The 135,961-nt window shown below is 33.1% G+C and overlaps 18 protein-coding genes, 1 long non-coding RNA gene, 2 other non-coding genes and 2 pseudogenes across 24 annotated transcripts in view; 11 read left to right on the top strand and 12 right to left on the bottom strand.

Moving 5' to 3' along the window:
- LOC105136174 (cellulose synthase A catalytic subunit 1 [UDP-forming]) overlaps positions 1 to 5,081 on the top strand; it is a 7,352-nt gene extending 2,271 nt beyond the window's left edge. Inside the window, exons 4-14 of the mRNA XM_011041407.1 lie at positions 1 to 74; positions 161 to 347; positions 642 to 908; positions 1,001 to 1,346; positions 1,683 to 1,820; positions 1,968 to 2,093; positions 2,383 to 2,595; positions 2,688 to 2,952; positions 3,326 to 3,522; positions 3,613 to 3,963; positions 4,057 to 5,081. The exon at positions 1 to 74 is cut by the window's left edge and continues 86 nt beyond it. Of these exons, the coding sequence (XP_011039709.1) occupies positions 1 to 74; positions 161 to 347; positions 642 to 908; positions 1,001 to 1,346; positions 1,683 to 1,820; positions 1,968 to 2,093; positions 2,383 to 2,595; positions 2,688 to 2,952; positions 3,326 to 3,522; positions 3,613 to 3,963; positions 4,057 to 4,644 (2,752 nt within the window). The 3' untranslated portion in view covers positions 4,645 to 5,081. The remainder of the gene's footprint in view (positions 75 to 160; positions 348 to 641; positions 909 to 1,000; positions 1,347 to 1,682; positions 1,821 to 1,967; positions 2,094 to 2,382; positions 2,596 to 2,687; positions 2,953 to 3,325; positions 3,523 to 3,612; positions 3,964 to 4,056) is intronic.
- Positions 5,082 to 6,207: 1,126 nt separating this feature from the next.
- On the top strand, positions 6,208 to 8,403 carry LOC105136173 (uncharacterized protein At2g34160-like). Its single transcript, XM_011041406.1, has 5 exons — positions 6,208 to 6,452; positions 7,022 to 7,070; positions 7,398 to 7,460; positions 7,554 to 7,618; positions 8,128 to 8,403. Exons 1-5 carry the CDS (start codon positions 6,318 to 6,320, stop codon positions 8,218 to 8,220), a joined length of 405 nt encoding a protein of 134 aa, XP_011039708.1. The 5' UTR covers positions 6,208 to 6,317; the 3' UTR covers positions 8,221 to 8,403.
- A 338-nt stretch (positions 8,404 to 8,741) lies between these two features.
- On the bottom strand, positions 8,742 to 12,570 carry LOC105136172 (adenine nucleotide transporter BT1, chloroplastic/mitochondrial-like). Its single transcript, XM_011041405.1, has 3 exons — positions 11,609 to 12,570; positions 9,564 to 9,725; positions 8,742 to 9,480 (listed from the first exon to the last, which is right to left on the bottom strand). Exons 1-3 carry the CDS (start codon positions 12,113 to 12,115, stop codon positions 9,007 to 9,009), a joined length of 1,143 nt encoding a protein of 380 aa, XP_011039707.1. The 5' UTR covers positions 12,116 to 12,570; the 3' UTR covers positions 8,742 to 9,006.
- A 5,303-nt stretch (positions 12,571 to 17,873) lies between these two features.
- Positions 17,874 to 19,506, top strand: LOC105136170 (EG45-like domain containing protein). 2 transcript variants are annotated; one of them, XR_844307.1, is made up of 4 exons: positions 17,874 to 18,123; positions 18,227 to 18,506; positions 18,584 to 18,763; positions 19,430 to 19,506. XR_844307.1 is itself a non-coding variant. In XM_011041404.1 (3 exons), the coding sequence occupies exons 1-3, from the start codon at positions 18,015 to 18,017 to the stop codon at positions 18,588 to 18,590; spliced, it is 396 nt and encodes a 131-aa protein (XP_011039706.1). In that variant the 5' UTR covers positions 17,874 to 18,014; the 3' UTR covers positions 18,591 to 18,815. The 2 variants fall into 2 exon arrangements, 1 of the variants encoding a protein (XP_011039706.1); XM_011041404.1 differs by lacking the exon at positions 19,430 to 19,506 and having other exon boundaries at positions 18,584 to 18,815.
- A 6,117-nt stretch (positions 19,507 to 25,623) lies between these two features.
- LOC105136169 (AFG1-like ATPase family protein) lies at positions 25,624 to 32,767 on the bottom strand. Its single transcript, XM_011041403.1, has 12 exons — positions 32,265 to 32,767; positions 31,845 to 31,990; positions 31,641 to 31,720; positions 31,100 to 31,357; positions 30,627 to 30,737; positions 30,246 to 30,368; positions 29,532 to 29,653; positions 29,385 to 29,454; positions 28,740 to 28,832; positions 28,123 to 28,250; positions 26,673 to 26,814; positions 25,624 to 25,929 (listed from the first exon to the last, which is right to left on the bottom strand). Exons 1-12 carry the CDS (start codon positions 32,663 to 32,665, stop codon positions 25,795 to 25,797), a joined length of 1,809 nt encoding a protein of 602 aa, XP_011039705.1. The 5' UTR covers positions 32,666 to 32,767; the 3' UTR covers positions 25,624 to 25,794.
- A 712-nt stretch (positions 32,768 to 33,479) lies between these two features.
- LOC105136193 (pentatricopeptide repeat-containing protein At4g21065-like) lies at positions 33,480 to 36,532 on the top strand. The gene is made up of 2 exons (XM_011041431.1): positions 33,480 to 33,483; positions 34,110 to 36,532. The coding sequence occupies exons 1-2, from the start codon at positions 33,480 to 33,482 to the stop codon at positions 35,996 to 35,998; spliced, it is 1,893 nt and encodes a 630-aa protein (XP_011039733.1). The 3' UTR covers positions 35,999 to 36,532.
- A 2,870-nt stretch (positions 36,533 to 39,402) lies between these two features.
- LOC105136168 (probable sugar phosphate/phosphate translocator At5g25400) lies at positions 39,403 to 41,050 on the bottom strand. The gene has a single exon (XM_011041402.1). It carries the CDS (start codon positions 40,846 to 40,848, stop codon positions 39,799 to 39,801), a length of 1,050 nt encoding a protein of 349 aa, XP_011039704.1. The 5' UTR covers positions 40,849 to 41,050; the 3' UTR covers positions 39,403 to 39,798.
- Positions 41,051 to 51,160: 10,110 nt separating this feature from the next.
- LOC105136167 (lysM domain receptor-like kinase 3) lies at positions 51,161 to 56,148 on the bottom strand. The gene is made up of 11 exons (XM_011041401.1): positions 55,375 to 56,148; positions 54,983 to 55,024; positions 54,625 to 54,825; positions 54,314 to 54,468; positions 54,114 to 54,203; positions 53,866 to 53,971; positions 52,733 to 52,884; positions 52,422 to 52,522; positions 52,144 to 52,294; positions 51,895 to 51,993; positions 51,161 to 51,493 (listed from the first exon to the last, which is right to left on the bottom strand). Exons 1-11 carry the CDS (start codon positions 55,955 to 55,957, stop codon positions 51,374 to 51,376), a joined length of 1,800 nt encoding a protein of 599 aa, XP_011039703.1. The 5' UTR covers positions 55,958 to 56,148; the 3' UTR covers positions 51,161 to 51,373.
- A 267-nt stretch (positions 56,149 to 56,415) lies between these two features.
- On the top strand, positions 56,416 to 56,487 carry TRNAG-UCC (transfer RNA glycine (anticodon UCC)). The gene has a single exon. It is a non-coding gene; the product is annotated as a tRNA-Gly (tRNA).
- Positions 56,488 to 57,024: 537 nt separating this feature from the next.
- On the bottom strand, positions 57,025 to 59,168 carry LOC105136192 (probable L-type lectin-domain containing receptor kinase S.7; annotated as a pseudogene).
- A 2,327-nt stretch (positions 59,169 to 61,495) lies between these two features.
- On the bottom strand, positions 61,496 to 65,273 carry LOC105136166 (uncharacterized). Its single transcript, XM_011041400.1, has 2 exons — positions 65,154 to 65,273; positions 61,496 to 65,061 (listed from the first exon to the last, which is right to left on the bottom strand). Exon 2 carries the CDS (start codon positions 62,574 to 62,576, stop codon positions 61,737 to 61,739), a length of 840 nt encoding a protein of 279 aa, XP_011039702.1. The 5' UTR covers positions 62,577 to 65,061; positions 65,154 to 65,273; the 3' UTR covers positions 61,496 to 61,736.
- A 3,247-nt stretch (positions 65,274 to 68,520) lies between these two features.
- On the bottom strand, positions 68,521 to 72,438 carry LOC105136191 (probable polygalacturonase At3g15720). The gene is made up of 8 exons (XM_011041429.1): positions 72,280 to 72,438; positions 72,050 to 72,196; positions 71,919 to 71,945; positions 69,951 to 70,158; positions 69,690 to 69,771; positions 69,239 to 69,347; positions 69,015 to 69,134; positions 68,521 to 68,919 (listed from the first exon to the last, which is right to left on the bottom strand). Exons 1-8 carry the CDS (start codon positions 72,436 to 72,438, stop codon positions 68,662 to 68,664), a joined length of 1,110 nt encoding a protein of 369 aa, XP_011039731.1. The 3' UTR covers positions 68,521 to 68,661.
- A 4,586-nt stretch (positions 72,439 to 77,024) lies between these two features.
- LOC105136165 (DEAD-box ATP-dependent RNA helicase 56) lies at positions 77,025 to 82,566 on the bottom strand. The gene is made up of 12 exons (XM_011041399.1): positions 82,405 to 82,566; positions 82,142 to 82,262; positions 81,893 to 81,993; positions 81,114 to 81,286; positions 80,772 to 81,003; positions 80,550 to 80,668; positions 79,657 to 79,713; positions 79,013 to 79,197; positions 78,144 to 78,288; positions 77,941 to 78,024; positions 77,793 to 77,856; positions 77,025 to 77,374 (listed from the first exon to the last, which is right to left on the bottom strand). Exons 2-12 carry the CDS (start codon positions 82,255 to 82,257, stop codon positions 77,364 to 77,366), a joined length of 1,287 nt encoding a protein of 428 aa, XP_011039701.1. The 5' UTR covers positions 82,258 to 82,262; positions 82,405 to 82,566; the 3' UTR covers positions 77,025 to 77,363.
- On the top strand, positions 82,510 to 83,670 carry LOC105136190 (uncharacterized). Its single transcript, XM_011041428.1, has 5 exons — positions 82,510 to 82,540; positions 83,036 to 83,118; positions 83,267 to 83,330; positions 83,414 to 83,510; positions 83,577 to 83,670. The coding sequence occupies exons 1-5, from the start codon at positions 82,510 to 82,512 to the stop codon at positions 83,668 to 83,670; spliced, it is 369 nt and encodes a 122-aa protein (XP_011039730.1).
- Positions 83,671 to 84,365: 695 nt separating this feature from the next.
- Positions 84,366 to 85,302, bottom strand: LOC105136188 (probable carboxylesterase 17; annotated as a pseudogene).
- Positions 85,303 to 87,511: 2,209 nt separating this feature from the next.
- Positions 87,512 to 87,584, bottom strand: TRNAR-CCU (transfer RNA arginine (anticodon CCU)). Its single transcript has one exon. It is a non-coding gene; the product is annotated as a tRNA-Arg (tRNA).
- Positions 87,585 to 87,738: 154 nt separating this feature from the next.
- On the bottom strand, positions 87,739 to 90,022 carry LOC105136164 (SPX domain-containing protein 1-like). The gene is made up of 3 exons (XM_011041398.1): positions 89,504 to 90,022; positions 88,864 to 88,990; positions 87,739 to 88,417 (listed from the first exon to the last, which is right to left on the bottom strand). Exons 1-3 carry the CDS (start codon positions 89,810 to 89,812, stop codon positions 87,978 to 87,980), a joined length of 876 nt encoding a protein of 291 aa, XP_011039700.1. The 5' UTR covers positions 89,813 to 90,022; the 3' UTR covers positions 87,739 to 87,977.
- LOC105136163 (uncharacterized) lies at positions 88,336 to 89,437 on the top strand. The gene is made up of 2 exons (XR_844306.1): positions 88,336 to 88,414; positions 88,861 to 89,437. It is a non-coding gene; the product is annotated as an uncharacterized LOC105136163 (long non-coding RNA).
- A 3,646-nt stretch (positions 90,023 to 93,668) lies between the features above and the next one.
- Positions 93,669 to 99,757, top strand: LOC105136162 (RNA-dependent RNA polymerase 6-like). The gene is made up of 3 exons (XM_011041396.1): positions 93,669 to 93,809; positions 94,879 to 97,653; positions 98,453 to 99,757. The coding sequence occupies exons 2-3, from the start codon at positions 94,936 to 94,938 to the stop codon at positions 99,320 to 99,322; spliced, it is 3,588 nt and encodes a 1,195-aa protein (XP_011039698.1). The 5' UTR covers positions 93,669 to 93,809; positions 94,879 to 94,935; the 3' UTR covers positions 99,323 to 99,757.
- Positions 99,758 to 102,878: 3,121 nt separating this feature from the next.
- On the bottom strand, positions 102,879 to 104,044 carry LOC105136161 (ethylene-responsive transcription factor SHINE 2-like). The gene is made up of 2 exons (XM_011041395.1): positions 103,823 to 104,044; positions 102,879 to 103,552 (listed from the first exon to the last, which is right to left on the bottom strand). The coding sequence occupies exons 1-2, from the start codon at positions 103,945 to 103,947 to the stop codon at positions 103,057 to 103,059; spliced, it is 621 nt and encodes a 206-aa protein (XP_011039697.1). The 5' UTR covers positions 103,948 to 104,044; the 3' UTR covers positions 102,879 to 103,056.
- Positions 104,045 to 107,285: 3,241 nt separating this feature from the next.
- LOC105136160 (phospholipase D alpha 1-like) lies at positions 107,286 to 113,815 on the top strand. 2 transcript variants are annotated; one of them, XM_011041392.1, is made up of 6 exons: positions 107,286 to 107,412; positions 107,568 to 107,707; positions 110,801 to 110,872; positions 110,987 to 112,850; positions 112,986 to 113,423; positions 113,526 to 113,815. In XM_011041392.1, the coding sequence occupies exons 2-5, from the start codon at positions 107,618 to 107,620 to the stop codon at positions 113,420 to 113,422; spliced, it is 2,463 nt and encodes an 820-aa protein (XP_011039694.1). In that variant the 5' UTR covers positions 107,286 to 107,412; positions 107,568 to 107,617; the 3' UTR covers position 113,423; positions 113,526 to 113,815. The 2 variants fall into 2 exon arrangements, with proteins under 2 accessions (XP_011039694.1, XP_011039695.1); XM_011041393.1 differs by having other exon boundaries at positions 107,565 to 107,707.
- A 2,921-nt stretch (positions 113,816 to 116,736) lies between these two features.
- Positions 116,737 to 120,354, top strand: LOC105136159 (uncharacterized). 2 transcript variants are annotated; one of them, XM_011041390.1, is made up of 6 exons: positions 116,737 to 116,940; positions 117,043 to 117,165; positions 118,689 to 118,945; positions 119,270 to 119,357; positions 119,778 to 119,844; positions 119,936 to 120,354. In XM_011041390.1, exons 2-6 carry the CDS (start codon positions 117,110 to 117,112, stop codon positions 119,987 to 119,989), a joined length of 522 nt encoding a protein of 173 aa, XP_011039692.1. In that variant the 5' UTR covers positions 116,737 to 116,940; positions 117,043 to 117,109; the 3' UTR covers positions 119,990 to 120,354. The 2 variants fall into 2 exon arrangements, with proteins under 2 accessions (XP_011039692.1, XP_011039693.1); XM_011041391.1 differs by lacking the exon at positions 116,737 to 116,940 and adding an exon at positions 118,095 to 118,141 and having other exon boundaries at positions 117,102 to 117,165.
- An 11,319-nt stretch (positions 120,355 to 131,673) lies between these two features.
- On the top strand, positions 131,674 to 135,614 carry LOC105136158 (EIN3-binding F-box protein 1-like). Its single transcript, XM_011041388.1, has 2 exons — positions 131,674 to 131,957; positions 132,937 to 135,614. Exons 1-2 carry the CDS (start codon positions 131,933 to 131,935, stop codon positions 134,850 to 134,852), a joined length of 1,941 nt encoding a protein of 646 aa, XP_011039690.1. The 5' UTR covers positions 131,674 to 131,932; the 3' UTR covers positions 134,853 to 135,614.
- The last annotated feature ends 347 nt before the right edge of the window (positions 135,615 to 135,961 follow it).

Genomic DNA, 135,961 nt, shown 5'->3' with positions numbered 1-135,961 from the left:
AACTACATCTGGTCCTTTGGGTACTGCTGAAAGGAATGTTAATTCATCCCCTTATATTGATCCAAGGCAGCCAGGTAGTCAAGCAGCCTCATTTTGAGTATTTATAATTCACTCTCTTGTGTGTATGGCTTTGAGTTCATCATGCTACCTATTGCTACAGTTCCTGTTAGAATTGTGGATCCGTCAAAGGACTTGAATTCTTATGGCCTTGGCAATGTTGACTGGAAGGAGAGGGTTGAAGGTTGGAAGCTTAAACAGGACAAAAATATCATGCAGATGACCAACAGATACCCTGAAGGAAAGGGGGACATAGAAGGCACTGGTTCAAATGGAGATGAACTGCAAATGTGAGTTCCCCTCTTCAAGATTTATCCTGCATCATTCCTTCCTCTGGAATCATATTACTTACAATCGCCCATGTTGAAGCATGGATTAGGTTTTGGATTCTATTAAAGCATGGACTAATCTTCTCATATGCACTCAATTAACCGTTTTGTATCTTCATTTCACTTTTATATTACTTACAATCGCCCATGTTGAAGAATGGATTAGGTTTCAGATTCTATTAAAAGCATGGGCTGATCTTCTCATATGCACTCAGTTAACCGTTTTGTACCTGCATTTCACTTTTTGTGTCACAGGGCTGATGATGCTCGACAACCTTTGAGCCGTGTAGTGCCCATTTCTTCATCTCACCTGACTCCTTATCGTGTTGTAATCATTCTGCGTCTTATTATTTTGGGATTCTTCTTACAATATCGTGTAACTCATCCAGTGAAAGATGCATATGGTTTGTGGTTGACATCTGTTATCTGTGAGGTTTGGTTTGCCTTGTCATGGCTTCTGGATCAGTTTCCAAAATGGATGCCTATCAATCGTGAGACCTACCTTGACAGGCTAGCATTAAGGTAAGTTAAATGCATTGCATCAGTAAATGGATTTTGGTTAAAGGAGTAATTTTTCTTGTTGCTTCACTAACTGCATTCTATATCTTTTGCAGATATGATCGTGATGGAGAACCATCACAGTTAGCTCCTATTGACATCTTTGTTAGTACAGTGGATCCCATGAAAGAACCTCCTATTGTAACAGCAAACACTGTGTTGTCCATTCTTGCTGTTGATTACCCTGTCGACAAAGTATCATGCTATGTTTCAGATGATGGTTCAGCTATGTTGACATTTGAAGCCCTTTCTGAAACTGCAGAGTTTGCAAGGAAGTGGGTGCCTTTCTGCAAGAAGCACAATATTGAGCCCAGGGCCCCCGAGTTTTATTTTTCCCAAAAGATTGATTATCTGAAGGACAAGATACAGCCTTCTTTTGTGAAAGAGCGCCGAGCAATGAAGGTGAGTCAAGAAGAAAAGCATGCCCTCTCTAACTTTTGTCTGTATTTCACATGGATTCAGTGGGTTCTAGTGTTCTTTTACTTGTTTTCAACACTATACATGCGATTGAGTATAATATGTGGCATTCTTTTCCTTGCTTTCAACGTTATACATGAGATTGAGTATAATATGTGGCATTCTTTTCCTTGCTTTCAACGTTATACATGAGATTGAGTATAATATGTGGCATTCTTTTCCTTGCTTTCAACGTTATACATGAGATTGAGTATAATATGTGGCATTCTTTTCCTTGCTTTCAACGTTATACATGAGATTGAGTATAGTTAAGTGTCACAGAGAGAATATGAAGAATTCAAGGTGCGGATCAATGCTCTTGTTGCCAAAGCTCAGAAGATGCCAGAAGAAGGTTGGACAATGCAGGATGGAACTCCGTGGCCTGGAAATAATCCCAGGGATCACCCAGGAATGATCCAGGTATTATAATCCTTCCTACATGTATTCATACTCACCATGCTTTTGTCCCCCCCCCCCCCCCCCCCCCCTTCCCTAGCCCCCGACTCCCTAGCCCCCCCCCCCCCCCCCGCCTACAATTTACCCTTTCTGGCATATGGTGGAGAGCAGGTGTTCTTAGGTCACAGTGGGGGGCTCGATACAGATGGAAATGAGCTACCTCGTCTTGTATATGTTTCTCGTGAAAAGAGACCTGGATTCCAGCATCACAAGAAAGCCGGAGCAATGAATGCACTGGTTTGCCATCTTAATCTCTTGTATAATTTGACCCCTTGTTCCAATTTCACAAATAACTGTTATTCATCACAGGTCATGGTACCATTTGAGTGCTGATTTTTTTGCGCAAATCAAAAAGCAGATGCTTATCTATCTTCTCTCTCCTCTTCTTTTTTCACTTAAATAAATGGAAGTTTGCATTTGAATGTACCATGTTTTGGTTCGAGATGATTGATTTTCAGGACTTAGAGCACCACAATTTGTGTGCTAAAATCAAAATGTCTCCTTTCTCGGTCTTTATGTTGTGTAGATTCGAGTTTCAGCTGTACTGACCAATGGTGCCTATCTTCTGAACGTCGATTGTGATCACTACTTCAATAACAGCAAAGCTCTAAAAGAAGCCATGTGTTTCATGATGGACCCTGCATATGGAAAGAAGACATGCTATGTACAGTTCCCACAACGTTTTGATGGCATTGACTTGCACGATCGATATGCCAATCGCAATATTGTTTTCTTTGATGTAAGTCAGTCGATTTATCATCAATCTAGAAAATATTCCTTTCTGTGCGATGTTGTATTGGATGGCTCATGTTTTGTCATTATATCTTGCAGATCAACTTGAAGGGTCTGGACGGCATCCAGGGGCCTGTGTATGTTGGAACTGGTTGCTGTTTCAACCGGCAAGCCCTGTATGGTTATGATCCAGTTTTGACAGAGGAAGATTTGGAACCAAACATTATTGTAAAGAGTTGTTGTGGCTCAAGAAAGAAGGGAAGGGGTGGTAATAAGAAGTATATTGACAAAAAGAGAGCAATGAAAAGAACCGAATCCACTGTCCCCATTTTCAATATGGAGGACATTGAGGAGGGTGTTGAAGGTTGGTTTCTGCTAGAAGTTGTTTTTTCTCACCTGTCCTTTTCAATTAATATCTTGTACTAGCACTGCATGTCAGTAGTTTAGTTTATGATGGAGCATGGTCAGTCCTCATTTATACTTGGTAACTAACATTTTGATTACCTTGAATTTTGTCATATACATTAATTATTTACAAAGCAATGTAAGTTTCATTAGACAATGCTAAGCTTATTCTTATATTTCATGCCATGGGGTAATGATAAACTACAGAACACCCAATTTCAGATTTATAATGATTTTGATTAAACTTGGTGGTGGAAACTACAAATGATTACAGAAAAGTTTACATGGCATGTGGCATGTATTCTTTTAACTGCATTCCTTCTCTTTTGCAGGATATGATGATGAGAGGTCACTGCTTATGTCGCAGAAGAGTTTAGAAAAGCGTTTTGGTCAGTCACCAGTTTTTATTGCAGCTACCTTCCAGGAACAGGGAGGCATTCCACCAACAACCAATCCTGCAACTCTTTTGAAAGAAGCTATCCATGTTATTAGCTGTGGATATGAAGACAAGACTGAATGGGGCAAAGAGGTCAGTCTTGCTTTATCATCAGTAGTAATTGCTTAATCTGATCAAGTTTTGTTTATTATATGTTAGCTCATTCTTTTTGTCATCTGCCAGATTGGATGGATCTATGGTTCTGTTACAGAAGATATTTTGACTGGGTTCAAGATGCATGCTCGTGGTTGGATATCAATCTATTGCATGCCTCCTCGCCCTGCATTTAAGGGCTCTGCTCCTATCAATCTTTCTGATCGTTTGAACCAGGTTCTTCGATGGGCCTTGGGATCTATTGAGATTTTACTGAGCAGGCATTGCCCCATATGGTATGGATACAATGGAAGATTAAAGCTTTTGGAGAGGCTAGCATATATTAATACCATCGTGTACCCTCTAACTTCTCTTCCACTCCTTGCGTACTGTGTACTTCCTGCTGTTTGCCTTGTCAGTGGAAAATTTATTATTCCTGAGGCAAGTGACAGTTTCATTTCTTTTGGTACAAGTTGATCGTACTATTCAGATCTTAATTAACAAACCAATAATTTTTCTACAATTTCTTTTCAGATAAGTAACTATGCCAGCATGTGGTTCATTCTGCTTTTCATCTCCATTTTTGCTACTGGAATACTTGAGCTTAGATGGAGTGGAGTTGGTATTGAAGACTGGTGGAGGAATGAACAATTCTGGGTCATCGGCGGTACATCAGCTCATTTCTTTGCCGTCTTTCAAGGACTTTTGAAGGTGCTTGCAGGTATTGATACCAACTTCACTGTCACTTCAAAGGCATCTGATGAAGATGGGGATTTTGCAGAGCTTTATGTGTTCAAATGGACATCTCTTCTCATCCCTCCTACCACAGTCATTTTACTAAACATGGTGGGTATTGTAGCTGGTGTATCCTATGCCATAAACAGTGGATACCAGTCATGGGGTCCTCTCTTTGGCAAGCTCTTCTTTGCTATTTGGGTCATTGCCCATTTGTATCCTTTCCTCAAGGGTTTGTTGGGTCGGCAAAATCGTACGCCAACAATTGTCATTGTCTGGTCTATTCTCCTTGCCTCCATTTTCTCCTTGCTATGGGTGCGCATTGACCCCTTCACCTCGGACTCCACAAAAGCTGTCGCAAATGGCCAATGTGGAATCAACTGCTAGATTGTCCTGGGATCATTTTGTCATGCCATCTCTTCTCAGAGCCTACCCTCATGTATATAACAAGAAATCAAGGTACTGAACGATGTCAATTAATTTATGAAGAAAGGGTTAACCTGAGAGATGTATTTCTTGGTTGGGAGGCACAGTGAAGGACATAAACACATCAGGAGAAAACCCTTTCATTATATCATCTTTGTTGTACCAAAAGGTGTTTCTATGCATCCCCACACGAGCAGGTGTTTCTGGACTAAGTTTGTTAATGCCATTGTTGTGCAGCTTTGTGGTGATCTTATTTTTTTGATAGAAGTTTATAGAAATATCCATCCATTGTCTAGAAGTACTCGGCTAAAAATTTCATTCCATGTGTAGGACTGCATATCATGGAATTTTAATTTATCACAGAACTCTCTGATTGCAAATCGGCTCTTGAATTTTAATCTACTGCTGAAGGAGTTCCAGATTGCATTTCATTTCCCTTACTGTATGTTTGAAATGTATGCTGGCTTTAAATAATTAATGATCCGTGACCTCCTAATTAGGAAATCTAATAATAGAAGATGCCAATCACCAGAGTCAGGATTGAAGTAAGCAACAAATGATGGATTAAACAGGATGATCTGTCATTTGAGTGTTCATGCCCTAATTGATGCCTACAAACCTTATCTTGGGTGGGATTATTAAAACATCTTAAATGGATTGAAGCAAGCAACATGCTGTTGTTTATGACTATGGTCTCAGACAGAATTTGGCAAACCTCTTTGAGTAAGTTTTGCTATCTGAAAATTTACGACACAACCTTATGTTGTTTGATCAACCTTTTCATTTCAGGATGAGTTTTGAATGTCAACTAGATTATTGGATTTAAATAAAATATAGTAGACTATATATTTTTTAAAAAATCATAAAAATATAGTGATCAATTTTTTAAGATGTTATAAAAACCTTATTCAAATTTAAATAAATATTATAAAACTCCTTTTTGTATTTAATTTTTTCTCTCCATATTTTTTAATCATTCCCTCGACATTAACATCAAAGGTGTTTTCAGTATAAAATCGAGTTTTTGTAATATTTTCAAACTTTCAAGTGGTTAGTATAATTTTATAATACATTAGAAGTTATTATAATTTATTAAATAAAACTATAAATCTAAATTTAATAATTAAATCTACATGAACATTTTGTCATTTTATTAAGTAACCCCATCTTTCATACACATATTCCTAGCATAAATTATATGGTGTTAAATAAGTAACTAATTACTAATATTTATTTCATAAATTTATTTTGAAGAGAGAAACAGGAGAACAAAAAATAACATATGAACCCAATAAAATTATGTTCACCGAGCTCAATTTGTTTTTTTTTGAAAAAAAAATTTCTCTCTCCTTTTCATTTTGTTTTCGGCCCGAATAGGACCTGGACCTGAAATAAAGCTCGATAAAGAATGGGCGGGCTTGGGGCTAACCTTGTGAAGAAAACGACACCGTATGATGCGAACACAATCCCGAACGAAAACCCCTAGTTAAGGCGGAGTAGAAACAGCAAATCTTCGGTGCCAAGGGTTTTTGACTATTTATAGACAAAAAGAGAGAGAGTGAGAGAGAGAGATTTGGGAAGAGAAAGTGAAATTAGGGTTTTTCTCTATCTAGAAAAAGAGTGTGTAAGCAGAAATGGAAGTAATCACGGAGGCTGTTAACAACTTAAACATAGCAGGAGCAACAACAGATTCAGCCAATAACAAGAAGAACCGAATCCAAGTTTCTAACACCAAAAAACCTCTTTTCTTCTACGTTAATCTCGCCAAGGTATTACCAAGCGCTCCCACTTTTCTATTTTCTAAATTAGTGTGTTTTTTTTTTCTTTCTATTTATTAGTTGTAGAGGAAACAAAATTCAGTTTTGTGTTTTTTTGGATGGTTTAATGAATTAATTAGATCTCTGTTGTTTTTCGTTGGGTTTGTTTAAGGTTTTTTAAATTATTTTTTTATGTTTTAACTGATTTGAGGGATTTGTTGCTATTATGGACATGGGTGGGTCCTGTTTTATTCTTTTGTCTTGGGTTTTTCTATTTAGGATTTTTTTTCTTGGCTCTGTTTTGTTTCTGGGGAAATTGTGGATGGGAAAATAAATGAAGGGAAGCTTGTGTATTAGTCCTTTTATTGCGTTAGAATTAGTTGTTTTTTTTATGAAAACATGGCTGGATCTTTTGATTTTGTTACTGATTCGTTTTCGTATGCTTAGTTTGGAGGAGGGTTTCGTAATTTTAGCTCGGTAGAGAGAAGGAAAATGGATTTTATCAACTGAAGAGGTGTGTGTATTTGTGTTTGTGATTTTGTTTAGCTGTTTAATGGTTGGTGATGGTTGAATTTTTGCAGAGGTACATGCAACAGCACAATGAAGTGGAGCTCTCTGCTCTTGGGATGGGTATAGTTTCTTTAGCTGTCATCTGAGGAGTGCATTTATTTATTTTTTACTATTCTGTTGAATTCCGTTTTAAGTGCTGATTTAGCAAACTGTGAGTTGGGGGAGTTTTTTCTTAACTTGGTTGGTTATAAATGGAGTCTGATATGACCACTCACTATTTAGTCACAAAAAATAAGATGGAATTGCAGCGCAATATAGTCATATTATGTTGCTCTCGTGTGAAATTTATAGTCACTGCTGCAATATAGTCAAACAAGTAGTTTAGTGTCATATTTATTGTTATTGGAGAGATTGTTGAATTTTATATTCACGTTGTTACATGTACAGCTATAGCCACTGTTGTTACCATTGCTGAGATCTTGAAGAACAATGGACTTGCTGTTGAGAAAAGTGAGATTTCTATTCTTTTCTTATTTTTTTCCCTTACTTTTTTAGCTGATGTTGAGAGCTTGATCACTTATTATGTGTTGTGTGTTTGTTCAGAGATAATGACTTCCACAGTTGACATGAGGGAAGAAACAGGAGGGCGTCCTGTTCCAAAAGCAAAGGTAAAGTATAACCTTTTGTTGGACCACCTGTCAGATATGCTGTTGGGAATACAATAGATAGAATCCTCTCAGATAAAGATTTCACCAACCTTCAATTTGGAATTGTATCTGCATTGCTCTCTTTGGAAAACCAGGGATTGTTAGCATCTATATATTTTACAAGCAACAACTCACTACATATAAGCATATACATTTCTAGGTTTGTTTTAGAAGATGGAGCACAGTCTAAACTTCAAATTAGAAGATAAGAGTATGCAATGTGAATAGGGTTTTGCCATATCTACTTTCATCAATTGCTATAGACGTCAGGGGATGTAGATCTAATTATCAGTCTAGAGACGTTGCGTATGGTTCAAATTGATTGAATCTGCACTGTTATGAGGCCTCCAGAGGGAACCCTCCTGTGTAGTATTGTACTGATGTGAGCAAGTTGCTCTTCATTCCTTGTCAATAACTAGTTGTTTTTTAGAGATTGAAAGACTTGACTATTCGGATTTGATCTCTTGCAGATTGAAATATTGCTAGGGAAGACAGAAAAGTTTGATGAGTTGATGGCTGCTGCTGCTGCAGAGGAAGCCGCGGAGGCAGAGGAGCAGAACTGAACTTGAAAGGATGAATTTAGCTTGTTCTCTTGAGTTCCTTTATTATGGACACCTGTAAACTGCCTATCTTAGATTGGAATTATTAAGTTTAGTAGCTGTGATGATATTTCTTCTAGGAGTTTTTGTAATAACACTGCATTTGCAAATTCAAATTTGTTTCCAAGTTATATCCCTGGTAGAGCACGAACCGGGTTTCTTGTACTAGCTGGCCATATTGGCACATCACATCTGGACATAAAAACGAGAAGCCCTTTCTACTTATTTTCATGGTCAAGTCGATGTTAAGTTTCTCTCACGAGTAAAAGAGAAGAACACCTTTAACTTGGTTTGGCCTGGCACTGTATGTCGCTGAATTCATGGTCAAATCCGGCACGGAATGCTTATTTCGAGGTCAATTAGATTGCATGTTTCCATTTCATTCCTCCAACGAGCCTACAAGGATGTGGAAAACTCAGAACTCACCTTGCCGCTCGCGTCTTTTTGTATAAAAGGGCGGGAATAGGTTCCTCCACCAAGAGTTCAGAGTGGCAATCCAATAAAATAACATTTTTCAAAATGCAAATGTCTGATCGATTTGGTAAAACCAGGGAAAAAAGGGTAAAAACAAAGGCGATGCATATTTCCTAACCTCCCAAAAAAGTTTGTGGGACTGTTTCCTAAACCAAAAATGAAAACCTCAACGGAGACAAAAACCCAAGATAAATTAACTTGGTATAAATAATAATTACTACTATCTCAATTTTCCCTTTTGCTTTGACAGAAAAACGCTCGAGTCATTTGCTCCTTTCATGCTTCTTCCTCATCCTCTACAAGTATCTTTTTGCATGCTTCATAGCACATGAAAGATATCCCAGCAGCAGGAACCAACTTCATGCAACTGGGTCCCAGCCCTTTATATAACCCCTGGATGCCTTCTTGTTCCAATATGCTAGCTAGGGCATGGATCACATTCTTGTATACTTGTCTTCCGCTGAGAGCTCCTACCTGCATGTGCTTGCGGGCGACTTCAAGAGGGAAAGTTGCGCTGCTTGATATGGCACCAGCAGCAGATCCGATTAGAAGAGTTTCAATGTTGCCAATCTTCTCTTGCTTAAGAATTTTTCGATAGGCTTTCCGTAAAGTGTCATATGCAAAGTAATTTGCTGCAGCATATGGAATAACTCCAATAAGGCTGGGGGCAAGACCTCTGTAGAGTTCTCCAGGGCCCTCTTCACGGAGAATTTTTAAGAATGCATCTGCTATACCATTATAAACACCTCTCTGCAAAATACATCAGACCCCATGAGATAAAGAACAGCATTCACACACAAGATTTCAGTTTCTGATTTGGGTTTTGCACACACCTGTATAGTTAATCGTGTCTTGACCAACTCAAGCGGGTATGTGCACAAAGTAGAGCTCACCCCAGCACATGCCCCGGCAATTAATGACGCAGGAATTGGAAGTTTTGGCTGCTCCCCAGGTGCAGGGGACAGCTTCTTGTTTACCGTATCATATGCAAAAAGCTACAGACACAGAAGCCAGTTACAAGCACAATTAGATACCTTGAACTGGGATGTTACTTTGAATATGCAGAAGTTGCATGGCTTATTTATCCTTCTCTAATTTAAAATAAAAGAGGACAAAAGAGACTGTAAAAGGCAAAGTTAATTAACAGAATGACTGGGATGTTACTTTGAATATGCAGAAGTTGCATGGCTTATTTATCCTTCTCTAATTTAAAATAAAAGGGGACAAAAGAGACTGTAAAAGGCAAAGTTAATTAACATAATGACGGTTCAGAGAGGGCTGATATCTATCAGTCACTTGTTTGAAGTCCATTCTTGAAAGCAGAAGGTTGTTAATTTCACAACTCAAGCAAAGATGCAGTAGATGACAAGATCAATCTTTGTTTACTAGGTGAGGTGCAATCCAAATGAAGAGCTTATGCCAGGCAAGTAAATGCTGGCATCTAGCTCACCCCTGTATTAGCATTCTAAATTTGTTAAAGCAGCTCAGGAATTTTTCTAAGGTGCAAAATATGTTAAAGAATAATATAAATTATATTCTAGGACCTCACCTAATAACTTAAGCTTTTGGGTTGAATTGGTTCTTTGTCATGTTATCAAAGTCTTAATGATCAATCAATCACGAGTTTGAATCTCACCATCCCCATTTATTTGATAAAAATTAAACAAAAGGTAACATGGACATGTGCAAGTTTCAAACCCAAAAGACTTTCACTTAAGGGGGTGTGTTAGAGAATAATCTAAATCATATCCTGGAACTTCACCTAATAACTTAAGCTTTTGGGTTAAATTGATTCTTTGTTAAGGTGCAAGATATCTACTCATCTGAAACAGAGATTAGTTTTCCTGCAATTATTTGGTAGCGTGCATAGTTGGACTGCGATCAGGTATAAGAGGCAGTCAAACAGGGGGAACCTAGCAATACTCATCCACTCAATTTTACCCTCATCCTAACATATGTGCATTAGTTGATGGCCCTTGAAGGTTTATAACACGCTTAACTCAAAGAAAATTAGATGCAACATCTTCCAAGCAAAAGAAATACAGAAGAACGAGCAGCCGAAGGCACTGAATGTAAGGTCAAAACCAGATAAAAACTGAAGGAAATGTACTATCGATAAGACCGAAACCAATCCAGCTAGTGCACAAGCAATGTGCTAGAGATAATTGAATAATTGCAAAAATATAGCCGCTTCTTTTAAGAAAAAGATGCAAGGTAGATTATTGTTATATAAGCAGGGAACCACCATTTGAAACATTTATATTCATCAAACCTATCGGTTTACAAATTCTTATTCATTGTGCATCTGTAATCTCAAAATCAGTTTTGATTCCACGTTACTATTTTCAATTTCATACTTGTATTAAAACTTTCATTCCAATTAAACTCTAAAAAACCTGAATTCTGAATTCACTGCAATAAAAAAAAAAAAAAGGTAGCTAATAAGCATTGACCATGGCCATTCATGCTTCAACCATATAACATCATCAAAACAATTCATAGCCGAACCAAAAAGTTATCAATGGTGAGGCAATTTGCAACCAGAATAAAGCAGAAAAACTGTGCAAACTAATCATCGATGTTGACAATCAGAAAAACATATAAACCATCAATGAACAAGAAAAAAACAAAATGGATGACATCAAGAAAACAGAAAGGAGAGAAAAACAATAAATGCCTACAGTGAGCACAACACTTCCTTCAGCCCCTCAATTACAAGACTGCAAAACACAAACCAGTCCATAAAAATTGCTAGCCATCAAATAATAAACAAAACCAATCAACTAAAACAACAAAACTCACATCAAACAATCAATTTGACCACAATACCATCTCTTTCACAGTGAATAAAACATAAACGAAAGAGAAACTTCATTACCTCAATGGCCTTGCTAGGCGCAACACGAATCACGTTAACCAAATTGCCTCTAAACAACCCTTTCCATCCATCAGTCTGAATTATATTATTAAAAACCTCATTGGTACTATGTCCACTACTCCCCACCATCAAATGAGTCCTAATAGTCTCCAATGGAGCCACTGTAGTCCTTGAAATAGCCCCAGCTATCCCTCCACTAATTAACCTTCTTAATGAAGGATTTTTTATCTTAATCTTCAATTTAAGCCCACCTTTCTTCTTCTTCTTCTTCAGAACCCCTTCCTCCTCTTGAAACCCAACAAATGACAAGTACTTAACACACAAATCATTGTATAGAGACTTTAGGCTGCCGTTGTCCCCCATACCCATTTGATTAACACTTGCAAAAAGACCTCCTGCGGGGAGATATTGCACATCTTCAAAGCTATTCCATTGAGACCCCAGACCGGAAATCCAGAGAAACCCATCTCTATTATCATCAAACAGCTGGTTTCCTCCCCTAGCCATGAATCAAAACCTTGTAAATTACTTTTTTTATGCTTTAATGAACACCCGAACGTACAAAACCGGACGTTTTAGACAGGAAAAGATTGGATTTTGAGCAAATGGGCACCTAACAAATCCATTTTTAATAATAGGTGTAAGGAAAAATTGCAAAAAAAAACAAAAAAAAAAGAATTGAGACTTTTTTTATTGAAGAAACCAAGAGAGAGAGAGGTGACAGTGAAAACAAGAAAAGGGAAAGGCAAGATCTTTGAGCAAGAAGAAAGCTACTAATGTAACTAGAAAGAGAGAGAGGAGGGGTTGGTGAATCTCTCTCCTTCTCTTTCTTCGCTTCCCTCTCTATAACGTTTGTTTTATTTATATAATATAGAGTAGGGGTTTTCAAGGTGGAGTAGAGTTAGGTTTTTGTGTTGTTGGCAAAGGGTAGGGATGGGGAAGGCTGTTGTCATAGCGAGTTTCTTCCTATTCAAAGATTTTGTCCTTTTTTTTCTTCTTTTACGTTTACTTGTGTATTTTGGTAATTTGGCTTCGTCATTTATGGGCTATTTTGCAAATTTCTGAGGATATTTACTTTGAGCCATTCAAATATTTTGTTCTTTATTCAATCAATTTTTTTTTATTTTAACCTGGTAAATTATATAATAGTAATAATAAAAATATTGAACATGACTAGACGCGCTGCAACTAAAAAATTAATTATATATTTTTGTGGTTCAAAAATATTTTTATAAAAACATTATTTTTTTAGTTAATTATTTTTAGTTTTTTTAGATAATTTTCATATATCAGTATTAAAAATATATTTTAAAAAATAAAACTATATTATTTGAATATACTTTTAAGCAGTAAATATTTTGAAAAATAATTTTATGTCAAATGAACTTTTAAAGTTTCTTCTAGGTTGTTTAAAGTATGTTTTAATTATATCATTTTAAATATTTATTTGTAGATTGAGATAAAACTCTTTTCCCATCATATTTTAAATACTCCATTCATTTTTATATATATATAATTTAATGTTGTTCCATCAAATTCAATAACAAATATAATTAGCACATGAGCTAGTCTACTGTTAATTATTTAATTTTTTTTTATTGTTTCAGGGGGTAAAGGATAAAGATATTTATGGTGACAAGATATATTTTCTTGTATTTTTTATTTTAGAATTATTTTAAATATCAATTTATTTTTTTAATTAAATATTTTTTTTTGAATTTAAAAAAATTTTATTTTTCAGAAACTTAATTTATAGGTTTAGATAAACTAATAAAACCCCTGCTATCCTAAATTTTTATAAAAAATATATATTCTAACTTAAAACTTATTATATAAATTTTAAATTTTTTATCATCACATCATGTCTATCGAGAACGTTGAACACACACACTCATATATATATATATATATATATATATATACATATAAAACACAAGAATTATTATATAAACACAGGACAAGTACGCAAGAGTAACCTTTTGGCTTCCACTAACATGCATATTTGAATTAGAGAGCCTGACTTACAGGTTAGAGCTGCATTTTTTTTTGTGTTTATTGAATTAGTTTCGAGTAAAACAATGAAGAAAAACAATTGATTTAATTCAGACCAGCCCTTTATATATATTAACATGTACAATCCAACTTGCTTAGCTTTCTCTGCTCAAAAACAATTATAAATGATGAAGAACAAAGGGTCTGGTGTTCATATATGAAAGAAAAAGGGGGGCCCATTTAAAGATTTGTCAGGACCTCAAAAGGGTCCATTGAACTTGTTCGTACCAATACAATATATAAATATTTATTTTCAAAATCCACAGCATAAACTACAAGGCAATGCGGCCCTGCTGGCTCCAGCAACCTGCAACTACCTTCTTTCTTTTTTCCTTGTTCGAGGAATTGTTTTGAGATCCGGATAAATTAATTGGGTTGATTCAGATTCAATTAATCCCAGTTTAGGTTTTAAAAAAACTAAATTAAGCTTGGTTATAAATCTAAATTCATTTGGTCAACTCGAGTTTGAGATGGCAAGAATCGGTTATACTTTGATCTATTAATTTTTATATTGGGTTATTTTTAAAATAATATTGTTTAAATTATTTAGTAACATGTTTACAATTTTAATAAAAAAATTAATGTTAAAATTATTTTTATTTAATATCAATTTATTTCTTTTTATTTTTTTTTAAAATAAGATAATAGTTATAAGAGTAAAGTAGAAAATAGAATAAATTGAATTTTATTTTGTTTAAACATGTAAATTTAATTTATCCATCAATGAGATTCAAATTAATTATTATAATTAAATTAAATTATAATAAAAAATTAATTTCAAACCACCTATAAAAAAAGTTTAAATTACCCACCATTCCAAATCACGATTCAAACCTTGCCCGGAGTTAGGTCGAGGCATTTAAATCAGAGTTTAGAGAAATTACTTTTCCATAATAATAATTAAAAAAAAATAAAACTGGGCTGGTCAGCTTTTTAGTTTAAAATCTTTGAGATAAGCAGAGAGGCCCTGAAGACAAACTCTTGCTGAATAAAAATATTTAAAGCGTGAATGATCGATCACCCACCTTGAAAATGACGTGGACTAGCCTATCAGGAACCCTACCGAGATAAGTAAAAATAGTCTTAATTTAAATATTGTTTCTGATGTTAAGGCTAAGTTATGGGAAAGTAATTTCAATGTGCATAGATGTTAATCAGTTTAATTACATAATTAATAGTTTTTCTAACATATATATGCTCTAAGGACCTTTTAATTAATGTATTTGGAGAGCTCTATTTATATAATCAATAATAGATTTATTTTTATAGCTTCATAATTTAATATTGTTGAACATGGAAATTAAATTATTTTAATATATTTTTAAAAAGCATTCTAAACTCCTTACCAAATATTTACTACTTACCAATTATTTACTAAGTCATTGAAAGTTAGGTATCCTGCCGAGTTGCCACCAACCCTACTTGCTCAAGCATGTGTTTATTCTGATTCTCCACAGATTTTCGATGTTTTCTCCTTTTCCTTCTCTTTTATACCTCATCAAATATTTCGAAGATGGACATTTGTTGCGTCTGAACTCTGAAGCACAGATGCAGTCAGCAGCGGCCAGCAAAAGGCCGTGCAAGTATATAAAAACGAAGTGACACCAATTTACTGCTGGTGACTCAAGACATCTAACTCAACACAGTGAAATAGAAGCTCGAATATGATGAGAGATTATCTCTTGACTGTATAGAATCACTGAATCTTCCATTAGAGACTTTCTCAGACCTCTCTTGAGTTCATGGCATCTTTGTTTGTATCTGGGTGTTCCATATGAAGGTCATAAATCCAATCCAAATAATCAATTCAGAGCTTTACGATGCATGGATGAGGGCTAGGATGGGCTTGAACATGGGAGCAGAACAAGGAAAGGGACAGCTAAGTGCCCAATATATCATTTCAAGCCCAGAGTAAGGCAATGAACTCCTTACCTTGGAAAGAAGCAGCCCACAGTCCACGTTTATGCATGAAAATGCAGAAAAAAGCCCAGAATAAGCATCTTATATTTTATGTTTTAAAAGTATTTTAAAATAATTAAATTTTATTTTATTTTTTAATTTAAATTAATATTTTTTTAATATTTTTATATTATTTTAATATAATAATATTAAAAATAATTTTTAAAAAATACACATATAAATTATTTTAATATATTTTCAAGAAAATAATAAATAAAATTATCCCACTATATCTATAATGATGACAATTTCACTCGAAATCAAGAAATATAATCAACCTAAGTAAATATAAAACTTTTACATTTCGAGTAAAATTTAAAAATAAAAAATTAATTTTCAAGTTGAGTATAAATATTGATTTATTTTAGGAGTGAGTAAAAAAATTAAAAAATCAATTAAACCAAGAAATCATAAAAAAATAAAAAAACCAAACCATAAAAAAAAAACAAATTAAAATTTTGAAAAAACTGACTGGTTTAGTTTTATAAGCTTGAAATAAAAAAAACTAAACCAAACCGAAGTCAAACAAAAAAAACCAGAAAAAAAAAGTGAAACCAAAAAAATCGAGTCAAATTAAAAAAAACTGAGTCAAACCGAAAAAAACTAAAAATTAGACCAAACTAGTTTGAGCTAGTTTTTTTCTCAAAATAACCAAACCAAACTGAAATTAATTTGTTTGAACCGGTATTTGATTTTTATAAAATGATTTTCGTTATTTTTTTTATAAAAATTAAACCGAACAAGAAAAAATCACCCCTAGTCTACCTTAATTAACTCGAACTCTAAATAAAAACTCAATCCAGAACATGAATAAATAACTTTAAAGTTTGAAAAAGAAATTACATGTATACAAAGCTAATTAATGAATTGTAAATTATAACATTTAGATTTAGATTCGGGTAATTATCTTAGATTCAGACATGAATAATATAAAAACTCAATCCATAGATATGCATTGAGATCCCCAAAAGAGATAGAGATGAGCATTGCCATCCCGAGAAGAGATAGAGATGAACTTCAAACTTTTCTTATTTAACTTTCCACCAATTAAGAACCTTGTTTATGCAGGAAAAAGACAGCTTGCTTTCAACATTAATTGCTTATTTTATACGCAGTCACTCAACTCTAGATAATCTTCTATATTAATGCTAGAAAAATTACAATTCGAACGGTTTCACAAGCTTATTATCTCGAATTTGAATTTAAAGAAAGATATTAGAAATAATATTTTTTAATTATAAATATATCAATTAATATATGTTGAAGGATCCATCTAAAACCATATTAGAAAGAGGGGAAAATTCATCAGAAAATATTAATCTCCTTGAAACTTTTTAATTAATTACAAATATTTATATTTTAGCTTGAAAAGTTTAAACTGGACTCTTGATCATTTATAGCATTCCTTTTAGTTTTTATGACTGTTATTAAATTTAATCTAACTTAACAAGTTAATTCAATCAAATCTAATTTAATAAATTTGTAATTAGTAATATGATTAGTGTGATTAAATTTATATGTTGTGAAAAAAAATACTATTATTTTAATAAAAATAATTGAAACTTGATTGCACGATCCGTACCCTAATTGATGAGACAAGATTGCTGTAGTTGCAAAAGAAAAAATGAATGTTAGACTTTTACTAAAGTGTGAGAGAGAACAATTAATTAACTGGTTCATGAGCGGCCTGATTAATATTTGGAAATGTTGATTGATTTTTAAAATATTTTTTATTTTAAAATATATTAAAAATAATTTTTTTAATTTTTTTAATATTAACATATTAAAATTATTTAAAAAAATTAAATTAATTTAAAATTAAAAAAAATTCAAGAATTTTCAAAAACATTATTAAAACGAAATAGAAAACTTTCCAACCAATAATTTTTATTGAATCATACTATATATTTAGATGGTATTTGAAAATACAGTAAAGATTATGGTTTAAAATAATTTTTATTTATAAATATATTAAAATAATAATTTTTATTTTAAAAAAATATTTTTAATATTACCATATTAAAATAATTAAAAAATATTTTTTTAAATTAAAAAAAAAACACGATTTGAAAAAACACGTTTCGAATCACTTTTCCAGCCACTTAATTAAACCACCAATTGCTTCATATCTCCGCAATAGAAAGAATCCTGTGACAAATATACAGTCTTATACTCATCTAGAAAAAGAATTTAACTGATCAACACGTGATTCTTATTGTTCGTAGATGATGATAAATGTATCGTCTATCTCTTAACTTTACAATATTGTGGCTACCCTTGTCAGCTGCAACCTACCGAGGAGAGAGAGAGCGATAAATTGGGCAACTGGCATGAAGAGGGGAGCAAGTACTAAGCAAAGTTAATAGTTTCGCTTCCTCAATTAGCTCTTATAACCATGGTACTCATAGCCATAACAATAATAGTCGTCAGCTTACTCAGCAATGAAATAGGCTTTGTTCTTGGGGACATTGGGACTGCTACTTCTTATCAACCGCCATATTTACGTGAGTAAATTCTCATGTTTTCCCTTTACTATTGTTGTCTACAAAAGTTTCTTCTTCAAACTTGGTTTTCCTCAATTATGGGTTTATGCTAATCTTTGTGCAGCTACTAAGTGTAATGGGAATAGACAAGATCAATTCCCACCAGGGAACTTGTTTGTTTCTGTGAGTGAAGGTTTGTGGGATAATGGTGCTGCTTGTGGGAGGCGTTACAGGTTGAGGTGCCTAAGTGGAAATAATAAGCCATGCAAGGATGGGACTATTGACGTCAGGGTAGTGGATTTCTGCAGAAAATCACCATGTCCTTCTACTATTCTCTTGTCAAATGATGCCTTTTCTTCTGTATCATACTCTCCATCCGCAAAAATCAACGTTGAATACATCCAGTACGTATACTCCTCCCCCTCCTCCTGATCTTATATATGTACTTTCTTTTTCACTCACATCAAGACTGTTCTTGCAGGATATGATGGAACAATTAAGATATATATATATGTTCCCGAACTGTATCAAGCAATCCGACAGATAGAAGCTGTGAAGGGAAAATGGCGTTTCTCTAATCTTAGAAGTAGTAGCAGCTTTGTACTCCCATTTCTGATTGTTCCATGTTTTAATATGAATATCTATCTCATATAGATATCACATGTTATTGGGAAAATTAGGGATACGAGGAAATCAATTTATCCAGATTCTAATTCAGTGTAATACAAGTTCCAATTATTTTTTTTTATACAATAAAATCATAATCAAACACTGATCATATATAATGTAAATAATCATATAAATCAATACCAAGATTTTAACGTGGAAAACCCGATACAGGAAAAACCACGGGAACATAATTCATCTTAAAACTTCTATTATCAATAAATAATGGGTTCATAATTATTCTTTATTAGATTCAACTAAGGAATACAATATATATATATATATCATTAAGAACAATTTATTCTCGGATTACAATAAGATTAAAGGAGAATTATTTGAGAAAAATTTATAATACTGATAAGCTTGTTTTTTATCAAAACGGTCAGTTTTCACACCATCAATTTTCAATCCAACTATTCAGAATGAAGAGTAACGTGTCTAAAAGTTATTGTTAAAATCTTAACTCGATCTAATGATAAACGAGCTGAAAATCAAGCCCGATCCAACAATAAATTAGCCGGAAATTGAAGAAAGAATGCAAGTTATTCTGCTGTCTTTTCTCTCTCGTTTTTTTTTTTTGTTTTGTTTTTCACACTACATCTATAATATCAACTTCATCTTTTAATTTTTAATGTAATAGTTTCACTACGAGAACACACACATATAATTATACTAATAACCATTCACAAGCGAAGATTATAGAGCAAATCAATAGATCGAATTACGCACCCTTCCTCAGTATGAACAGCCTCTAAGGCCTAGAAATTAAGACTAAAATATCATTTTCCCCATGCCAGATCCATAAAAGTTGTCTAAGATAAGACTTGAACCATGTCTAGATCACTAACAGTAACTCTCGTGATTACATGTTGCTTCGACTTAATGAAGTAGAAAACATCATTATCAGGAAACTTGTAAGTATCTGCTATTGGACTCTTTCCTTTCTTCCATCAAATTAAAAACCAAAAGCAATGGCTACCCTAAAATTAAGGGTTAGCACAGATGATTATAGCTTAGCTCGTGAATTTCTATTTTTTTGGAAATATTAGGCATGGGAATTCCTCGCAAGAAAATAAGGTGGACTCACGTGAATACAGAAGTTCACATGACTTTGTCGTTAGGGCAGCCAATTTTTTTTAGATTAATGTGGATGTCCGGGCCAGCTTGCGCGCACCACGACTAATCCTACGGGCCCTGAAGTTAACGATCATGTAAGTCTCTAGTGGCCATCATATGAGCAACCAATAACTCGAACCTGAGACCATAGAGGGAGCAAACCCCTTAATCCCAAGTTCTTACCACTTGACCACCACCTAAATGGTTTAGGGCAGCCAATCTTGAATAATGGAGATGTATATTAATTCCACAGTTTGTCAATAGTCGTCATAAAAAAAAAAAGAGCCTTTAAAACAATGGCTGCTTTCCATCTTCTCCCCTAACATTTCCCATCAAGCACCAGTCATGAATCCATATTGTCAGAATATTTCTAATTAGACTAAACCGTGTAAACACTGTTTTTTTTTAATATTGTAGCTAGTACAAAGTCATAACATTGTCAAGAATTAATTTTTTAATAATAATTTTATGATAATGTAAAGGATGCTCTTTATAATATCAGTTAGTACAATTCGCAGCTGTCCATAGAATTGTGAGCTCTGCTTTCCACTGATCCACGAATGGAATATGTTTAGGCACACAGCATGATAACACAGTCACAAAAAAGCAGTGGTGAAGATCCTTAAAAGGAATAATCTTAGCTATCCAAAACAAATCCCTACCATATCTTTAATATTGGAAGAACTTATGAGTGCGCACCATCATCCTTGTCATGTTCTCGTATGCTTGCTACTTAATTTCCAGGTCTGTTCTTCTGGCTAATGTTAATTTGGCTGTAATTTTTCAGCATCAATAAAAACATATCATTCAAACCTTGCCACCCATCCATGGAGCCGTCAACCCATCCACAGAGCCGCAAATCTTCGGCTTTATATAGATTGATTACGGGTACCAAGAGGCCCAAGTGACTCTTCAATCTTTAGTTATAACTTATCAGAGGTAATTAGTGGTGGAGTAGATACACTGATGGAGACAGGATGTTTTAAATAAGAAGATAAATTATTAATAAATATTTGATATTATATGTTATATAAATATGTATTATATAAAGAAGTTAATTTAAAATATATGTATTAACTTAAATTAAGTAAAATTAATTTAAGAATACTTTTAAAATAAAAAAAACTTATTTTATAATTTTTCTCTTTGAAATTTTATATTTTAAAAATACTTCATAATAATTTTATTTTTAATCTTATTAAAAATATTTTCTCGATATATATAATAAAACTTTTATTTATCTATTTCTAAATCTTTCAAGAATTATAGAAAAGTTTTTGACAATAATTCTATGTTGATATATAGTATATAATATCTAAAATCATAACTTAAAAAAATTATCACAAATTGATATTGTTTTTAGTGACAACTTGTTTTGTACAAGTGCATTAAGCATAAATATTTAATGTTTTATTTTTAATTTATCTATTATGTCTTTAATTTTTTATGTTGTCATATACTTTATTTTTAATTACTAGTAAATTATCACCATCATTTTTTATATGAAATTCATAGTAAAATACTTATCAATTCATCAAAATTCATTTTAATTCATATTCATTAACATATAAAATTACCTATAAATTATTATAAACCCTAACATTTTCAATAACTTATTATAAATAAATAAAACTAAAATTAGATAATGAAATAAATAGAAAAGATGAATGAAACTTTCCTAAAACATAAATCAAAAGAGGTTACTTGTTTAACTAATTAATAATTTAGAGTTTAAAGAGAAATTTTATAAAAAAAAGAAAGGTGAGGATAATAATGAAAAAAAAACTTGGATTAATTAATAGCTAATAAAAAAATTAACCTTGTAAAGCTATTATATTAATATTATTATATAAAAAAATACTTCAAAAAAAAATTAAGGATGCAATTGCCCCCTCTTGCTCCATTATAGCTATGCCACCGAGTAGATATCACATGGTGGTCTGAAACCCTACTAAAAATGTGATTTTAATCATAAAGCTAGCATGATACTTTGGGTAGTGAGATCCATCATTCCCAATTAGCGGTCATTTAAATCAAAGCAAATGCATCATCCTAGTGGGGTTTCCCTTCTAGTTAAGGCATCTTAATATGCACAACATCAGCTATAAAACATGCCATACTTCAGGAGCGAGATCGATAAATAAAAAACCTGCACGAGGGTTTTAGATCAGTACCATGAATGATGTGCTGTAGAGTGCTGAAGGAATGCTCAAAAGCTGCAGAAGATCAGGAGGGTTGCCGGGGAGAAGATTAGCCGGAAGATTTCTACTTGAAGATCAAGTTTTTGGAAATAAATTATATTATTATTTTCTTGTTTTGTTATGTAATCAGCAGATTTGATTGTTTTTCTGTTAAACAAAAACTCTATTTAAGAGAATTGTGCAATCAATAAAATATTATCTTCTACACAACTTGTCTTTCCTTACGTTTTGTAATTCTGCACAGTCTGTTATAGGATTCAACAAGTTCTTTAAGCTGATGTAGAGTGGCGCATGATCCTGAAGCTGGCGCGCAAGCGTTCTTCGGCAATTGAAAATAATAAAAACAGTAAAAGTTCAATAAAAGATCGAGGTAAACAATAGTAAAATTATTTTGGAATCCAATTTGTTTTTAAGGTTGATTTAATTACTAAAAATAAGGTTATTATTAATAAAAATTATAATCTAATCACATAGATGAGAGATTTATTAGTAAAAAACTAGAATATTTAAGTGATTTATATCTACATAAAAGCAAATTCAGGGACATATTAACTAGCTAATTATAGTTTAATCAAGAGTTATTTTGATAGATTTTTTATTTTTCTTAATAAGCCTGAATCTTTATTATAATTTGTATTATGATGTGCTTGGATTAATTCTTTCACGTTTAATTTAATTGTGCCTTTATCACCGATTTCAACCAATAAAACAAAGAGTTGACAGTGAAATATTGAAGGGCTAGGTCAAGGGTATCTCAACTTTTCAACCATAAACAAGTTGAGGGCCCAAAGCAGATTGACTTTGGACAAAAAAGACAAAAAAACAGGTTGAAAAGCTAGAAGGAACGGGCACAAATCAGAGATACCAAGCGTGATTTATATATGGAGCTCGCTTTTAGACCAACCATGGAGAAATTAAGGACAAATCCCCCGAAATAATCGATCCTTGCTAGTTCTAGAAAAACTGATCTTCTTCGGAATCTGCAACCAACCATATATCTTATTCTATTGCCGTTTCTCTGCATGATAACCCCTTAACGGGTCTAATTGCGATTACATCAACATTCTCAAATAAACACCAATACTTTACATTCTCAACATAAAAAAGTTTTTTGTGCTGGTGAGATTACCGTAACATTAGAAGATGTGTTGTTTATTTTTTATTTTTAATTTCTTAGTATACTATATATTTTTCCAAATAAATTTACTGACTGTGCTAATTTTAAAGAAATTTTAGAGTTCATAATTTTCATGCTAGTAATCATGTTGGGGACAAGTAATAAATGTTCTGATATATCTGATTTTCCCGTAGCTTGGAAGTAAAATCATTGTTGGAATAGTGATTTTATAGATTTTTCACTCCATAAAAAAAACTTAATGTTTTTTTCACTTTTTTTTCCTCTCAAAAACTCTACAGCTTCTCTTTACTGTCCCTTTTCTTTTCTTCAACAAAAGCTGTTTTTTCGCTCAAGAAATTGCTCTTGAGAATTTTTATTTTGATTATTAAATCCGTTAATTAAATGCAGATGAAAATGAGTTAGTGCCAAAATTTGAACAAATGGAAATTGATCATAATGGATTTGTGTGGAAGCATCCGAAGCCAGCAAAAGGGCAATTTGTTGAGCCAAAATTTTCAAACCTGAACATCCATTAATTCATCTTGATCGTTTTAAGATAATATCCACCATGGTTATTGGTAAACCTCTAATACCATATGCCTTTGAGGTTAACGAGTAATTGAATATTCAAATCTTCTTTTGTGCAGAATGTAAATCTGCATTTGTTGGGAAGTATTTGCGTGGAGTTTCCAACTGTAAACTTCAAGTTTCTGATGAAAGAGATTGGCCTATACGAATCATTAGTCATGGCTCTAAGTCATCGAAGGGGTGGATTGCATTCTGCAAGGAAAATGGTTTAAAGGAAGGAGACGTTGGTGTGTTTGAGCAGATCGAGGGAAAGAACAACGTGCTAAAAGTTACAGTACTATTTCATGCAGATGAAAACGGTGGATCTTCGGATCGACTTCTAGGGCAAAATGAACTGTTCAGACTGTTGTTAGTAAATGCTTGCTTATATTTAAGACTCAATAATCCAATTTTTTTTTTTAAAAAAGGCTACTAAACCAATGCCTTAGTCTTAACACGATCTGATAGGTGTCGAATGAAACATGTTTTAAGGGGTTTTTCACGTTGTAAACGGGTTTTGGCCTCAATTAAAGGGGAGATACGTTTATGTACCTCCAGATTTTTTGCAGCTGGCACCAATATTTAAGAAACTTCAGCAGATTATGAGCTAGCCACAATATTCAACTAGCTAGGCCTACGTACAGGCATTCGAGGAATAAAGCTGTGCTAAACTAGAGGTGGGGATCACAAAATGTAGCGGCCGGTTCATGGTTAGCAGGCATTTTGAATTAGAGATGCTAATTGAAGGAGAATTGCCAAAATTAACAAACAGAAGCGTAAGCACAATTTCTGCAATAATCTTGGCGGAATGGATGCTCCCATGCTCATCAGAGTTTGTTTTTACTTGTGAGCCCTGCACTGTATTACATGCTTACAGTAGTTATAGGGCTACCATTTTCTTCCCAGCTGGTACCAAATACTTTTCAAGGGGTCAATCAAGCTGGTCAGCACATCATCATTTTTAGGGATGGTAATGGAATCCACACAGAGGATTCCTCGAGTATTACCGATCAATAATGCCCCGATCAGTGGTGGTGGGTGCCCGTTTGTCTAATATTCCTTTAGGTGGAAATGTGAGGCTATATACCTAGGAAGAGATGAATAAAGAAATATAATCTTGTCCCTTCTACATCTGAGGATTGGAATGTTCCCAAAGCTTAACGTTTGCCACCGTTCTTTTTACGGTGGCAAATCACAAGGAAAGGCGCTCCATATCTGCAATTACCAGAGGCAAGGGGACAATTACATTACAATTACAATTAAAAAAAAAAAAACTAAATGGAAAGTTAGTGCATCTACACGCATTTCATTATTTAATTACTTTTAATTAATTATTATTTTGATTTTTTTCACAAAAAAAACTAACAACCATAGTATTGAGGTATTTCAATTTTTTTCACAAGATTCATTGCAATATTACCATATTAATCGGGGTAGAATTATTCTTTTATTTTCTTGAGCATAGTTGAATTATTCTTTTAGTCATTTTATTTTTTAAAACATGATAAAATAACTCAATTACTTTTAAAAAGTAATTTCTTAAGAACTTGTGTTGAAGAGCTTTTTCTTCTTTTCATCAAGTTTTTTTTTTTTTCGGTTATTATCAAGGGCAAGATGACCACGTCTTTTTCCTGTTAGAGAGGTGTATAGCGATGATGACGAGATAATTTTTCATGAGTGAACCTTTCTTTTCTTTTTTACTCTATTCTCCCCTTAAAATTTATGCTGATCATTAAGAATTTTTCTTATTTTTCTGCTCTTAAAAAATAAAAATAAAAAACGTAGCACAGTCCACGTCTAGTTTACTCTAAAACGCTTTAATTCATGTAATAAAAGAGCCCATATGACCAAATCAATAGAAAGCAGGATCGCCCGGTCATTTTTTTTTTATTTGAAGTTCCTTAATAACAAGTAATCAAGTAATCAAATGAAATGGAGATATAAGGAACAGACGCCATTATTACAATATCACGTATATATATGTGTTGGAAGGGCTAGTGTGTTGCAAGTACGATTAATTATTTCTCAAGATGAAGCTCCAGCTTGCAGGTTGCTTGAAAGAATATTTCCAAATCCTTGGTGTTGCTTCTGGAAGTAAGGATGGAGACTACGAACTCCTTCCAAGTACAGAGGTGTCTGCATTTCAATCAAACGAGAAGCCTGCATAGGCAGCTTGTCTTTTAATATGATATCCACTTACTTATAGACCCCAAATCATCATCAATTGCCACAACCTAAATAGTTATAATATTATAGACCCCAAATGTTATGATCCCTGATCATTTTTCGTAAATAAAGGGCATAGTATCTGAAAATAACAGTAAGATGAACGTGGCTTGCAGACACCATTCAATTTAATCCTGGCTTCTCTAAACATCATGCATGCATGCTGATAGACGAATTAGATCATGAGCTAATGATAACTGCAAAACAGTGAGGCTGTGAATTTCAAACTCTATGCCCTGCCTGCTATGATAGTATTATGTTCAATTTTCAAGTAAGATTTCACATCTGTGAGCAAAAAGCTAGCATCCCTGCATGCATTCATAGTACACCAAATGTTGCGCTCAAGATAACCTACCCACTATGTTTCATTTTTGCATGTCTTATTAAGAGTTCAATTTCCATTTTATTTGGATCAATTTGGACCCCATTACCCAGCAGCTTGCTCATGCTACCCATCAGCAATACAGGAACGAGGCAACTATTGGTATTTTCTGGCATGTGGAGGGGGCTCATTAAGTTTCCCAACTTTTATATTCTAATGATTCATCTCCAAGCATACCCTATTATTTCAACTCATAGATATATGTATATCTACTAACAGTGTTTCTTTATGCAGAGAGAGGATGGGAGCATGACAAGGTGGAATTTGTGTTGAAAACAAGTGGTACACAACTTACTGCTCTGCGGAAGGCAAACATCTCTTCTTGTCCAGAAAGCATAGAAACTATCCCAGATGGTACACCTCCCGAGCCTACATTGCCTTCAGCTAAAACATTTGTGCGAAGTTTGCCACCTTCTGTCTCTGTTTCAAATTGGAAACTGGAAGCCATAAAAGTAACTTGCTCATATAATCATGAAGACATCTTAATTAATAATAGTTCTTGTTATGAAGTCAACTGAACATTAATCAATAGAGGTTGGTGGCCGAGGTTGATACAAGCATGGTATCATATTTTCACCATTTCTCAAGGAATCATATTTTCACCATTTCTCAAGGAAATAATCATGAACGTCACAAACAACCCTGTATCTGGTGACCACCAAAGGGCAATTCAATTCCATGAATTGATTCTCATTCCATTTCATGTTCCAAATAACACAAAATTCCATAATGTTGGCATATGTTGCACGTTGCTTTTGATTTGTTTTTTCCTGCATGTCATTACAGTCCGTTTCATTATCTAGTCCTCTTGTATGATACAGTGTTGATTTTCAGTCAAGCTGAGCATCACTTTTAATTTCCAATTTAGCAATGACCTCCAAATATAATGTACTTCCAGTATTGTATAAATCCCATCACCAATTTCTATAATATGGACTCCACATAATGTTATGAGGTGAATCTCACTTCCATAAATGGAGTTCAGAGTCTTTTTGATACTCAGTAAGAACAAACATACAAAAGCATCAAAATATTCTCTTGAAATTCTACAGCAGAACTCTTTTTAGCCATGGATAGTGCCAAGTGGCAACCATGTTGCAACTGAAACTTATTGCAAATAAAAAAAAAATCAGGGGACTTCAATCAATTTGTCAACAATTTTAGCACCATCACAACCTCCATGAAAATTTAAAGAAATCACATCAACAGCTTTTTGCGTGACGAGCAAAACATATAGTATTATATTGTCAAAGATATTGCAAACTTGTGTAATTCATAAGGTACATATAAAATAGGTGCATTAGGTTTACAGCTTTCAAAATATCCATAATCCATAACTAATATAAAAGCACAAACTCTGGATCAAAACATTTGATTCGACTAAAATACCCTTGAAATTTTATTAAATTTATGATTAAAATAGGAATTTTAATACCTATTTTTCTTACTTTCTAATAATAAAGCTAATTATTTGTAGTTGTATTAAATTTTCTTTTTCCATAAAAAGCTAATTATTAGTAGTTTTACTCAACCCATCTCTAATTAAGAAATAGACTGAGACAATAATATTTATAATTTCTAAAAAATAGTTAATCCCATTTTTCTATTTTCTGCCTATTTTAAACTCTTGAAAAATATTTTCACTGTCTTACAATTAGTTTTAACATTTTTATATCATTTTTATTGATACATATGCAACGCATATGCTAGCTAGAAATACTAGTAAAAAGAAAAGAAAAAACTACCTTTCTAAGTCAAAAAGTGTACCCTCTTCAGTTCCTTGAAACAAGTCATCAATAGAAGAAGCTGCAGAACAAAATAGGCAGCAATGATGATTGTACAATTCATCAATGAGAGTGATAAATCTGCGTGCCTGAAAAGAGAAGTTAAGATCTGTTATTAATGATGATAAGAACGGAAGAACAAATGAGATATTGCACCATTGTAATATTATATGATTGTGCAGTTTAATAAAAAAATCCCATCTCTGCAACACAGCATTAGATTTCGGGATCCCATAATAACAGTACATGTTTTGTATGAAAGCATGCATATTCCAGTTTAATAAATGTGGAAGGAAGCATGAACATTAAACCAAATAGCTACAATTCCAGTAAAGGTAAAATGTTTTCAAGAAACAAAATATATGTCTAAATCTCTCTCTCTTAATAATCCAAATTTGAATCAACTATTAAACACGTAAAAATTAAAGCAGTATATCTGTATTACTTGACCATGTATAAAGCCTTCGCTAGGTCTTGCCTAATCATAAAACATGTTTGGCATCGTATTGAATTATATGAGTCTTATATGCACTGCAAACACAATTTTTACATCTTGTGTTGAAAATTAACATTGGTACCTTGTCACGGTTTTCCATGCTCATCAATGGAATATCAGAAATGAAGACTGTGTGATAATTTTTTGCTAGTGCAATATAATCTGCTGCACCTACCTGCATGTAATCAGGCAGCAAGGTAAGTGACCAACAAAAGGGTGAAAAGTAACAATAAGAAATAGAGAACCAATCACCAATGATCTCAAACCAGAAGAGGCATGTAACATCTTGGCTGTCTTTCCATCATACAAGATTGACATTAGAAAAGGAAATAGAGTTTTAAGAACTAAATTGACACTGATGAGCAGCAAGAAAATAGTTAAATCAGTTGCTAGCTTCACAAGGGAATTTCATAGAAAACCTATTCGTCTTTCAGATGTTTTTAAATCATGGCTATGTTTCCTTTTTAAGAACCTCTGTGCAACATTTGGGCATGCCTAACTTTCTTGCACGAAGGAAATAAATCTCTATAGCATCATAATAAGATGGTTTCAAATTTTTGAGGAACTCTTCTGCTTTTCATTTTTCATTCATTATAATTCCTGGTGTTCTTCCAGCTCAGTTGTTGAGGGGTTACATCGATTTGCAAATGTGAATGCCTCACAGAACTCATATCAAGCAACATGAGGGGGAGAGGGGTGCACTGAGTATAAATGGCAATTTCCATACCGTCCGGCCACATAGATACTCAAACGTGAACTTTGCCACTCCATTACAGCTTTCAGGAACATCCAACAGTCTGGTTTCAAAACAAAATCGCAACATTAAATTAGATAAGAGCAGTACATAGATGAATACAGCATATTTGGGAAGTACCTCCCAAACATAACTGGGATAGTCTCAGAGGTGATTTGTCCTCCCAACTGATTTGTGACCTGACACCACTTTTTCTCAAACTCCTTCAGTGCGCTGCTCTCCAAAGGCCAGAAGTAGTTAGCCTGCATCATGCATCTATGATTTCAACCACTGGATACATAAAAAAGCTGAAAAACAGAGACAATTTCTACTGAACTTTTCATTTCAAAGTAGTTTCCAGAAGAGACCATCATTGATATTGTAACCTGAACTAGCAAAAGTACAAAAGATACTGTAAAGAGTCATTGAGCTGCTAAGCAAAGACTGTTCATTTATTGCAAAGGGGAATGCAGTCCTAAAAAGTGACGAACAGCCATAGATGAAGTACAAAAAAGGTGGGAGTTTAAACTCATATGATGAGAAGAAAACCAAAATATATAATAAATCAGAGCGTGATGGAAAACCAGGAGTCACCTAGCTAACCACAGGCTTCATTAAGCACTTGGTCTTCTTGAACATGGCAGAACAAGTGAACAAGTAGAGGGGGACAGTGATATTTGTGGTAATTACTGAAACTTCCTAGTTAGAAAACAGGTATCTGGTATTTTCTAAGTTTCTATTTTAGAATTCAAAGAATGTCGAGTGGATTATTTGATGAAGCAGAACTAGATGACAGATAAATTAGGACTAAATAATCATCCGAGCAATTAGAATTAGAACTGATTATCATCTTACCTGGTCATTAGATCTTTGTGCTATGAAACGGCGATAATCAATCTCACTTCCAATCAGAATTATCTCACAGTGCTCCTCCAGCTTTGAAACCAATTTTTGAAAGATATCTCGCTGCATGCCATCCTAAGTAGCAACAGGTGCAGACAAAGTTAACAAATGGTGAACAAAATTTCCAAAGCTTTAAAACAGTATTTGATTTTTGTATAGAAGTTTGGAAAAAATCACAGGAAGATCTCCCAATAAAAAGAAGATTTCAGTTGCAATCCAGAAATATGTCAGGTAATCATTATTAAGCTACATAAACCTTAAGAAGTTCTCACCCAGAACAACAAAATTTAGAGGAATGAATATGCAGAAAAGAAAGGAAATAAGAAAAAAAACCTGATTTAATTCCCTTGGTGCTCGATTACTGGTGGCCACAAGAACTGTTCCAGTAGTCAGCAATCTGCTTAGAATTCCGGATAAGGCCACAATAGCAAATACATCAACAGTCTGTAATATCAAAGCAGAAATTTTCATTCATAAAATGAGTTGCAAATTCAATCAGCCATTTTGTTTGTAACAGCTTCTCGCAGAAGATAAATACCAACTTTCAATACTCCCATATTCGACTTGTTGCTAATATCTAGATAGGCAATCCAAGTAGAAATTTGAAGAAAGTTAACCACAGACTGCCGGAACATTCTACAAGATGCAACAAGATTCTCAACCTATGCCGTACGATAAATTGATTCAATCTAGATATGGAAGCTAAAAAACATGTTCATAATGATAGGATAGAAGGATGAAAGCATCAAAACCTTATGACTGGCAAGGAAATATAAATTATTATTTTAATAGATTTCTCAGATCACCTGTATTTCATCAAAGCAAAGAATGCTAGCCCCTCTTTCATCTGCTTGCTGGTCCATGAGAAACTCATCTGCTACAGCAAGAAGAATGTTTTTCATCTGCACATCTTGCTTATATCTCTCTTCAGCATCTAACCACTCCTTGACTTTCATATCAAAGGGCAGATTTGTAATCCAACTAGTTATGTTTGACTGCAAAGATTTTCCCTCTACTTGATTCATCCAAATCTTATGCATATGTGCATTTATATTTAGCATAGCCTGCCAAAAAAAGAAAAAGAAAGAAAGCATAGTAAAATAAAACTTTTCTTTCCACAGAGTAGCATTAATGAACAGCTCATAAAAATACCAGTAATTAGTCTCCCATTAAACATACAATACATCCAAACGCTTTAAGGAAAATTACAGGCTTATTATTGATATCTGAACAAAGTGAAAATCTAACACGTTAAACTCTCCAAGCTCTCCTTTTCATTCTCTATCCCAATACACAAGTGATCATAAGAAATTTCACAACATCATGAAAGCAAAACAAGAAAATCACCTCATGAAAGTGAAACCTTCGTCGATGTTTCACCATTCCTTCAGTCGCACTATAAAACATGTCCATCAGCATCGTCTTCCCTGTACCAAAGAAATCATCTTCTTAAGTTTATTGCATTCATATGAACAAACAAACAAACTACAAGCACATACTACTTCAAACTCCCAACACAAAACCAGATGAATAACCTGAACAGCAACATACCACTTCCAACATTGCCGTAAATGTACAATCCTTTCGGAGCTGGAGGAACAATCGGCCTGCGACCAACAAGAGAATCCAATTTCCTCTCTCTATTTAAGTATGAACCCCACCTACCCACTCCAGGTTCTATTTCTGCTCCCTTTTTCCTAATTCAAAGCATATTCCATTACAAAAATTCACATAATTTACTATAACAAATTCCAAAAATTCTATCTCTAAACAAAACAGAATTTACTGGGGACAAAATTATCCAAAAATTGTATTCCTTTAAACATCACAGAATTTACAGAAAAATATTAAAAAAATCCGAAAATTCAATTCCTCTAAAAATAACAGAATTTACTGAAAAATTAATAAAAAAATTTCCAAAAACTCTATTCGTCCAAAAAAAACAGAATTTACTGGAAACCAATTCCTCACCCGAAAAGAGCAAATTTTTCCAAAATTCGATTCCTCTGCTTGTTCACCGACGTCCAGATTCCTCCTCCACCAGTTTCTTGCTTCTCCTTCGCTTCTTTGACCAAAAGCTTCAGCCTCTCCTCCTCCCTCTTCTCCTCCCATTCCGCCAACTTTACGTAATAATCCTCCATATCTTTCTCGTATTGCTGTAATCTAGAAAGCAATTTCTCTAATTCAAAAGCTACTCTTTCCTGGTACGGATCATGCTGTACCTTCCCTTGCTCGACCAAATTCTTGTAATTCTCCAACAGACTAGGAGGAGAATTAGAGTGAAAGCGAAGGGCAATCGAGAAAATTTTGTTTGAGATTGTTGATTTTTTAACAAACCCTAGGGATTTTAGTGAAGAAATTCCTCTCCTCATTTTCTTCTAGCGGTTAATTTTAGCCAAATTTTGATTTGATTTCTGTGTGAAGGGAGTGGGAAAGAAGTGTAGAGCGGTCATGGAGAAGGGAAGGAGAAGGAGGTGGTGACGTGGATGTTAAAAAGGTTAGACACGTGGATGAAATATGGTGGTTTACCTTTTAGTTTATTACATCTTAGTCCCTGTTAATTTAAAAAATGCTCAATTTTATCTCTATAGTTTAACATTTGTACAATGTCAACCTCGAGTTTCCAAGAAGTTCTAATGTGGTATGTTTTCGTTAAATAACAAGTGGAAAACAAGACAAACCACTTTTTTATTTTTATTTTTATTTTTATTTTTTTTGTTTTAATTTAAGGGTTTTCAAGATTAAATTGATCAGGCATTTTTATGATTATTTACTAATTAAAATTTAATAAAAAAACCATGCAATGAAGAATGAGAAGCAAAAAAAAAAAAAAACAAAACAAAACATGTATATATGTAATGTATTTTTATATTATAAATGCATATTGGATTTAGTTTTTAATTATTATTGATTTTAAAATAAAATATATATAATCATGTTTAGTTAAAATTAGAAAAAGTATTTAATCAATGTGGCTCTTTTCTCTTATGCCATTATAGTAATAAAGAATTTTTTTTGCTTCAGTTTTTTATTTATTTTTCTTCAAATGTAATCCTCTTATATTTATCTTAAATATCTATGAGACTAGGAATTTCACTATATATTCATTCTACATCAATAATATCTAAAAAATATAATTTATAAAAAAATAAAAAATATAGAATAAAAAATAAATAATTAAGAGTAATGGGTTAAAAAATTGTTTTTAGCCTTTCTCTCATCTTTGGGTAATGGGGCTCATTTCATATTATAAATTTTAAGTTCATTTTATTTTTAAATATCTTTTTTGTGGCTTATTATTTCTAGTTTTAACATTATATATCTTGAAAACAACCTTTTTTATAAATTATTTTTATATTTAAACTAAGATATTTATTTATTTATTTATATAATTGTCATAATATTTTTTAAACTCGAATAGAGATAAGTTTTAAATCACGAGTTAGGTAAGTTGATTTAAATTAATCTAATTTTTTTTATTTTATAAAAATAAAATTTATCATGTGAAAAAAAACTAAAAAATTTTAATTGAGTTTTTCCTTAATTGTTTGAGTTATTGGTCAATTTATGTTTTTGATCAAGTCATGTAAAATTAATTTTTTTTAATGTTTGTTGAATCTTGTTCAACCTAACCCAACGAAGTGTCAACTTTTAATGGTTTTCAATTTTTTGTGAATATGATGACATTTATAAGGTTTGAAGGGGAAAAACTTGAAAAGGCAAGAGAAAAAAGAGAAAAGTAAAAGTCATCATTAGAAAATTTAATATATGGGGTCAGAATAAAATATTTTATATTTTACGAGGACTAAAATAAAGTTTGCCCCGACCATGAAAACCTTAAAAGCAAATTAATACTTTCAAATACAAATCTAAACCGCCAAAACCGAGTTGCTAATCCACACAACCACCAGCACCCCCACCCACCATCCACCACGGCGGCCGGAAACACAAGAGCGGCGGAGCAGAGCTGTCTGGCTCTACTTCAAGCCTGCAACACGTTCTCAAAACTAACCCAGATACACACTCACATTCTCAAATCAGGTCTCCAAAATAACCCATTAGTTCTCACCAAATTCACTGCCACATCCTCTGATCTTGAAGTCATTAACTATGCTACTTCCTTCCTGTTCTCACCGGAATCCGATACTCGTTTGTATGATACATTTTTATACAATACTATCACCAGGGCTTATGCCCAAACTAATAATTTAAAGGCAAAAGCTATTGATGTGTATAAGCTCATGCTTGAAAGAAAAAAATTGCCCAATAAATTTACTTACCCTTTTGTTCTTAAGGCTTGTGCAGGTATCGGGGACTTGAATTTGGGGAAGTCGGTTCATGGATCAGTGATGAAATTTGGGTTTGGTGATGAAGTTAACGTGCAGAATACTTTGGTGCATATGTACTGTTGTTGTAGAGGTGGGGAAGGAGGGATTGAGTTTGCACGGAAGGTGTTTGATGAGATGTATAAGTCGGATTCTGTTTCTTGGAGTGCAATGATTGGTGGGTACGTGCGAGTGGGGAGGTCAAGCGATGCCATTAATTTGTTTAGGGAAATGCAAATCAAGGGGGTTTGTCCTGATGAGATTACTATGGTTTCGGTTTTGAGTGCGTGTACAGGTTTAGGTGCGCTCGAGTTAGGGAAGTGGGTGGAGTCATATGTTGAGAAGGAGAGGGTACAGAAGAATGTTGAGCTTAGCAATGCGTTGGTTGATATGTTTGCAAAGTGTGGTGATGTTGATAAAGCAACAAACTTGTTTAGGAGTATGAGAGAGAGGAATATTGTTTCGTGGACTTCAGTAATTGGTGGTTTAGCGATGCACGGTCGTGGTGTAGAGGCTGTTGCTGTGTTCGAGGAGATGGTAAGAAGTGGAGTGACCCCAGATGATGTTGTGTTTATCGGACTGCTCTCTGCTTGTAGTCATTCCGGGTTAGTTGATAAAGGGAAAAGATATTTTGATTCAATGAGAAAGGATTTTAGCATTGTACCTAAGATTGAACACTATGGATGCATGGTAGATATGTTATGCAGGGCAGGACTGGTAAAAGAAGCACTGAAGTTTGTTCAAGAAATGCCTATTGATCCTAACCCTGTTGTTTGGCGTACTCTGATTAATGCTTGTCGTGCTCATGGTGAGCTCAAGCTTGGAGAGAAAATTACCAGACAGCTAATCAGAAACGAGCCTATGCATGAATCCAATTATGTGTTACTGTCCAACATCTATGCAAAAATGTCCGATTGGGAAAAGAAAACCAGAATTAGAGAGGCGATGGACATGAAAGGGATGAAAAAGATCCCTGGGAGCACTATGATTGAGTTGGACAACGAAATTTATGAATTTGTGGCTGGAGATAAATCACATGCGCAGTCCAAAGAAATATATGAGATGGTGGATGAGACGGGGAAGGAGATGAAGAGGGCTGGATATATGCCAACCACTACAGAGGTGTTGCTTGATATCGATGATGAAGATAAGGAAGATACTTTAAATAGGCATAGTGAAAAGCTGGCTATTGCTTTTGCCCTTCTGAATACGCCACCTGGAACTCTTATTCGGATTGTGAAGAACTTGCGAGTTTGTGATGATTGCCACTCTGCTACCAAGTTTATCTCCAAGATTTATAACCGAGAAATAGTAGTGAGAGATCGAAACCGGTTTCATCATTTTAAGAATGGTCTGTGCTCATGTAGAGATTTCTGGTGACAATCTGGGCTCGGATATTAGTGATTATTGATGGTTGGCAAGCATCTCACAACAATTTTGGAACATTTTAACATGCAATCATTCTGTTTCGTGGCCATTTGCTGGATCACACACCTGGTACAAAAAATGACCCAGCAAGATATTTAAACAAATTCTGTGGAACACTTGATAAGATTGTTTGGACCAAAACCTGATCCATTTTGATATTCCATGATAACAGTCAAGGGACCATAACAACCAGGAGTGGGAGGTACTTATGGTTTGCAGTATCAGGATGAAAATGCTGCTGGCATGAGTTCATCATTTTGCAGTCATGTTTCTGCATTCTTCTCATTGTAGCTTCCAGATTGGGGTTTGGTTTAGACAGGGAAAAAAGATTGTAGTCGTTAAAAACGTACCTTTGTTGTGAATGCCATTTATGTATAATTCAGAGAATAATCAAACAGAATTGATCTTTTATTCTGTAGTATGCACAGAAAAAGGCCTCGATTCTCATTTATTTATTAGCTTTTCTTGGAGCCAACTTCAAAGACAGATAGAGTTATTTATATCAGAGTAAACCTTCAATTTTCTTGAAATTAGAGTTAGAGGATAAAGAAAAATTGAATTTTCTTGTTTAAATTTAATATTTTTCCATACAGAAAATTGAAAAATACAATTTAAAGTTTTTCCACTTTTTTTTTATAAATTTTCCAATGTTTTCCAAATGAAAACAAAAAACATGAGCAATACAATTTTTTTCTTTTATATACAAGCATTTTTGGCAATGCAGAATATTAAAATTATTTTTTATATATATTTTGTTAGTGTCATAAATTTAATTTTTATTATGCATCTAATATAAAAAAAAAATTAGAGTTCACAATATATAGTTTCAAGATGATTTTTAATTTGAATGAAATAAAATTAATATTCTACTATTAGATTACTATGAATACAAAATATTAAGATGATTATTATAAATTGTGGTTCTGATTTTTTATAAAAAAATGGTTGTAATTTTGATGTATATTTTTTTCAGTGAAAAAAATCATATCAAGAACACATTTTTTCAAATTTTTTTAGAAAAAAAAATGAAAATGAAAATGAAAAAAAGAAGAAGCTTTGTGTGAGTAGACAGACCTTTAATTATATATCGTTTCTTGGTTTGTCGTTCTTGGTGATCACGCTCAGGACAAAGATTTACTCCCACTACAAAAAATTACCAGTACTTTTACGGCAATGATCTCCACTTATCATGAGCATTTGTGTTTGTGGGGTCTCTCAAAGAAAGCAAAGTTTAGAGAAGAAAATATTCGAAATGAACACAGCTGGGAATCAGGAGAGTCCTTTCACTATCTTACCTACGATCTGCTAAGTGCTAATCTATACGAGGAGAATTAGCCATGTGTGCAATTGTGATTAGATTGGAAACCCATCATGACACTAAGTTAATGCCCTTTAAGCATTAGGTTTGTAGCAAATCAGCTAGAGAGGAAGTGAGGCATTCTGATCCAGAGTGGTCATCACTGTCATCATTATTTTACATGCTAGGTTTGAAGTTGTTAATGGTTTAACCTTTGCGCAATTCGATCTTCGTATGTATGAGTTGAGAGAGATCAGATAAAAGAACCTTGAAAGCCCTGGGCATTTTTCTTTGAGAATCCCATTTCCCATGTGCATCTTGTTGACAGCAAATGCCGTGCCCCTTGTTCTAGCATGGAAATCTCTCTCTCTCTCTCTCTCTCTCTCTCTAAGCTTAATGTGTTTGGAGTACTAGATCGATCCTCTTGTCTCCTTCTCTTGAGTGGGATATGTACAGAAACAGGACAAATTCTCCAATTTAGAACATGAAAGCATCTCTGGTTTTCAGGAATAGCAAAGGGGTGTCCTCTTTTCTCATAGAAGACACTTCAAAAACCAACCACTATGACAATGGATAGGAGCTGGGATGTCAAAAACTAGCAGAAATTCTGAAATTTTGTCAAAAGATATGTTATTCTCAAACTGTTGGCAAAGCATTAGCTGTGATTTAGTCAGAAACTTGAAGGAAGACTCCATATCTTGATTTCCACTAGAAAATGATTTTTGTAACACTAGAATGAAGCAGTCAATAATCAAGAGAAATATCAATAATTAGAACCAGTAAACACGCAAGCCTTGTCGGTGAGCAAGGTCAGGCCACAGAATGGGCATGCGTCCTTGCCGTGGACTGGTGAATTATTTTTTCACCTGCGTTGTCACCTTCACATATTTACTGCTTTTTATGAAAGCAATTTTCCCCTGAAGTTCTTTCAGAAACAAAAATCAATTGAGTAGGCTGTTGTTGTGCGTGTTTTTTCTGTAAAAGGCTGAGAAAAGTCCTATGCTTTTCCTTGAGTCAATTGACCTAAAGATCATGACATACAGGCTCTTCCTGAAAAAAGGTTAAATTGCTTGGAAAATTCACAATGCTAGGGAGCTCTTGCCACATCGACGAGCACCTATGTCATTGGCTTGGCAATGCATGCACATCGATGGCCTTGACGATTCATCGGCTTGTCCTGTAGAACATTAATGACCTTGCACTTAACAAGATAACGAGGGATTTTTAGTATCAAGGGCTCAAGTTGAGGCCCTAGGGTTGGAAGTTTCGGGGTTATGGATAGGAACGTGCAAATTGTTCATCATCAAATCCATTTCTTTAAGATGCGTAGCAGATGGTTCATAGGGATATAAAAACTCTTAGAAATTCCATAAACTAAGCAACTTAGGGTCAGAGTACAGATGCAGATCAGATCCTCAATCGATGGGAACAGCACATGTCATGCTTTGTAATGATCTGGGATTTTACCAGGACTAGCTTCTAAATTCCAGGAGAGGGGAAAAACTCATTGACAGACAGGTCAATTTACAAAGCACACTCCTGCGAATAGCTCTATAAGCAAATACAAGAAAAAGTGGCTTGATATTTGCCTACAAGGACTAGCATCATCTGCGTGAGACACTATGGTTAGAGCTGCCATTTTGCATGGACGATTTCAACAACATATAGCAATACTAGAGAACCAGTGTGGTCGATTTAAGTATCTAATCATGCAAGAATTACAGGGATCGGCTTTGGATTAGTTTGGTTCGTGGTCAATTCTAAATGAAGTACATGCCACAAGAGAAGTTGCAATGGTAGATCCACATGCAATTGACTTAAAACAATGATTTGTCTCTATCAATCAGTTACCAACTCATTTCCTTTCCAGATCACAGTTTAGAAAGACTGCATTTTCCTGTTTCAGAGAACCCTTCATTATACCTCAAAGAGGCTCAACTTGAACTGGCAAAATGGCACAGATCAAAGCACAATAAATCAAACAGAAAGCAAAATGTGATTCAAACCAAAATAGAATACACCTGTGATGTAAAAATTGCATCTCCACAACAGCATTGCATTGAGAATAATCCACAGAAGTAATGAGAATAAATAAGCGCTAAGACTTCATCAATGAAAGATGTTCCTACACGGACAACAATTATATAAATAAATAAATAAAGTAAAAAAAGGTAAAATACAGGCATTTGAGATTTTTACACTGATAAAAGACAACTCGGCAAAGCCGATTGCACAGATCTCAAATCCCTAACATTCAACTAACTAAAACCCATAACTAGCATATGGCAAAGCATAAAACTAGAACCAGCATGCCCACTGAGCAAAAGCAAAAAGAAGCACAAAACTACCCTTGCATCAACACCAATCCTTGGTGGTCCATATGTCCCTTCCGCTCTTATTTCCATACTCTCTCCATCCAATCTTTATAGCTAAATAAACTCCTGATAGTAAAAAGTTAGTCTTCTGATTCAGTTCTCTTCGTGTTTCCGTCTCCTTCCCTGCCTTCCAACAACCTTCCAGCCTCCTCATCAGCCTGCTGAGCCTTCTTCTGTGCCTCCTTCGCCTTCAAAGCCTGCAACTTTGCATGATTGTAATACGCGACACCCAAAAATGCAAGCCCATAGCCAAACAAATTAATGGGAGTCACAGTATCCTTAATAACCGACCAAGAAAAGGCGATCAACAACCAATCCTTAACCACACCAGCCACATTCATCGTCAAGGCCGAAGTCTTTCCCACAAGCAAGAACACGGCGAGATTCAAAGCAAAAGCACACAAAGAATTGGTCCCAAAGATGACAAAATCAAAATGGAAACTTGAAGACTCCTTCAACACAGGGTATTCCACAAAAATCCAAGGGATGGACAAGAACGCCAAACAGCAAGGTGCGACATAATAAAGAGAGGTAATTGGATTCAATGTAATCCCTTTAGAAGTAAGCAAGATTTGAATCATTACCAATCTTGTAGCCTCAAAAGCAACAGCACCAAGCTGAAGAATAACCCCCCAGGTATCAAATCTAGCCTCGCCATAAGCAGCAATCCCAACACCAACAGAGATTGATATCATATTAGCCATAGTATTAGACTTAAAGCTCTCTTTTTTAAGCAAAACCCCAATAGAATAAACAGCAACAGGCATCAGGGCTTTTAACATCTGAATAAAAGAAACAGATAAGTAAATATAAGCAGAGTTAGAAAGCCAAAGACTCAGAGAATATAAAGCACCAATGGGAACAACAGATTTGAGATAAACATCTCTGGACATGGAAACAGGTTCAACAAATTTGAAAACTTTAATGAGAAGGATGGCAAGAGTGGCACAAAAAGACATGTGGATCATGGTTAGAGATATTGGGAATGGCCAATTATACATCTTTTTGTCAAGGATGTATTTGTTGTAAACGATAACAGTGAAGGAAAGGAAGATCCAGATGGCTACATAGGTGTAGGAAAGCAAGATCTTTTTCAGAACACTGTCACTTAGAGATCCACCCTTGCCCATTTTGGCTGATCTGGTGGAACTGCCCTGGGACGGTGGGGGTGGAGAGATTTGGGAGATGGGGGTTTGCCAAAGGCGAGGAAATAAAGAGGAGAGATGGTGGTCGAGATGGAGAGGAAGAGGGTTTGGAGTTGTTGATGTAGGGGAGAGGTGGCGATATTTGAGTGGACTTTTCTAACATCCAGTTGTTTTCCTGTGCAATTTTACTTGTCAGATTTATGGGCTTGGTTTTTTTTTTTTCCCCTGAATTCCATTGTTTTTTGGTACTCTTTTTTTCTTTAATGTTAATAATAAGACTAGAGGAGTTTTTTTTGTGTTTAAAATTATATTTGGATGTGTTTTATAAGTGTTTTTTTAATTTAGAGAGTTTTTAGTAGCAGTTATTATTTTTAAAATTTTTTAAATAGATAAAAAATTATTTTTAAGAGCAGGATATTAAAATAATTCAAAAATATTAAAAACAATAAAATAAAAATTCTAGTTTTATCAAAAAAATAAGTTGAAACTCAATATCAAACACCCTTTAAAATGTTTTATGGTGATTTTAAGAAGTTGATGTAAAAAAATAAAAAAAACATTTCAATATATTTTTAAATAAAAAATAATTTTTAAAATATATTAAACATACCAAACACATATTTAGAGTGTGTTTGATATTGTAGTAAATATTATTTTTTAATTTTATTTTTCTAAAAATATATCAAAAAATTTAATTATTAAAATTTATTTTTATATCAAAATAATTTAAAAATAAAAAAATAACATGAAGCAGATAAAATAAATAAAATTTTTTCAAAAGAATGGTCGGACCATAAAGATAAATATTATTCTTGTTTATTGTTTTTTTGATAATTGATGAATTTTAAATTCTTAATTTTTTCTATTTACTCTAAATTTGTGGAAGTAGTCAACTAATTCTTTTTTAAAAATGGGTTTCTCTAGATTAATTCTTTCCCAACTAATTCTTTTTAAAAAATGGATTTCTCTAGATTAATTCTTTCATTTAACTAGTTTTTTTATGGTTAAAAATGTAAAATAAACATAGATAAAAATATAAAAATTATAGATTTAAAAAAAATAAGTGAATGTTTTTATTTTAAAATATGAATTAGAAAGATATCTTTTGTTTTCATTATCTAATCAAATACAAATATAGTACTGACAATATAATTATTAAATAATATTTATGTAATTTTTTTTATTAAAGTTAGAATAATATTTTCAATTTAACTTATATATACTTTATATATATTTAGGTTAAAGTTAAGCACTCATAATTAATTAATTATTTAGAATTGTATTTTTTTTTTCATGTTTAATCTTAATTATTTTAATAATAATTATATATATATATATATATATATGTGCGTGTGTGTATGTCTAAAATCAAGTTTGTAATGAAATATGTGTAAAATCACCTTGAATGTAAACCAAAAATGACAAATTTTAATAAAAATAACTCATCAGTTACATAATTAAAATCACTATCAAATTATTATAATTATGAAATTGAATTTTTAATGGTTTTTTTACAAACAAGATCTAACTAAGAGATCAATAAATTAAAAGTTATATAACCTCTTGAAATTGATTAAATTTAAATAAAACTTCTTTTTTCTATTCATAACTCAACAAATAACACTTTAAAGGCACTTTATACCCGAAAAAAAATGTTCGCAACATTTGCTAGCGTTGCATATATTAAAAAAAAAAAAAACAATATCCGCCACAGATCCGTTCGTCCTATCTATCCATGCAAGAGTGGACGACAACATTCACGAGTTCTCAGAGGATTTATCTATAATTATAAAATTATTTTCTTCACAATTTTAGAAGAAGAAAAAAATAATCTTGATCACATATTTATTTTTACAAGGAGCCCATAATTCCCAAAAGGCCATTGTACTAGACCCTGATATTTTTTCATCACAAGATTCGCATCAAAGATTAATTCAGGAAAAAAAAAACCTGCATTACCATATAAATTCAAATTAGTTATTTATATTAAAATTATATTATCTTGTTCTTTATAAATAAATAAAAAATCTTAATATTGACCATGCAAGATTTAACTTGATTAATCAAATTATTAAAAATCCAGCTAAATCAATGAAGTGATTCTAAATTATAATTTTTTCAAATTAACTCAACTAAAATTAACATTTATATTTTTTATTATTTGGTTTGGACATGGATTAAGAATCAACAATGGGAAACGCTTTTTTGCAGGAAACAATGGTTAAAAATAAAAAAAACCCAGGAATCACGTGGGACAGCATCGTGTCTGGTGCTGTGGTGCTGACTATCCTTGCAAATTACCGTGACGTGCGCGTGTCAAGTAATTGCCCATTTGGTGCTATTTTATTTCCTAATAAACCCTTATCTTTCCAATAATTACCAACCTGTTTTTCTCACAAAATATATATATATATATATGATGGTGTAACCTTTGCTTAACACGAGGCACGCTTGTATCTAAACATGTGCCATGTAGTGCTAGAGATTAATGGTTTAATTGTATAATTTTAATTTTTAAACTTAATTGTGTGAAGATTAAGGAAGGTCTGGCTTCAAATCCGGCACAGTTTCTTGTCTCAAAACCAAATGAAGTTGATTCAAAAGCAAGTCATATCTCTATTCACATTTTGGATACCAATACGCCACATTTCTTACCGAGGAGGAGAAATTTAGTTAAAACTAAAAAAAAAATTTAATTAATAAAATATCATTAGTTATTTTATGTGATTCACTTTTAAAAAACGAGGTAAATAAAAATAAAAAAAAAAAGATATTTTTATTATTTTTTAAGTTGAATTTTATTTCCTTTTTTCTTATCCTGCTGATCTTTTTATTTAAAATAGATTTTGATGAATAGCTAATAAATATCATTAATTACTTGTTATTTACATTATATTTTTAATATGTGTTTGATAGTATGGTAATTTTTATAGTTATAATTTAAAACAATAGGTTTTAAAAACTACTTTTGGTTGTGATTTAAAAAATACTTACTTGGTTAAAAACTTAAAATTATTGCAAGATGAATTTTTGCATATAAAATTAATAAAAAATCATATTATTTTAGTTTTTACAAAACCAATGTAAAATTATTTTAGCTTTTATAAAATCAAGATTTTAAAAAAATTATATATGGTATTTAGTACGAAGCTATTTAGCTAATTAAGCAATTTTTTTGCATATAAAATTAATAAAAAAACATGTTATTCTAGTTTTTACAAAACCAATGTATGATTATTTTAGCTTATTTGAAAAGTAATTATATGTGGTATGTAGTAAGAAACTATTTAGCTAATTAAGCAATTTTTCCACTTTAATTTGACAAAAAATAAAAACTACCACAGAAATATTTTAGTAATTATTATCGTTTGAAATGTTTGCTTTAGTTACATATTTGATACGAAAAGGATACGGTAGAATGATTGGCTAGGTGGTTATGTTTTCTTTCTCAATAGGAAGATGCATTTTTAAAATTGTATAAAAAGATAATTTAATTCCGCATAAATTGATTTAAGGATATGCTCTACAATTTAATAAAAAAAATATAATAGTAAATTTTAGGGAGTCAAGAGTGTGGACCGGCAATGACTGAGGGTTAAGTATTATTATTATTATTATTTTATGAGTTCGGTAAGGAACGATATTGACAGCAAAATCATGGGGTCCTTCGAAAAATGTTGATTGGACGGTGCCCTAACTAAACGCAATGGTTTCATGGCTGTGGGTCTCGTTGTCGTTTTGGTTTTTTTTCATGATGAACTCGTGTTTTGAATATGATAATTGTATTATTATTTTTTTAAGTTATGTATTAGGTTGGTGTTTATTTTTTTTTCTCAATTTAATATTTAAATTAAAAATTATATTTTATATTTTATAATTTATTTATTTATTTTTATAAAATTATCACAATCTTATGACTCCAATAATAAGTTAAGTTGTTTAACTTAGTTTTTTTTATTATTTTTTTTAAATTTTATTAAAAATATAGGGTTGGCTGAAAATTATATTTTGTAATTTATTTCTAATAGCAATTTCTATTATTCTCCAACACATCTCTTTAAGTAAAAATCTTTCGGGCTTAAAAATTATATAGATCTATATTACTTTGTGCTTGATTTTTATCAAATAAATGGAGATATTGATGAGATTCAAATTCGTGATTATTTATTCACAAAAAACTCTGATACCATGACAAAGAATCAACTCAACCCAATAACTTAAACTGTTAAATGAGATCCCAAAATATGATTTATATTGTTTTTTGGCACCTGGTCACAGAGTTCATCAATTGACCCAAGTGCTTTTTTATGTTTTTTTAATTCCATCCTTCAATATTATTTTGATTGTAAATTGAGTTTTATAATTTATTTTGATTTGTTTTCTATTGGGTTATCTTGGTTTCATAATCTTGATTTGACGGTTTAATTCGAGTTGAATCGATTTATTTTTTAATTAAATTTTGTTTTTAATTTCATCATTAAACGTTGAGTTAATTAAGAATTGTATTTAATTTTTTAATTTATTTTCTATAGGGTTATTAGAATCTTATGAGACGAGTAATGAATTTGATAGGTTAACTCAAGGTGATTCAAACCGGTTTAATATATTATCGTTTTAATATTTAAAACAAGATGTGTTTTAATTTTTTAGTTAAACTATATTTTTTTTAGTTTTTTATAGTTATTTTTAAACTTGCCAAGTTAACCAAATCACTTTACATCAATTCACATTTTATTTTTTTAACTAAAAAACATATTAACAATACTTTAATATTATTCTTACATCCAGAAAAATTTAATTCAATCAACAGCATAGCCAAATAAATGGTCTAGTTTTAACTAAAAGATTGTACTTTGAAGATGGAACCACGAGATATAATTTAACAAGAATGAAACCAGATGGGTCTTTGTGACAACTAAACCCTGAATTGCCACTCGTTTGGGATTTGAAGCTTTCTATAGTTTGTCATGACCTTCTATCTTGGAACTAAGTTGATGAAAGCGCCATCCTGCCAACCTCATAGATTTCGAAGGCCACGGGAACTCCAGAAAGGCACCTTTCCGGGATCGGAATATCCAGGGATGGCATCAGCTCCCGAAGCAGTGTACGAATCGGAAGATCCAGGGATGGCATCAGCTCCCGAAGCAGTGTACGAGACAGAGAATTGGTGGAAAAAAAACTGCAATCGAGTTTTTAATTCTGTAATCAATCCATGCAGTGATGATTAAAGCGTTAGTGCATGGTTTTTTTTAAATAAAAATAAAATACTCAACAAACCATCTTATCATGATATTTTACACAAGCATGCATATCTTATCCATCTGAAATTGACCATGAAAATTATAAAAAAGAAAAACCCGTGGATGTTCACTTGGGTAGCGGTCTAACTAGGTCGGACATGAGATTGTTTGAACGCGTGTCAGCTTCTGTTTTTTAATATGTTTTTAGAAATATATTTTACTTGAGAAAATATTAAATTAATATTTTTTTAATATATTTTAAAGGTTTTGACCCGATACCATCAAAAATAAAAATCTAAAAAAATCATAAATACAAAAATACTTTAAAAAAATATTATACATCAAACATGCACGGAAAATAACGAGAAAGCATGATATTTTACATGCTGAGCTGTTGCTTGATAATAATAAAGATTATTTCGAGTAGAAAGGGTTGTCCTTGTACATATTTGGCGGGGGGGTGGGGCATTGCCTTCGAGGCTGCATCGAAGCAGTTGAAAACAAGAGAGCAAGGGACAAAAACAAAAAGGTTTGGTAACAAATGGGAAATATTCCACCCAAAAATACCTAACCAAGTTAAGAATTTAGACTTTTTTAAATGCATGGAGCCTCCATTGAATTAGTCTCGTCCTTCACACTGGCGTGGTGAGAATATTCTATTATGGATGCACAGCCATGGCAAATTTCTGATTTGGACCATTTTCAGCCACAGACAGTGTTCTAACTTACAAGACTTGGCCTGATTTGACTAAGTAATGTAATGTCTCATTAATTATCTTGGGTATGACGTGGGTTAGTTTGATGAAAATATTTGATTTTTTTAAGAGTTGTATCTGATAGTATAATAATAGTTGATCTATAAAATGTTATTTATTTTGGGAATCTTAAAAAAATATAACAAAATTAATTTTAAGCTGAAAAAATATTCAAATTCCCATAAAATATGGTTTTGAATGCAATTCTAAACAACATCTGAATATCATTTCAGTTATTTTTAAATAGAAATGAAAAACGGGAGTTAATACATCAATTAATGAGTGTTTTATAGCTATGTTTCCTTGACAATGAAGTGGTGGCACCGTCTCGGGTCAGCCAAGGGACCACGGCTAAAAACAGAGGGCCGTGACCGACACTTGCGCTCTTGAATGGACATTTCGATCACCAATGTCGGTGGTGTTTCGACGCATGGATCGCAACTAATTCATCGATTCGATTAGTTCATGTTGTCGCATTTAAGGCTTGCTAACCGTGCAATTGGTCAATTTGGCTAACCTCCTCGACACTCCTAACACTTTATTTTTAAGGCTAAGTTTCAGTCCATGTTTTTCTAACACTAACAGAACATGTTTCGGTCCATTGAAGAGACGGTTCGGTATTATAATAATACCTTCTGTTTTATATCCAATTACATAGAAACAAATTGTTTTGTTAATTAAATAACTTGTTTTTTTTTTTATATTAATCTCACGTTATTGTGTTTTAAGTTTTAATTTATAGAAACTAAAATAACATGTTTTTTGTTTTTCATTACAGAAACCTAATTTGCAATAATTTTAATTAGAAACATATTTTTAATTTTTTTTTTTCATTACAAAAACCTAATTTATAATAATTTTAACTAAAAATATATTTTTTAAATCTATCTTTTTAAAATAGCGATTAAAAAGCTACAATGCTAGTATGTGTTTGGAGATATGATTGTTTTTCAAAATATTTTTTATTTATAAATATATTAAAATAATATTTTATTTTTTAAAAAAATATTTTTAACGGTAATATATCAAAATAATTTAAAAATATAAAAAAATATTAATTTAAAGTAAAACAATAAAAAAATTAAAAAATTTTCAAATGTTTTTAAAATATAAAACCAAACAAAACCTAATAATAAAAAACAAAGAAAAGTTATTGTAAATCATCAGCAACATGCATGAATGTCTTAGTGATAACGCCTATTTGCTTTTATGTTTTAAAAGTAATTTAAAAAAAAAATTATTATTTTTATTTTTTTATTAATTTCAAATTAATGTGTTTTTAGTGTTTTCAAATTATTTTAATGTCATGATATCAAACTAATTTTTTAAAAAATAAAAAAATATTATTAATATTTAATTTAATATGAAAAACTATTCAAAAAAAAATATCTCTGCTTCCAAACAAGCTAGTCAAAGAAGGGACCAATTGAACTCATGCCTTGTCAATTCTGCAACTGCAAGCTGCATCGCTTTCTGCGTTTTGGTCTCGCTCGAATAAAGTAACCTGACTTACGTTCTCACGTAGATTTATCAAGTCTCGAGCTCCACAATTAAAGTTATATACATTTCCCAACTTTAAATACAGTATACATATTTTAGTATCTGAATACGAAGTTTATAAGTTGAAACTTCAAAGCCATTTATTTTAATTGAAACCATATCGTTCTGTTATTTTTTAAAAATTCTTAATATTATGGCTTTGTATTGAATTTAATCAAGTTAATTAAATGAAGTTCACCAACTATGATAATTAATATTATTCACCAACTATGATAATTTTTTTTTTTTAATTTACGTGGGGTGTCTGGACCAGCTTGCGCGCACCACGACTAATCCCCACGGCCCACTGAATACCCTGCAAACCCAGTAGGCATGTAAGGCACCGCGGGGGTGACAGACGTGCATGCCAGGACTCGAATCCAGGTGCAATGAAAGGAGATAAGCCCCTTCCATCGCTAAGTCAAGCCCTATTTACAACTATGATAATTAATATTATTCATAGTTGCAGATAAGGCTACGATTGAATTAATTCCTTATAAATACAAGATACATCAGCTTGGAAATAAGCGATCTATTTAATATTCAACTAGGGAGAGACTTCTTCTTTATACTAAAGAACTGGCCAGACGATACTGAATGTTAAGAAAGAAAATATTAATTTTAGTGAATGCCTCCCAACACTTGATTCAATAACATTCGCTTGCACTGCCACTGATCTGATTCACTGAAAACAATTTTTATTTAAAAGATAATGCCATTGTTTGCGAATTGCATGCTGGTATTTAAATATTGCTATGATCCAAGTGTAATTAATCATATACCTTTACAACATTTTGGGCCATTTATTGCAATCCCACCCTTCTCAATTGAAACGTAAACTTCCTACAAGTGCAAAGCAAATTACTGTATTCCAATTCATGGGTTCGGATTAGAAGAATTAACCTGGGTTTATTATTAATTTTTTTAAAATAAAAATAATATTATTTTAATAAAAAATATATGTTTTAAAAAATTAATGAATTGGGAATCCGTTTTGACTAGGTTATATTAAAATTAATTAGGTTAATGGGGCAACCAAGTTTTTTTTTCTTTTAATTTTTTTAACCTACATCACTTTAAAATCAGCTGGTATCAAATTAACCTATGAGTCTAGTTTGTGTTTTACAATTATAATTCAAACCGAATTTATGGTGTTTTCCAAGTAAATTGTGATGATCATGAATATATATTTGCCTTTTTTTATTTATTTAACTGGGACATCCCTTTGCATCCATGGGACTTAATTGCATTTTTTTTATAAGAGGCTAGGAAAGCTAAGTTCGGAATACAACAAGAGCGTGTAAGGTTGGGTTAATCTTAGCTTAGTCCCTGTAGTTTAATTAAAATAATTTATTGCTCCTTGTTGATTTAAGAAATTATATATTTAATAATATACTCTTAAATCCATTTTCGAAGGAGTAATCAATTAATTTCCTTGAAAATCTTATTTCCTCGTCATTTTGAAATTTATTTGGAAGTTGTAAAGTGGCCTTTTGTCCCTTTCAAGTTCTCTTCGTCTCTGCAAATTTCCTTTTGTCAGTTTGACATTTTCTCCTTAGCATATTCGTATATCGATGCCTTCTCTAAATCTCTTCTTCCAGTCTCTGTCACGATAATTAAATAAATGAATGAATAAAAAAAAGTGGATAGTTTCTTTATGATCATGAGATGGAAAAGTTTTTTTTTTGCTCGAATATCATTTAACCCTCATCCTAGAAAATAAGCAATTAACTTTATTAAAAACATGTTAAGATAATTTAAGATAAAAAAATCTCTAGCTTTTATCAATTAAAATATATTCTTATTAAAATATTCATTAGTCAAGTTTCATATAAACTATCCATATAATATAAATTCATGAGGAAAAAAAATGCATTTTAACCTATAGAATTAAATTCACCCACCAGTCAAAATTGGGTTAAATGTGTATTTACAATCAAAATAATTACAACTTAATAATTAATATATAATTTCTAAATCCATTTTAATATGTTTGAATAAGTGCCCCCAACATAGATTTTCTAACGAAAGTCTTTGCACAAAGTCAAGCCTAAGATTCCAAAAAGGGAGGGTGTAGTGCTTGCGTATATTTGTCTTGTTTTAAATATATATATATAACAGTAATTTTTTTTTTTTTTTTTTTTCCCCCCCCCCCCCCCTCAAATATCATTTAACCTTTATTCTAGAAAGACAATAAGCAAGCTTAATATAATATAAATATATGCTAGTTTATTTATTCATATTACTCATCTACTAATTACATAATAATATAAAATTATATCCTAAAATATTATTTAATAATTTACACTTTTTGGTTGAATTCATTCCTTAACAGAACTTCATGTTTGTTAGGCAAACTTTGCAAAAACAATTAAAAAAATTTAATTGATATTCTCTTTTATCATGTCTAACTTAGAAACTGAGTTAGAAAAAAGCATTTATTAGTGAGGAGGAGTCGAGCTCGGACCCATCACCTTACTTAAAATGGCATCGTTCTGCTCTTTTTTTTTGTTTTCTTTGTCTCTCTCTCTATTTATTCAGAATTAATTGCATATCTTTTAAAGTAGGTTTAATTAAATCAACCGAGTCATTCAAACTCAAGTCAGATGAATCAAATTTCGCCGAGTTAATAGGTTGAGTGTAAAAACTGTGATTTAAATCCTATTATGTATAACAAAAACAAACACGGTCTTGTCGTATTTTCTCATTAATTCTTTGCAAGCAACAACATCTCTGTAACAATTTTCTAATGACACATGCGTGAAGTTATTCTACCTTGCTTGAGGAATCCTACAAATTGTCAAAGGCATTGTAAATTGTACGATCTCTAGATGCCTTAAAAAGAATCAACAAACAAAAGGGAAAATACACCAAGGAAAATGAGTAGATTTTTGTACAAAATAAGTCCAAGTCTTGAACCTCCTGGAAAACGCCTTGCAGATTTTGGCTATATGTTTGCCCTGCGAGGCAATCGAACTATAGTTCCTCCCACTCTTTGGAGCTTGAAAGTATGTGTGAAAGGCGTAGCACAACTTTACTCATATCAGGACGCCGTTTCCAATTGTCATCAACACAGTCCTTGGACAAGAGGGCCATCTTAGAGAATGTCAAAACAAGAACAATGTGTCAAGTCAGAGAAGAGTTCGAATGAAAGAGCTGAAACATTTCGACGAAAAAACTCAATTTAGGGCGGCTTATTAGGCCAACCAACAGGCAATGCAAAGACAAGAGATTTAGATAGTTAAAATAGTTTCTTCCCACGTTACATATATGTTGCGTTTGTTTAGTATCACAAGATAGAGGGAAGAGATACAAAAGGAGAAAAACAATTTTGATTGAAGAGATAAAGACAGATTTAAAATAAATCCGTTCGAACAGTGAATTTCAGAGACATTTTCACTCGGTCTGCACTGTTTCTGTCTTTTTTAATTTCTAGACAGTAACCACACGCTACGTAGAACTTCTAATGCACAAGAAAAGGTGGAAATGAGTCATACCTCATAGAGTGAATCTTTGTCGTAGGAGGTCAGGTTCGGATCAATGCATTTGGCCAGCTCGTCGAACGAGTCCTGGCTATCATTCAATGCTGACAGCATCTGGATCAAAAGAAATATAAACCAAAATTAACTGGTAAATGGCATATGCAGATTAATTACTTAAACCAGCCTAAAAACTCTGGCCATCGGTTTGCATTTCTTGTTCTTGTGGAAAACTTATTTAAGAGTAGAACCAATGAGCATACTCACGTATTGCACAACAGAACGATGTTCACTGAGCTTTTCATTTTCAGGACTTGCGTCTTTACTTAATGCTCGCTGACCAGTCAGTAATTCCATAAGAACAACACCGAAGGAATAGACATCGCTCTTTGCGGTCACATGTCCATCTCGAACATACCTAGTTTTCAAGGGAAAATTATGTTTCTTAATGGATCATATATATTGAAACATCAGTAGATGAACAGATGATGATGACAACAAGAATCAAAGCAAAATCATCAATGAGAGCTTAAGTAAGTACACACTCAGGTGCAAGGTAACCAAATGTGCCAACAATTCTAGATGCTGCTGCACCTCCAGCATCTGGAGATTGTTCTAATAACTTTACCAGCCCAAAATCTGCAATCTGGTGGACAGAAATTGAACATTAAAGGGATTGAAATGAGATCAAATCAACCAGAATTGTACCACAATAGTGGAGATGATCTAAACGAAAGAAGATGAATTTATATGCAAGTGCTCAAAATTTAAGGAACGAATCTCTCCCTCTATACAAACGCTCAATATCCAGAGTATTTCGCCAACCACCATTAAAAACTGCTACAATAATACTTACCTTTGCGTGGAAATTGGAGTCTAAGAGAATATTGCTTGGCTTGACATCTCGATGGACATAGTAAGGTTTTGTGTGTTCATGTATATATTCAAGACCTTTAGCTGCATCAAGAGCAATCTGAACTCGTGTAGTCCAAGGGAGAGGTTTATGACCTACAAATGCATCAAAGCTTAATAACTAACTAGTAAACAATCTGAATTATTATGACCAGGTGCTTCAATACCATCCTTCAAAATAATTAGCTGTAAAGCAGTGATTCTAAGATGCATACGCTTAAAAGTACATACACTCACACGCACATACACGAACACACATGCATGCAATCAGGAAGTACTTTCATATTCATTTTATTGTAGAGTTTTGCCTTATTTTACCAATTGCGGCAAAATAACATAACTAAACCCTCATATTCTTGGTGTTAGATAGAAGAGCATATAAAGTAACCTCGAGCACAAATATATGAACATGAAACAGAAAAGGTATGGAGGCATCAAAACATATAGGTCTAGCGGCGAAATGACTAAGGTGTAGATATGAAGCATAAATGATCGTAATTGGAATAGAAAGATAAGAAGTTGAAGGCAAAAGATTGGGATCCGAGACACCAAAGAATAAAACCAGAGCACAGGGATATGAAGTAGAAACAAAAAGGCATGGAGTTGAGAACAGAAAAATGGAGTATTGAAGGACAAATTAAGGGTTGGTAAGGAATTTAAAAGCATAGAAGTACGAAGTTCCATCGAAAGGTATGGAGATTCAAAGCATCAATGTAGATTCGTGAGGCGCAAAGGTGCGAAGTTAAAAGAATCTCAATATGCAGTTGAAGCACAATGGTGAAGATCAGCGAGCTGAAGGACAAGTTGAAGCATAGCGGTACGGTTGCTGATATACTAGATTCACACATGCCTTTCTACTAAAAAATCATTTAAAGAAAATTTAAGCATTCCACTCAACTCTTGTTGCTACCATAAGCTGTACAACATACAATGCATAATGACTGATGATACACAATCTGACAACCATGTGATAAAGAAGATTGTTCTCACAGTATTTTTGACGCAAACCAATAACAAAAAACTTTGAAATCATAAAGAAATTCCATCATTAGCTGTAAGAAGTTGGGAATTCCAAACCTCTTAATGCAGGATTGTGCAGATGATTACTCAATGCACCGTTTTGGGCAAATTCATAAACAAGAAACAAGGACTCTCCACCAGCCGCATATCCAATAAGCTCGATCTAATTAAATGTTAGAAAGAAGTAGGAAAAAAAGGGTCAGCAATATATAGAATTGACAAAAGTATGCTTGGTGAATCTTGACATTTCCAGACAAACTAAATTAAGGGCATTATTGAAGAAACTCTGACAAAAAGAACCTTACCAAGTTTATGTGATGAACTTTACAAAGAATATTTAACTCTGACAAAAACTCTTTGGAGCTTGTATCTTTCATCTGCTTGATGGCCACATCCTACATGCATATGCAAAGAAGCATGTATGGTGATTATGTTTCTATACAAACGAGTAAGTCTTGCACAAACATTGTGGGGGGGTTCATTTTAGGCACATTGGCTCTCTTACTGTTCCTCGTAGTTTTCCGAGGTAGACTAATCCGTAAGATCCTTGGCCAATTATTAAAGATCTGCTAAAGTTGGAGGTGGCTTCACGTATTTCATTGTACGGTAAAACAGTAGCTTTGTCTGAACCGATTGAAGAAACCATGCTTTCTTCAGATTCTGCAACAAAATATCTCATGAATCAATCACCTTATAGGGATAAGACAGTCTTTAACAAGGCTCTGCTACAAGGTTCCATCTGTACTATAAAAAGGAGGAATAGAAAAGAAAATCCATTGCTTAAAATTCAGATGCTCCACAATGAACTGTATTTACTTCTATGCTGAGGACATGATGCAAGATAACAGTGCAAGCAATTCAATCTCCTTGAGGAAGCTATCGGTTGTCGAGCTCGCTTCTTCATATGGTTTTTCCAAAATAAAAGTAGGATCGACAATAGTACGACAACTAAAGCAGCTGAAATGGCTCCAACCACAATAAAAATTCGAGATTTTGGTGTTTTTTTGGTCTTCGTTTCTGCAAGGCAGCCAAAATTAACTTACAATGACAATGTGCTATATGTAAATGTAATATCTACTACGAGAGGATTCACTCATTCATTAACAGAAGCACGTTGAATTTAGACATGATGTGGTTCACCTTGAATTTAGACATGTTATAGTTTATGACTGACCTTGGTTGTGATAATCAATGGAAGTAAGGTTATTAAAGCCAGCTGCACATAAACATCCATGCAAAACAAAAAAAGATGTAATTAGGTTCTGAAGCCAGCTGCACATATACCAGAAGTTTTAACTGTAAACCAAGAAATGTAACCTTCTAAGAAGACAAAAGGATTTCAATTAGCAAAACTTTACCTCATATTCTCTTTAGTACTAACTCTATACAGTTAAATAATGACCAAAGAGCAATTCAAACAACATGTAATTCATAGGGCAGCTCTTATATATGTTCAAGTTACCAGCCAAAGATACTGACATTTATCAGATGAAACAACAGAAATATTAGAACCCCTTTATACTAATCATCAATCACAATCACAATCACAAAAATTACTTCTCTAACCTGGTGTGGGGATAAACAGAATATCTCTCTCGCGGATACTGTCTGGATTGTCTAGCCCATTCAATAAGACAGTCTTGGTTTTATTAGCTTTAAACCGAGAACAGATTGTAAACAGAGTATCTCCATTTTGAACCTTGTATGTTACCATGTCTGCGTTGTTAGAACAGCCACATAAAACATCAAGAGTCACAATTACCGATGGAATCAACACCTTTTCTGACATTGCCAGCACAAAGAACCCGAATTTCGACGAAATGCTCTCCCATGTATCCCCCTTTTGGACCTCGTAATCCATGTGCCAAGTGAAGAATCCGTGCTCAGCCAGACAGCTGCAATTTATCATAATCAGGAAACCATCAATAGTTCTCTTTACTGCATCATTATCCACATTGAATAAAGAAGCTGTTTCATCAAGACTTCTCATTGTATTTGGAACATAGTACAATGAAGCAGGACATGATTCATTTAAAGACACATTGCATTGCATTGGAGAGGCATGAAAACTATGGAAAGAACTCCAGAGAGAGATCCAAATCACAAAACTAACAAAAGGGTTCATATTTACAAAATACGGAGAGCACATTTTCTCCAGTATAGGAGTCAAACTCACTTCCTGACAACTACCTCATGCAAACAATAAATACTACTACATGGGATAGTACTATACAAAATCTTCAGGCCTTTCTCTCAAAGATTTAGCACAAAGACTTCTTTATTTTAGCAAAATGATAACTAGAGATAGAGATGAGGAAAGGGTCTTAAGTGTGAGTGATTGGAGAATGGAATTGAATATTGATGATGTTGAAAGGGAAGACAGAAACATGAAAGACAGTCCAAAGACTTCTGTAGCCATGAATTTGATTGGATTCTCGACCAGCTTGTCCATTTGGTGCATTGTGCCTCCCTTTTTACTTCGACGTCGGTGTCTTCGGACCATGTTTTCAATATTCCAACAACACAGCCGGCTTCTTCTTGTCTCGCTGTTTGCGGGCCAGAAATATTACTTGTTAATAAATATTGTAGTAGCCAAAATTTCAGCAAGCGTTTGTAGTCCAACGGTTAGGATAATTGCCTTCCAAGCAATAGACCCGGGTTCGACTCCCGGCAGACGCATTTTGTTTTCCTTTAGACCCCTTTAAAATTCTCAATATTACATTTCGGCCTCTAAAGTCTTGCAAGTTTTTACTTTCAATCTTAGGGGGGAATCAATCCATTAACTTTAAAATTTTCAACACTTCATTTTGTTCTCTAATAATGAATTTTTAACCCATCTTCGTATTCTAATTAATATAATTTTATCTTTGCAGAATAATTATGTTTTTAATTTATCATTTTTGTAATTTTTTTCTTTCAAATTTACTAAATCAGCTATACACATGATTAAATATTATACTGAAAATGACCATCAACTCTATAAACACATCAATCAGTTATAAACAAAAGATAATTAAAAAATAAAAAAACTAACAGCAAAACCATGAAAAAAATTATTTTTAAATACAGTAAAATATGATTCTTGATTTAATCAATTCATTATAAAATACACTTGGATCTAGTAAATATTTTTAGAGGAGTCAAGATTATAAATATTATTTTGCGAGGGGATAAAACTTAAATTCTACTAGTTTTGTCCCTAAAATATTAAATTGTTCAAGAAAAACCAAGATCTTTCTTTTTCAGGGGTCGGGCCCTGCCAGCCTCCCCTGGGCTCCACCCCACAAACACCAAAAGAGTGAGAGCCACGACAAAGAAAAAACCAACATCGTTACCAAACTAATTTAACAGCAAATGACGGTATTGAAACTTCTGAGAAAATTAAAATGTTAATATTGAAAAACCTTAATATATAGGGACCAAAGTGGAACATTGCAAAATCTACAGAGTCCAAATGTACCCTTTTCTTCTTATACAGAATCATCGCTATCCATTCAAGTATACACACATTATTACATTAATCATGTATACAATGAAGTACATAATTTTTTTTTCATCTTTGTCACTTGAACAGCTGTAGACCTTGCGGTGGACGCAGAGGAATATAATGGCACAAAAATTGCAGTCGGCCGGGATTCAGACACCTTCATTAGAGGCTCATTGGGTTTCAACAAAATTTGCTCTACTTTCCTTATAGTTGGACGACCCTTGGTGTCAGGATGCAAGCATGCCAGGCCAACAAGTAATGCCTTCTTCACTTGTTGCTCATCATATTTTCCTTCTAGCATTCTGTGGACGCCTTCAAGCAATGCATTTCGTCCTTGTAAACTACAAGCATAATTTAGTATACTATTTTCTTCGAAAATACCCTAGAACTGCTGTCCTGTCACAACTTCTATTACAACCATACCAAGACTGTAGACATCGGATTCTGAGGTAGCTTTTTCTGTGTAGGCTACTTCAGGAAGCACTGTTGTAACCGCAGAATCGATTCATAGCAATCTTGCAAGGCTGAAATTTCCATAATGACATTATTTGGCTTGACATCTCGGTGAGCGATAGGATGAACATGCTGCTCATGGAGCTAAAGTGATGCTGATGCCAGGCCGGTTAATATTTGTTCCTAGTGTTCCAGTCAAGAAAGCGCTTGCTGATGTAGCAATCAAGGCTTCCATTGGGTTTGTGTTCCTAAACTACAAGAAGTTGCTGGCGCTCGTGGCACCAGCCTTGGAGTTGCACTATGTTCTTATGCCACATATGCCCTGATGCCCTCTACTGCATATTTCTGCCAAATACGTCTTTTCACCTACTCATTATAATGCTCTTGGAATTAACTGTTGTTTCTGATTGCAGAATCATTTGGAAATTTTTAAAGCAATAAACAAGTAAAGCTGACCTTGTCTTGAAGTTTCTGAGATACTTTTTACTGCTAAGATCTTAGGAGGATAAGAAGAAACGACACCTTTGTAAAAAATTCCAAATACACCAGTTCCTAACACGATTTCTCTGCTGAATTTGCGAGTAGCCTTTGAGAGTTGTCTACATGTATGCATTATAGATGCGTTTGCTGCTCTCATCGACCGGCTTTCAATACCAGCTCTCCTTTTACTCCTCTTTTCTCTTCCTTAAAATCCTGTAAAGCAGGCGGTAAAGTGAAAGGTATCAGTACTGCCAATCTGCCACAACAATAATCAAGATGATCCTTTTTCCATCTTCTTTCTCAAGAGCTTTCTTGAATTCTGGCAATGGTGTTGATCAGAAAGTGCAATTCAGAGCCTCATGAGATTCCAAGAAAGGCCCTGTAGCGAATGTGAAGCCTATACAAACAGAATTCAGAACCCATGTTAACATGTCAATAGACTGATTCAGGAATATCATTACTGGATTCCCTGCATATGCAACAATAATTTGGAGCTTCTTTTGCGAGCTATCATCATTAACATCATTAATTTAAACTGTGATATCTCTTCCACTTGTAAGGTAAATTCCTGTGTTGTTGATACTTTTGCTGCAACTGGATTTGTTATGCTTATTGCACCAATGCCCATACGTTTTCCGTGTGGATCAAACTCATTCAGGTAAGTGTCAAGTTCCACAGCTATTTGTCGAGTAACACCATCTATCTATTTCAAAGAGTGAAAATATTCTTATGAATCAAGTATGAATTAAGTTCTTGATTAGGATCAATCAACTGCAGCTAGTAGATAACAATTCAACTGCACCAAATCTCAATGTCAAATTAGTTGGATTGAGCTACATGAATTTGCCTCCTGATACATTTAGGTTTGTCATGGACTCAACTATGTAGATGCACCACATCAACACGTGATCGAGAACCTCATTTATTCATCAGTTATAATGGAGATATGAGCCCTCGCTATTGGGAGGAGGAGGACTATTTTTCTGTGCCATAATAAATGCATTCCATCTCCAGAGACGGATTTGAAAAGGTGCAAATCACAGGCTGAGGGAATAGAACCCTGCCAATCTGGTCACCAGGCACAGGTTGCGTCAACTTCGAATTGCCTGTTAGTGGTTCCGTGTGAGTTGTAAGTGCCCGTCGCCAACACTTACCGAGCCCATACATATCAGAGTACTATTACAGCTATCAGCATCAAACGAACGCACGGGAAGGATGTCTCCTTCACGTTGAGGTCTACAGAAGCTTGTTTTAGAGTTGCTTCATGGAGAAAGATGCAGATTAGGAAGAGAGGAATAGCCAATGGTGTGGCTATGGAATAGAGCCCAAGACCTTATTTATCTTTTCTTAGATATCCATAAGTTGTGACTTGATTCTATTAATACTTGAAGTGTCCGTCAACGTAGTATTGTTTTCTAGCTGTAAAAAATACTGTTTGAGGAGAGATTCAGATTACTGGACAATAGACATTTCTCTTTTTGTATGCATTTGGAAAGTAGTGAGCGGCCAGAAGTAATTTGATACTAAAGACCCAAGAAATGCAATCAGTCCTCATCTTCTCATCTGCATTCTTTTGAAAAATTGAAATTTACGGAGACAAAAGCTCATTCAACAAGAAAAACAAACAAAAAACTTGCCAGGAGAATAATAAACTAAACTACTTCTAGTTTCGAGCTTATTTATTTTACCTAGGTCTCATCAGTTCAGGAAGAAGAATTATCAAGAAACTTCTGTAGATATTTTTTTCCGAGCCAGATTCCAGAGACACGCATCGAAATAGGGCCCATTTTCTAGAATGCACATTGATCAAATTTTATGTTCTATAAAAACATGTTCGTGCCATTAACCAAATACATAGCCAGTATGAATTCATCGTAGGAAACAGACAATACAGGATGACACAATGTCTGTCTTTCTGTCCTGATAACTGATATCAGCAATAGCATAGGGTTGTCATAAGTGAGAAACTGAATATTTCAATACTAACAAATGGATATTCATTTCTGAAACCACAAAATTGGCTTGTACTTGATCCATGTTGACACATACTTAGATCAATTTATCGATTGGCAATCAATATTGATTCCAAACAAAATAGCAAGTCCTTATTTTCATGCAGAAGTAAAAACTATGATCAAGAAACTAAGAAGACAAGAAGCCAATCATTGCATTGCATGAGAGAGAAAAAAAGACAGAACAAGTAGATCGGATGCTTCAGCAGCTAAAAGTACGGCAAGTCCTGAGTGCATCATAGAAGCGTCCCATATGCATATTGGTCTCAGGTAGGAGATGAGAAAGAGGTAGTAACCAGAATAGGAAAACTGACTGAATAGAAAATGAGTAGGACCAGGACGTGACTACCTTTGGACTAAGCACTGAAAAACAACAGGTTCAGGAGAGCATTGGAGCAGGCAATAGCAACTGAACAAGTCTCTTTATTCAATGCACACAATCACAAATATTTGACACATGCAAACTATCAATTTGCCAAGGACTAACCTTTCTTTGATAAATGGCATAACTAAAACAACATCTTCAGCTAGTTGTCTTTCAAATAATCTACTGGAAATAAATTCTTTTCAGCGAGTACAGTCCAAATCAGTACCAGAATGCGAACAGCTCTTACCGATATTCAATAGGATATCTACCAACGTAAAAATGAACAGCTAACAAGAAAGAAAGGAAACCTGGTGCTCAGAACTTCTCTTCCTACATTTGGCTTCTCATTGTTTCTAAAATATGGACAGGAACTTGTGCTGAAATGAGTGAAATTGTTTGGAGAACTGATATTTTTCACCAAATGATTCAAGGACTGGATGGAACCTTTAGGCTGAAATTATCAATCATTAAATGTACTTGTTGCACAAAATCAGGAAAAAAATGGATGCTAACCGTGGACTAACTACTTTTTTTCAACAACTAATCAATAGCTAACAATCAAAATTGTCTTAACTGCTGTTTTCATCTGGTGTTAATGGATAAGTATCATGATTTTCTTTTTTGTTTATTAACAGCTATTCTCAAAGAGAGTAATGGTTAACTATCATAGTTGTCGGTGAATCGATGATTAGCCGCTATTTTCAACGAGTACTATTACTGCTTATCAATCATAATTGTCCCAACTCAATTGATTAGCCATTGCATTGAACAACAATTTACGGCTAAATGTCACAATTGTATTTATCTGATGGTAAGATACTTTCAGAAAGGGAAGCAACGTGGACTTGAAAGAGAAAATCTGTTCATTTCCTCAGGCACAAGCTTTTGTTACTGAAATAAGCTATGATTAATTAATTGCGACAATAAGTAATGGCAACCGATATAATTCATAATGCATGCCAATGACACACAAATGGAAAAAGTTTTAAGAGAAAAGTTGAACAAACCAAATTAGGAGAGAACCGATATCACAATAGAAAACAAATCTGTGGCCAAACGTTGATTTTATTCTGCAACAACAAAGGGTGAACCACAATGCTATGCAATCATAGAATTAGGCTCCGTCGAACTACTCCCTGCGTTCATACTTCCGAGCCCATATGTGCTTGCCATTGATCCGAAACTTTGCTACACGTCTCCCACACAGGACCTGATCAACAGCTGTGACAGTGCGCATAATCATTTTTGCATACAAAGGTTGTTCATTAGATTGAGAATTTGCTTGCATTTGAATATTAACAACACAATCACCACAGATACTTGTAAAAAGTTCTGTCACTTCCTCATTCGTCACAGGAAAACCCCTTGAGAAAGTAAGAAACATTGTCCTGTCATTCTCAGGAACAGTAAGGGCAGGGTCCCAAACCCAGAGTCCTCCTGCAGGAAAATCATTGTCAATGGACCTTGCCAGTATAGTGACATCACCAAATACTGGATGAGGAAAACCAGGAACAACAAGAGGTTGGTTTCCAATCAATTGTGATGTGCCTGCTAAAACACACTGCAAAATATCAGTGAATATACGAGCACAGACCGTGTTAAGAAAATTCTTTATTCCACTTATTGCAGTAAATTTATTCTGAAGGAACATTTCCAATGAAATGTCCTTTCCAATGACTATAGAAGTAAAAGGGAGGCCACCACCATTAGGTATGATCGGAAGGTTGGTGGATTCTAGAAAATTCAAGCATAGTGCAGCTTCATTGGCCACGATGTTCAACACAGTATCCGCTAGGCTCGTCATTTTTGCTATGACATTAGGATAACGCTTGTATTCCAGCCATAGCCACACAGCTATGACCAGCAGAGACTCAGCAGGGTTTCGCTTAAGATTTATCACCAATCGAGAAAAGACCTCTCGATCAATGGCATGATAAGCATGTAACTGGTCAACTGTGATAGAGGCCATTATGGTAGTATAGAGTGTGTGTGTGTGTGGAATAATGAATAGAAATGGTGGTCTGAATTCACTAAGAAAGCAGCCTTAATATAGCCTAATTTTTTTTTCCGAATTGCGTAACCTATTAAGTTCAGGCACAGAAATGTCAATAAGAATCAGCTGAATTGAGCAGGTCCATCGGAAATATAGGTGCGAAAGAGAATCCTCCATAGATTTCCTGAAAATCTATAATAAGGCTGCCTGAGACTTTATGCCACACGTGGAAGCACGTAAGCTACACGCTTTATTATTAATCTTTCCCTTAACCATCATACACCCTCCATTTACTAATCTCTTCTTGGTTAAATTCTGATGACAACGGGTGTTGGCTACTCAGAGTAGGTTTTCTGTAACTTCCAATGCGTTTCAGAATTAAGAAAGTGACAAGTGACACTACTGGTTCTGTTGTGGACTTGCCTTGTTTGCCTCCTCCCATTTTAATGTCATCATTAGCCTGCACTGGACATTAATTTGAACCTGGTTTCTGGTATGATTCATGACAAGAATTTGCATTTTTGAATTTCAAACTTATCCTGACCATTTTGGCTAGATATACTTGTAATTATAGTTTTTGTCATCTAAATTTTGTTTACCTTGGATTCTGAAACTATTGCTCCAGTCTGAGAAATGAGACTAAAAACAGTATGCAAGGCATGACATAGATCATATTAGCTAACTAAATCTAATTATGTCCATGAAATTTACCAAGGTTGATTAATTTTTTGGTCGGTAACAGCAAATTTAGAAAAAAATCTAGTCTGTTACAACATAATTTATCTCACATTTTCTTTACTTTTATTTTTTGTGCACATTGGCATTATCTAACCTGGTAAGGAGTGCATTGGATTCTAGGCAATTTCAGTTTCCAGTCAAGACAAATTCACCATGTGGCATAGTTAAGCAAATAAAACCGTTCTTTCATCATTATATCTGAAGAAAGGTTCAAAAAATATTGCTGTCCAAGTTGTGCTCAGCCTCTAAGAGTTGCAGATGTCTATCACTTCCTGCATTGGCATGCAGAAGCCCTATCTTTGCTTAAACTACTTGTTTTTGGTCAACCAAGACTCCAGTCCTGTCCCACCCCACAGTGGATTCGTTATGGCAAGTTGGCTAATAAGGACAGGAATCTGTGTAGTAAACAATCTTATCTGGACATTTAAGTTTTCAGATATTAACAAAGCATAATAACCATCTAGGGTATCAAACAAAATCATAATTTATTTTCATGCTTATCTCTGCATAGAGTTACTAGATACCACCAACCTTCTGCATTCACTAAATTTGAGCAAGTTCAGACCTACTGAGATAAATCTGAATAGGGTGCATATAAGGAAGGAAATCTAGTTGGATTCTGATAAGGACTAAACTAAGAACTAAATTAAAACATGTTAACTATGCAATCTACTTCAAAAATGCCCACACGAACTCGGACTCTGAAAGTTATGAAATGTCAGGTTGTGAGTTTCGTATAGGAATTGTGTGAGAGTCTAAGTGACTATTTTCGGTCGAATAAACTTAATGACTACTGAGTACATGCCTATGCTTTCAGAATGATTTGTAGACCATAGTTTTATAGAGTGAGAGTCCTCAACATGTTTCAAACCAATGGAAAGTATAAAACGAAATACAAGTTCACCTAACAGTCTATTCTTTCCTGATAGTAGTGCTGGTCATGAACTGAGCTTCGTGAGGTCAGGTGTTTGTTTTGTCAGATTCTGAATGAGTCCAGCTAGCGAAGCAGTCTAATTTATACTTCTAAGAATGAGTTTGTTCTGATATATTTGAGTGCCTAATTCCTAATTGATTGAAATTTAATTGGCACATGAAACTTAGTGCTAGCAATTAGCTCTAGCAACTAGCAAGTGAGACAGTGGGTCTGATATTTGCATAAACTCTAGCAATTAGCATATTGCAATGCATATTATGGATAAATCTTGTAAATTAAAATTTGCAGGAATCATATAGTTTAGATTACAGAGTGCTCCCATTTCACTCTGCATTTAGAATTTCGGGGTTCGAGATCCATGCTTCGACGAACAATACTGAGAAACACTAGCAGCTTTTAGGGAATAAGACTTGTATTGGATTGACGAAACAGTTTCTTGAAGTGCAGAAACATCCTAAAAATGAAGTACCAGGTTAATTATTTGTTCAATAAAATTGAATTAATCACCTTTTCCAAATATAACCAAGGATTTAACTACACGGCAATTAATGTACTAAAAAATCCTAGGCAATTTCTCACTTTGAGAGACAAGGTACAGGAGGCGCTGTAGTGACAGATGTTTCATAAGCATTGCTGCAAAATGCAGTAGTCTGCTTTCCAGCCACCGATGAGGCAATATCTTCTTGATCCAATCTGCTGTTGTTGCAACCTATTGCTGCACAGTCCAACGTCATTGCTTGCACAACTGAATATGAACAGTTCCTCGGGCAACAGTGAATGTCAGTCTGGCTGTGGATCATTAGTTTTGCAATTAGCATTAGCATTGTATTCTCTTAGAACTTCAATGGAGCAGTTAAATTTCAGAATAATAATCAGCTTACCTGCTCTGCCCAACGTTCTCCATTGCAGTAATGTTGGTCGATTATGGTAGGGTTTCCGGCTCCATTAAGCGTAATGCTGGCTGTTACCGGGCATTTTTGTGTTGTTTGACGAGATCAGGCCATCGTTGTGGGTTTAGTTTTGATCCGTGTCTCGTTGTGGTTTACTTTTTTTTTTTTCCCAATAAAAAATTAGATATATGAACTTTTTTAATTTATTTTTTTATACAAAAAATTTCATTTCATTTGTAAATTGAAAAGCATATATAAATTTTTTAATTAAATAAATTAAGAATATAAATAATTAAAAAATAATTAAAAAATTAAAAAAAAAACATAAATCAAGATATTTAATTTTATAAAAATTATTAAATTTATTATATAAAACTACGTAAAAAACAATAATTTTATATAATTAAAAAAAAACCTATTTTTCTAGATTTATGGCTGGCACTACACGCCATCAATACTAAACGCACCACTGCACATTCTATTTATACGAGCAATAAAATAATTTCAAAGTCATGTATAGATTCTAAATTTCTCCAATTATATTTTTTCAACGGCTTATATACATACAAGGGGAACATTTGCTTATAGCGTTCACTTTTCCCAAAAAAACAAGAAAGAAAAAATCCACGAAGACAAGATTTAAAATGGATTTTCTAATAACTATTATTTATTATTTAATCATTAGATTTTTTATCCAATCCTTTTGTCGGATATCACAAATAAAACTAAAACTAATCATTATTTTATTGTAAATTATATACAGTGCAATTCATAATAAAATAATTGATAAATCCTTTAATAATAAAAAAAATACATTTAGAAGTAAAATTGTGTTTTCACATATTTTTTGCACCATGTAATTACTCTCATACCCTTAAAAAAAAAACACAACTAATATTAAGAATGTTTTTATATTTTCTTATATAGTATAATTACTGTATAATTATTGGGGTCATCTCCCAAAGATCAAGGGGTATTTTAAGTTTTTTAATCTTAGTTTTCTTGGCTCCAGAATTGACGGTGTTCTAATCTTTTTATAATTTAAAAAGAAAATAGGAGGTGGCAATACTCTTTGCGTGGCATTTATGGCTTCTCTCAATAGTTGTTGGTAACCTTTCACGATAATGTTCAAAACACCATGCCACCATATATATAGTAGATCGACACATGTTGGTCTTCATAGAATGGAGGAGAGTTATAACAACAATTTTTTTTTTCTCTTTATCTTAAAAAATATGCAGACCTTGGAAAGTCATCCTCTATTATTTAATTATATTAAATTTAATTTATTTATTTTTTAAATTTATCAATTTATACTTGATTTTTTATGTTTTTTTAATTTGATCCTATTCATTTTATTCCTATTTATTTTATTTTTAATCTTTTTTTGATTGGATTTTATTTTTCAATTTAATCCCTAATCATTTTATTTTATTTTTTTTGTTAAATTTGATTATCATTCTTACAATTATAATTCCTTTTATTTTGAGTTATCTTATTAATTATTATTTTTTCATTTCATCCCTTATTGTTTTATTTTATTAAATTTTTATATCATATTTGATGCTTAATTTTTTATCATGGTTTGAAAACCCAACCTAGAAATTGACCTTCATTATATCCTAGGTCACGAGTTGTGTCAAATAACTAGAGTTATTGGAGTTAATTAAATTTTTTATTCTATAAGAAGTAAAAATAATATTATTTTGATTAAAAAAATAATGATAAAAATAAATCAACAGGTGTTGACATGATTTTTTCTTGGTTAATCACTTAGTTTTTTATTCAGCTAAAAAATAAAAAATGATATTATTTTGATAAAAAAAATAATAGAGAAAAAAATTTAATCATGATCCTTTTTTATTGGTTTTTATTTTGGGATTCTTTTTAAGATTTTTGTCCCTTTCCATTTGGGTTTGTTTTATTTTTATAATAAATATCTCATTCTCTTGAATGTTATTTCTTTATCCTTTTCATGGTTTTTTTATTTTAATTTTACCTTTTAATATTTTTTTCTAGATTTAGTTCTCATTCTTTTAATTGTATTTTTATCATTTTTTTAATTTGGTTTATTTTTCAATTTTGCTCTTTGACATTTTATTTCATTTTGTTATCCAATTTTAGTTTTCATTCTTTTAATTTTTTTTTTTTTATTTTTTGATTAAATCCTCATTATTTTCTTTTGTTAGTTTTTATAGCAGATTTAGTTTTCATTGTTTTAATTACTAATTATTTTATTTTTAATTTTTTGATAATTAAGAATATTGTTCAAGATTTATTTTTGATATTTTATATAGTGATCTCGATCTTATAACCAGAGTGGTTGGTTTTAATGACTAGCCTAATTTAACTTTGATTTTTTTTAATTCTTTAATTTTATCCTTTTACATTAGGCTATTAGGTCTTAATTTTTTTTCTCGGGTTATCCTAGATGACTAATTAGTCAAGTTAATCTGAATTTATTTAGATTATCATTATTTGAATATTTTTTTATATTATAAAAAAATGACCCTCCCTACAGTATAATGTGATAAAAAAAAATCTAATCAATCACTAATTGGTGGCAGTGAATAATTTTTTTTTAATAATAATACAGCCTTACTAAGTCTCAAATAACAAGTCATCATTCTTGTTATTTGGGTCAAATGGTAAGTCTATTCAAAGTGATCGGATTCCATCCCAAACACCTACCATTAATACTACAAAAAGATTTTATTGGTAGATTCTTTGTAATTATAAACTTTCATGAAAGATTAACTAAGATAATTTCTAGTCAATTATTAACTATAAAAATATATATTATATTCTATGCAAATTAGTATCTCATTTCTTGATAAATTATTATTTCTAGCCAATATATTATTGACAATCACCACCTTTCCACCAAGAAAGGACCGAACTTTACAATCAAATTGGACATTAATTAATTATTGTGCAACTCTTCATGTTCCGATATAACCTGACTTGACAAAGTTCGATAAATACCTGGAGTCACTCAATAAACAAAGGAGGGTCAAAATTTCTCAATCAACAATTCATTTTTACATTTTTTTTATACCTTTACTAATATATGCATAAAAAAATCTTTCATTCCATGAAAAACTTGTTTGTTCAAGAACGATCAAGTTCATCATAAAGTCCAACACCGAGCTTATATTCAAGCCGACACATCTTGATTTAGAATTGCAGCTCATTGAAAAACCAACCCGTGTAAAGTTTTTCATGATTTTATTGGCAAGCATTCGCAATGATAGAAAGGGAGTCATATATCATTGATCAAAATTAGAGAACTCAACTTTTAATTGAATAAATATTGAGGGACTTAATTGAATATTTGAAACAAAGACAAGGGGTGTTTTTTTTCTTCTTTCTGTTGATTTGATCATGACATAGAAGCATGTAAAAAGTAAGCGGGGATTTATTCAATAGTTCATCGTGCGATGAGAATTGTAAAGAAATTAATCATTTGTTCAGCTAAGCGCCAAATAATAATCAATTATCAATCTGTCGAGAACTTCGTAGCCAATGCTCTCCCTGAGAGGCATGGAACCGCGGGTACTGTAGAGAAGGATGTTCCATGAGCATGGCTGCAAAATGATGTTCCTCGCTTCCCAGCAACTGATGATGTGATAGCGACTTGAACCATTCTAATGTCATTGCAACCTATTGCTGCACAATCCAACGTGATTACTTGCTCATCGGAAGATGTTCCTCGGACACCGGTGAATGTCACGTCGCTCACAGCTACTGCCTTTGGCTGTGGATCATCAGTTTTTCTATGGGTGTAAGCTTGCATTTCTCTTAAAACTTCAATGGAACTATATAAAAACTTCAAAATGCGAATCAGCTTACCTGGTCGGGGCAGCCCTCTTCCTTCCCATCGCAGTAGTGCTGGTCAATTATAATAGGGCTTCCAGCTGCATTAAGCGATATTTGCTCGAATGTGATCCTCCTAACATACCCTGATCCCCCCTGGAAAATAATAATCATAATATATCAACAAAATATTCTGTGTTAAGAATTTTCTTTATCATTTATTTATTTCTTGCATTACTGTTGATGATGATACTGTATACCGGGACTGTCTTGATTCTTGCTCCATGCTCAGTTCCGGTGAAGTTACAATTTCGCACATGGACTTCCTCCACCTGTTCGGTAGCTCCATTCTCTCCTAGACTTCCTATGCTAAAAACATATGCATATCGCAAAGGTCACATAGTTAATTATATACAAATCCCACAACATCCAAACGTTTTGTTTGCAACTCTGATTAATTATCTATTGATTAAATGACATTCAATTAATGTACTTTTTATTTTTTTCTGTTTTGTACAATCTAATTAATGTGCTTTTAAATATGTATGTATAGTTAAATTAATTATCATTTCGTGATTAAAAGGATATTTTTATAAAAAAGAAATTTTGATGAAGTGTAAAAATATAAATAAATATGTAGATACTTGGATAGAAAAAATAGAGTAAAGTATTTGGTTAATTCCAAAATTAAAATCCAGGCTTTTAACAAACCTAATTCCATGACCTGGTCCACAGCTGATGCCAGTAATATTGATGTTGGAGCAGCCCCCCTTTATAGCAATACAATCATCACCTGTACATTATAATAATAATATATTATAAGTAATGAAAATGTTAATATTTTAAGTATACGTGAACAATATAACTTCTTTATCTGAATTTATACATTAGTGTGTGTGCCTGTAATTATATGTTGTAATAATAATAATAAAGCGAAAAACAAAGTAAGGAAATGTTCAGAATTCAAATGACCTGTTCCTATGGTAGACTGTACTATGCTGACATGGCTTGAACCAGACACATTGATCCCATCAGTGTTAGGACTGTTTCCAGGTGCAGTGATTTTAAGGCCAGAGATAGAGACACCATTGCAATCGTTCAAGTTGACGTGGCTCCTCGGACTGTCGACAACATTAAGTCCACGTAAGCTAAGGTTATTGTTGTTGTCGAAGAGCAGAGCCTGCAACATTAATTGTCAGTAATTAATTAGGCTGTATTGCGGCAAGAAATTAGGAGCTTTAAAATCAACACCACGCAGGCTTCAATAATTCCTGAGGGAGGGTGCCTGCATTAGTTGTTTTTAGCCCACTATGTTTGCATGTAATTTAACATACATTTTAAAGCATGTTTTGCATTGTTTTTTTTTTAAATATTTTTTTTATTTTTTATTTTAAATTAATATTTTTTTATTTTTTAGATCATATGCTGACGTCAAAAAATAATTTTTTAAAAATAAAAAATATTATTTTAATATATTTTAAAATAAAAAATACTTTTAAAAACATCATTACTATATTCTTAATCACACACTTACTAGAGATTTGACCCTTATATGTTATGGTTTTTTTATTTAAAAAAATATTGGGTATGTTGATTATTTTAATGTATTTTTTTATTAAATTTTTTTATTTAAATTAATATAAAATAAATATACATTCTAAAAAACTCATGACTTAAAAAATAAACACAAATAAAACTAATAGAATAAACTCACATCCTATAAAAATTATGTAAGGCTGAACAAATCAATAATGTTATTTAAAAATGAATATTTTTTATTTTAAAAAATAAACTTTTTTGTATAAATTAAAAAATATATAAATGAACTAGAATAATATCTTGAAAAATCAAACACAAATTTTTTTAAAAAAAATATTATATTAAAAAATACCATGTAAAACTCGTGATCTAAATTATGAGATCGAGATAAAACTCTAAAAAACAAATTGAGATAAGACTCTAAAAAAAAAAATTAAAGATAATCACCAAACAAATATTCTCCATCCAAAAAATGTTACAAAACCCATGTTAGGCAGTAAAATATGCAAAATTTAATTACTAAAAAAAATCATCCAAGAAAGAATTGCATGTTCTAATTAATAAGTTCAACAAATTGATTAAATAGAAATTATAGAAACAGAAGGTAATCATGAAATTATTATTTTTTTTAAAGTATAGAATAATAAAATCATAAAAAAAAATTCATAACCGTATTAATGTATTAACGCTTAAAGCTTGTGACCCGTACAAAAAATTATAGAAACACTTAAAATAATAAAAATTAAGAGTTAAACATAGATTAAAATATTCAATTACATAAAATAAAATATCCACTTAATTATAATTTTTTACTATACAATTAAAATTGAAAAGACCAACATATCTGTTTAATTTGTTAATTACCAATGAGTATATAAGAAGATCAAAATATCCCTACATCAGAGGCTTTTATTTTTTCAATCAAAGAGTATAATGGTAATTTTACTTTATGTATAAAGACAAAAATACCCACACTGCCTTTGCAAATAAGAAAATTCACTGTGTAAGTTTATAATAGAATGTATTTTGGTCTATAGTGAACACATATTAATTTTTTCACATGATTTAGAATTTTTGCTACTATATTTTTTTTAATTTAGTTAAAATGAGTGACTTTCGTTGATCCACCGAACCAGAGCCTAGTCCAAATAAGATTTCATTATGAGCTGAGTTTTTTTTTTTGTTTTTAACCTTCGTTTTGAATTTAAACAAAACATACTTCATTTCATTATTATTATTTTTTTGTAAAAACCCTTTGTTTTTGTAAAAATAATTGGGTTAGCCCGCCGACCTACCGGCCGTGAATTGACCGAGTCTTGTTATTACGGTTAAAGCAAGTATTTTTCCAGATGAATTTTACTTGAATATATGAGTTTCTTCCTCGTGAAATATGCTGAGTACCTTTTCTGGTGCCTTGCACTGCTGTCCCTGGAAAAAGGCAAAACTTAATTCTTGATTAATTCGATGAAGACCTTACAATTTGAGATAAAGATAGTATAATACATGTATAAAACTGGAAAAGGATACATTACATGATTCCACCACTGTGAGCCCCGACCATCAATATGGCCTGATCCATCCAGGACCAGGCCGTCTACGTTAGAGAAACATAGCCAGAACGGAATTCCACAGCCACCCCATGCGGCAACGGTGCTCGGAGCTACAATGTTCCCTGCTACCTGTGACAATTATATATATAGAATTATAAGCTAATTATATTAATAAATTGAGGATAGGATTTCAAGTCAAGTATCATTTATACCTGAATGTGAATACTGTTGGACTTGCAAGGACCTTCAAATTTTACAGGTTTCAATGAAAATGCACGGCCAGGTGGTATTACAAGTGTTGGCGTGCCTCCACTCGCTCCACACAGAGCTCCCCATGCTTTTGTGAAAGCCTTTGCCATGCACGCAGTCATAGTTAATGGAAGTTCTCTTCTTCATTTATTAAAAAATATAGTTTTTTTTGTTTTTTGAGAGAGAGAGAGAGATTAGGCTTAGAGAGTTTACTGGGGAATCGTCAGTTTTGCCATCTCCAACGGCACCAAAACTCAACACATTGAAGGTCTTCGAGGCATCTCCAAAGCCAATATTAGATGTAGCAATACAAAAGATAAACAAGGTAGCTAGCAACGACTCCTGCTCAAGGAAAAAGGTTTCAGCTTATGGCTACTTGCTTTAGTTTCTCGATGTATAAAAATTATAATAGATATAGTAAAGTACAAATGATCATATGTATAGCTGAATATATTTAAAAAAAAAAAAAAACAAGTGGGAATTAATGCCTAGAGAACATCTGTAATTCGTAGCAACAGAACAGCAATTTCTCACCATTTTATAGAATCAACTTTACTGAATGTAACACTGTTACATTATCTCTCAAGAATGAATACCCAGTATACTTCTTCATGTTCTATATATAGGGATATTTTGGGCCAGTAACCAAAGATCAATCTTACTGTACGCATATTCTTTTTTTAACGGGATTTTGTTTAAGGCATGCAACCACATCGATCTTTATTACTTTTTTACTCATGACAGATATTTTCCGTTTATGTAAGGTATGCTGTGATTTTTATGATGTTTGCAAGGATTTTCAGAACCTGAGCACAGAAGGTAATAACGTTATTGCTGGGGAGATCTGCAGTGGGAAGACACTCTTCGACTCATGGCACCTTGGGTCTGTGTATCTGTGAGATCTTACACGAGAATGGATACTACTTTTAACCTAAAAGCCTAGATTATTGGGTTGCATGTTCATCTTATATATATATAATACCAGAACCCCTATTAATTCTTTTTTTTTTTGTTTAACATGGTGTAACTAGGAAACAAGATTTGAGTTTTTAATTTTAAGAGAAAAACGGTAGTAAATTTATAATTTATATGAAAAGATTGAAAATCCTTTTTGAATTATCTCATACATCATCCCTTCTTTATTGATAAATCTGTAAGAAGGTGACTAATTAAAAATTTTACCGACAAAAAAAAAAGTTAAAAAATGAATCTTGTTCCAAAGGAAAAAAAAAATCTACAGTTGTGACTTAAAAGGGATTATATAAATTTGAAATCTTTTTCTAAATCCAATTTGATTTAAAGGATAAGTTTCTCATTTATCATAAATATAGTACGATTAATATTATAAAAAAATATAGTATGATTAAATTACATAAATTTAATTAATTTTAAAGTCAATTAACTATATGAAATCATCCTAACCATCTATTAGAATCTACAGGATTAAGATTAAACTAACACAATTCATCATATTAATTATCAGTAATTTGAGGGGAGCAAAATTCAAGATGAACAGATCTTATATGCGGATTTTAATTAACTTGAACTTGATAAAGATACGAATATTATGTACAATATTTCCTAAAATGAACATGTATGACTTGAATTATATTTTTTCATCCACATAGATATTTAATTTGAAAATCTGCATGCAAAATCTTGATTGGATTTTAGTTTCCCTCCTAAGGTATCATTGTATAATTAATTCAGCATTATTATTAATTGAAGTTATAAATCCGTGAAAAGATTTTATATAAAAATTGGGTTTTTTAGGTTTTTTATAAGCTGTGATTTTAGATCAAGATATATAAGCTTGAATATAGGCTTTGTGTCTAAACTTGGTTGCTCCTAAAATAATAAGTTTTTTTGTGGAATGAGGTGTCAAAGAACTATTTTAATTTAAAAACTTAAGTTTTGAGATGAGGTCTCAAAATAAAATTTATATTTTTTTAACATATATTTTTAAGTGAAAACTTCTTAAATTTAAAATTTGTATAGGCTCGGCGCCATTTTATACTTAATTTTATATATAAAAAAATGAGAATAGTAAAATTCAAATTTGTAATCAATTGATTAACAAAACTTTAATACTATGTTAAAAAATAATCTCAAACTCAAAAATTTAAACTATTAGATAAGATTACAAGGATTGATTTATATTATTTTGTAATACAAGAAACTCATGCTTAAGTCAATCAACATATAAAAAAAATAAGAAAAATATATAAAATAAATAATATAAAATGTTTTAAAAAATAATAAGAGGAAGGAACCAATTGTTTGGGCTAGCCGAAACAACTACAAATAGCTTTTTAATATTACTTTTTATTTTTTTTGTTGCTGCGTGCGTTGCACAAGTTAAAAAGCAAATAATACCATTATTTTTTTGAATGATATATGCAACCCACTCCTAACATATATTATGATTTTTTAGGATTGAATTGAAATCATCTTATCAAGATTTTTTTAATAATATCAAAATATAATTAAAAAAAGAAAGAAGAAGCTTTCATGAGCCCTAAATAACCCTTATCTTTCTCTTTTTCCCCTCACATTTCTCTCCCCTCTCCTTCATACAAGCCTTCAATTAAATGTGCTGAGAAGAAATTATGCATGAGTTGAAAAAAAAATTGCAAGATGGGCATAAAATATCCATGCAAGGAAGGAAATAATTTAAACTAGGTTTTATTTGAAATATCCTCTCTTTTTTTTCTTGTTTCATCATACTCCCACAAAAGAGAGAGAAAAATTACAAAAAAGTCTTGATTGAAAAATTAATTTCAAAAAATTAATGGATAATGAAAAATTAATTTTAAAAAATTCTTGATTGATATATTTTATATTCTTAAAAGCTTTTAATTCCATATTTAAAAAAATTACAATATTATATACTGAGAAATTAAAGATTTAAAATTAAACATGGAGAACACCAAGATTTTTAATGAGAAGAGACCTAGACTTCGAGTATAAATCACAGCCGTGCATACACTTACTCGGCACGACATGGCACAGTTGTATGCTCAAGTTTGAAGGTTTTGCTTGGTTTTTTTTTTTTTTAGATAAATATCGAGTTCAAGTAGTTTTTTAGTTCATAGATTTTCAAAAGAAATTAAGCTGTTGAAAATCAAATAAAAAAAAAAAAGCAAATACCATGGAATAACCTCTTCAATATAAACATGGTGATATTTGATTATTTTCCCCTTTGTTCCTTCTCCAAGATATACGTCATTATACATCAAAGATTCTTAGGAAATTTCATGCCTGATTCATAAAAACAAGAGGAAAAAAAAGGGAAATTCCATTCCTTGATTTCATTGGATACATCAAGCACTAACATGTTGTAGTTTTTTTCTTTCTTTTTTCTAATTTTTTTCTTCATAAGGCGATATTTGATGTGAGTTGTGGCATCGGCCAAGAACTTGATATGTAGAACTGGAGAGAAGCTTCTAATTGAGATGAATGCACTAGCCATGGATACAATACTAAAAAAAGCTGCGTTTTGTTCGGTTTAACTAAATACACAACTCGGGTCGAGTTTCGAAAATTTTCAGTCAATTTGTCATGCCAGATTTAATAATTATGGTAGCGAAGAGGCAACTTAGAACATCACCTTGCCGAATGTGATAAATAGAATGCAAAACCATAACTTTTACAAGCAAATGAATGCAGGCCAAGAAATTCCGCTATGATACCATTGAGATATAGTAGTAGTTAAATGCAGCCATGGGAGATTTCAGTGCCCTAATTTCCAGCTTTGGAACTTGAGCGGTGATGTTCTAAATCTCACTATTGTATTTTGGATTGTTTTTACCCATACCTTCCATGTTCTTAAGAATTATAATTCTTGCACGTATATTTTAAAAATATTTTCATGTTTTTTTTTATAAAATATTTTTAATAACACATCATAACTATTCAAAGAAAAACAATGATGTCGAAGCTGCAAGCCAAAAACAATCAAGGATCCTTCAAGACAGAAACAAACAGAGGCTACCGCTTAAAAAATCAAAGGAACAAAAATGGGAGCAACTACAAATGTACTGTCTTGAAATCTTACAACGAAACCCAGAAAGGGGGATGGAAAAGCAGTTTAATCCATTGTTAATTTCTTGGAATGTATAATTATGTTTGTTTTTTAAAATATTTTTTATTTTAAAATATATCAAAACAATATTTTTTTTATTTTTTAAAAAATACGTTTAACAATTCAAAAAATAAAAAAATAATTTTTAACAAAAATAAATAAAACCTTTAGCCAAAGCTTTTTAGAAATATTTGAAATTCAGTTTTTTTTTAAACTATTTTTTATTAAAATATATAACAAAATAATATTTTTTCAAATAATTATTTTTCACAACATATCAATATAAAAATACTAAAAATTTATTACTTAAAAAAAAAACACATCCATGCAATCTAACAGGGAAGCCGAATCTGTAATAATTATTTTAAAATGGGAGTGTGGACCGTCAACGAGTTAAAAACCAAATCTTTGTTTGATAGGGCGGCATTCAAGCCACCATGGAAAACCGTATCTGGGTAGGATGAAAATACAGGGACATGTATATTCTAGAAATATTGATATGAATAAGAAAAGAACATCACTCCCTGATAGGAAGGCAGGCGCATCACCACACGCACCATGAATTTCTACTGTAAAATCAGATTCCAGAAAAACCAAGTGATGCAAGACAACAATTTCAAATTCAGGAATCATCAAGACATCCATCTATCCAGAACTGAATTCCTGCATACCTGGCGCATCTAGAACAATGATACAAGATAAAATGGCCGCCCGTAAAACTAAACTGGTTATACTGCATGTAGATACCGTTGTACCGATGTTTCATGCAACATAATAGCAAACTCTACTCAATTCTCCAATAACCAGAGCCCCGAAAGCTACAACAATTCAAAAGCTGCATACGTCATAGGGTAAGATCCAGCAATACAAGGGCATTATGCAGAGCACAGTCTGCAGAACATATAAGATAGAAAGGGGGACTCTAGCACCATCAAAATCTAAATCATGCGGATTGAATCTCCATTAAGATGGCACTGCAAATGAAAAAGGTTGAAAAGAATCAGCAAATAATGCCATCTTCCACCAAGCCATAAAAGGTTTCTATGATGAAAGCAATAAAAGTAAACACGCTGCCATGAATCTCTATTCACCCGAGGAAATTTGGGGATTTTATGTTTAAAAAAATACCGGTTGGCAAAACAAGAAATAGGAACTACATGCTGACCCCGTCCAAAAAAATATATGAACAGGAAAAAAGATTACTGGTAAGCTAGGTCACTCCTTTGCTTTTGGTTGAACATTGAAAAATTAAACAAAATCATTAGAAAAACAAATTCTTGAGTTTCTTTCGGTTGTCAAAATTCAGAATAGCAGGAAATGAAAGCGAACATAGAAAGAAACAGGGGAAGCAATGGGCCGTGTTAATAACTTCTAATAAATTGTGAAACTTACTATATGTAGAAGTATCAATTTGCTCAGGAAGCTCCTTTATATCCACCTCAAACCTCTCTTGAACCTGCAATAAGCCAACAAGAATTAGAATGGGCAAGAAATTTAAGAAAACAATACAGATTTGATGAAAAAGGATAAATAGTAAGACCTGGTTGAGAACATCAGAATCCGAAGCTGATGATACAAAAGTAATTGCAAGGCCTTTTGTGCCAAACCTGCCAGCTCTACCAACCTGCCATGGATTTGACAAGAAAGCAACAGTGAGAACAGTGTAACATTTCACCAAAGACAATACACTGGGAAAAAAAAAGCAAGCAAGCAGATTTGTTGAACAAATTCCACTGATTTTACCCTGTGCAAGTAAGTGTCAGCTGAGTCTGGCATGTCATAGTTAATGACAATGTTGACACGTTCAATATCAATACCCCTGCCAACCAAGTCAGTGGCAACAAGAATCCTTTTATGACCCTCCTTGAAACCCTTGTAGCGCATCAACCTGCAAATGGCATACATTCAGCATATAGCTTGTCCCTGATAAAGGTATACTATAACTACACTATACATGCTAAAAATCTTCCACCTGCTAGAACAGAAGTACATTGAATTATTGAAAGTAGGATGCCCTCCAACTAACTCGTTTCTAATTCAAAAACTGAAGAATGACTTTCAACTAAGTCATAAAATCAAGACCACCTTTAAAAAGAAAATATACCACCAATGGAAGGGGAGAAAAACAAGGCAAATTTCAATTCCATGTCAACCACGAAGATTCCATAAAACAATCAAATCATTACCAAAGAAATGATACAGAATACCAACCAAACACATACAGAATAATAAGTTATCTATGCGTATTCTAGATGCTCAAATGATGCACCCAAAACTATACACCCTGTGTTTGAGAAGGCAACCAATAACACTACATTTATAAATCATACTGGATAATCCCCAACAACGGTTCCGAGATGTAATTGAACACCAAAAAATGATTCAAGCAACAAAGCTGTTCCTGTCAAAACACGCCCAATCTCAAATGGCCCTAGAGCAACATTAAAACAAAGGACCAAGAAAGCAATTAGAGCAACTATCATAGTCCAGATAGTTACCAGAAGACCTAGCTAACCAAAGGCAAAGTACAGTCAGAGACAACAATGAAAGGAAATAAACTCCAAACAACTGAAACAGTGTTGCTAATAATATCAGATGAAGGATCTACATACCTTTCTTCCTGTGACATGCCAGAATGTATGCAAATGGACGGGAAATTACACTCCACGAGTAGCTTGTTCAGCTCAGCTGCTCTGCTCACACTTTTAACAAAGATAACAACCTGATTGAAGTCCAGTGCATCAAGAAGATCGTTTAACTTTCTGTTTTTCTCCAGCTCAGTCAGTTTGATGTAGTGCTGCATTTCAATTTCGATAGTCAGATAGATGCCCCAGAAACTGGTACAATAATGTTTTGTCAAGAGAGCTATGGTACAATGATGTTGTCTATGTGGAGCAACTGTCCTAAAGAAGAAAAGGGTGAACACAACTCTTAACAAAGAGCCCAGCCTGTCAGCAGTGAAAAGCCAGAATGGGTGCATTATCTTTCTTTAATACCTAAACCCTTCTCTCCATAAGGTAAGCCATCCGCTCCTCTTCCCATCTTTTTCACTCATTCTACATCTCTCCCTAGCATCTGCTCTGTCCAGCCCCTCATTCCATAGTATCCGCTCTGTCCAGCCCCTCATTCTCCTTCCTAACCTGTCTCATCTCTCTCATCACTAGCTTCCCACTCAAACCCCATCCCTAGCATTATAACCTGGAGTTGCCTTGCTCAGTTAACAATGTAAAACATCATATAAAATCTGAATGCATACCTGCACAAGACCATGGAGGGTCAACTTGGCTTCATCATCGACATAAATTTCCATCGGCTGAAAGGAACAAATATCATTGTAAATCATATTAGGAGCCTTCATGAAGCTAATGATATCCAGAAGGACATGAATGATGGATTCGCATCCCTTCAATTGTGATTCCTGTCCATCTGAAAAGTCTCCTTGCAGATACTTTTTTAGTCATATCAAGCAAGTGCCACCGCAGGTCGATACAACTCTATTAGACAACAGAAGTCACCACAGAGAATGGAGACCCCCCCACCCAATCCCATTGCATTTCCATTCCCCAGAAACCCCCAAAAATAAAAATAAAGGAGGAGCAATATCCTAACAAATCTAAAAAGACTAAAAAAAAAACACAGAGCCACACCCCTCTTAGAAAGTATCATTGTAAATCATATTAGGAGCCCTCATGAAGATAATGATATCCGGAAGGAAATGAATGATGGATTCGCATCCCCTCAATTGAGATTCCTGTCCATCTGAATAGTCTCCTTGCACATACATTTTTTAGTCATAACAAGGAAGTGCCACTGCAGCTCAATACCACCCCCTCCCCACACCCAATCCCATTGCATTCCCATTCCCCAGCAACCCCCTCCCCCCACAAAAAAAAATAAAAATAAAAGGAGCAATATCCTAACAAATGTAAAAAGACTCAAAAATAAAAATAAAAAAGTGACATAAAGCCACACCCCTCTCTGACACCTGCCCCAACAGACATCAAAACACAATTTCCAGAAGAAGTGACCATGTATTGACCTTCTAGATGGGCGACTGGATCTAAATATCTGGAAGACTCACAGTGACATCCGGCATTATTAAAAACAAAAAGCTTCTAAATTCAAGAATAACTGGTCATAGGACATTACATCTTGCATAAATTTCTTGCAAACTGGGCGGATTTCTTTGCTGAGCGTCGCAGAAAACATCATAACCTGCTTATCATGAGGCGTCATCTTGAAAATCTCCTGAACATCTCTCCTCATGTCTGCAAAAAGATCACAAGAAACATCCACAAGATTGATATCAATATCTAATCAAACATGGAGAGAGCAAGAATCTTGGGCGAAGGTTTTCGGATAAACACTTACCGAGTGATTCAAGCATTTTGTCACATTCATCAAGGATAAAATGTCTGACGTTCTTCAAAGAAAGGTCCTTATCTCTAGCAAGTGCTAGGATTCTTCCAGGTGTTCCAACAACAATATGAGGGCATTCATTTTTCAGTAGATCCTTGTGAGTTTTGATATTGACACCACCATAGAAAACAGCAACCTTGGTGTCAGGCAAGTATGTACTGAACCTCTCAAACTCGTGGCAGATCTATAAAGAAAAGAATAGCCAAAAAATGAGAGAAAACACCTTCATATATTCCAATATGGAGCAAAGGTTAAGTAATACACTGGTAAGTGAATTTTGTAACTTAAAGATACCTGGTAAGCCAACTCTCTAGTGTGACATAGAACAAGGGCAATAACTTGTCCAGAGGTAGGCTCAATTTGCTGAAGAGTAGAAAGAACAAAAACAGCAGTTTTTCCCATTCCAGATTTAGCTTGGCAGATGACATCCATCCCCAAGATGGCTTGAGGGATACACTCATGTTGCACTGATGAATTACCAAAGAAAATTGTACGGAAGGAACCCTTGGTAAGTAAAACATAACCTTTCGGATCCTTTAATTGAAAGGTTTACCATAGCAGAATACAGCTCCAAAATCAAGAGTGTGATAATTGTATATTACCTGAAAAAAAAACCACAATGACTTAGGTGGGAAAAAAAAACATCAAATAACTTCTGCAAAGCTACAAATTCAGTAAAGAAAAGTGACCAGCATTAAGATGAAAGCAAGAAAATTAAAATTCAACGCTATGCATGATTGAATTTACAAAACATGGACTTCATCCAAGGACACAGTTAAATTTATTAGACTACAGGAAAAACAAAGTCACACGAAGAGATATGCAACTTCAGAAAATAATTGAAATCTATATACTTGAAAGTTACTCCAAATCCTCCAGAAAAACATAGACAAAACAAACCTTACACAATTAGAGTTTCTGAGGTGTTGAAACCATGCGTACCACCAAAATATTTACATTTTACTTTTCAAACTTGTTGAAAATTTAACATAAACATAATTTTTTAAAAAATCTTTAAAACTAGAAAAAAATGTACATTAAACACAAAATAGAAGTACAAAGCAATAGACTACCTTCAGAAGGATGCTCAAAACCAGAGTCGACAATAGAACGAAGAAGCTCTGGCTTCAAAAGGAAATCTCTGAATCCCGAACTGTGAATCCCTACATATCCTCTACACACCCAAAAATAAAACAACCACATATGTTATTAAAACCCATAAACAAGCCAGCTCAAATACACAGACGAAAACTTTTACTACAGATCTAACAATCTCCAGAAAAATCCACAAAAAAAAGCCTTTAAACACAAAGAATACTCACTTTTTAACGGCTTCGCCGTTAACTTTAGCGCCGACGGAGTCAGGTGCTTTCTCGTCTTCTTCTTCATAATCTAGAAGCTCCTCCTCGTAAGTGTCGTTGTCTCTTGTTTCTCCCATGACTTCTATAGCAAACAAATATAGATCTCAAAGTTAGTGATAAGAAAATAAGGGTTTTTGAAAGAAAACGAAAATTGAAGTGATTAATTACGGTTTTGCAGTGAAATTGAGTAGAGAATTAGATAGAGGGAAGGAAAGAGGAAGTACCTGTGAAAGTAAAATAAATAAGAAGATTTGGGGTTTAGGGTTAGGGTTTGCTGCAAAGGAAAAAGGTTAGCAAGAAATTTAAAGAAAAGATTTTTCTTTCGAGAGATGGAAAATGAAGACCAAAGCGGAGACCTCGGCAGGAGAGAGTGATTAGGGTTCCGTGGTTCTCAGTGTCTTTATACTGTGGAGGGAGATTTTTTTCGTTGACCACAGTGACCCTGTGACTTGTAGTTAATTTCGATATAGCTTTTTTCTCGAAATTATCCTCCTTTTATAATCTTTTTACACTTGCTTTTTTTGAATAATTAATATCCTTGGGTTATATTCATGCTTTTTCTGTGCAAAAATCCTAAATATAAATCTCCAAAAATATTATATTATATTATTGAAATCAGATTTGCATAATTTGAACAAAATACAAAGCATATATCTAATCAATAATAACAAAATTCAAAGTCAAGCATGCGTTTTTCCATGAAAATGATGAAAAAAGGATACAAAGATCAAGGATATAATTACTATTAAACCCCTCAAAAAATACACAATAGCATTCATCAATTTTTTTAATATATTTATTAAAGAAGCCCAACCCATCAACAAAATCTTATTCTGTTTTTATCTCTTTGCTTAGAAGATGGGCCTAGATTTCTCATTTTATGGCACGAGGGCCCACCATCTCTTCTACCGCTAGACATTGCAGTATTTGTAGTCAAGGTTAGACCCTTCTTCCTGTTTAAAAATCAAAAGCCTTGCTTATATACCACTCTCAAGTTTCCATGATGGAATATTAGTCAGACTGTGCAGGGAAAATTTGCATAGCTTACTTTTATCGGCTGGTCTGATTATTAATGCTCGATGATAGGCTGCACCAAGCAATGGAAACTCGAAACCAAACAGTGTGATTTGTGCTGACTGTGATGGAAATGGTAAGCTAGCCCATCTTATAATTGTAGTGGAATAGAATATGTAGTTAGTGATTAATACTTTTGTTTTGACGTCCAATTACCAGGATCTTCTCTGTGCTCTCTGTGCAAAGGTAGTGGAGTGAACTCTGCTGATCTTTTCAATGGTCAATTTAAAGCTGCTGATTCATGTTGGCTTTGTGGGTAAGTAACTACTTGATCACGGGAACAATGCATGGATCACTTTCTAACTACTGAGTTAGCTTGCAGAGGCAGAAAGGAACTGTTGCGTGGGAATTACAATGGAGCTGACTTCATTGGTGGTGTCACGAGCACTTTCGATGAGCAGAATCTACGTGTTTGATACAATTGGATGGAGGTATTCATGTATATGCATGCAGTCATGTATTGAATCTGTTCTTATGGTTAAGATTAGTCCAGCATTGGCTCCTTGACTGTTTCTGTATGGGTTCGTTCAGCTGTGGATGAGGATGTCTGCAGATATCATGTTTTCTATATCAAGGTCCATAGTTACTAATTTGCATGAGATTTTCTGGTATTTCTTGAGACTGCTGATAAGTTCTTTTGTTTTATGAAAATAGACAACTTTTGATCGGTTGTTGAATCGGACTGAAATTTTGTTAATGTATTCTACAGACCCGGTTCAATCAACGGGATACAATTAGCTGAGGTCGTTTTCATAACTAAATTAGTTCTCGCAGTTTGCAATTTATTTTCATAAATATATTTAAAAATTATTGAATTTCAGAATGTATTGAAACAAACATTTTAGGATTTGAAAAACCTTAATTCTTTCTTATACGTGCGTCAAAAACCATTTTGGAATTCTGTTATTTACAATGATTACATCGTTAGAAACATTTTATCGGTATACATTTGATCGCAATAATTATTACGATAGCATTACAGCAGTAATAGAGAATCCTTCATGCTGAAACTTCTTACATGGCTACCAACTCCAAACTTTACTAATATTTTTGCAATTTCTCCTGGTTGCTGACAGCAGGCACATATGACATGTGACACCCGTCTAGGAAGCTAGTGGCTCTTCATGAACTCGCTCATCTGTTTTTGGAGCGAACGAGTCGCCTCAGATTCAGAAGAGAGCAGATGAAAGGCATGCTGTTGCCCCTCAGCTTCAACCAACTTCACTTCTTTCACCCCTTTTCTTGCCAAAAACTGTGCATACATGACTTCCCTTTCATTCAAGAAATCCAAGCCAGCCACATAAACTATAACCACTGGAAACTCACTCCATTCAGCTGCTGATACATCTTGCGTCTCAAAATTACAGCCAAAGTAATCACGATTTGATCCTTCAGGTATACTTAGACCCCAGAACATATCATTCATGGCCACGTCTCTTGCTGCCCCTTCACCAGTCTCTTTCATGGTCCTTTTCTCACCCCCGAAACAAGGATGAATCAACATCAATCCTTTGATTTTAACCTGACAAGTATTACTCCTCATTGCTCTGATAGCAACATGGTGTGTAATGTTCCCTCCAGCACTGTCTCCAGAGAGAAAAACTCGAGAAAGATCAGCCTGCTTAAGCCATGCTTGAGAGCTCGCGTTGTTACTTAGCCATTCAAGTGAGCTGAAACAGTCATCATAAGCTATTTTGAAGGCAATTCTCCGGTGCCAAACGATAGTCAACAGATAGGACAATGGACTGAGATGCCTTAGATAGGTCTCCAAGAAAATGATGGAACCCAAACCATGTGGTTGAGCAAAAGCAAAAGCAACCACCATGAAAATAAACCACAACAGGAAGCTGACTCGCAGAACCCCGAGTATCAGGAAGGAATAGTCTTGCAGTTATCGGCTTAGACGAGTCAATGAACACATCCTTGAACTTGAATCCATTGGAATATGATTCCTCCGCCGAGGCAGGCACTATTTCTGGGGCAAACCGTTTTACCATCCCATCAGAAAAAACTAGCAGGAAGCCAGGTATTTCTGCAGCAATGAACATCTTGGTTATAGGTGATTAAGCCCTGATGTTTCACACAAAGCAATGGAGAACTAGTGTTGGGATATAAAGGATCATATGGCTATGCTGATAAGTAATGGTAAAGTGCAAAGTCCAGGAGGAAAAGGTTGGTCACATGGAGAGGCATTGGTTAACACAGAACTAATGACATACAAGCTGATATCATGATGTTGAAACTATGCTTGAAAAATTCATTGAAATATGCATTCTCGTGAAATTAAAATTGGGTCTAGGATAACCATCTAGGTGGTGGCCAAGTGGTAAAAACTTGGGATTAAAGGGTTTGCTCCCTCTATGGTCTCAGGTTTGAATCTTTGGTTGCTCATATGATAGTCATTAGAAGCTTACATGGTCGTTAACTTCAGGGCCTGTGGGATTAGTCGTAGTGCACGCAAGCTGGCCCAGACATCCACGTTAATCTAAAAAAAAAAAATGGATCTAGGATTAGGTAGTTCAGATTCCTTTTTCCCAAAAAAAAAATTAGGAAAAGCCAGTGTTATTCAGATGTGCATGGTCTGCCTAAGGCTTTACTTGGCATTGCGTTTTTTTAGACAAAAGCATCAAGCTCTGAGGTGACTAGAAGGTGTCATCACTGTCGTCTCTGCTAACACCAAAAAACTAAAATATATTAGGTTGGTCATCTAAAAGGCATTGATAAGAGCCAAATTCATTAACATGTTTCTTACCTTTGAGGTTGAGATTTCAAGAACATGGATTTTTGAAGATTGCCTTTGAATGAAATTCACACAAACTATACCTGGGTAAAACCTAATATGTACATTACAGATTTTGAGACTTTGAGCGTTCTAAACAAACTTAAAATTATGAGCAGAAGAGCCGTTTTAATAACGTATTAATCAATATTTGATTGATTAGTTTGTATGAGGTTATTGACCAAAAAAAAAAAGATTTGTCAATTCATTTCCTTTTTAATTTTTATTCAAGTTTCTTTCTTTCTTTCTTTTTTTCTAACTCACTTTCTTTTTTCCTTGTGAGCGAGAATATCCCCGTTTATAATGCATGTACATTGAGTTGAGTTGAAAAGTCTAAATGATCCACTCTACAATTAAATATTATAACCTTTAAGTTTTAAAATTATTTATTTAAAAAAATTAAAACCTTTTTTATTGGATGACCATGATACTACATAAAAATAATAAAAAAATATCAATGGAGGAACAATATCATATTTTTCATTCAATAATATACAATTGTATTTCAGTTCTTGATATTAATAAAAAAAACAGCAAGTGATGTTAGACACGCATACTGACCTACCACTAATGAGACAGGTGATGAGCCTAGTCTTTTTTTGGCTTATTATTTTATGAGCATTTAGAAATATAATTTTATCTGTGTTTTTAGAAAATTTAAATTTTTTTATATATTTTGATGCATTGTTTTTAAAAATAATTTTTTTAAAAATAAAAAAATATCATTACCTCTTTTTTTTTTCTTTCTTGTACTCCGACAAAATTTACTAAAATATGTATTGTAGTTTTGATATGGCTATTAAATATAATTATAAGTTTTTATTTGAATATTAATATTTTTTAATTATTATGCATGGGATGTGAAAATAATAAATTGCTTATGAAAAATAATTTTTTTAATTAAATAGATTTGAAAAATGATTCTATAATATTATTTTTTTTAGTTTTCAATCAAACATAAATGATAAATGATGGACAAACTATTTAATTTTTTTTTATTAATTTGCTCTAATAATCATAAAATATATATTTTTAATAAAAACAATAAATTTTGTTAAAAATTTCATGTTCGCTAAAATAAACAAGCAATGAATTAATAAAAAATATATTTTAATGAAAATAAAATTTTCAACATGATTATATTTTTAAGTTTAATGATAATATGAAAAAAAATTATCATATATTTTTTTTTACATTTAAAATTTTTTAACCCCCAGTGGCATCATATAAATTAATAAATCTTAAAATAACAAGATTAACTAAAAAGAAACTCCAAATTATTATTATTTTTTAAATAATTAATAAAATATATTTTCCAATCAATTTTTAAATTTAATTTATTTACTATAAAATATTTTAACACATGAAATTCTATAAAATATTTTAAAGTCAGTTATAATATCATTAAAAATATATTTAACACTAGATCCGCACTCCTCAAGTACTTCTTATAACATGTATTTTCTGTAGAAAAAGCTCGCGCCAGATAGGGGTCGAACCTATGACCTTCTGCTTAGGAAACAGACGCTCTATCCACTGAGCTACAGGCGCAGCTTGTTAGTAGCCGCTATACAATATACACATACATAGACAAACACAACTGGTTGAGGCTAAACCATGCAAGTTTTGAGAGATGCCACCGATAAGAGATTCACATTGTTGTTCTTAAAAGAAACAGCCATCATCCCTGAGATATAAAGTATATGATAGACGAAAATGGTGTGATTATTTCGTTGTCAAGAACATAACAGTCACAGCCACATTTATATTCCACAAAGAAGAACTGATAGGGCATCATTCCAACATTCAAGAATTTGCAAAAATAAAATGGAGTGATACAGAGAGCTATGGCTCAAGCACACCACTGCCAATCCATGTGTACAATATAGGCGAGGAAAGACTAACGAGTTAGCAATTCTGATTTTCTCTAAAACAGAACAAAGTCTATTTGGCCGTTTGTTCCAAGACAGCAACTTTCTTCCAATCCCCAGACTGAGTATTGCTTTGCAAAGGGGGCAATGAATACACGTTTACAGTTGAGCTTCCACTCCGAATCTCCTTCAAGACTCGAAGTGCTGACAGTGTTGGTTTCACGTACATGCTCTCCGTATATTCTATTTCTGGGAGTTCGTTGGGAACTCTGAGTGACCTCTCTGCAATTGCATTTGATGTTTTGTTGTCATGGCTCTCTACCTCAGTTGCATGAGGTGAGACTGATGGTTCATTTCTAGAGAAAACTCGATCAAGCATCGCCTCACACTCCTTAATAAGCTTGGTAAGTACATGAGTTGTGTAGAATGGCTGTTGCATTACCCTTTGGATGAAGGGCATGCGAACCAGAGCTCCACTTCTCCTATCATATTTTTTCAATATCTTCACTAGTCCTGCACACAGAATACTTCATAAGAATAATTTCAAGTTGTTGAATCACAAAAACTTCCATTCAAGCAATTCGACAACTTAAGCCCAGTTTACGATATGTAGCTGCCTCGGTAGTAAGTTTCTTTGTTCCCTCCAATTAAGCAAGCGACCCTCATCCATGAAAATATTAGACTTTGCTCTATATAAGTTTGGGTAAAGTTGGGTCACAATTTTGCCATCAGCAGCTTGCATCCACCCTAATCAATTTCTATCAAGTGGCACTCCATAATCATGTCAACTCAACAAAATGGTTGCTACTATTATAACATATGTGTTCTTATTAGCCATAGACAGTCATTTTGTAAGCCATTTATCATAGCATTAACAATGTCACCAAAAAAACTGGCCATTGTGTTTAATCCACACAGATCATGGGGCTTCACCAACCACAGAAAGAGGAAACAAGTACCTGTGTAGTTAAGGGCACTGTAATTCTCCAGCAACACCATCTCTCCATGAAAATCCACTATCTCCCTCCCTACTCTCATCAGCTCTTCATTCGAATCCTTCGCCTTCTCTATTCCATCTTGTAGCTCCTGCATGACAAGCACGACCAAAACGGAAAAAAAAAAAAAAACCATTCAATTAGAATAAAATCAATTACAGCCACAATTTCCCAAATCCAACCGCTTCCGTTAAAAAACAATGCATTTCTAGTTTATAAAATTAATCTTATTTATGTTCGTGTCAACGAATCACTTTCAATTCCACATCAACCACAGAACACACGATTCCTCATCTTCTAAAATCCAATTCAAAAACCCCAAAATTTATTCAATATACCTGATTACTCGCTCCCACTAGCAAAGGAGGGAGTATAATCCAGCCTCGTTAAATAATTTTGCATTTCATTTTTGCAAATAACCTTTGGCAAATCCATAAAAATTAAAAAAAAAATAACACACTTCTAATTTCTACCCAAAATCCAACACATTATTCGAATAAAAGATGAACAAAAATTAAGCATCTGATATCAATAAAAATCAAGACCGAGAAAATAAATCAAAATTAATTTAAAAAAAAACAAAGAAAAAAATAAAAATTTATACCTTCCATTTGATAACAGAATCCTCTTCTTTCTCAACAATAAAAGCATTAAACTTTTCCATCTCATCCTCCAAAACCCTAACAAAATCAATCACCTCCTTCTCCACCTCACCGCCATCGCCATCGCCATCGCCATCGCCACCGTCCATTAGATCATCATCCAATCTAGGCCGTTTATTCAGCGGCTTATCCCCATCTTTAGGATAAATTAACTTCAACTGTTTCTTCAAGTCTTTATAAGATAAAAACTCATCTCTCCAATCCGGCACCGTTTCTTCTATTAAATTACTCAAGCTCTTCCAGAACTTCATTCTGCTCCTCACCGCACCTGATCACTGCCACCGGAGAAGACAAGATCGTCGAATTATCGTTAATTGCTCGTGAGATTAGCGATTAGTGATTGTAATTAGGGATTTGATTTGTTGATTACGAGAGGCGATGATGAGAGAGGTGTTAGAGGTGGTTGCTTACTGGTTAGAGAGAGAAAATGCGGGAGAGAATCAAATAGTGAAGAATAGAATATTCGAAAGAATTCGAATATCCTCCCTCCTCGGATGAGTGAGACGATACAATCTTTTCGGATAACTACAGATTGATCCCTAGACTATAGTTTATTTTTCACTAATGTCCCCATAATTCGAGATTAACCATTTTTAGTCTATAACTATTAGATTTTAATCAATTTTATCCCTATCAGTTAACAGGAAAAAATTAAGAAAATTATGTCTGGCCATGGGGGGGCTGGCATGGCTCCATGGGGGTTGTCCGAGGGGTTTGTGTGTTGTGATTTCACTCAGACCAAAATGGAGGGCCTTCTACTTGTAAATAAAAGGTCTTTCATTACTTATAATGGAACATGTAAGAAAAAATATTAAAAATTTAAAGTTGGGTTTAGAAAAAAATGTCAATTTCAATTCTAATTTTATTTTTCAGAAAATTATTTATCACATTATGAAAAAATCAAGACATATATGACCTCATTCCAATTATCGAATTACTAATTTAATGGAACTAGTATTGGTATGTGAAGAAAACAAAAGGATAAATAAACTTCATGGTCTTCGTTAATTTCTTTCGATGGGTAACAAATGCTGGTTTTGAATAAAATTGCTTAACTTAAAACTTTGGGTTCTTAATTGAAAATGTACTTATAAAAAGGGGATTTATTTACAATCATCCCTTATCTTTTCATGGTTAATATTCTTTCGTGCGTGGGCCTATCAAGCCGTCAAGGCTCGCCAGCTGCCAGGGTACTTTGGCCTTTTCCTTTTCTTCACTTTTTTAGTCAATTTTTTGTTATTTACATTCGAGTTTAACTCAAGCTTATAATTATATGAACTCTTCTTTGAATAGACGCTGAGCCTTCTTTTTTTTTTTGTTGAATTTTAATTTTTTTAGGTATTTTTGGATTTTTTGATAAAAAAATATAAAAAAATAAAAAAATTACTTTAATATATTTTCAAGTAAAAAATATATTTATTACATTCACACACTCAATAAATTTTAGTGAGATGTGTTATTTCATGCATGCGTATCCTTTTAGAATAGTAGCTAAATTTCATATATTTATCTTAAAAGGTTAATCATTAATTGCTAATAATATAAAAAGTATAAATAAATAAATAAATAAACTTGTCTCATCCAAGCTACAAGGGAGCTTAGTGGGGCTGAATCTAGTAGCCTAGTCAAGCTACCATGTAGCTCAGGTGGGCCAATTGTAAGTGATTTATGCCTATGTCAGGGTCCATTTATTTACTATTTCTAAAAAATATCTTTCATGAATGTTACTAATTCATGCCTATCCGTGAAGCCCATTCATAAATAATATTATTTTAACTTCATTTATGAGTTGCACTACATTAAGACTCGTCTATTTACTATTTCAATAAATATTATTATTTCAGGTTTATCTATGAATAATATTATTTCAGTCTTGTCTATTAATTATATTTTACTAAAACTCATCTATCCGCTATTTCAATAAATAATACTATTTTAAACTCTTCTATGGAGCTCATCCATAAATAGTATTATTTCAAATTTATATGTAAAGATTATCCATGAACGATATTACTTTAGGACCTCCATAAAGTTCATCTATAAATAATATTATTTTAATTTTATTCATAAATATTATTATACCGAGTCTCATTTTCTTTTTCTTTTTTTTTTATTTCTATCTTTTCTTTTACTTTTTGAACTACCACCACATCAAATTATACAAGCTAGATTTCAGCTAAAGTTATCACAGCAGAATACCACTTTTCATGATGAGATACTCTATATATTTTCTATATATTTTTCATGGTCTAATGATATATTATCATAGTTCCTATTTTTATTTTTATCAACTTCCTTATCAAAAAATGGATCAACACACAATTTATGCTTCCTACATGCATCGCCTAGCAAGCTAGTAATCATGGCCTCTTACCTTTATGTTTGATCTCGTGCCTTTTTAAAGAACAAGGTCATCCTCTCTGGTTATTTTTATAGGGATTGAAAACTAAAATCTTGATTGTTTTTCTACGGTGATGGTGATCCTTAATTGGAAGATATATCATAATCTAAAAAAAAATTATGTTAGTGGTAGAAAATTATATGTTTATTCACTTTTTATATGTTTACACTCTTTTCGTATTTCACCTAAAAAACTTTTTAAATAACAATTCAATTTAGATGTTGAAATTATAATTGCAACATTTGCCTTATATAACAAAAACAAAACAGGATATAAAATTATATAATAAAACATGATAAGAATAAAAATTTTGATTTAAATTTAATACTAAACCTTATACACCTGAATTGATTAAGACTATAAATTTTTAAAAAAATCAAACCATTGAACCATGTAAGAAATTGATTTAAAAGCCAAAAACTAGAAATTGATTTAAAGGCCAAAAACTCAAACCTTGTAATTTATTGAGAAAACCCAATTGTAACAAATTTATTGTTTGTTTGTGATTTTGGTTTTTTTTCTCTAGATATACTATTTTGGATAAAATGCAAACTTTTATTATTATTATTATTATTATCTAGGATCCTAAAATACTAACATGGATAGTAAATAATGTGAGAAAAAATTAGAATTTAGATGTGGAATTGAACCTAAACAATAACAAACTTAAACAAATAAATATCACTTGATATTTACATGTTATTTATAATCAAGTTCCAATACCAACTAATACAAGTTCAGAAAATAAAGATTTTTGGACCCACAACAGAGTAAATAACATATCTAGACTGTGAAAAGAAATTTAAGCCAAGGATTATTTGAATCAAAGAATGAAATGTATTATAATGAACCTGGATATGTTGGTTGTATGAACCAAGAACCACAAATACATCTTAATAGGAAGTTAGTTGTATCTTGATAAATTCAATTGTTTTTTGATAAATAAAGAGGTAGATATTACTTTTAAATAAACACACTAATTTTATTTAAATAACAAAGATATCAAAATTTAAAACACACAAACACTTAAATAGTCTTGTCAAACAACCCTAATAAATCCATATTGGATTATAAGCCAAAGACCCAAAACAAAATCCAACTTAACTAAAACCTAAAATATCTAATGAGCCTTAAATAATGACTTATTGGATGTTATAAACCTAAATAACAACGTAGTCTAGTATGAAACAACTTAAGTAACACAAAATAAGTGCTTTATTTGGTTAAAAACTATTTATAACCAAGATAATATCCCGAAAGATCTAAGATTGTTGTAGCTGCCGATGATGTCCTAAAAATGATAGGAAAACTTGTGGTTTAGTTGCTTAATTGATTCACATTCGTTGAATGTCAACCCTTTAGCTTCCTTGAATGTAATGAAATCCTTGCAAAACACGGAAAAACAATAACAAGGAATGTTCTTTTTTATTGTTGCCTTTATTGCTATCCTCTTACCACATGAACCGTCCAAAAACATATGCACATAAATATTACCGCCAACCCTCTTTTCTTTTGGAGCCATGATACTTACAAAATTCTTATGATAAAACCCATACAAATCAACCCAAGATAAAGCTGAAAAAAATAAATTGGAAAAACCTGAAACAATTCTAAATAGCAATTAAAATCATGTTTCTTAATTTTTTTTTATATTTTTAAATTATTTTAATATATCAATCTTAAAAATATGTATTTTTTTTTAAATAACGGCTACAGTAACTCCCGACCAGTGCTTTCTTTGTTTACCAACTCGCACAATCCTCACTCTCTGCTCACTCAAAACCCATGAAGATCGTCTCAATTCTAGCTTGATCAGGATCAAAACATTGAAAGAGGAAAACCGAAAGGTCAGTACTTTTATTCTGATGATCTATGATTATGTGATGCATCGTTTAGATCATGCACTTGTAAAGTAGCATGTCCTGGTTTTTTCTATTGGAAAATGGGGCTTTTGTATGAAATGGGTTAATGGGGTTTGTTAAATTTTGTTTGTTTGCTGAGAAAGAGTGAAGAAAATGGAATTATTTTTTTGGGGTAAAGCTAAGAACTTTCGCAAATGGGTTGTTTCTATTTGGTAAATTTGTTACGAGCATGAGGAGTTATTTTAATAACATATGATCATGTCATACAATGTTTTAGATTGTTTATATGTTAATTTGTTTGTCCTGGGCGTTGCTATGGAAACATTGGGCCTTTTTTATGTAATGAGTTTATGAGGTTTATTGAAATTCTGTTTGGTTACTAATAAATTGTAAGAAAACTGGAATTTGGATGTTGTTTTATGATACACCCAAACTTTCTCAAACGGGTTGTTTCTTTTTTGTAAATTTGCGACAATGATTTTGCTTAAAAAGAAAGTGCTTTTCTTTTGTTATTCTGAAATGTATGATATGTGATATGTTTGGTTTATATTGTTTATATGTTAACTAGTGTGGGGCTTTTTGTGAAGTGGATTGATGCGGTTCATTTGAAATTCTCTATGGTTTCTGAGAAAGTGGAAAGATAATGGAATTAGGTATTGTTATAGATTAAATCCCCGAACTTTCAAATGCGTTGTTTCTATTTGGTGATTTTGACAAGTATTAGAGACCATGTCTGTGCATTACATGGTTGTTTGTATGGGAAGTTGAATACTTTCTTTTACATTTGAAATATATTGCCAAAGAATGAAATTTTGATGTTCTGTGTTGTAAGTGGTTAATGACATGGCCCATGCCTTTGCTGGTTATTGCATTTCCAAAATTCTGTCTTGAAACATTGCCAATCTCAAGATTTATTTGTTTAGTTGTTGCCACTTGTGAATTTATTCTTTGATTTGTTTATTTGGGAGAATCTGTGGGATTGATGTTGCCAGCGTTTTACAAGAAATCATATGTTTTAATATCTTCGTTTTGTTTGTCATGTTTTCTTTAACAGGTTCTTGTTAGAAGATCTTCGCATAATCTTTAGCAGCGGTGAATCTTTAACAATAGAATGGAGACAGAAGGAAGTGCAAAGGAAACAGTGGTCACTCAGGTTAGTATTGGGGGATTTGACATTCATGTCACTGCAAAAGATCTTTTGGAATACTTGGAAAGAGAGATTGGACTTGTTTGGCGGTGTAGATTGAAAACATCATGGACCCCTCCTGAGTCCTATCCCAACTTTGAGATTGCTGATCTCACAAAGATCACAAGAACAGAAGATTATAGGAGAGTGGAGCCCCATGCGTTTGTGCATTTTGCGTTGCCTGAATCAGCAACTTGGGCTATTGATGCTGCAGACCGATGTGAGCTCTTCTTGAATAACAAAGGATTGAAGGCTAGTTTGGGGCCTGAAAATCCTTTCACCTTGAATCAGAGGAGGAGGAAAACAACTCCGTTTAAGCTATCTGATGTGGATGTTGAGATAGGGACCTTGGTTAGTCGTGATGAGTTCTTTGTTGGTTGGAGAGGACCTCCTACTGGTGTTGATTTTCTAGTGGATCCTTTTGACGGAACCTGCAGGTTTTGTTTCTCTAGAAATACTGCTTTCTCCTTCAAAAGTACAGCTGAACATGCTGTTATAAAATGTGATTTTAAAGTCGAGTTCCTGGTGAGAGACATTAATGAGATCAAACAGTACAAAGAAACATCATGTCTAGTTCTCTTGCTGCAGCTGGCTTCTGCACCTTGGGTCTGGTACAGAACTGCTGATGATGATATCGAAGTATCAGTTCCTTTTGATTTGTTGGATGATGACGATCCTTGGATCCGAACCACAGATTTTACAGCCAGTGGGGCTATTGGTCGGTGCCATTCTTATAGAGTTTCAATCCCACCTCGTCATGGTCCAAAGTTGAGAAAAGCTGTGGATTTTCTCAAGGAAAGGAGGGTGCAGGAGGAATACCTCAGACGACCAATCAGGATTCGGGACGAACCAGACTTTGGAATGCCCATGACAGATCCTTTCTTTTGTATTCATCACAAGGAGGGAATAGCTTTTGATGTATTGTTTTTAGTGAATGCTGTCATGCATAAAGGCATATTCAATCAGCATCAATTATCAAATGACTTCTTTGACTTATTGAGAAATCAACCTACTGAAGTCAATGTAGCTGCACTGAAGCACATTTATCCGTACAGACGCCCAGTGTTTGATGCTTATAAGAAGCTGAAAGTTACTCAAGAATGGTTGCTGAAGAACCCAAAACTTTTTAAAAATCAGAAAAAATTGGATGATATTGCAGAAATTAGAAGGCTGATCATCACTCCAACTAAAGCTTACTGCCTTCCACCTGAAGTTGAACTCTCGAATAGGGTTTTGAGGAAATACAAGGATGTTGCTGATCGGTTTCTCAGAGTTACCTTCATGGATGAGGGCGTGCAGACAATGAACTCAAATGCTCTAAACTATTTTGCTGCTCCTATTGTCAGAGCCATCACTTCTTATTCCTTCCCTCAGAAAACAAGAATCTTCAAAAGAGTGAGGAGCATTTTGACTGAAGGGTTTTATTTATGTGGTCGGAGATACTCCTTTTTGGCTTTCTCATCCAATCAATTGAGGGACCGTTCTGCTTGGTTTTTTGCTGAAGACAGAAACATAAATGTGATGGCTATTAAAAGTTGGATGGGAAAGTTCACCAATAAGAACATTGCAAAGTGTGCTGCAAGAATGGGTCAGTGTTTCTCCTCTACTTATGCAACTATAGAAGTTCCACCAGAGGAGGTTAATTCTGATCTTCCTGATATTAAGAGGAATGGCTATGATTTCTCCGATGGCATTGGCATGATCACTCCAGATCTTGCCAGGGAAGTTGCAGAGAAACTTAAATTTGATTTTGATCCCCCCTCTGCGTACCAAATCAGATATGCTGGTTGCAAAGGAGTCGTGGCTTGTTGGCCAGAGCAAGGTGATGGCATCCGCCTATCTCTGAGGTCGAGTATGAACAAGTTCCAATCTAACCATACTATTTTGGAAATCTGCTCTTGGACTAGGTTTCAACCTGGTTTCTTAAACAGGCAGATAATTACACTGCTCTCTGCTCTCAATGTTCCTGATGCAGTATTCTGGAAGATGCAGGAAATTATGGTATCCAAGCTAAATCAGATGCTTGTGGACTCGGATGTCGCATTTGATGTCCTCACTGCATCATGTGCTGAGCTAGGGAATGTTGCTGCTATAATGTTGAGTGCAGGTTTCAAGCCTCAGAAGGAACCTCATTTGCGAGGCATGCTAAATTGTGTAAGAGCTGCACAGCTTTGGGGCCTCAGAGAAAAGGCTCGAATTTTTGTTCCATCTGGGAGATGGTTGATGGGCTGCTTGGACGAGCTAGCGGTGCTTGAACAAGGTCAGTGCTTTATCCAAGTCTCCAACTCATATTTGGAAAACTGTTTTGTGAAGCATGGCTCAAAGTTTAGTGAGACCAAGAGAAATCTTCAAGTCGTCAAAGGGACTGTGGTAATAGCTAAGAATCCTTGTCTTCATCCTGGAGATATAAGGATTCTGGAAGCGGTTGATGACCCAGGACTTCATCACTTGTATGATTGCCTTGTCTTCCCACAGAAAGGTGAAAGGCCCCATGCAAATGAAGCTTCTGGAAGTGACCTTGATGGGGACCTCTACTTTGTCACTTGGGATGAAAACCTTATTCCTCCTAGTAAGAGAAGCTGGATACCCATGCAGTATGATGCTGCAGAAGCCAAACAGCTTACTCGCCCTGTCAATCATCAGGTAGCTATGTGCTTTATTCAAATTTCCTCTCTGAAGTTTGTGGAATATTGTGGTGCTCGTTATGATATCTGAAAAACTTTGTTAATCCTGTTACCCTTGAGAAACACATTCCTCACCTCCTTTGTAAATTGACATGTGGCACTTGAAAACCTTAATGTCAGTTTTAACATTCGTGAACATTCTTGAATGCCTTTTCTTCCTTTTCCTCTTTTAATCCAGGATATGTGAATGCATTTCTCAAGTTTAATATATCATCTAACTTTCTGAATTAGAAGTGTTCTAACTGCACCCTAGATGGCACCACACCAATCATTTTTACTTTTTTTTTTCTTAATCAATTGCATGCACCCATCATCAGGGGCCATTGGTTCATGTAATGTTTGAAGTTTTGGGCATAATAGCAGTGCAGGTTCGGATTTTAATAGCAATTACTTTGTGGAAGAATGCTGAACGATGGAACTTTCCAATCTGTCTTTCTGTGGATAGGCATGCGATAACTGGGTATCAGCCTTTTTCGTGAAAAAAAAAAGAAGGAAAAAAAAAAAGAAGCATTGCTGCATAATTCTACTATATTGTTGAACTAGAATATTAGATATGAGGGGAAAAGCATGCTTTAAAGAAGGGTATATATTTTCTGTTGTGTCTACAAAGTTCTATTGGATTAATTAATGTATCAACCATAGGATACTCTTTCTCAATTGTAGTTCATTTTATTAATTCTACACTTGGGGGATAAACCATGTGAAATTAGATGCTTGCTACTGAGTAAATTACTAATGACTGTATGTTTGGCACACAGGACATTATAGAATTCTTTGCAAAAAACATGGCGAACGAGAATTTAGGGGCAATTTGCAATGCACATGTAGTTCGTGCTGATTTGAGTGAGTATGGTGCTTTGGATGAGAAGTGCCTAACTCTAGCAGAGTTAGCGGCCACAGCTGTTGATTTTCCCAAGACTGGGAAAATTGTTTCAATGCCTTCGGATTTGAAACCTAAAATTTATCCAGATTTTATGGGGAAAGAGGAGCACCAGTCCTATAAATCAAAGAAAATTTTGGGAAGACTATATCGCCAGATAAAAGATGCTTATGATGACGATGATGTGGCTGCATCTTCTGATCTTAATTTTGTTCCTGGTGATGTCCCGTATGATTTGGATCTTGAAGTTCTGGGAGCTACTGATTATATCAGTGATGCATGGGATCGGAAGTGCTCATACGATGGGCAGCTGAATGGCCTTCTTGCTCAGTATAAAGTGAAGAGGGAAGAAGAGGTTGTAACAGGGCATGTATGGTCAATGCCAAAAGGCAGCAGTAGGCAGCAAGGGGACCTGAAAGAGAGGCTTAAACACTCTTACAATTGCTTAAAGAGAGAATTTAGGCAAGTCTTTGAGAAAATGGATTTGGACTTTGGGCAACTCGATGATGACGAAAAGAACATGCTTTATGAGCGGAAGGCGTCCGCTTGGTATCAGGTTACCTACCATCCTCGTTGGATTCAGAAATCACTGGAGTTGCAAGATTCAGATGGTGCAGCTATGCTGAGCTTTGCTTGGATTGCAGCTGATTACCTTGCTCGGATCAAGATTCGGCATAGCAGAATAGGAAATGTTGACTCTGCTAAGCCTATCAATTCACTAGCCAAGTATCTCGCTGATAGGATGTGACCAGCATCTGAAGGTGTTATTGAGTTATATTTTGTAGCGGTCATACTTTTTGGCTGCAGGGCCACTCTGCCATAATATCGTTAATATCAAAGTGTTGTGTTTTTATTGTGATATAAGATGATGGATTTTGAACTGGCATTATCACGATTGTTAATAGTATTCCTCTTGCAATAATAGTCTTCTCAGTTGGTTTCTGTGTATGGAATGATCTCTGGTGGTTTTGTTTCCTAAGGTCAGGTCAGAAAGTCTGGTTGTCATTTTTTGTCCAGGCATGAATATTTGGCTTAAGAAAGTCATGTTGATTCAGTCCACAACATGGAGCAGTAGGGTTGAACTGCAACATTCTTCCATGTAGCCATCAGGGTTCCCGCAGTCGTCAAGGACCGCATCTGGTCTCAATGGAACCTGTTTTAATTAGTGTAACATGGTTTCTCACAAGTTCGAATTGCATGTGATGTGGATTGCTGTTGTTCGGGGTTTAGAATTTTTTAGTTGCCTGGCTAAGTTTACTAGCAAGCTCTTGAATTTAGGCATTTGGGTCTTCTGCAGGAAGCCAGAAACAACTCATAATAGTACAAAGTAAAAGAAGGATTTATCAGCTCTCTTTTACAGATCTTCGTGTCTGCATGTTTGTTGCCCTACTATAATCCTTAGAGATTTGGAGCAAGAAGAGAATACTGACCAAATGGTCGGTGTGTGGAGTAGCTTCTTGTCCTGAACCAGGACTGATAACGTGTGCAGTTGATGCCAATCTGATCTACGCTGTGGTGCAGGTCTTAACCTAAAAATGCAGATCAGTTACCAGTTGTGCATGATGCTGAAGGGTGGTGGGAAACCAAAAACCAGAAATCTCTATTCTTATTACACGATAATCTCTTGTCCAGGACATCAAAAGAAAGCACGCAAACCATTATATTATTTCTCAGCTGAGCTTTTTGGTTTCAAGTTTCAGACTTGAATAGAAACCACTGGTGCCTCAGACTCCAGGGGATGAACATAACTGAGATTGCAAAAAGGCACTTCAATCAGGTTTCGGATCAGATATTGCTGGGAGGCTTCAACCTTATCAGCCTGTTGATTCTTTCTTTCTCTGTGTTCTCCGGGACTCCCTTCACATTAAGAAAAAAAACATGAAGCTTCATTAGCTAAATTAAGTCTACAAAATAACCCATTTTATGAATCAATTTTGATTTTTAAAAAATAAAATTTATGATTTTGTTCATTGATATCTGCATTCATCACTACATGTTCAATGAAATTACAGGGAGAAATAAATAAACAAAGTGGTCTTCACAACACATGAGAATACACAAATTTATGTACATTAAAAACGGTACCGTTCGATAAGATGTTCCCCTTAGAAATTGAGATGAGAACGGCCAGCAACATTTCTATTTCGAATTATTTGTTTGTTTTTGTTTTCTAACTTTTCCTCTTCATTTTTCTCTTAGGGTTAACAAGAAAATATTTGTTTCCAATGTTAATTTTCTAAAATACTTCATTTTTTTTTGTTTTACATCTAAACAGTGTCTACGATTATATATATATAGGCACCAACAAAACTGATCTGCCCTACAAATTAAATGGGATCATAAAGATGGAGGGGTCCCCTGGGCAAGCATTTTGAGAAGGATCGATTGACAAGAACCGACGAACACTTGAACATTATTACAAAAAACAAGTCTACAATCTACATCAATGGCTTGCTTCGATCTTTATTGATACTCACCTACCCACCCATTTTCCATTGAAAACCCTAATTGACAGCAGCAATGTTATATACTGTTCTTTTTTGTTGCCGGCAGAAGGAGATAGCTTACTAGTGTAGGACATGGAGCATTCATTAATGATTTTCCAACTACTTCTATAAGAGTTGTCCCTTCCCGTTGTCAGATTCTGGGATCGTGATTGAAGCTGTGAAATTAATTTAGACCTCTCGGACTTGTATCATACGAAACAGAAGAACTTCTAACTTGATATGTAGTATAATTATTGATAACATAATTTCTGAAAATTAAGTAGATTAGAGTTATTTATCAGGATTTGTTTTAGCCAGCCCTTGAATGCCTTGAACACCATCCTCTGCACAAGGATGTCTCTTTAATGGAATGTATTTAATTAAGATATTTTTCTAGTAAATGCCTTTTCATTTTACAATTTTCTTGGAAACATACTATAGTACCCTGAACAACTTTTTATGAGGCAAAAATGATTTCCAAAACTTATTTGTCCACATACATCCCCCCCTGTAATTAATTTCTACGGCCTATATATGACACATCAAGCTACTTGGTTCTTTTTTCAAAGTGTTATTAATTAATATTTTGTGGAAATTAAAGCACAAGTACAGTATTATATAGCGTTATTACAACGGTGATGGGACATTTTGCTTAATTAGATGTCTGAAAAATGCTTTTCTGACATGCATCAACTATCAAGTCAGTGTTCTGTAGAAAAAAGCTTATATAACTGATGAACTCCCTGCATAAATTGAGCTTCTCATGTTGATGACATTTTAGACCGAAGCTTGTCAGCAGCTTGAATATGGGCTTTGTATTCCTGAAAAACATAAGTTGTTCTTCTTTTTTTTTTTATCTACGAGAAATCCTTTAATATTTAAGTTAGTAAATATATAAAAAAAAAAGAGAAAAAGCGTATGTATTCTTGAATTGCTGAATAATGAAGTTGTTGAATCTGTTTGTTGTTCTGATGTATTTATTATAATTCTTGAATGATGTTGCGGTAAAATTGAATGCTGGAGAAATTCATTCTCGCCATTGGTGGTAGTTGCTAACTTTACATTGATGAAGAGGCTGACGATGATTGAGAGTGCCATGTGAGGTGATACGTATGTAGGGCATAGCAAATGACGAGAAAGAATTATATAAGCTTTTAATATTTTGAAAATTAATAATTAATTTTTAAAGTATAAATTAAAATCTGAACAATTCAATTACATCGCATGCGTGCAACGCATATTTACTTTGTAGCATGCATGTCTTTTCTAAGGCGGGTTAGTATATCATTAATGTTATAAGCCAGATCTTGTCTCATTTGTTTTTAACCCAATTAATTTTTTTAACTATAATAAATAAAAACACATGTATATAGTATTCAAATTCTTACATTTTTATGAGTAAATTGGCACACCTATAAAGAAGGAGGTAGGCATGTATACCCCACGTATTTCTCATCAAATTAAAACTCAAGCCACTCTTAAAAATGAAAGAAAAGGAAAGGGTCTTATATATATATATATATATATATTCCATTTCCACAGGTATTTATGCAGTTGTAAATAAGAGATGATAATTGATATACATCATGAAAATTCGCCATGTTGGCTGATTTTTCCTTGCACATCAGGCAAACTGGCTTTATATACCTAGGCTTGTGGCGTCTAATCAACACAGCTTGCAGTGAGAAATGGTGTCTGGGCTTAAAGCAGGTGTTTATTGGTCTGCAGAATATATATTTTCCAGTCACCTATCACAAAGACGAAGTTCCTAAAGCCATGGAGATTATGAGATTGGATTCTATGAGTGGCAACTTTATATTTGTGAGGAAATTGGCAAATGCATGTATATATGGGGTGATGATCTAGAGATATAGGGAATCACATACTATCTAGCTGCTGTGTAGGGCACGAACAGGGGTCAAGGAAGGTCCGGTGTCTAGACCCCACAAGAAATAGAGGTTCCATGAAGGTCTATTAATTACCTATTAATTACCTATTAATTACAATTAAGCAGCTCTTCTATCATTTGCATAGCAATCTTATCCTCTTCATCTGTACCATTTTCAGGTTCAATCTCAACTCTTGACGATGATTCTGATGACAGTGAAGGTCGCAATTCCTCCATAACTTGTGTGCTCTTCCTGTTGCTATTTCCAAGCTCGACCCTCATGACCCAATTCGAGCTTGAACAAGAGCCAGCTTTCTTTTGCCACACGCCAATATGAGAGTTATCATTGTCGAGCCTTAGACAAGTGAGTGAAGGAGAAGGGTCTTTTCCACAACACTTCCTTAGCTTTGAGTAGAGAAGCTCAGCCAGTGCCTTGGCAGGCAAGGGAGAGTTGTTATCTTTGCCGAGCTTAGTGTCCTGATCAAGATGACTTGCTGGGAAATTGGTCTTGGCATTCTGTCCATTCATCAATATAGCTGCTTGATCATATGCTCTTGCTGCTGCCTCAGCTGTCTCAAATGTCCCTAGCCATACCCTCCTCTTCCTACACACAAACATTAAGAAATTAAGAGCTAAAAATCATTGAAACATCCCTAGCTAGCCCATATCACACGATCTCCTCTCTCTACATTCAAGAGAAACGCAAAAGAGAATGAGGGATCATAAATAACAAGAGATCTGGCTAGAACATTATAATGTGGCTTGCTATCAAAGTATAAAAACACACAGATTCTTACACCCTAACGTTCTTTATATTTTCCTAAGGAGGCAGATGATCTTATTAATGAAGGGAGTAGGTGAAGGTAAGGCTTACAGTAAAGGGTGGCGAATTTCAGACACCCAAGAGCCCCACTGGCGTTGCCTGACGCCTCTGAATTTCTTGCATTGTACCATGATTTGGGAAAGAAAACTTAGAAAAACACTGCAAATTAAGATCATATATAATGACAATAATCATGCAAGTACGAGAGTGATCAGAGAGATAAGTGAGAGACGACTTTGTAGAGAAGAGGTAATGAGAAGCAGACAATGCACTAAATATGTAGACAGATTTATGTGAATTGGATGGGAAAAGTCTAAAGTTGCAATAAAGATTTCACCTAAACAAGTATTGGTGATGCAGAAATCAAAACGCTGGCTGGCTGGCTAGCTAGCTTCATAACAACTAGAATAAATGATAGCATGTGTTCATTGCTATTGCCCAGCTAAAAAGGATAAACCAAGTAAGCTCTAACAATGTTCGACCAATCAAAACCATAGGAGTTAAAGGATCTTGCTTACAAGTCTACATCGTTTTCTGTACGTCCACACGATCAAAAATATTATAATGGGGTAAAAAATATTTGATTGAATGACGTGAGGAATTCACAATATTATAATTATTGATTGCGGTAATTATGAATCTGCGTAATGTAAAATATACTTTCAAGAGTATGAAAATAATATTGTTTTATAAAAATACATTCATAATTATTAAACTTCACTCAGCTCAGGAGAAGGGTTAAAAGATTAAATGGGTTAATCAATTTTTTTTGAAAAAAATTCAGAATAAATCGTTTTAAAAAAATAATAGATTTTTACAGGGTTTTTCCTGAATAGATCGGATCCCGGAGTTTTAATCAGTTGTCAATTTTCCCCTTATTTTTTTTTAAATAAATAAATGATGGTTTACTTTTTAATTATTTATACTTTTACATGAAAAAGTAGTTACTTGAATTCTGTGGAAAGTGTATCTATGCCAGGATACACACACACACATATAATTGTCTAATACATAATTTTTTTATTTTTTATTTTTTTATGTTATAAAGTATTGAAATATTATTATATTTGCATGTGAAGGTGTACGGGTGCGCATTTAAGTTTGTGAGACACCTGTTCCTGAAAATTAAGCCCCCTCCTCTTCCTTTTCTCCTTTCCAATTTTTGCTAGAAATTAAAAATATGGCAGTGTACGTTTAAATGGCCTTTTTAATGAAAAATTGAATCATCTCGATCATGGGTATATCATATATAGTAACATTAACATTTATGTCTATACACAGAAGCTTTAAATAAAGTCAATGGAGATTCTAAAATAATCCATGTATGGCTTTTACTTCTTTTCTCGATGGCGATATATATATATATATATATATATATATATATATTAGAATTAGTTTACATGGTATTAAAATTAAATTTATTTTCTAAGCAATCTTAAGACATCCTCCCAGAACTTGACGTATTTAAGAAAAAAAAGATCTTTAAATATTCCAATATTCGGACTCGATGACTGCAAAACTATGACTTAAACACTAGGTATTATTAGGATTAGAATGAAATTGTTTCAGCTCTACAAGCACCCATCGCGCTTGAACAATGTGGCCTGACTTTATTTCACCTAGCCATGCATGCATGCCGAAGGGATGGATTGCAGCAGCAGCAGCAGCCGCTGGTTTAATTAATTCAGCTGGGGGCTCATTAATTGACATTAAGAATCGGTGCAGACAGTAGTTTAATATATAAATTAATTTGTGGGAGAGGACCAAGTCCTCTTCTTGATCTTGTAGTTATAAGAGTGTCTCTATAAATTATTAAAAATAAAATAAAATTGGCGTGCTTGGAACTTGTTGGATTTGCTGGCGGATATTGTCAAACATTATGGCTCGGCATCTTCAAGAGGAAACTAATGTCGTGGTGCTTGTACTTTGCTTCAATTAACAAATTAATTATATGATTTATAGGTGTAAAACCTAGTTTGGGTTTATTGGATCACTTACTTAACTCACGGGTCAACGAATCCTTTCTAATTTTTTTTTAAAATATTATTTTTTAAAATCTCTCAACGTTGACATGATCCAATTCAGTTTAAATCAGATTTGATAAGATTAATTCAACCATAGATAAACCTAGTTTGGGTTTTTTCTGTGGCCCAGTCTAAGTAATTGGACCCATCCTATCAGTCTCCTTCCATGTAAGCTTGGTTATGGCGGACCACATCTAAAAGCTGTGTTCATATTATAAGCCCAATTTTCGAAACCCACCCATGAATAATGAGAAGTTTTTTTTAAAAAAAAAAAACGCACAAAAACGTGAAAGAAACTGCAATTCCATACACTTATAAATTATATATATGAGAATCTAATCCTGAAGATTATGTTTAGCGGACAAGAAAGTTTGTTTTCTTTGTTTACGTTTTGAGAGATTAAACCTTAAAACTGGTATTTATATAGAGAAATTTATTTGTTTAAATGAACCAAAATTGAAATAGATATAATTTTAATATTATTTATATAAAAAAACATTTAGTTTTGACCGATGAAAAAGTTTTTTATCATGATATATCATTCTAAATATTTATTAGAAGTTTAAAATTCCAACAAAATAATATTTCATCTTAAAATGCAAAAGCCAGCTAAAAAATATTTTTATATCATAATTGTAAAATTTGGATTAAATTGATGGATTGTTCTAGAGCCTAGGCTAGTCTAAAGTGAAGAAAAATTTTTAAAAAAATCAGCTAATTTAATCAAAAGTCTAAGTTATTAATTGACTTGACCAGTTTAAACTTGATTTAATTTAAATATAATACTCAACTTGTTGATTTTTTTTATCAATATAATACTCAACTTGTTGATTTTTTTTTATCAAAATAATATTATTTAAAATTTTTATAAAAAAATAAATAAATCCTTTTGATTTATGACTTGAGTTTTGCTCTAGATTAAATTTTATAAATATATATTGTAAAAAATCCTTTTTTAAAAAAATAAAATAAATCTTTTTGATTTATGACTTGAGTTTTGCGCTAGATTAAATTTCATAAATATACATTGTAAAAAATCGGGAGCAATTATTAATAAATATTACAATGTGAGAGAAACTAGAAAAAACATAAGATTTAATATGGTTGAACAATAAACTTGCATGGTATATATATATATAGTAAACTCTTAACCGCCCAAAAAAATCCTAGCTACCAAAGAATCCAAGAAGTATTAATAATCTTTTCTAATATATATCCCTTTACCAATGGTGCGGGTTTATTAATTACATGAAACTTTCTTTCTATTTTTTTTAATCATTTTGTTGATGTGAATATTCATTGATTCTTGTTCGGTGAAAGCTTGTCATCTATCTTCGAGCTATATGCCTGAAGTTTCATCGAGAAAATAATCTAAGATAGGGACCCGTATTGCAGCAGAATGCCTTGCTTCATTAACAGACAAAGGCTGGCATTGATTCTAACTTGAAATCCATATTGCCTATTTGAGATACATATATCTCTTCCTTCCCAGTGCCTCCTAGGAATGCATAAGATTCCAAGCTTCTTGTCTCCCTATATATTTTCCAAACCCTTCCTTCTGTTATAAGCATTTTCTTCAGTTTTTTCTTCAAGGGCTGTGATAGATTCCATCTCCAGGTATTGCCTGCTTTTCTTACAAAAATAAATTTCCAAGCATTGAATTGCCTAGTCTTTAACACTGCAGTAATCACAAATTTCTGTTTCTCTAGACTTGTTTCTTGCAGTGGTTGGCCTGATTAACCCTAACCATGCTCTTGTTCTTGGTTTAGCAGGCACACAAGTTCTTGTGCTTGAGTGATTCTTGAGAGTGGAAAAGGTGAAAATGGCGCCACGATTGCTTCATGGGACACTTGATGTAACCGTATATGGGGTTGATAATCTGCAATATGGATGTGGATTCAGTTTGTTGAAGGTAAGTATATATGCCATTTGAAGCTGTAAGGTTTTTGAAGTTTCTAGCATTTTTGTTTTTCCTTGTTAATTAGCTTTATGAAATAAATATTGATTTTTTGTGTTACATTTAAAACCATTTGATTAAAGTCTTTTGATTTATTTGATGAATTTATATTTGATGTTATCTTAAGAGATTATATTCATATGTGAGGAGGAGGGCGAGGCTAAAAATAGGATCTTGGATACATAGAAAACATTTTAGGATTTATTTGTTAATAAAATAATCAGATGGTAGTTGGATAATAATAAATAATTCTTTGGAGGGGTAAAATGCATTTTTTTTAAATAAGTTTTTAATTATTTAGGACTAGAATGAAATAAATTGTCAACAATATTTTTCTATGTCAAATTTAAAAACATTGAACTAAATTCAATTTATTTATTTACTGAATTAAGTTATATTTAACTTTTATATTAAGATATTATATTTATATACGTAAAAAGGGTGAAAAATAGATTTAGGTATAATCAGCTACAGCTAGGATGTATTTGAAAATAAAATGAATAAATTATGATTAAATGATAATAAATAATTGTTTGGAGGGGAAAATGCATATTTTCTATTAAATAAATCTTAAATTCAAGAGTATATATATACACACACTAAAAGTTTCAGGATTAAAATAATTTTTTTATCAAAATCTAATGATGCCATGGCTGATGCAAGGAAGTTGGGATAATGGCTAGGTCATTCTTTTAGCTTGAAAGTTATTTGAATATATGATAATAGTTATTTTTTAAAATAATTTTTATTTAAAAATATATTTAAATAATATTTTTTAATTTAAAAAAATTATTTTTGACATATATATATATATAATCTATATATAAAAAAAATATAATTTCAAGAAAAGATAAAAAAGTATTTAAATTTTTTTAAAAGTATTTAAAAATATTTTTAAAATGTAAAAATAAAATTCGATGTAACCTTAGCTTTGAAAATTGACTGAACTTTAAGCTTGATTGAATGAGTTATTTTAAGTCAATTTAAAAAAAAAAAATTAAAATAATATTATTTTAAAATTTTTATAAAAAAACAACATATTTTAATTGGACTATAAGTTAACCTATCAGGTTAACTCTAGTTTTACTTAATTAACATCAATTTAGTTTGAGGATGAGTTGACAAGGTCCTAGCGTGAAGGTTGGGAGTCTCGAACTTGAGCATTAAAGTATAAACTAAAAAAGATGTTGCATTGTAAGTATTATGGATTTTAATAATGCATTTTTAAAAAAATTTGATTTAATCTTTAGACTTTTATTTTGTATAGTTCAACCTTTTTTAGCATAAATTAGCACCCATTTTAGAAGAATGATTGAATTGAAAGATAGAGGAATTGAGTGAAAAGGATAGGTAAAATTGATGTTAATTTTAAAATTTATTTGAAAAGTTTATTTTAGTTTTATATATTTTTTTAGCTATTTGGTAATTATTCCATTTAATTTTAAAAATTCAATTTCAATATCAAATTTTATTTTCCTCTTTTTTTTTTATTTTTTTAGTGGAGGAAAGAGAAAGAGGATTATCAGATTCTAGTGAGAGAGAAAAAGTTTTTCTTCAAGATAATTTTAGCCACTAAACGATCAATTTTTATATTAAATAATTTTATATAATAAAAAGAATTAAAATTAGGTTTTTATTCTTTATCTTGGATCATTGGATGTGCTTAAAAAAATAGATTTGAATTTAGAATTTTTTTTTTATTTTGAGATAGTTTTTTGTGTTTTTGGAAGCCATGAATTGACTAAAATTTGGCTTGAAAATAGGTTTTTTAATTATTTTTTTTGCTGCCAAAATAATTGAAATCTAGGAAATTACAGACGATGTGTCGTTTGTTTTATAGACTAGGCATTCCGTTTGGTTTCCTAGGCTCACATCTTCTGGTCTTAGTTTTTTTTTTTAATATATTTTATATATTTTTTTAAGATAATTTTAAAATTTATGTTTTAATTAGTGCATCTTTTCTTTGACTTTTTTTATTTAACTTTTTTAAATATTAATTATATTTTAATTATATTAGGGGTGTTTAATGTTTTTAGACGGTTCGTATGATTTATCAATATTTTTTTTATTTTATAAAGATTAAATATTTATTTTTTAATGATATTTTTAATATATATAGCCTTGCATAATATTTTTTTAATAAATTTTATATATATGTCAATTTTTATTATAAATTTATTTTAATAAATAAATTCATTAAACATAATTTGATAAATAAAATAAAAATTTCTTCTATGATTATTTTATTCGCTCTCTCTCTCTCATGCGTGCGTATTCTTATTATTTGTTATTATTGTTTTTATTTCATATAATTCAATTAACTTATTTAATTAGTTGGGACAATAACCCAAATTATTAGATTTTTTCAAAAAAAAAGGCATTTATAATATCTAAATACTAAATACTTTACTGAAAAAAAAAAAAGAGATACGGAGTGGAGCGCGGTCACCATTCCAGTGAATTGCTAAATCTTAATAGACCTAGGAGACATCAATAACCAATGAAGCAGACTACTGGCCCAGGTAGATGAGAGACGAAGCCTAATTAAAGGGATAAAACCTAGTCTAAACCCATAGGAAAGCCTAAAGCTTTCTCCAATTTATTTCTATCCATCAATAACCATCTACCTACCAATATAAATGAGTATGGATTATAAATGAATTAGCCCTAAAAAAGATTAAATGATGTAGATGGATATAGAAAAAATTATCCAAATTTATATGAATTTAAGCTGCAGTACTCATTCAACCTAATTATAAATATAGCTTATTACAAAATCTAGAAATAATTTTGTTCATCAGAAGTCATGCATCTGTTCTCATTTCAGGTTTCTTACATGAAAAAGCCTTTGAAACATCTGCAAGTGTTATATAGTCAGGATGTTTGCATGAGAAATTTTACTTCTTAGCCAATTATTGGATAGATGATGAAATTTGTTATCACATTATTATAGATTGAGAACATGAACTCGCTAATAACTTATTGTACCTAGTAGCTTTTGACACTAACTCCTCCCACCATTATGCTTTGTGTTCTTAAAATCTGGAGACGGAGGGATTTCTGAAGTTTGGGAAGCGATGTCTAGTCAATGTAAAAAGATCAATGTCTTGCCTACCGGAGGTATTCCTTTCTTGTTTTGCAGCAAAACTTCTTCAGTTTTTCAGGGACTTATTAGTTGACTTTTGCTATGCATTAAATCTTATGTTTTCTGCGTTGCTGTAATATTTGAAACAGAATGTTGCTGGTTCTAGACTCTATGCAACAGTAGATTTGGACAAGGCAAGAGTTGCAAGGACCAGAATGGTAGGAAAGGAGCCTTACAATCCCCGGTGGAATGAGTCTTTCCACATATACTGTGCCCATTCAATCTCACATGTTGTATTCACAATCAAAGATGACGACGCAATTGGGGCAACATTGATTGGAAGAGCTTATCTTCCAGTTGAGGATATCCCTAACGGGAAGATACTCGAACGATGGGTTGAAATAGTGGATGAAGATCGTAAACCTGTACCAGGAGGTTCTAGAGTCCACATCAAGCTGCAATTCTTTGATGTTAACCAAGACAGATATTGGTCTCAGGGAATCAAAAGTCCGCAATACGAGGGTGTTCCCTACGTGTTCTTCAATCAACGACAAGGTTGCCGGGTTACTTTATATCAAGATGCTCATGTTCCAGACAGTTTTTCCCCAAAGATTTGTTTGGCAGGAAAGCATTATGAAGCTCACAGATGCTGGGAGGACATCTTTGAAGCCATAAGCGATGCAAAACACCTAATTTACATAACCGGATGGTCTGTGTATACTGAAATTACCTTGATAAGGGATCCCAATAGAAGAAAACCGGGAGGTGAACTTAAACTCGGGGAGCTGCTTAAAAAGAAGGCTGAAGAAGGTGTGACAGTTCTTATGCTTGTTTGGGATGACCGAACTTCTGTTTTGGATTTTAAGAAGGATGGACTCATGGCAACCCACGATGAAGAAACTGAAAAGTACTTCAGGGGCTCCAAGGTGCATTGCATTTTGTGCCCTCGCAATCCCGATGTTGGCAGAAGCATGATTCAGGGCTTTCAAGTCTCCACCATGTTTACTCACCACCAAAAGACAGTAGTTGTTGATTCCGAAATGCCTGATACTGTAACTGGAAAGAGGGAGATTGTGAGTTTCATTGGAGGCATTGATCTTTGTGATGGGAGGTATGATACACAAGACCATCCCTTATTCAAGACTCTGGCCTCAGTTCATCGTGATGATTTCCACCAGCCTAACTTTACAGGCTCCTCAATCAAGAAAGGTGGTCCAAGAGAACCTTGGCATGATATTCATTGCAAATTAGAGGGTCCTGTGGCATGGGATGTCCTTTACAATTTCGAGCAAAGGTGGACGAAGCAAGTTGGGGATAAACTTCTAATCTCACAAAAACAGCTTGAAGCAGTTACAGTTCGCCCATTGCCAGTGTTGCAATCAAATGACACTGAAACATGGAATGTTCAGCTATTCCGTTCTATTGATGATGGAGCTGTTGATGGCTTTCCCCAGAAACCTGACAAAGCAGCTGCATCAGGCCTTGTTAGTGGGAAGAACAGCGTCATTGACCGAAGCATTCAAGATGCTTATATCAATGCCATTAGGAGGGCCAAGAATTTTATTTACATCGAAAATCAGTATTTCCTTGGAAGCTCATTTGGCTGGAAGTCAACAGATACCAATGTCCCGGATATCGCCGCGTTGCAACTTATACCAAAGGAGCTATCACTTAAGATAGTCAGCAAGATTGAGGCAGGAGAAAGGTTTACTGTCTATGTTGTGATCCCAATGTGGCCAGAAGGTATACCTGAGAGTGGCTCTGTCCAAGCAATATTAGATTGGCAGAGAAGAACAATGGACATGATGTATTCTGATATCGCTGAAGCACTCGAGAAAAAGGGGCTTAAGACAGATCCTAGGGAGTATTTGGCATTTTTCTGCCTTGGAAACCGAGAGACTAAGAAAACTGGAGAATATGAACCTTCAGAGGCACCAGAGCCTGATACTGATTATAGTAGAGCTCAGCAGGCCCGTCGCTTCATGATCTACGTTCATGCAAAGATGATGATTGGTAAGTCATGAGTTATGAACTTATTCTTGCATCTTCCATTGTGTTAAATTTAGCAAGGATCTGTGCAAATGTAATTCCTTTAGTGACAACAAATGGAAATAGGATTTAACCTCCATAATCATTTTGCCTTTTCAGTTGATGATGAGTATATAATCATTGGATCGGCAAACATCAACCAGAGATCAATGGATGGGTCTCGAGATTCTGAGATTGCAATGGGAGGATACCAACCACGTCATTTGGCAACTAGCCAACCAGCAAGGGGTCAGATATACGGTTTTCGAATGGCATTATGGCATGAGCACCTTGGAATGCTTGACTCTTCCTTCGAACACCCTGAAAGCGTTCAATGTATCCAGAAAGTGAATCAAGTTGCTAATGACAACTGGGAGAAATACACCAGTGAAACTCTCGAACAGGATCTGATGTCTCACCTGCTCAGGTATCCCATTCAAGTTGGTAACAATGGAATTGTTACAACTTTACCAGGGGCGGTTAATCATTTCCCTGACACCAAGGCTAATGTCCTGGGCACCAAATCTGACTACTTACCTCCAATCCTCACCACCTAGGGTACGTTATAAAATCAATCACATTTTCATATAGTTATAACATCTCCCCAGTGGCATTGCAATATTTCCTTTGTTCTGAATCTGTCCATGTTTCATCTTGCAGAATATTGGTGATAATTTCTGTTGCTCAGGAATGTATACACACGCCAAAAAAAAAGGTGGGGGGGGGGATCATTTGTTGTTTTTCTGCCTGTAACTTCTTCCAGTTTATGATTTATATTGTACAGAGAACAAAAAATTCAAGAACTTCAACATAAATTCTTGAAAATGGAAAATCCCTGTCAAATGCGTGACCTATATTGTGTGTTCATATTAAAGAACCTATAGATTTGAACTTAATGAACTTTGCTAATGATTATTCTTCTCTTAGATTGATTACAAGATGCTTTTACATTGCTTCTCTGTTGAATGAGAATAGGTTGCTCGAGCAGCTATTTTCCATGACTTCAATTTGGCAAATGCAACTGTTTACAACTTATAATGCCAGTGAACAGTGATGCTTGCCATGCCCTCCCTCTTCCACTTCTAGCAGCACCACCTCCATCATCACTGTAGTAACATTATTCTTCCTGCACTGTTATTGTCCTGTTGGGTCTCTCTTCATGTTGGCACTGTCTGGACCTTGGTACTTGAACCATTATTGCATGTGACGGTGCAGAAAATTCTATCTTACTGGCCCAGAAGCCACATTCATACAGCTTGGTTTCAGAGAAAAATGTCCTGTCATGATAGATAGGGTCATGGTTTAGCCCTGAAGCCATGAGGTCCCTGCTAGTGCTAGGGCCACAAGTTCATTCAGGCTAGGTACATTTAACACCTTGGGAAAAAAATATCCTTTTTCCACAATTTTCCACTGGCTAGGTTATGAGTGAAAAAAAAAAAAATCCTGATCACCTAGGGCAAAACTAAAAGGGTGTATTACCATATTCAATGAGATGAAATTTTGTTCACTACAAATTCTATGTTTCTTGCTAATCTCATCGCTCTCTTTGATGATGTTTTGCAATAAAGTGATAAAAATCAAACATGTTTAGTTGCCGGATTATGAATTAAGGAAGTTAAATTAAATTAATATAAATCAATAAAAATAATGTTATTTAAAAAAAAATCAGTTTAAATTTTAACTAGATGGATAAAGTTTAAATGAGTCAATTCTTTCTAATTAACTTGTTGGGTTATAATATAATTAATAAAAATAATATATCACTTTTGATTATAGTATCTGGTGGGGCATCACCTTTCTCGTATTAAATCTTATTAATAACAAAAAAAGAAAAAAGAAAAAAGAAAAAAGAAAAAAGAAAAAAGAAAAAAGAAAAAAGAAAAAAGAAAAAAGAAAAAAGAAAAAAGAAAAAAGAAAAAAGAAAAAAGAAAAAAGAAAAAAGAAAAAAGAAAAAAGAAAAAAGAAAAAAGAGAAAAAGAGAAAAGAAAGGTATCCACTTGTGATTAATGAATGATGAATCCACTAATTGTAAACCCCACATGGAAAAGCAGGATGTTCAAATCTAATCGACAATGGAAATTGATAGCATTATGAGGGATTATATAATTAATTAATTAATTAGATTGAACAAATGAGTGGTGTATTGAAACTGATTATGAAAAAAATATATAAAATATTTAAACTGATTGTGGACAAATGAGTGGTGTATTGAAACTGATTATGGAAAAAATATATAAACTGATAGTGTAAAAAAATATTTAAAATATTTAAACTGATTATGGAAAAAAAATAAACGGTGCCAGTCATTGAAGATCTCTAATGGTGGAGTAGTACCATTTCTTTAAGGAATCATTTTGATGACAAAAATGTGAAAATGTTTTAGTGTAAGAACTTAATTAATTGAAAATTATCCACAGTGGTGTGAAAAAATAATATATGCTTGATAATATATATATATATATATATATATATGATCAAGCCATCATGTTATAAATGAGGGGCTAACTTAATCATTTACAGATTGGAAACCAATCCTATTTTAATTAAATACTAGGAATTGGCCTTGAAGTATATTCAAAGGTAATGATATTAGTTTCAAAGAATATCAGTGAAATAATTACTTAAATTTTGAAGGGAAAAAAACTCAATTTAGTTCTTAATCTATATATTCATTCTTAATTAATTAATTCCCAGACTTATATATCTTATTTATTGAATCTCAAAAGTTCCCCCCAAAAAAAATACAATCATTTTCTCATCAAGTTTTCTCCAAATCCACACCGTTTTAGTGATAAAACATGCATATAAAATGAAAATTTTCATTCTTATAAACCTCTATGTGAATCTTCTTTGAATCGAGATCATTCAAGTGAATTATTAAAATATGCACATTAGAATTAAAATCTTAAAAATTTAATAAAAGTATCCAATTGAGATGTGTAAGGAATATTAGGATCTAATTGATAAAATTTATAGTTTTAGGGAAAAAAAGGAAAAAAAAAACATTGTTGTGTTAAAGAATAGAATATAATAGAATTGCCCATTGAATGCAGTGAGAATGAAAGCCTATGGCGATGAGGGTGACATTTGAATTGATTATATTAAGAGTAAATATCAATGTAAATTCACAAGTGGTACCAAATCGATAAATATTTGTTAAAAATCTTAGTGCTAAAGTTAACATCATCAAAATTATATCACATAGGAAACTTACCTTTAAAATAATATTTTTATTTTTAGCATATAAATTAGCTGCAATCTCCAATCAATAATCTTATTATACTACATGAAACAATGCTATCCAAACCTTTAAAATTTATTTTATAATTTTTTTAATATTATTAATCAATTTTTACTGAATTAGTGTCCTTTATTTTTAGTAGCGTGATAATTAATTTAGCTATTTTAAACTAGATTTTAAATTAAATTATATAATGAGTTAAGTTATAAACTTAATAAAATATAATTTTATTTAAAAATAAAATAATAATTTTTAATTATTTTATTTTCATTTTGAAACAATAATTTTCTTACCTAGTTAAATATGGCGATTATTATATCTAAACTTATTTGAAAAAGTGATTAAAATTATTTTTTAAAGTATTTATTTTTTAAAAAATATTTTTTATTTTAAAAAAATTATTTTTTATATCAATATATTTTAAAAATCCAAAAATATGAGAAAAAATAATTAAAATTCAAAAATATATATAAAAAAAATTCAGAAACACAATTAAACGATAAACAATACAGCACGGGGAGAGTTGCTTGCTGCATGCAGTAGCAGCCGATTACCAGCATCTCAACTGTGGACCCCCTTAAATCCTCAAAATCTGAATGGTGCTTAAAAGTTAAAACCAGCCCTCTTTTTACAAAAATAAAAAATAATAATCCGTTCATTATTGTTTTTATCTGGGAGGGAAAAGTAGAAGAAGAAGAAGAAGAAGAAACAGAGGCATAGACAGAGAGCCCTTTGGTTGAATCACTAACCAGAGGGTGGTCGTTTTTTTCCAGGAAGGAGAGTAAAACCCATCAATCAATTTCCCTTATCTAATTCAATCATGTCATTTTTTAGGTAATCGCAAAACACCCGCCTTTTTCATGTCATGTTCATGTTCAGATCAGTTTTTTTTTTGTTATGATTATTGATTTGGTTTTATTTTTAATTTTGATGCAGGATTGATAGTCCTCTCCTTCCTGGATTTAGTTTTTCTCTGCAAAAATATATCTTGTCCCGCTTGTAAATGCATTTGTGTGGACTCCTTCCTCCCTGGATCTCTCATCTTTTTGCATGCATGGGGTAAGCTTTTTGATTCCCTTAATACAGGGCCTGTTGTTTACTTGTGATTTATTTTTCACTTTTTGCAAAAATATGGTTTTTTGTTACACGTTACATCATATTTTGTTTACTCTTGGAGAAATTCAGTTTTCTTGAAGACTTTCAAGAAAATTAAATGGAAAAAAAAAAAACTGTTGAATACCGTGTTTATTAGTAAAAGCTGAATTTTTTTGTAAAAAATTGACACGATTGATGGGGTAGGTGCTTTTTTTGAATACTGTGTTGAATAGAAGGATTTTTAGGTTTCTTTGTGTGGTTTAAGTTGTCTTGTTTCTAAGATTTGGAATCTCATGTTGTTGTGTTTGCTTGTCTTGTAAGCCAGCTTTATGTGGAGTGAACAAGAGAATCCTGTATTGGCTTTTCTGATTTGCCATTCTTTCCTTGAAGTAATGGCTAATTGGATATTCTTTTGAATAGGATTTTTTTTTTCCTTGAAGGAGGTATGTATTCTAGGTGTTCTTTCTTGACTCAAACTGGGAGAAGCTTCGGGAAGAAACCTTTTGGTTCATTTGTATTGTTTTCCGGAGCTCGTTTTCGGGCTCTTTTGCTTTTGGGGATGAAATCGTTTAAGAGAAATTGCAAGTTTGTTTTCAGTGTGAGGAGATTTTTTTCATTGTTTTTTTTATCTGTTTGTTTTGTTTGGGTATTAGCTAAGAAATGAACTGATGATTTAATTTTGAAGAACGGGTAGCTTGTATTATTAGCAGTACACTCATATTCTATGTTTAGGAATGGCATGAACTGATATTGCATCAAGGGCATGTGAGTGGTTAAATTTGCATCTTTTCTGATGAATGATCTCTGTTTGTATTAATGGATGTTTGTTTTAATGGAATTGAGTACATTTCTATATCCATGATTTTTTTTCTCTCTCTTTTTTTTTGTTTCAGAAAAGGAATTAGGAAATTATGATGTTGAGAGCTTTCTATCCTGGCAGGTTTTTATAAATGCTGAATGTTACTGCAATTTGTAGTGTTGATTCAATTTTATTGCAATATATCGGTTACTGGGTTTGCAAGATCAATGGTCGTGCATTTCAAATATACAAGTTTTATTGTTTTTAGAATTCTACCTGGGTTGGTATTTGTGCTCATCATCAGGTGAACAATTAAAACAATTTGATGGCATTGCTCTTTTCTGCCAATCAATTTGCAGCAATTGCACATTATCCTTTGTAGCATGACAAGTCCTCCCTTTCTGATTGCTATTTATCCTATGAAGCTTTGCTTATACTCTGAGTGAATTATTGACCCCTATTGGGTGATACACTTGCAACTCTGAAACTGATTTCTTAAAAAAATTGTTGAAGGTTGTCTTCTGTATAGTGCTTGTTAGGGAGGGGATGGTTCATTTATAATCCTCTCTCATATCTTCCATTTTCAGTGCTTCAATGATTTTTACCTCTGCTGAGATGTTTGAGCATCAAATTGTTGATAGTTGGTGCTAATCATATCTATGGTGAAACCTGATTTGTAACAGAGCAGAGGTTGTTTTGGATGCTGTGCCAAACCCCCCACCATTAGTGAGGCTGATGCAACATCAAGGGGACTGAGAGTTCAAGAACGATTAGTAAGAAAATCTAGCTTATCAGACGATTTCTGGAGCACTAGTGCTGGTGAAATTGAGGATAGCATGGCTCATTCCCAGGGAAGCCTTTCATCAATTAGCACATTAAACCAGCTGCTTGATCCTTGCTGTAATGCTGGAAGCACTAGCAACCCTCCTGAATTTGTTAATCGTGGCAAGTTCAAGTCTTTAACTGAGTAAATGTTTTGCTTAAGCTGACTGCTGCCTGTTCTGTGTGTAACTGTTTGCTTTTGTGGAGTCCTCAGTTAACATGCCACTTTAGCCTTTTTCCACTCGGAACTTGGATTAATTGCAACAAGGCTACAGGCTGTTAGAGTCTTTGCATGAGTTTTTCTGTTGTGTATGTGTTCAGGAGTTTCTTCTTGGTAAAATATAAGAATTTTGCAGGTCTTTCTCCTTTTTCGTTTCATTTCGCCATTCTCTTTACTGATGCATGTCAGGTGAAGTATCCAAATAACAGAAGCAGTATTGGTTGTAGGTCTTCTTCTCTGGAATCAAACAAGGCAGCAATGGCTTGGAAATAAAAAAACTCAGAACAGGACTCAAGTTCGAGAGCCCACGATAAGGTGAAATATCTTCCCTTGTTTTGGATACTTTAAATACGTGAAGCACTTGGTTGGCGTGGAGCCATTTAAATACCAAATGTTCTTGCAAGTCTTCTTAGTTTGTTTAGTCGATGCTCCAAGTTAACTATTTGAATTTCAAAATATGGACACAAATTTCCAAGTTTGGACAATTGCTTGACTTTGAAGTTTTTAGTTAATCACATCTTAGGGCTTAGAACTGATTTTTTCCTGCAAATTACAATGTCCACATGGGGTTTATCTATCACAAATGCAACAACACCCTTGTGGAATTTGCCTATCAAACATCCCTGCAATATTAGTGTTTTTGATGTTTTGAGAACACTTTGTTGTCTGCATTTATGTTATGGCATTCATTTTTGCTTTTTATTAACTCATGTTCTTTGACTCTATGTTTTGCAGTTGGAATGCCACCTATGAGAGTCTACTTGGGAGTAACAGGCCTTTTTCTCGACCTGTCCCTCTTGCTGTAAGTCAAAAATCTTCCTGCCCAGGTCTCAGCTTTATCATTTGGAAATCTAGTTCACCATTCCTCGTTGCTCATTGGATTCAAATGCCAGGAAATGGTGGATTTTCTTGTTGATGTCTGGGAACAGGAAGGCTTGTATGACTGAATAAGCTTGGACAGTCGTACGGATCCTTTTCCGTTCCTCTTTTGATTCCCATATAGTTCTTCAGTGCAAATATATTTACAGGTGCTTATTTTTGTTCTTTTGTTGTTTTCAAACCTTCTGGATTGCCCAGAAAAGAAAATGCATAACTGTTAGTATTTTCAACGAGCTCATCTGCCTTCTGCCAGAGCACCATTACTTACTAGTAACAGTTCTCCTGAAACCTATCAAGGCATCACCATTGTTCTGTGCCGGCATTCATGTGGCAAACTTTGATCTAATTTATGGATTGCTTCTTTTTATTTTTTTTGAACAACCACATTATAAATTGCTTGCAACTGGAAAAAAGTTGCATTGTTCTCGTTCCAGTATCAGTGTATTATTGATTCTATATTCGATGATCAGTCTTGTTCCAGGTTCATGACTTGCCTTTTTTTCTGAAGAGTGTCTTCTTGGAGAGGGATTGTGCCTGGTCCCATATCACTGTAGGAGTGATAAAAGTTTACAAAGTGTGGCATAATGATCTGGGCTGAAGGCCACATCAACCTCAAAATTACAATTATCTCAATGCGACTATTCATTATATTGAAACCCCAAGTGAAGTTTTCTCACCAAGTTTTTTCTTTTCCCCCCCGTATTCTCTAAAAATTAACACATTCTGACATTGATTATAAAGAAGAAAAAGGGAAATAAGAAATTTTATTCTAGTTTAAGTGGTAAAAAAATGAAGCCCTGGACTAAATTCCCGGTCTGTTTTTTAACTGCCTTCCCCTGTGTTCTTCAAGAATTCTTAAAATTGATGATCGCTTATCTTCTGCAAAATGTACACTCCTAGTAGACTGAAATGTATAGACCATTCCATTATTGGTGTGATAAGAAGTGTGTATATATGCTCGAATGTGCTAGCTTTTATACCAACCAAGCACCTTCGTGGGATGAAATTTGAAACTTCAGATCCTAATTCAAGGAATATGGGAAGTTCTGCAAGCAGAGGTAGGTTGAAATTCAAAAATAAATTGTTTAAAATTATTTTTTTATATTTTTAAATTATTTTAATAAAAAAAACACTTTAAAAAAAAACTATTATTACGCTTAGACACAAACACCAAAGTGTTTATTTTAGCCTTTTAACATTGTTTTTGTGCAAAAAGTAGGTGAAAAGCTCAGACAGGCATGCTCAAGAATGGATGTTCTAGGTAATTTAAGGCCTATTCTCTTTTTATTCATGAACCACAAAGTAATGAATTACTTGGCTATGTAATGCATCATTATTATATCCATCTCGAGTCATTTGATCAATTTTATATTTTTTATCAAAATGATAAAGTTTTTTTTTTTTTTTTTTTTTGCTTTGTTGACTCAACTAAATTTGAATTGAATTCAATCATGTTAACTAAACTACTACAAACCGGATTAGTTTAACTAGGATTTATGAAGTCCAGGTCAAATTTCGAGCCCGAAGTTCGCCGGATCATCTCTCCAAGTGTAGAAACTATGATTCAAAATAAAGAACAGAGGCATGAATTCTAAACTGATATCTTTTAAATTTTATAATCACCTGGTAATCTCGTTTTCGAACATCTAAACTAGAATCAATTCTCATACAACGAGCAACAAAACTAAATTCTCCAGTGTTTGGATCTTCAAGCATGGGAGTGTTGCATCGTTGATAATCAAACAAAAAAACAGAGATAAACATCTTGTTGCCTATTGACTCCCATTTGCATGTAGCATAGCCTCCTGAATGGACCTCGTCTCATGGCTCTAATTAACCATGTGATTCACAATTCTCTGTAATGGTTTTTTATCAAAGATTATTCAGGGTTTTATGAGCATGTGTTTCTTCCCAGGTAATAAGTGACCTAACTCTGACCTAATAATTGAGAGCGTGGAAACGCTCTGCTTTTCTACTCGGCAAAAACAAACGCCCTCTTCAAGCACATGCAGACATTGAATCATGTCCTCCAGCAGAGAAAGTGGGGGTGGAGCACACTTGTTCTAATCTAATCTTCTTTTCTGATGGAATGGAAGGCACCCGTCTCTTCACTGTTTATCTTGTTAAATTAATAATTTTGGATGGTGAAATCTGTTTTTTTTTTTTAATTATTTTTTACTAAATTATAAAATAATTTATACACAGACATCGTGGGAGGCCCCGCAACTGACATTTGGAAAATAATTTTGATTTTGCAGTCAGGATCGAAGGATTCAATTTGTGCAAGCAGACAGGCATCATTAAATCTTGAGCGAAAAGGTAAAGGTCGAGGGAGAACCACGTTTTGGACACGTATGAAACTCATGTGGATGTCTTTGTATGGACAGGGATGAATAAGCTTGAACGCTTGTGATTTTCATTTGTCCACGACAACATTCTTCCAAGAGCCTAGCACGCTCTCGAGATGGGGTCGACGCCATTAATTCTTGTGGGCAAGTTTTGATTCTTCTTCCTTAAAAATCATTTTTAAATTTTAAAAAAAATTAATTTTTTTATTTTTTATTATTTTTAAATTATTTTGATATGCTAACATCAAAATTAATTTTAAAAAATAAAAAAATCTATTATTTTAATATATTTTTATAAAATACTTTAAAAAACAATCATAATTATATTCTCAAACAAACTCTACAAACATAATAACAACAAGATTATATATATATAAATAAAAATATAAAATAAATTTGTTTTTATAATAATTTTAGAATCTTGTATTTTTTTTAAAAATAATATAATAAGATATGTTTTTTTTATTTTCAGCTATTTTTATATTTTTTACTTTAAACCGTAACTAAATATTATCTCTGATTTTTATTTCAAATCTGAAATTTAAATCCTCAATTATATCGAGTGCTGCCTTTGTAGTAAGAACCAAAACATGCAAAGTTCCCCGTTGCAAAAATCATGCTTGTCAATATTTTAATTCTCTGAAATTAAATTAAGCATTCTAAGTAAAAGAAAAGGGATATTAAAGCACAAGAAAAAATCCCTTGAGAAAGCACTCCTTCGGCAAAATGAGATTTTGTGGCATACTGTAATGACCCGAAGAGACACGTGACGTGATGAAGCCACGTGTCAAGGAAGGGGGCGATTGCCCCCCTTATGTTTTTGACCTAACATGAAAGGTCCTCAAAGAACTTTTTTCTCCTCTTGAAAATGCCATTTGGCCCCTTCTAATTGTACTCTTTTGTGGTTTTATTAAGACTTCAAGGAGATTCAACCCCAAACCAACACAAAAGAGACCAGAATGCTAATTTTCTATGAAGGCAAATGCTAATTTTTAAATAATAAATTATTTATATAATTTTAAATTACTTCATCGATATATGTTACAAGAATTTTAAATTTATATCTTTAAGATTTTATTTTTGTAACAATCCGATCTAACTTGCTATATATTATTTGCTTTGGGCCTTACTATTTTCATGGTTTTGTTTCTAGTGACGCGAGCCCACGTTTAAGGCTAACGTTCCAAAACATGCATAACAAGTTAGCAACTAGCACTCCTAATAAGGTTAGTTATCAATCCCTCACTCCTAAATATGAGATATGACAATTCAACTTGATAACTAATGAGGTTGGCTCTGATATTAAATGTAACAATCCAACCTAACCTGTCATATATTATACGCTTCGGATCTTACTGCCCTCACGATTTTGTTCATAGTAACCCGAGCTCACATTTAAGTCTGACGTCTCAAAACGCGTATAATAAGTTAGTAACCAATACTCTTAATAAGACTAGTTACCAATTTCTCACCCGTCGATATGTGATATGACAATCCGCCCTCCTTAAAGAACCCGACAACCCCGTCAGCACAACCGGACAACTAATGAGGTCGATTATGATACCAAATATAACAGCCCGACCTAAATTGCTATATATTGTCCACTTTGAATCTTACTGCCCTTACATTTTTATTTCTAGTGACATGAATTCACATTTGAGTCCGACACCCTAAAATACATATAACAAGTTAGCAACTAGCACTTTTAATAAGACTAATTACCAATCTCCCACCCATTAATGTGGGATATGATAATTTTTTTAATTTATAATTACTATTTTAGATTTTATTTATTTAATTATTTATAAATTATGACTAGTTGAGGTTATATAGAAATTGACTAAATTTTCTACTGGAAAAAACATGAGGAGAGCTAAATATATGTGTCTTAAATTTCTGTCTTTTATATATGATGATTTATAAAAATGTTTTCCCGATTAATCCAACCGCTACAAACTTTTTATAAAGTATAAATTTAAAATGTATTTTCTCAATTATCCTTGTCAAATCGTTACACTTAATTTTAAATTACTTTAACGAGAAAATAGCTTACTTTCAATTTCAACTTCCTTTTATGGATATTTTTGGTTAAACATGATATAAAAAACAATTAGTATATTTCTTGCATCAGTAAAAGTTCTTAACCTTTTGCCCCTCTTCACTTGAAACCCTAGCTTATCCGCTCCATTGATGGAGTTATGGTCTTGCGCGCGTAGCCCCTCTTCACTTGAAACCCTAGCTTATCCACTCCATTTTGTGAGTGTTTTATAATGATGTTTTTTATAATTATTTTATAATAAAAAATATATTAAAATAATTTTTTTAATAAAAAACTATTTTCAATATTAACACATCAAAATATATTTATAAAAAACATCAATTTAATATTTTTAAATAAAAATTAATTTGAAAAACATAAGTTCCCGTAGCACCAAATTAAAGGGAATTTATATATGCAACCATGACCTAAAAATGGTTCAAGTGGGGGGTTTAATCAAGTTATTAATCAATATCTAACCCCATAAAAAAGTAAATAAAGAAAAGTTAACAATGTTTAATTAACTTAACCAAGAAAAGAAAATATAAAATATCCATGGAGGATTGGAACCAGATAGTCAAATCGAGCAAGTGCATGCACTTACAAATCTGATGAGTTGGTGACACCAAATAGTTCATGATCTTGAGGGTGTAGGAGAGGGCAAAAATGCCTTTATAATATTGGGCTCGTGGATTCCAGGGCACTGCATATGATAAAAGAAAAAAATTATTTTCAAGTGGATTCTTAATTTAAGGAAGGGGAAGACCAAGTAGATGGGAAAGAAAGCATAAACAAAGGCAAGTGACTGCTTTTATAGAAAGGAAAGGGAATGTATGGATCCCCTAGCTTTAGTCAAGATAGCTGGATAACAGAGAATCCCTAATGCCTTGGCTAAACTCAACATCGATGACCCTTTCGATCTTGGCTTGGTCATGAATCCAAATATTCCAGTGTTCACATTTTAAGGGCTAGGGTTAGTGATTGGAGAAGTACGTTTCTAAGGGGGCCCTGATATGTTCAAAGATTCTAGCTTGTAGGTTTGTGGTATGCCGCGGCTTAAATTAAAAAAAAAATTAAAAAAAAAAGATTTAAATTATAAGGAATTTTTTGATATCATTATTTAATTTAATTTAATAAATTAATTTTAAAATCTCTTGATCCGACTTTTTATTTAGAAATAGTATAAATTTAAAATTAAATTATATATAAGTTATTTTGATATAATCCAGTCAGCTCGGTAGGTCTAGAGATAGCATGAACAATGAATAAAAAACATGATTTGGATTTTAAAATAAAATAAAATAATGATATATTTGATCGATCCAACTTCGCAACTTAACTTACCGAATCCGTGATTTGTATAATGGATTCCAATAAGGTTATTTTCTAACTATTTTTTATTTAATTATACGATACTAAAAATAAATATTTATAAAATTAAACAAAAACTAGATATTGAGATGTTTATTTGAGACTATGATTATTTTATAAAAAATAAATCGAAATGATTCATGAAAATAAATTTAAAATTAAAAAAATAAGGTTGGAAATGAAAGGAGAAAAAAAAGAGAAAATGCCAAAAAAGAAAAAAAGAAAAAAAGAAAGAGAAAGTCACCTCCTTCCATGTTCACATGAACAATGAAGAACATAACTTGTCATCTCGACTATTTTAAATTTATGAAGTAATGTTCCTGAAATCTCCCTTACTTTATGGTATGAAATTGCAAATGGGTATTTATATATAAAAGAATTATACATGCATGTACAAGAACATTGGGTGCTGGAATTTCAGATCAGCATCAAGATGGCCATACCTGCACATAAATAACTCTTCCTGATCAGATAATGCATCCATGCTAATGCCATCATCATCATCTCTGTGTGTCCGCTTTCCTAGAATATGTTAATAAATGGGGCCATGGAGGTCCTCATCAAACCACATAACGTTTTCTTAGTTTTGTATTTTTTTTATTGACAATTTCTTATAATTAAATTATAATTACTTCTATTTAAAATAAACTACATGTCTTTACAAACAAAGATATAATTAAATTGATGTTACTTTATTGTAGAATGTGTTAATAGATATGATTTGATTTGATTGGAATTTATGAAAAAATTGAATTTATTTTAAAATAGATTTTAATAAGCCATTCCCAACCTAGCTAAAAAAGAAATTGCATTGATTTTTTAAAATAGATTTGATTTTTGTTGGAATTTGTGGACAAAAAAGTAATTCAGAAGGCCAAATTTAAATTTTCTAAGAGGAGTTTTTATTAACTATTAAAATTTAATCCATTGACCTAGTATTAAAATCAGACAGAGGACGATGGAGAGGCAATGGTGTCCAAAATAATATATATATATGTACGTGTATAATAATATATTCTTAAAAACCTTTTAAAAGTCGGGAATCCACTAGCCAGGTTTCACGTATCTGAGACCTCCTTGACCTCTTCTTAAACAAGTCATCCGTATAATAAAATAATATAAGCCCAATCTTTCACGTATCAGAGACCTCCTTGACCTCTTCTTAAACAAGTCATACGTATAATAAAATAATATAAGCCCAGAAAATAGATTGCTACCCGTGAAATACAGTATAATAATACACTCTGTCAAGAGCAATATTGTTCTGTATTATCAAGTACTGCAACGTAATCTAACAGAACAAGCTCACATGCATGCTCTAGCTACATTAAAATAATATAAAAACATATAAAAAATAATTAATAATAAAATTATTTTTTTAAAAAAATCACAATACAATACGTCAACCAGGAAACAATCAGCACCTAAATATTTAATTAAACAACTTGAAGTTCTGGCAAAAGAGGTAGAGAGAGAGAGCGAGGTGTTAGGCTTGTTTATGAAGACAAGTAAATGGGGGGCCTCAGCAGCCAGATTCCTAGAACCTGTCCTAACATCTCATCAATGCATCAATTATTGCTTATTTGCAAACTATTAGTCAAGATCCTTTCAAGAGGGTACAGCTTTATATTCCACCGTGTTTTTTATTAAAATAAATAAAAAACTTTTTTTTTTACTTTTCAAAGCTTGTTGCTGTGTATAGCGAGCGTGTGTTTCGTTAGATTTTGATTAGTATTTTGGGATAGAAGAAAGAAAAACAGTAAAAAAAGAAAAATAGATATATTTTGTTATACTTTATGTTTCAAGAATACATAAATTTATTTTAAAAACTTATTTATTTTATTATATTATTTTTTCTTCAACTATATATATTTATGTTTTTATTATCTACACAAAAACTTTATTTAAACACAATATCTCATAATGCAAGTGATATATACATTAAAAGACAAGAGCATATCCGGTTAGAAATGCATTAATAATTTTACAGTCAATTTCTATATTCTTACCAAGTAACTAGTAGTTCTTATTTTCTTTACCTTGTTAAAGATTTTTGTTATTGACTGTAAATATGCATTAGACATATTGTAGTAGCTTTTATGATAATTAATTTAAAAATTAAATTTAAAAAAGAACTATAAATTATAGGTTTTTTATAACCACGATTTTAAAACAGATTTTTCAATAAAACTCATGCAAAACTATAATGTAAATCAATTAATCAAATTATGTTAAGACTGTAATTGAGATAGCATATTATTTTAACCTAGCTTCATCATCACACGACTTATTTGAACTTGAATAACTAGGACTCCCACAACTTGAATGTTTCAAAATTAATTCCAGAAAAGTGTAAGAGAACAGGGAGAACTATTCTCCATTGTACAATCCAAGACTTTGGACCTCAGAGCAAAGAAGAAATAGTAACAAGTTTGTTGTTTTCTCCTTTGTAAACATCCATTTGTTGCGAGTGATTAATATTCTTCGATCTACTGTATTTAATTTAACCTTTCATGGTCATTAGTCAAAGTTTAAACATAAAGAAAGCAAGTGATTTTGACATTGATCGTTTTTTTCAAAGCTATCATCATTGTCAGCATTTTAACCTTTGCTTAACTGGTTTTCTAGCTTCCAAATTGAAAACACTCGTTCATCACACGTATCTACCAGGTTTCAAATGATATTGTAGCAAATATTATTTTTTGAGAAAATATAGCTATCATCATTGTCAGCATTTTAACCTTTTCAATTTGGAAGCTAGATTTAATATTAATATATTAAAATAATCTCAAGATATAAAAAAGTAAATAAATTAAAGTTAAAAAATTCTATTTTTTTAAATATAACTAAACCACAATGCCAAAATAGAGCATAAAAAAGCCTTCAAGTAGCCCTTCGTGTGTTTTCTCCAATGTAGATATATAGATGCTAAGTATGGATGTTTTTCCAAAGTAAAATGCTTATAAAGTATGGAGCTTTTAATACGTCGAAATTAAATTTTAAAAATATATCTTCAAAATAAATTTTAATTTTATAGGTAATAAAAAAACACACTTATTTATTAGATTCATATATATTAAATTTGACTGATCAATATATCAATTGTAAGCCAGCTCAAACTTAGTTTTTTTTTTTCAAATTATTTTAAAAGTTTACTCTATTAAAATATATGATTTAACAGTTATTTTTTAATTAAATTAACTTGAAAAATTATTATTAAACTTGATCAGGCCAACTTAAATAATTTATTTTATTTTTATTTAAAATAATATTATTTGAATTTTTTTTAATTTCATCTTTATATTTTTTTTATAAGGAGAAACTTATCATCATTATTTTTTCTTAAAAGATTCAAATTACGTGACATAACTGCAATTCATACCTTGAATGAGAACAAGCAAACGTGTTTAAGATTGTAACAGCTTTATTTTCTAAAAATATTTTTTACACGGAAAAATATCAAATTAATTTTTTATAATTTTAATTTATTGATATCAAAAATTAAAATTAAAAAACATATTATTTTAATATGTTTTTAATTAAGAAATAATCTACATCACATCACCTTATTATAATTAGATCACCCTCTCATTCTTAAAACAAAAAAGAAAAAAAAAAGGAAAAGGAGAGAGGATTTAAGAAGATTCAACATCCACTTTAAAATCAAGTACGCGTTCCTAAGACCAGAACTGGTCACGTCTTAACGGGTAATTAATCTTTCCATTCAATGTGGTTTGAAATTGAGCCTTCCTGGACCCCAATCTTAATGAAAGCATTTTCCTAACGTGTTTTCCCATTTTAGCTTCTGTAAGCTTGCTAACTCCCCAATTAAGAGAATTAATTAATTTAGATCGTTTTATTATTTATTAAAAGAATTATTAAAAAAAAAATTACATAAATTGATATTCATGTTTCGATCAACTCATTAAATCTTCTTGAGCTTTTATCAGATTAACAATAATTCTTTTTTTATCAAACCAATTTAGATCTCACGTTGATTTATTAAGCCGGTCCAAACAAGTCTATTTATTTTTATATATGAAAAATATTTTTATAAAAATTAATTTTTTATTTTTATATTAATTTTAAATTAATATGTTTTTAGTATTTTTAAATTGTACTGATATTAAAAATAATTTTTAAAAAATAAAAAAATTATTAATATATATTTTAATATAAAAAATTATTTAAAAAGTAACAATAACTGGATAACTAATCTTTTCTTGGTTTTTTTTTAATTTAATTAAAACTTGTTTGTTTGGTTGAATGATTTTAAAAGTTGTGAACATGGGGCACCGACCAAAAGCAATTCCATTAAAATCTAACAACAAGGGATGGCTGCCTTTCTTTTGCGATTCAAGTTGTGTGGACAAGGGAGGCTTCATGCAATTAATGGAGATGTTGAATGCCTTTCAATTTGCCTTCAAGGTGCCGTTTTGAATCGCGCGTTCCATGAAAATATATATTTTTTCATAATTTAATTATTAAAAGTATTTTAAAAAACAATTTCTAATTATATAATTTATATATCGAAGCTCGGTGGCAGTGACAGACTGCAGTGGTAGGGTTGCCAAGATGCGACGGTGGCTGTCGATTTTCTCCCTTCCATCTTTAAAAGAATCCATTGCTCTCTGCCTGTCCATAAATGGGAAGTAATTATGTGCGAAAAACTCCCCATATTTGCTAGAAATTAGCTATGAAAATAAATCTTATATGCCATAAAATTAATAATTCCACCCTCTTCAAAAATCATGTAAAGAGGATTAATTTATCTTGCCATATATATATATATATATATATATATATATATAAAATCCACAAATACAATGCATGGTAGCACAAGTAGGGTTTCAAAATACGTACATGGACTTGTATTTCTTTCCTTTTATTTTGTATTTTATAGAACAACACTTCTTAATTTTGTCTGCAGTACTTGCAGCACAAGTAGCAATTTATTAACTCACACACGTTCAAAGTTTCATGATTTTCTTTCCCTTTTGAATTAAACCAAGATCTATTTCTTAATCTCATCCTTATTCATGATTTTAGATAATTCCAGATGCTGTGAAAAAATCACAGAAGAATCCCGATGGCAATTAACACAGGGATGTGATAAGATCTATGAAAATAATTTATGAATACATTTTTCATACTGAATTTATATATAATTGGTGAAATACTAAGGCTTGGAAATTTAAATAATTACTTATTCATGAAAAATTCTAAAAATTTACATCATAGTACATAATATCACTGCATGTTATTTAGAGCTTATTTAAGAATATAGTTATAATTATTTTTTAAATAATTTTTCATGTCAAAATATATACTAATAATATTTTTTATTTTTAAAAATTATTTTTAACATCAATATATTAAAATTATTTAAAAACTCTAAAAACATAAATAAAAATTTTTTAAATTTTTTTAAAAATATTTTTAAAATACAAAAATAAATAAAATCTTAATGAATCTACTTGCAATTTTTTTCATATAATTGTTTCCGTGTGCAAAACTTTTTCAACCAAAACAAAACAATTTTTTATTAATAAAATATTTTTATCGTATAAATTCATCTTCACAATCCATAATGATACTGAAGAATAATCCTTATCTTCTTTATAAAAAAACAGGTATTTTTATTCAAATAACATTATTTTATTATTTAAAAAATAAAAATAAAATTAATCTTTATCAATTTGGGATTAACTCTCCACCATGACTGAAACTTAGGCTGGATTGAGCTATAAGTTAGGTTTTACAACTAATTACCCAAACTAGACACCCTCGCAGACATAACCATTCTCAAATATTGTTTTTTAATTTTTATTTCGGAAAACCTCAAATTTAAAATAAAAAGGAAAAAGCAAAACCACTATCTATATTCAATGAATCAAAAAGTGGCAAGAGAATATTAAACATTACAAAGCAACCCCACCTCATCTCAAGTGCAAATTCATTGCATGTGGGGTGTACTGGTGTGTATTGTCATGTACCAGAACACCCCCGTTCACTTTCTGTAATAAAAGCCTCTCCTTAGCTAAAACACACATTCTTCATTCATTTATCTCCCCTTTTTCCCCTATCTAATAGGGTTCCCATGTCCTTGTAGCTCAAACATCTCTCATGAATTCTTGTTTTTCTGATATATACAGTTTTTTTCTGGTGTTTATCTTCTCGGGCGCTCTCTTTTTTTCTCTCTGTGGAGGGTTTTTGGTTGGAGTTTGTCTCTCAGGGTTTTTTGAGCTGTTTCCATGTCTAAGGTCTTTGGATTTGCTGGTAAAGACTCTGAATTTTTCTTCCATGTTCTTAAATTCCATGTTTTTTTTTGTTTTTTTTCTCTGCTGAATTATGTCTAGTTAGCTTTGATATAATCTTTGCTTTTGATTCTATGGAATTATTGATGCCTGATACATAAGGGTTTCTTTTTTGGGATTTTTTTTGTTGACCGTATGGGTTTTAATGAATTTTGTTATTGGAGAGTTATCTTTAGAGCTTATTTTGGAGTTTTTTGAAAGTTATCGATGATTTAGACTCGGTTTATAGGATAGGTGCTACGTTTGAAGATAGATCTTGAAGATGAAGGCTTGTTGTTTGCCTTCAAATATATTTATTGGGGTTTGTGTTGGTTTTTGGTCTATAGCTGTGAATCAGGTATGTTAGGATTGACCTGAGGATTTGTTGTGAGAGAAATTGTTCTTTGAGATTTGATGATGCTGTCTGTTTATGGATCTAGGGGGTTTGATATTGTCTAAGAAAACCAGATATTGCTTAAACTGTATGTTGTTGTTTTGGGCACATAATAAGCAGATGAAATCTGTAATCTTATTATTCAGATTCGAATTCGCTACGGCTTGTTGACTTGTATAAACAATTTAATGGTGGAAAAAGATGAAGCCTTTCAGATCTTAATCAATGAATAATTGTTGATCGGAATTTGCACATAAGATCAAGATTGGAAAGTTTCGTTTGGGATATGTGCATGTTGTTGTTTGACCAATAATCATTTTGATAATTATTGGTAGTAATCTGTTTTAACTTGCATTTCTTGTAAGTTTATTAGTCACTTGTAGTATCTTTAGTCTTGAAACTCATAAAGAACCTGTTTTGTAGTTGTTAAAGGAATTAATTATCAACTTAAAACATTTGTGCTTTTGGATTTTGGAGGATACTGATTGCAATAAATTTATTGTATTTGTTTGATAAGTGCTAGCTGGATTTACTTTATTAATGGAGGGTATTGGTTTTGGTTTTTTAGGTGAAAATGATTTTTGCCCTGGGGGGCCAATTTACACAAACCATAAGGAGCAGAACCTCTTTTTGTCTATCGGCCGTCCTGTGGACGTGTACTTTCCTTCACGCAAGAGGTCTCGCATCAGTGCTCCATTTGTCTTCACTGAAGAGAGATTTGAGCAGAAAAAGCAAGCTTCTATTGAAGTTTTGCCAGATGAATGCCTCTTTGAAATCTTCAGACGTTTGCCTGGAGGCAATGAGAGAGGCGCCTGTGCATGTGTTTCAAAGCATTGGCTTAGCCTTCTAAGCAATATCTGCAAGGATGAGCTTTGCTGCCAGAATGAATCAGCTAAAAAGATCACTCAAGTGAAAAGTGAGGTTGAAGATGAGGAAGTCGAGGGTGATGGATATCTGTCCAGAAGCCTGGAGGGGAAAAAGGCCACAGATATTAGACTTGCTGCTATTGTTGTTGGAACTGCTAATAGTGGAGGATTGGGCAAGCTTTTTATCCGTGGAAGCAATTCTAGTCGAGGAGTGACAAAGGTTGGCCTCAGAGCAATTGCCCGTGGATGCCCTTCTCTGAAGGTTCTTTCCCTGTGGAATTTGCCGTCTGTTGGGGATGAAGGTGTATCAGAGATTGCAAATGGCTGTCACAAGCTAGAGAAGCTAGATCTTTCCCAATGCCCTGCAATTACTGACAAGGGTTTGCTTGCAATCGCAAAGAGCTGCCCCAATCTGACTGATCTAGTGATAGAATCTTGCACAAACATTGGTAATGAAGGTCTGCAAGCTGTTGGTCAACATTGCACCAATCTACAGTCCATTTCAATTAAAAACTGCCCAGCTATTGGGGATCAAGGAATTGCTGCCCTAGTATCTTCCGCCACAAATGTTTTGACAAAGGTGAAGCTCCAAGCTTTGAACATCACTGATGTGTCCCTGGCTGTTGTTGGACACTATGGCAAGGCAGTAACTGATCTTTTTCTGACAAACCTCTCAAATGTTAGCGAGAGGGGTTTTTGGGTCATGGGTAATGGCCAAGGGTTGCAGAAGTTGAAGTCCATGACAGTTGCATCCTGTGTGGGATTGACAGATACTGGACTTGAAGCTGTGGGAAAGGGTTGCCCAAATTTGAAACAGTTCTACCTCCACAAGTGTTCCTTCTTATCTGACAATGGACTCGTCTCATTTGCAAAATCTGCGGTGTCACTCGAGAGCCTGCTCTTAGAGGAGTGCCACAGGATCACCCAATTTGGGTTTTTTGGTTCCCTTTTAAACTGTGGTGCAAATCTGAAGGCTGCTTCTCTCGTGAACTGCTTTGGGATGAAGGACGTAAAGCTAGACTTGCCTGACCTTTCTCCTCGCAATTCCCTGCGATCAGTGTCCATCCGCAACTGCCCTGGTTTTGGTGATGGTAGTCTTGCTTTGTTGGGTAAGTTGTGCCCGCAACTGCAGAATGTGGAGTTGAGTGGGCTTCAGGGAGTAACTGATGCTGGGTTTCTCCCAGTGCTTGAGAACTGTGAGGCTGGCTTGGTGAAGGTTAACCTCAGTGGTTGTGTCAATTTGTCCGACAAAGTGGTGTCAGTGATGACGGAGCAGCATGGTTGGACCCTTGAAGTGCTAAATCTTGATGGATGCAGGAGGATAACCGATGCAAGTTTGGTGGCAATAGCAGAAAATTGTTTCTTGCTATCTGACCTTGATGTCTCGAAGTGTGCAGCCACTGATTCTGGCATTGCAGCCATGGCTCGCTCAAACCAGCTCAATCTGCAGGTCCTCTCTATGTCAGGTTGCTCTATGGTATCAGATAAGAGCTTACCTGCCCTCATAAAACTGGGTGGGACCCTCTTGGGGTTGAATCTCCAGCACTGCAATGCTATTAGCAGCAGCACTGTTGATGTGCTTGTGGAGAGGTTATGGAGGTGCGATATTCTTTCCTAATTGGGGAAAGGTTAAAAACTTAATCCAAGATTAAGGTTGCAATGTAAAGGTCGGGGGTTCAGAGCAAGCAGGAAGCCTCAGATAATATTCAGCTTTTATGAGCAGCAGCGCCCGCTGCAGCTTTGTTTAGTTTTTGGGCCCATCAGCTATGGGTCTTTCCACTACCATCAGTACTTGGGTTCCCTTTTCCCGGGAATGTGGCTGTTTACCCTCTTTTTTTCTCAGGTTTCCGTTCACTGGGAATCTGTTAGAAGTGCTAGTTTCTTCGTGGCCACCGTTCCCTGAGAATACAGTAGCCAAGCTCTGGTTCCAGGTTTCTGTTTTTTTTTTTTTTTTTCCCCTTAATGTTTCAGGGTGTTATCACTCGGTGTTTTAGTTCAGCCTCATGACTACCATGTTTGGCTGGAGCTTTTTCGTGTAGTACCAGTGTCAAGTCTGTCCATATCAGGCTTTCAGTTCCTTTGTTTTTGTAATCATGTTTCTGAACGTGATGATTGGGTCGCTGTTTTCCTCGAAGGGTGGGTTACCACTACTGGTCTGTCTTTCTGGTTGCTTTTGGCAGTTTCACTTTTCGGTGCCTCGTCGTCTAGGGTTTTGGCCGTGGCAGCAAGTTATACAGTCTGCCATGACAACCCCTCATGAAAGAGGGGTTGCTTTTTTATCCAAGCCCTAGTTTTTTACAGGCTCCATTTCTTCATGAACTGTATCTTGCAACCTTTTTTATCATGTAATGAAATAAATATCCACCCTTTTTGTGATGTATGTTTTTATCTTAATGGGAATGATTAGAAATAAAAGCTTCTGCATCAATCTATCATATTTTTTCTTCTGATGATAACAGGAAGAATTACAGTGGAACCCTTCTCAAAAAATCCTATCTCAAAACAGTATCCTTTGCTTCTGGTATCTTTGGGGGGTCAAGCAAGCCATAGTTGATGAAGGCTTGTTTGTGACACATGAATTTACGGGAGACATGGTGGTTCATGTGGGGTCACATGTTGCTTGACTTGAAATATGGTTTCGATTTGTTAGGTGTGACTTCATGCTGAGTTGGGTTCAATGCATCCAGCAGGTGAATTGAATTAGCTACTTATTTTTCTTCTCTGGCG

Source organism: Populus euphratica, unplaced genomic scaffold (assembly GCF_000495115.2).
Source record: "Populus euphratica unplaced genomic scaffold, PopEup_1.0 scaffold51.1, whole genome shotgun sequence".
NCBI classification, from domain to species: Eukaryota; Viridiplantae; Streptophyta; class Magnoliopsida; order Malpighiales; family Salicaceae; genus Populus; species Populus euphratica.
This window is presented reverse-complemented; position numbering and strand designations above follow the sequence as displayed.

Coding starts and splice junctions, on each gene's coding strand:
- LOC105136162 (XM_011041396.1), top strand. CDS start 94,936: ATGGAGACAGAAGGAAGTGCAAAGGAAACAGTGGTCACTCAGGTTAGT. Junction 97,654..98,452: donor CTCGCCCTGTCAATCATCAG/GTAGCTATGTGC, acceptor TTTGGCACACAG/GACATTATAGAATTCTTTGC.
- LOC105136190 (XM_011041428.1), top strand. CDS start 82,510: ATGGAAAATGAAGACCAAAGCGGAGACCTCG. Junction 82,541..83,035: donor AGACCAAAGCGGAGACCTCG/GCAGGAGAGAGT, acceptor CTCTTTGCTTAG/AAGATGGGCCTAGATTTCTC. Junction 83,119..83,266: donor TTGCAGTATTTGTAGTCAAG/GTTAGACCCTTC, acceptor GCTCGATGATAG/GCTGCACCAAGCAATGGAAA.
- LOC105136165 (XM_011041399.1), bottom strand. CDS start 82,257: ATGGGAGAAACAAGAGACAACGACACTTACGAGGAGGAGCTTCTAGAT. Junction 81,287..81,892: donor TTTTGAGCATCCTTCTGAAG/GTAGTCTATTGC, acceptor GTAATTCATCAG/TGCAACATGAGTGTATCCCT. Junction 78,025..78,143: donor CTGACACTTACTTGCACAGG/GTAAAATCAGTG, acceptor AATCCATGGCAG/GTTGGTAGAGCTGGCAGGTT.
- LOC105136170 (XM_011041404.1), top strand. CDS start 18,015: ATGGTACTCATAGCCATAACAATAATAGTCGTCAGCTTACTCAGCAAT. Junction 18,124..18,226: donor TTATCAACCGCCATATTTAC/GTGAGTAAATTC, acceptor ATCTTTGTGCAG/CTACTAAGTGTAATGGGAAT.
- LOC105136172 (XM_011041405.1), bottom strand. CDS start 12,115: ATGGCTAGGGGAGGAAACCAGCTGTTTGATGATAATAGAGATGGGTTT. Junction 9,726..11,608: donor CGCCTAGCAAGGCCATTGAG/GTAATGAAGTTT, acceptor CTGTGTCTGTAG/CTTTTTGCATATGATACGGT. Junction 9,481..9,563: donor AGACACGATTAACTATACAG/GTGTGTGCAAAA, acceptor TGTATTTTGCAG/AGAGGTGTTTATAATGGTAT.
- LOC105136191 (XM_011041429.1), bottom strand. CDS start 72,438: ATGACTGCGTGCATGGCAAAGGCTTTCACAAAAGCATGGGGAGCTCTG. Junction 69,348..69,689: donor GGACCAGGTCATGGAATTAG/GTTTGTTAAAAG, acceptor ATATGTTTTTAG/CATAGGAAGTCTAGGAGAGA. Junction 68,920..69,014: donor AAGAGGGCTGCCCCGACCAG/GTAAGCTGATTC, acceptor GATGATCCACAG/CCAAAGGCAGTAGCTGTGAG.
- LOC105136160 (XM_011041392.1), top strand. CDS start 107,618: ATGGCGCCACGATTGCTTCATGGGACACTTGATGTAACCGTATATGGG. Junction 107,708..110,800: donor GTGGATTCAGTTTGTTGAAG/GTAAGTATATAT, acceptor TAAAATCTGGAG/ACGGAGGGATTTCTGAAGTT. Junction 110,873..110,986: donor CAATGTCTTGCCTACCGGAG/GTATTCCTTTCT, acceptor TATTTGAAACAG/AATGTTGCTGGTTCTAGACT.
- LOC105136173 (XM_011041406.1), top strand. CDS start 6,318: ATGGAAGTAATCACGGAGGCTGTTAACAACTTAAACATAGCAGGAGCA. Junction 6,453..7,021: donor TCTACGTTAATCTCGCCAAG/GTATTACCAAGC, acceptor GAATTTTTGCAG/AGGTACATGCAACAGCACAA. Junction 7,461..7,553: donor TGGACTTGCTGTTGAGAAAA/GTGAGATTTCTA, acceptor GTGTTTGTTCAG/AGATAATGACTTCCACAGTT.
- LOC105136164 (XM_011041398.1), bottom strand. CDS start 89,812: ATGAAGTTCTGGAAGAGCTTGAGTAATTTAATAGAAGAAACGGTGCCG. Junction 88,991..89,503: donor ATTCTGTTATCAAATGGAAG/GTATAAATTTTT, acceptor CTTGTCATGCAG/GAGCTACAAGATGGAATAGA. Junction 88,418..88,863: donor CAGTGCCCTTAACTACACAG/GTACTTGTTTCC, acceptor TTCTGTGTGCAG/GACTAGTGAAGATATTGAAA.
- LOC105136168 (XM_011041402.1), bottom strand. CDS start 40,848: ATGGGCAAGGGTGGATCTCTAAGTGACAGTGTTCTGAAAAAGATCTTG.
- LOC105136169 (XM_011041403.1), bottom strand. CDS start 32,665: ATGAGGAGAGGAATTTCTTCACTAAAATCCCTAGGGTTTGTTAAAAAA. Junction 30,738..31,099: donor TTTGCTTTGATGAAATACAG/GTGATCTGAGAA, acceptor TTGATATTACAG/ACTGTTGATGTATTTGCTAT. Junction 26,815..28,122: donor ACACTTTTTGACTTAGAAAG/GTAGTTTTTTCT, acceptor TATGGCTTCCAG/TTTCCAATTTGAAACAGAGA.
- LOC105136166 (XM_011041400.1), bottom strand. CDS start 62,576: ATGGCCTCTATCACAGTTGACCAGTTACATGCTTATCATGCCATTGAT.
- LOC105136159 (XM_011041390.1), top strand. CDS start 117,110: ATGCATTTGTGTGGACTCCTTCCTCCCTGGATCTCTCATCTTTTTGCA. Junction 117,166..118,688: donor CATCTTTTTGCATGCATGGG/GTAAGCTTTTTG, acceptor GTAACAGAGCAG/AGGTTGTTTTGGATGCTGTG. Junction 119,358..119,777: donor GTTCGAGAGCCCACGATAAG/GTGAAATATCTT, acceptor TATGTTTTGCAG/TTGGAATGCCACCTATGAGA.
- LOC105136158 (XM_011041388.1), top strand. CDS start 131,933: ATGTCTAAGGTCTTTGGATTTGCTG. Junction 131,958..132,936: donor TAAGGTCTTTGGATTTGCTG/GTAAAGACTCTG, acceptor TTGGTTTTTTAG/GTGAAAATGATTTTTGCCCT.
- LOC105136161 (XM_011041395.1), bottom strand. CDS start 103,947: ATGATCTTAATTTGCAGTGTTTTTCTAAGTTTTCTTTCCCAAATCATG. Junction 103,553..103,822: donor GAAATTCGCCACCCTTTACT/GTAAGCCTTACC, acceptor GTTTGTGTGTAG/GAAGAGGAGGGTATGGCTAG.
- LOC105136167 (XM_011041401.1), bottom strand. CDS start 55,957: ATGTGCTCTCCGTATTTTGTAAATATGAACCCTTTTGTTAGTTTTGTG. Junction 52,523..52,732: donor ACTCCAATTTCCACGCAAAG/GTAAGTATTATT, acceptor TCTGTCCACCAG/ATTGCAGATTTTGGGCTGGT. Junction 51,994..52,143: donor ATCGTTCTGTTGTGCAATAC/GTGAGTATGCTC, acceptor CTTTTGATCCAG/ATGCTGTCAGCATTGAATGA.